This window comes from Lagenorhynchus albirostris, chromosome 7 (assembly GCF_949774975.1).
Source record: "Lagenorhynchus albirostris chromosome 7, mLagAlb1.1, whole genome shotgun sequence".
NCBI classification, from domain to species: domain Eukaryota; kingdom Metazoa; phylum Chordata; class Mammalia; order Artiodactyla; family Delphinidae; genus Lagenorhynchus; species Lagenorhynchus albirostris.
This window is the reverse complement of record NC_083101.1, coordinates 91,995,085-92,139,263: the sequence shown is the minus strand read 5'-3', so window position 1 is coordinate 92,139,263 and position 144,179 is coordinate 91,995,085. Positions and strand designations below refer to the sequence as shown.

Sequence of the window (144,179 nt, the reverse complement as noted above, 5' to 3'; positions counted from 1 at the left end):
GTGTTTTGCTTTCTTTACTCAGCATGCCACTCTTAATAACCACCCATGCTGCTTGTCCTCAGGTCACTGGTGCAAACATGTTGGAAAATGACCATCTGTCTCTCAGGTCAAGGCCAGCCGCCTGCACAAGATGCTGATTCCAGGGCCAGGTGACCTGCAGCAACAATCCCAGGCATTGCTGGCAGTCTTCTACAGCCTGTTTTTGCTCTTCAGTCTTCCAAGATCTGCAGAATCAAGGCATCCTGAATACTTTTCTCTTTTTGCCACGTGGAGCGTGGTTTCCACGTTACGTTATTTGAACCTCTAATCTGAGGCCTCTAGCTACTGCGTGTCCTGCCCTGGCGCCATCTGCCACATTGCACCTCTTCACTCTCCTGGGGGTGGACACACAGCCCACCAAGCCCAGCTGGGCTCTTGCAACTCATATCCAGTGACTGAGGGGGTTAGCATCTCCTGAGGGGCCTGTGAGCCTCTTGGCCCCCTCTTCTGTAACACGTCCGTTCATGCCTTTTGCACATTCCCCACTGTCCTTTCTTGTCACTTGCAGGAACTTCACAGACAACGGGGAGGAATCTCAAGGTTTCCTGAGATCCTCTGCTTTCAGCCACTGCAAACGTCTTCTCTCTTAATCAATTGTCCATTAGTTCTGTCACAGAAATATTCCACTTTTATGTAAACTAGAGTCATAAGAGCTCTATTTATCACCTGCGCTTTGGGGGTTTTGTCTAAGCAGTTCTTGAGCCAGCTTGAGATTTGTTAACATAGGAAGGAAATCTCATGCTTTCATCCCCGTACTTACCCTCCACGCCCAGCCCTGCTCCTGCACCCCCGAGGGCTCTGCAGTGATCAAGGTTGCCACACCCAAGAGCCTGGGGGTCTTTTCAGCCTACACCCTGGTCACCAGCCCCTTGGGAAGGCAGGAGCCGGTGGCAAGTGGAATGTGGATGAGAGTAGGGAAGATTCATCTCCACAGGGAAGATGGGGTGGAGGGACAGCGAGGCCAGAGCAGGCAGATAGAGCTGCTATTGTGTCCAAGGTGACAGGCCTTTTCTTAACATCTGCATTGAAGCCAGAATTCACACTACCATGTGAAGATCTGTGTTCAGATTTCCTGATGCTGAAAGAAAGGGAGACTGTGCAGTGATTCCTGAGGAAACTGCAGGCCCCCTTTCTGCTCAGGGTTTCTGCCAGCTCCACCTTCCTCTGGGAACGATGGTCCTTACGCAGGTGCCCCCACCTCCCTCTAAGAGCCTGCAGAAAGGGGAAGGGGATGCGCCACTCTGGGAGGGCTCACTGGCTTTGCTGGGTCACCCTGAAAGGTGTCAGACTCCTCAGTCTCTCCTGTCTGCAATCTCAGGACTTGGCTTTGCTGGACGTGGGGAGTGAACCTGGCCAGGAGAGCAGCCCCAAGAGGAAGTGAGCCATCTGGGAGGCTCCCTGTGGGGAGGATGCACAACCTTTCTACTTACTCCATTTATTTTGCCATTTCAGGGTAGAAGGACTCACATCATCACTGTTGCCCTGAAGTTTGAGTTTAAATGGACCGGGCAGACTTCCCTGGTGGTGCAGTGGTTAAGAATCCGCCTGCCAATGCAGGGGACACGGGTTCGAGCCCTGGTCTGGGAAGATCCCACATGCTGCAGAGCAACTAAGCCCATGCACCACAACTACTGGGCCTGCACTCTAGAGCCTGCGAGCCACAACTACTGAGCCGGCGTGCCACAACTACTGAAGTCCGTGTGCCTAGAGCCCGTGCTCCACAACAAGAGAAGCCACCGCAATGAGAAGCCCGTGCACCACAACGAAGAGTAGCTCCCGCTCACCACAACTAGAGGAAGCCCGCGCACAGCAATGATGACCCAACGCAGCCAAAAATAAATAAATAAAAATAAATAACTGTAAATGGACTGGGCGAGTTGGATGAGGTTACACCTGGCGGGAAGTGCAGAGCATGGAATGTAGATTCTGTCATAGAGCTGGGGTCAGGAGCAGCTGCGGGCACTGAGGGGGATGAAAGCACATGAGTGAATGTACTTGGGAAAGAGAGCGCCCTTTGCAGTTACTGTTGTGTCGTCGCTGTTGTGGAGGACAAGCAGTGTAAGTTGGCTGGTCGTGGAGGACAAGCCTGCTAGGTGCCGAAGCACTGAGTCTCAGAGGAGCCCCTGTGGCAGCCGTCTCTCTGGGGTCTCAGGAGAGCGGGACATCTTGCGTTAGCCATAATTAGCCTCCAGTCTCCAGAGAGCTGCTATTGCTCCTCGTGGTGTCTACCCACTTGCCATGCTGCCGGCAGGCTGCAAAGTCCACATTCCCGGCCCCAAGCAGAGGCCTCCAGCTCCTTGCCCCACACCCCAGAGGCCACCTTGGGTGGGCAGCACAGGAGAGCAGGTGGACCTGAAGGGAAAAAGGTCCCTGAAGGCTGTCACCTACTCCTTCTCCTCCTCTGTTGTTTCTGGGTTGTCTGAGTTTACTGAGAAATTCAGAGTGCATTAGTTAGAAGCAGATGTCTCTGCTCAGTGCAGAGTAGTTTCAGGAGATTGAGTGTTGGGTGCTGTTATGAGCTGAATTGTATCCCCCCCAAATCCATATATGGAATTACCCTCAGTACTGCAGAATGTGACTGTATTTGGAGATAGGGTCTTTACAGAGGCGATTAGGTTAAAATGAGGTAGTTAGGGTGGGTCCTAATCCAATATGACTGGTGTCCCTATAAGAAGAAGAGATTGGGACACAGACACACAGAGGGAAGACCACCTGAGGACACAGGCAGCAGGTGGCTGCCTACAAGCCAAGGAGAGAGGCCTCAGGAGAAACAACCCTGGTCACATCTTGATCTTGGACAGCCTCCAGAACTGTGAGAAATAAATGTCTATTGCTTAAGCCACTCTGTGTGTGGTGCTTTGTTATGTAGCCCAAGCTGACTGATACAGGTGCCAAGAGGTTGAAAATGGGGACAGGGAGCCCTGTGAGTATGATGTGACCTGACACTTGGGAACAGAGGGCTTGTCTCCTCCCCTTTGGACCTAGGTCCTGGGAAGCCCTGGCAGGGAGAAGGAGGCACAATCATCTGCCCCTTAAACAAGTCCTCAAATGACATTTGCTAAATGAAGCAAGGGTGAACCAACAGCTGTAGGGCAGTTCCTGAAATGTGAAGGAGAGACCTTTGCTCCAGGGGGTTATTATATCAATAAAATAAAATGAGGTGGTGAACTGACTCCTCGTGTAATTTTCTTCCCCTGGCTCAAAGGTTCTTGAGTGGGGAGGGATACTGTTGAGTTCTTCGTTTGTTGGTTTCCGTCTCATTTGCTCCGGGTGGTTGGGGCTTGGAAGCACATCTGTAACTGCGCAGTCAGTCGGGGTCTGTCTGGGGACAAGGCAGATGCTCTGGGGCTGGGTTACTCCTGCCTGTCTCAGGCTGTTGGTGGGCGCCTCCCCACCTGGACATAGGGAAGGAGGAAAACCATTCCTAACCCACCAATTCGGCAAATTGGGATGAACTCAGACAGCAAAAGTGGTTCGTTTGTGTATGTGAGTGTCTATTTAATCAACTGTACCTTAAGAACATCCTCACAGTGTAAGCAGCCCAGAAATCCTGGCACAGCTGGCTGCAGGGCCGGGAACCCCACCACAGAAGCTCTGACGCCCCCCTGGAAGGGGAGCCACTCAAGTCCGTGGTTTCTTGGGTCTCTCTTGAAACTGGGACCGGGAGGAGGAAAGAAGGGCCTTGTCGGCTGAGGTGTACAAAAGCGCAACTTTAAAAGATATCTGCCACAATTACAAATGTTGCCTCTCTTCTCCTGCAATCCCAAAGCTTCACAAACCTTTTTCCCACAAAATCTGCTCTGTGGACCCAGAAAATCCCCAGCGCATCCCCCTTGTCCTGTCAACCTTCATTTCAGCCAATTGGTTATGTTGATCCTCCCAGGAAAACCTGCTCAATGAGCACCATGTGGGGCGTGATGCTGGCCTTACAAAGGATGCTTGGTGAATCTGTCTGGGAGAAAATGTCATGGAGCAAACCTGCCCCTGGAGGGAAAGAGAGACACGCAGGGCACGGTCCTGGGCGCATCCTCTATCGTTCAGTGAGCGCCGCTATATGTCATCACCTCCAGGACCCTAAGGACAGAAATGCTGCTGGATGACTTCCTTCAATGCAGAGAGAGATTCTCCCATCCAACTCACAGCAGATGGCCGCCATCCATGTAAAGAAGTAATTACACCCTGGGAATGGCCTCAGACCTGCTCTCTGGAAAAAGGGTACTGAGATCCCGATCATAGGGCCATGTTGTCAGGTGGGCAGCTGCCCTTGCAGGTTCCGCCAACTCCACCCTCCTCTCTCACCTGTGAACCTAAACCCTGCCTGAGGTCCACACTCTGTCGCAGACCATTCTATGAAATGTTTAATGTCTGCCAGCCTAGATGCTTGACGAGCACCAGATACTTGTCTAATGAATGGATGCATGAATGTATTAGTTAATATCCAAAACCTTGTATTAAAACAATGTATTTTCCCCCAAACTGAAGATGATTATTTGTAACAAATAAAATCATCATGATACATACGTAAGGGAAAGAGACTAAAGATAATGACTTTTTCTGTTTCAGAAAAGGAAAGCAAGAAAGTAAAAGGACATAAGAAAAATGATTTACCTTATGCCCTATCACTGAGAATGCTAACCCCCAAATCATAAGGCTTTAATCCAGGGATTTATATTTACCTGGAGTAATAAGAGACGCATTTTCTATAACGTATGAGGGAGACATGGTCTGCCATGTCCCTAGCCAGCCTTCTCACTGTTACTCCACAGCCAGAGAGAGAATGGTTTCTTTATCCTGTAGACTCGCCGCTTCCCGCAGCCACTAAGAGCCCTCCAGGTCAGCCCAGGTCCCCAGTGAGGAGAAGGCAGCATCAGGAGAACAAGGAAAGTGATGCAAATTGAACCAGAGTCACTAAAACACTCTATGAGAGGAGGAACTGAGAGAGAAGGAGAAGGGGTGTGGGGAGCCCGGTGTGTGGGAGTCGACAGGAGATTCTGGAGGGAGCTTTGGGAAGCAGAGGCAAGGTGAGTTTTCAATGTGTAGTTTGGGGCTGGAGAATGGATCTCCTTAATTATTTTTCAATGATGCAAGTAACAAATGGAATTCCTTTTCAATTACTATTGCCTACGAGTAATTGTTCTTTGAAGGAGAGACTGTGCCCATGGAATACTGGATTACAGGTGGCTTTCACGCGGAGTAGAAAGCTACTGTCCAAGATTTCAGGCCTAAGATTCACAACTAGCTCCACCCAGATTAAAATCATCCTTTTAGATCCTAATCAAGGGCACATTTACCACTGCTCCCTATCCATGGTGTAAAGTGGCAGAGTCCAACCAGGCGCAAGCGTTCTCATTCTCATACTCCAACGACAAAGGCAGAGAAGTATTGTAGAAATAACACTGAACGTGCAATGACAACTGCAGAGACATTGTCAAGATTAGAAATTCACATTTAAAGCAGAAAGCTAGATGTACACATCATTTTGTCAGTTCACTAAATCAAATAAAATTTTTCAAAGGAACCGTCCTTGTGGCATTGCAAACTTAAAATGAACTCTCAGGCAAACAAGCAGTTTGAACATCTGCATGCAATTTCACTCCCTGACAGAGCCATTAAAATGATAGCAAAAGGTTTTTTTTAATTATGGGAAAACAAAAGAGGGAACAATAAGAAATGTTTGGAAGCTCTAAAAGTGAGAGGGGGCAGTGGTGGCTGCCCTTACAGGCCCACACACCCGGAGGATCCTGGCCAGCACTGGGGAAGTGGGAATCAACTGGTTTACAGCCCGAAGTCCTAAAGGCCTGGGACCCAGCAGCTCCAGACACCCCGTAAGGTAGACACATGGCACCTATGAGGGCCGTGCAGTCTGTTCATGAAGTCATCAGACCCTAGATTCCCTCCCCACCCCGTTGCCCTGGGTGACCCACCTCCTCTCCCAGAGGTGACCAGTGGGTCCTCTTGGTGGGAGAGACACAGCTGAAGGAGTGGTGCCTAAGTGAACTCAGGGAAATCAGGTGAAAATATATGCTCCCCACCAGCCCCCAGAGTCCTGGCAGCCAGTCCTCTGCCTGCCAACAGGGGATGAGAGGATGTTTCCTGACCTATGTGACCAGCCCAGGAGGAAAGTCTCACCAACAAAATGGCCCAGCAAGATCACTCTAAAGGGGAACTCAAAGTTACCAAGCCCACCGGCGTTCCACTTAGTTCCCCCAACCCCATCAGTGTCCCACTTAAAAGACAAGAATATACTGCTTTCATGGAAGTAGAACAAAATACTATTAAAGAAGGAGAGAAAGGAAAGGAGGGAAAGACTCAAAACACGTGTGGTGTTGTGCATGGTGTGTAGTGTGTGTGTGGTGTATATGTGGTGTGGTGTTTGTGTGTGTGGTGTGTGTGTGTGCGTGTTCTCTCAGTGGCTGCCCTGCACAAGCACACAATCAGCAACATGTTTTCTCAAGTGAAATTGCTGAGGAGAGACCTCCCGGGGTTTGCACGTGGTTCTTGCACAGAAGTGAGTGGCTGGACATCTTCAGCCTGCAGCGAATACTGCCTACTTATCAGGCAGCCTGGGCATGAGAAAAGATGCTACAATTATGGGCTCAGTGTAATGATTTCAACAAATTTAGTACACAGACACCTCTTATAACAGTGCTTCTCTAAAATCAGTGCACACATGGACACCCGGGAATCCCAATGGAATGCAGGGCTAGGGTGGGGCCACAGCTATGGCCTGAGTGTGCCCCTAAAATTCACATGTTAAACTCCTAACCTCCAATGTGATGATACTTTGAGGTGGGCCTTTGGGAGGTGATTAGGGTTAGACAAGGTCATGAGGGTGGGCCCCCCAGGTGGGCCCCCCCAATGGGATCAGTGCCTTTATAAAAAGAGACATCAGAGCTCTCTCTCCACGGGAGGACACAGTGAGAAGCCAGCTGTCTGGAAGCAGGAAGACAACCCCCACCAGCGACCAACAACACAGCACCTTGGTCTCGGACATCAGCCTCCAGAACTGTGAGAAATAACTGTCAGTGTATTTTGTTGTGGCGGCCAGAGCTGACCACAACAGACAGGATGCTGCATTTCTCATTCTCCCCAACCCATACTTATTGTTGTCAACAACCATAGTGCTGCTGGTGGTCCAGGACAATACAAGGGTCTCCAGGTTGTAGGATAAAGATAGGAATCAATGAGTACTCACAGGGAAAGTACTGGTGGGTGACTTTAGTGGGACACATACACGTAGCACAGCATCAACAGTGGCTTTACCTCTGGATGACAGGATATTCCCGTTTTTTCCACAGTGAGCATGTTTTGCTATTGTAATACAGTGGCCAAAGGCACTTGTAGAAATAGCAAACAGCTCCATAGTTCTCTGATAGAAAGCTGGATATACTCTGCCTGGAGAAAAATGAACTGTTAGGGATGTTATAATAGTAAAAAAAAAAAAAAAAAAAAAAAAAAAAAAAAATCTTCTGGTAACAATAATACCGTAAAGGACATATTACACTCCCAGCCTGAGCCACACCCTCGGGGAGGAGGCATGTGCCCCACAGGGTTGGTGCAGCTGTGGGGTAGCCTCTGTCTGGGACCCCTCTCTCCCTTCAGGTGCCAAATGACCACACATGCAACCCTGTGCAGCTCCCAAGCCCACAGCAGCACGCTGCTCCAGCCCCCGGGGTCAGCATGCTGCTTGGGCTCCCTCATGGCAGCTAATGAGCATGTTTACCAGGAGGGACATATCTCTACTTTTTAAGAAGTCTGGTTGTGGTTAACACACACACGTGCACACATGGTTTGTGGACTTTACACCTGCAAGAGATGCCCACCCACCCCTAAGAATGTGTGATTAAAAATACCATAATCAGATCTTAAATGTTTTCATCACAGAAAAGCAATGGTAACGATGTGATGTGATGAAGAGGGTAGCTAACACTATGATGCTGGGGAAAATACCATAATTAAGTGAATATACCATCTCTTGTTTTGGGAAGAAAACTGCATTTTTACACTTTATTTCTGGGGTAAATAATGACCAGGTTAGCTCCATCAAATATGTCCTTAGTCAACCCACGGACCCCAATGACGCTGGGTCTCAGTCTCAGTGGAGAGAACTTGACTGATGGGGGGTTGGAGGGAGATCAAAGTGACTGCGCCATGGAGTCCCCAGCCCTGCTCTAATTAAGCCAACAATGTGGTCTCACCCTCAAGGACTCAGCTCTCATGTTCTGGGTTTAGCAGAGCAACCAGAGGGCTTCTTCACTTTTTGCCCAGCACTGTTCCACAGAGGGCCTCGTTAGGGAAACACGGGGATTCCTGCGTCCTACAAGGGACAGCTTTGCTCCAAATTCCCAGCTGAGGGACCCAGCAGGCCAAGTGGGTCCGCAAATGGGTACCAGGCTAAAGGTGGCTGCCTGGTATTTCACAATTCCAATTGTGTGGATCAGAATGCAGCTGGCCGTCTCCAGCAGGCCGGCCAGTGAGAGGAGAGGCTCAGGAGCTCGTAACTGGCACCGCACACAGCCCTCTTGCTATCAGCAAAGATATACACTACTATATATAAAATAGATAACCAACAAGGACCTACTGTACAGCACAGGGAACTCTACTCAATATCTTGTAATAACCTATAATGGAAGAGAATGTTAAAAAAAGAATATGTATAGTTATATATTGAATATATATGTATAACTGAATCGCTTTGTTGTACACCTGAAACTAACACAACATTGTAAATCAACTACATTTCAATAAAAATTAAAAAGAAAAAAGTTTATGTGTGAACTTTCATTTACCTGGATCAATCAGCATCTTTTAGAAGATGTGGAGGTTTGATCTTGAAGATGTGACTATGCAGCCTTGAAATTTTCTTTTCTTTCTAAGATACTGTGATGCTATTAAAAGCAAGTGTAAGAAAAGAAAACAAAAAGAAGAAAAAAGTCCCAAGAAGACTCATAATTAAAAACTATCAAGAGTCATGTACCAAAATGTTCATTACAACTCTATTTACAATAGCCAGGACATGGAAGTAACCTAAGTGTCCATCAACAGATGAATGGATAAAGAAGATATCCATATATCTTCTTTATATATGTACAATGGAATATTACTCAGCCATAAAAAGGAACGAAACTGAGTTATTTGTAGTGAGGTGGATGGACCTAGAGACTGTTATACAGAGTGAAGTAAGTCAGAAAGAGAAAAACAAATACCATATGCTAACACACATATATGGAATCTATAAAAAAACAAATGGTCAGAAGAACCTAGGGGCAAGACGGGAATAAAGATGCAGACCTACCAGAGAATGGACTTGAGGATACGAGGAGGGGGAAGGGTAAGCTGGGGCAAAGTGAGAGAGTGGCATGGACATATATACACTACCAAACGTAAAATAGATAGCTAGTGGGAAGCAGCCGCATAGCACAGGGAGATCAGCTCAGTGCTTTGTGACCATCTAGAGGGGTGGGATAGGGAGGGTGGGAGGGAGGGAGAAGCAAGAGGGAAGAGATATGGGAACATATGTATAACTGATTCACTTTGTTATAAAGCAGAAACTAATGCACCATTGTAAAGCAATTATACTCTAATGAAGATGTTAAAAAAATAAAATAAAATAATAAAAAAATTAAAACTATCCCCTTTGAAAAACTGAACAAAGTGTTTGAGAATGGTATTTCTCGAGTGCTTCACTTTCCTCCTAAGGGCACTTGGTTTGCCAGGAAAAGAAGGAAATCAGAGGGCTCCAGGTGGAAATAGGTTTGTTTATTAAAGCAAATAGATTCTGCAAACTGTAGTAATAAATATACTTGTGAAAGCATATCATTAAAATAAAGGCATCTCCAGAAAATGTATCAATAAATATGCTATTTCACCTGAAGAGCCTGTATAAATACATGTTTTGCATAGATTTCCAATAGCTCAATGTGAACACACTTAAGCTCATGTGAAGAAAGCTATGATAAGAATAATAAAAATAACTACAAACAAGGCTACAAGGAGGGCATTCCCTGAGCAATATTTTCTTTCCATCACAGCTGAGTGCTTCTGCCTGAAAGAAACCACCAGCGTCGAGAAAGGAAACAGGATGCTCCTCTTCTCTGTCATGTTCACGCTGCAGCAACAGGAGTGACATACACCTGCCCAGGTCCCCAGAGATCCCCCCAGCTCAACCGGAGAAATTCTGGAAGATGTCAGCTGCCTCCACCCAGTTCTGGAAGCAGGCCAGCCCCCGCTCCCGGATCTGCTTCCGCCCTTTGTCAGTGATGACGTCCCCACTCGGTTTCACGATCACAAGCCTGGGGATGGCCATGATGTGGTACCTGGTCCTCAGCTCACTGTGGGAGAGAAGAGGGCGACCAAGGGTCAGCGTGGGACAGGACAGGCTGCTGCACGTCTGCAGGGACCAACGCCTCCCCAGTGCCAGCTGAGCCTGCAAAGCCTTAGAATCCAGCCTGCCCGGTGAGCCCTCCCACTGGGCTGAGGATTCCTTTGGACTCTTTTCTTCTTGCTGCTAGCTGGGTCCAAGACAGTGCGGTCGCAGAAGAATGTCAGCAGTGATGGGACTGTTCTGCATCTGTGCTGCCCAATGTCACAGCCACAGCCACATGTGACTACGGAGCACTTGGAATCTGGCTGGTGAGCCTGAGGAACTGAATTTTGGGTTTTAGTTAATTTTATTTATTTATTTATTTATTGGCTGCCCTAAGCGGCTTGTGGGATCTTAGTTTCCTGACCAGGGATTGAACCCCGGGCCACAGAAGTGAAAGCACTGAGTCATAACCACTGGACTTCCAGGGAATTCCGTTTTAGTCAGTTTTAAATTTAAGTAGCCACATGTGGCTAGTGGCTGCCAAATTGCACAGTGCAATTTTAAACCCACAAATAACCCAATAAATTTGTATCCCTCCTACATCTCAGGAGGTTTAAATACATCAGGTACGTATAATAGCAAAAGTTAAAATTCCATGAGTTCTAGATAAATACAAAGGCTTACTAGACTTTTTGCCTTACAGATTCAAGGATACACTGATTAACATTATGGGTGAAACATTTTACTGTCGCATGTAACCCCTTGAGTGACCATTTCACAAAATTAGTTGTATTCATTTAAAGAAAGGAGCTTCTGCCTTCTTAGTTTTGCAAGTCTCCCCATAACCTTCACAGGGATTAGTATCCTCAAGACAGGACAGCTGGGTGAAAATCCCTGTCCTGTTACCACAGCCAGCTTGCCAGGGCCTCACATTAACTGTAGTCTGATTTCCCTCATCTGTCGCCCTCAGGGCTGTAAAACTGAGTGGAAGGAAAAATGCACTTGAGACCCTCCTGTTACTAAATCTCCCCTGTGACACCTCCATCAGGCCCTTCCTGCTGCTTTCCAGTATCCAAGGCCAAGACAAATCTTAATTCAAGCAGGAAAAAAAACACAGTACCTATACCCAATGGAGAGAAAATATGCCTTGTTTTCAAACATCTATGAAATGGTGACAAAACCAGTCATGTTCTCGGTCATAAAGGGATCTTAATATATTTCAAATAATCGGTGATACACACACCACTTAATGACATAATGGAATTGGAAACCAATAAGCAGTAATTTTTGGAATCAGTTAAAAACTAAATAACCATATATTATATATGAAATCATAATACCCATATACTATGGGTCCCAAGCTATAGATACAATTAGACACAGAGAGTTATGTCTTACACACTCTTATCCAAAACTAAAAGGCCTCTATATAGATGAGTTCTGCATTTCATTCAAGAAGCTAGAAAAACAATGATGAAGCAATTACAAGGAAAGTAGAAAGAAGGCAAAAGAAGATTGAGGACAGAAATCACTGGACAAGGAAATGAATCAACATGGGGTGAGCAACAAACCAAACCTGATTCTTAGACTAAAAAACAGAGCAAAGCTCTACCAAGATTGGAAGGAAAAAGGGACGACACGGGGATATCAGGAACCAGGTGGGGCTTTGAGAAGCGAGAAGGAGGTTTGAAGACAGTTCATTGCTCCAGCTTCTTTTCAAAGAGTCACCCAGTGTGGGTCCTCAAATCCCCACCCTGGCAGCCTCTGCTTGGGGAGAGCTGTAACCTTGGAACCATGTGGGAAAGACACATAACAACCCTCCGCCCCCGAAGTCATCTCCATCTCCTCTGGGCACTGTGTCCAGAGAGAATAGACCAAGCCTCAGAAAGGAAAGAGCCTTGTTGCTGGGCAGAATGAAGTGATAACTCTGAGAATTTTAACCATTTCGGGGAAATCTGAGAGCTCATTTCCTCCTCGCTCTGTGTGCAGTTGCAGCATTGGCTCCCTCCCTCCACCTAAAGCAGAACATCCTTATCCCTGGCACAACTGCTTCTGGGTTGCCATGGCAACTTCTGTCTCCAGTCTCTTTCCATCTCAGCCACCGGCAGACCATTACAGAACATATCTCTCTACTTGCTCCGAGCATCCATCAAACAAGTGCCCTGCAGGCGCCAAGCACTGAACAATGTCTGGTCTAACATTAGAGACTACAGAGACACGCCCCCACCCCCACCCCCCCGGACACATACCCTTAGCACAGGGGTGGCACTGGCTCGAGCTATGGAGGGCATAGGACTCTGGGGCCAGACATGCTCCCCGTGTCCCCAGGGGCACAAAGGAGGAGCTACTAGGCAGAGAAGCAGAGGCTCCAGGGTTGGAGGATACGGCATGTGTGTGACCTGTGGAGGTGGAAAAGTGTGTGGAGTGCTCTGGAACATCAGTTTTCCAGTCTGGCAGAACACAGGTGGAAAGGTGATCGTGGGTCAAATGCTGGAGGGGAATGTGTGAGACACGGACTGAGTGGGTCTCACATGCCAGGCTGCAAGTGATAGAAATTCCTGCTGGCAAAGTCAGAAGCTGTTACTTGGCTCTTGGGCCCATAACAAAGGGAAGGAAGGCAGGACAGAACCTGGTCTTCGATGCTGTCTCCCCTCTCAGGCCTCTTGCCTACCTGCACACAGGCATCTGGGCGGGCCCTGAGAGCCCGCCCTTGGCCCGCGCTGCCCCTAGCTGTAGGGACGTCAGTAAACATCTGCCTCTCTAGGCCGGGTCTTGTATGCCGGCTGCACTGGACAGCCAAGATCCACGCGACCTTGAGGACAGGTGAGTGGCTCTAGGCATTCTCTTCCTGCAGGTGCATCTGCAGCGGCACCTCCAGCCACGCCTGGGGTAACCCAGGCGGGAGGGGGTGTGTGTGGGTTCTGTGGTGATCTATCTCCTCCTGAGCCTCAGGCTGGTCAGCAGAAATCCAGTGGACAGCAGATGACGTGCTTTGGCCTCTGAGGGAAGACAGCCTGGGGTCCCTCACCATGACTGGTTGGTGATGACGGTTCTGGACCCATCTTCTCACAGTACCAAGCAGATGCCGTGCTCTGCACAAATTAAGAACTTCCGAAAAGGCCTCCTGGAGGCTTCCTGCATTCTTTAGTTCTCCTTGGTGGCAGTTATTTCCATTTTTGCTCATGATCTGATTCCAAAATGCAGGCTAGGATGAACAGAATTTAGGGCCTAGCTCCAAGAATTTCCCACAGAATACCGCATTTCCTAACTTATAAATTGCAATGACAGGATTAACAAAGTTCAGTCTGGAAAGGGGGAGGCAAAGGAGCTAACTTCCCCCCAAAGAACCCCCCCGCTCCAGATTCCTCCAAGTTCAGGCTGGCCAGCCTGAGCTGGCGGAGTGCAGCTGCCTGTGCCCTGAACAGCTCAGCACGTGTAGTGGACTGAATGGGCCTTGACCAGATAAGGCTTCCCTCTGGGAAGCAGAGGGAGCACGGCAACCCCCCGCACCCCACTCCTAGCAAGGTTGTGCTGAGGCTCAGTGTCCCCTGGGAGAGGAAGCCGTAGCCAAAAGGACAGGTTCCAGAGCCAGGAGTACCAGTCCCTGTTCCTCAAAACTGTGAAATGGGCAACAGACACAAAGTCCTGGTACACAACCAGCTGACAACGCTCTGAATTCATGCATCAGCGCAGTCCTCATCCGTCCTGTGAGGTATCATTATACTCAGAGATTGAATACCTTACCTACTGTCACCCCACGAATAGGTCCCACAGCTGGGCTCTGCCCAGGGCCTGAGCTTATTACTAACACTGTCACTCTGCCAGCTTCAAAACTAAGTATGTTCTTTCAAAAGCTGTGTATAACTTGAACGCTAAGCAAATCAAAAACTTAGCACCACTAGATGTGAAGGTACATGAATCCTTCCGCCAGTAAATCACGGGCATTTGGATTTATCATCGAAGACTTTCCTAATCCTGCTGTGAGTGAGGCCTCAGGAAGCAGGCACCCCCGCCCCCACCGTCGAGGGCCTGGGCCTCACTTCTTCCTCGGCATCACCAAAAGCATGTGCTGGGGGGAAATGACTCCTCCAGGGAACTTTCCAAAGTTAGCTTCCATTTTTAATTGTCCAGAAGGAAAACCATCTCAGAATAATTAATTTGGTGGGGGGGGGAGGAAATGCCACAACTGAATATTAATCCCCAGAGAAATGCAACACATGCTGCTATGAAACAAAACCCAGAAATTCACCTCCATATTTGTTAAGGGACAGTGGTGTAATGTACTTTGTGAAGAGCAATAAACCTACATGTGGACTCTTACACCAGAGGAGACCCCCAACATGCCAGACAATTGGTGCCTGTGCTCCATTCCTCTCTGCAAATCCTCCACAAAGTCCTCCCCCTCCCCTCCCCTCCCCTCCCCTCCCCCTCTCCCCCCTCCCCCTCTCCCCTCCCCCTTTCCTCCTCTCCCCCCTCCCCTCCCCCCTCCCCTCCCCTCTCCCCCTCCTCCCCCTCTCCCTCCCTCCGTCCCTCCCTCATCCTTCCTTTTTTTTTTTTTTTTTTGTGGTATGCAGGCCGCTCACTGTTGTGGCCTCTCCCGTTGCAGAGCACAGGCTCCAGATGCGCAGGCTCAGCGGCCATGGCTCACGGGCCCAGCCGCTCTGCGGCATGTGGGATCTTCCCGGACCGGGGCACGAACCCGTGTCCCCTGCATCGGCAGGCAGACTGTCACCCACTGCGCCACCAGGGAAGCCCCTCTTTTTTTTTTTTAATTTAATTTATTTATTTTTGGCTGCTGGGTCTTCATTGCTGCATGTGGGCTTTCTCTAGTTGTGGCGAGTGGAAGCTACTCTTTGTTGTGTTGCAGGCTTCTTATTGTGGTGGCTTGTCTTGTTGCAGAGCACGGGCTCTAGGCGTGTGGGCTTCAGTAGTTGTGGTACATGGGCTCAGTAGTTGTGGCACACGGGCTTAGATACTCCGTGGCATGTGGGATCTTCCCGGACCAGGACTCGAACCCATGTCCCCTGCATTGGCAGGTGGATTCTTAACCACTGCGCCACCAGGGAAGCCCCCACATCCTTCCTTTTCCTCCTCCCCCTCCCAGGTCCTACCACCTCCCCCGCTTCTCCCTCCTCCTCTCCATGGAGCTCATTGACCACACCCAATAGAGCACTAGGGTTAATTTCCAGTTTGCTCACAAACTCCGAAATCCAGCGGAGCTGAGGTTTCCTGCCATGTTACATCTTGTCTAAAGCAAGGGTGGGGCAAGATCCCTTCAGAGAGCAAGGATTTTTGTCACCTCTGACACGTCTCCTCAAGAGTCCAGGAACCTGCTTCTTTCTACAGTTATAGGAGCAGGAGACGTCTTAATGAAATTTCAGTCACTGCCAGTAAAAATGAAACTGCAACGTGGCCTGGCACTAAGTTCCTCCAGCCCTTGAGTCCTCAGCCTCAAGTAGTACGGCCTCCAGTCCCGTACTACTGGCCCACAGCAGTCAACCCATGGTCTCCAGTTCTGACCTGAGTGGCCTTTCTGGGTCTCCCTCTTCCGCTCTCCAGATAAGGGGCGGTATCTTCCTGTGCTGTAGGATGGGGCATCCCCGGGCTGTGATTTATTTACCAGAGCAGGCTTCCTGGACAGCAGCATCAGCATCACCAGAAGTCCTTATAAATTCAGATTCCCGGAGCCTCAGACCCACTGAGTCAGAGGCTAGAGGCCACTGCCCAGGCTCACCAAGCGCCCATGGTGATGCAGATGCTCCCTGTCAGCCAACCGCTAGAGCCTCCCTGGGAAGCCGAAGCAGAGACTACGATGTAGCTGAGAGAGGCTCGAACGGGTTGGCATGGGGATGGGGTTATCAAAGAGCTCCCGGTAGCTGGGAGAAGCACAGGGATGAGGGATTGGGATGGGGGTTGGGGGGTGCGCCTAACAGCTCCCAGAACCCCCAATCCGTCCCCACTCACTGCCGGTAGGGGTCGTGGAAGGGCAGCGCCAGCCAGGCGCCGTGCAGCTCCCGCATGAAGTCCAGCATCTCCTGAGCGCTGCCGTCGGCGGACACGAAGACCACCTCGAAGGGCCCGGAGGGCCGCGCCTGGTCCACTAGCTCCGCGTAGAAGTCGCAGATCAGCGGCGTGAAATCGCGGCTGGGCGCGCACCGGCCCGTGGAGAAGTACAGAGCCACCACCTTGTTCTGCAGCGCCGCCTCGGCCTCCACCCACGTGCCGTCTTAGGTCACCAGGCTCCGCCCGCCTAGCACGTTCACCATGGCCGGGAGCCTGGACAGCTGCGGCGGGAGGACACCAGCCGGGAGACGCGGGGAGGTGAGTCGGAGCGCACGGACACCTGCGGGAAAACGAGGCGGAGGAGGGGCTGCAGTGAGCGCAGGTGGCTGATCACCTGCAGGCGGACGGTCACCTGCGGTCACCGTCCACCTGCAGCCAGCCGAAGGGACCGGCTAGGTCCCTTCGCACAGCCGGGCACCCGGACCTCGGCACGGGCCTGAGCCTCGGCCTCCGGCAGGAGTAACAGCGTCCGTACTGGGGAGAGTACTGGGCTGTCTGTACACTCACAGACAGCCGCGACCCCAGACGCAGCGGCTGCAGCAGCGGCACACACAGCACCCGCCTCCAGGGAGCCGAGGGGCCCCGCCCCCGACCCTCCTGCCCCCGCGTCCCGCCCCAAAGCCCTCCTCTGCAGCCCCCTTCACCTCCCACCCACCTGCGCAGCTCTCGGTCGTGCGCGGCAAGCCTTCTCCGCGCTCCCGGCGACGCACTCTTCTCCCCCCTCTCCCATGCCCTCCCCCTCTGCTCCTCCCCTGAGCCCCGCCTGTCGCACCCTCGCCCCAGGTCCCGCTGGCGCTCGCCCCACCCCGCGATCGGTCGCTCCCCGCCTGCCCCAGGGGTCCCGGCGACCCGCGCGGGAGGGTAAGAGCGGTTCCACCTTTAGTGGGTAGGGACCCGGCGTTGGGGACACCCTGTTCTTTCCTGGGGTTTGCCCCGAAGTACTGCGCTCGGACCGCGAGGGTCCCTGCAAGAAACTGGAGGCGGTTCTTAAAGAATGTTTTATTCCGAGAACCAGAGTATTACTGTGCCCGGCACTGGGATTCAACAGCGAGCAAAAAAGTTTCAACTCCCTGCGCGGAATGGGTGAGGCACTCGCGCGGGGCGAGTGAATTCAAGGGAGAATTCAAGGGAGTTAGCGCCAAAAAACTCAGTGACCAAGATAAATAGTATTCTGATGTAATATTTTAAGTTTTCAAAATTAATGCAAAAAAAAAAAGTTAGTGGTGAACAAAACATCAGATATGCGAGTAAGGACAGGATCCCACCCTGCCCTTGGACGCCGACCGCGCTCCTCTCGCCCTGAGTCCCGGCCCGCGCCCTGCCTCGCGGAGTTTATATTCCCGTGGGGACAAGAGAAAAGCAAAGGTGAATGAGGAAAATAGAGTGCGTGCGATGGAGAGAGAAGGGAAGGGAAGCGGCGCGAAATGAATGAGCGACGGTGAAGGAGGGGTCGCGGGCAGAAGAGACGCGAGCTCCCTCCCAGCCGCTCGCTGTTCCCGGTTCTCTGCGCCACCCTCCCCCAACCCCGCTTCCCAGTGAAATGGGACGAAAATGCGCAGACACTGTTCGCTACTAGCCAGGGTTAAGGGAAATTCTGTCGGAGGACTGATGCTGTTCCATGAAGCGCGCTGCCAAAGCCTTGATTCACTGTCCTCTTGGAAGACTCAGGGGAATTTACAGGCGCATCGGAGGAAAAACAAATTTTTTTTTGAGAGGAACTAGGAGAACTATAAATCTTGCATATAGAGGTGCCTGACTTTTCTTAAAACTCAGAACTAAGATGAATGTAGCTAAACTCTAAATATCATGAAAACTATTTTGTGATGTTTGGCGTTTCTTCTTTTATCACCACAGTGAGGTAAGTAGAGAACATTCATTTTAGTAACGGTGCCACCGCCCACCAAGAAATTCCCAATTATTCGTATAAATACTGTGTGCCCTCAGAGTGCTGGGGGAGGGGTGGATGTCCCTGTCTGAGAGAACAGCCCACTCAGGTACCATGGTGAAGTGGGGACAGCCCTCCAGGAAAGAGGATCCTGGGGAGAACAGTGCACCAGCACCCCTCCTCACCTAGGGACCCTCCTCCTGTGGCTGCTCTGAGTGTGTGTGTGTGTGTGTGTGTGTGTGCGCGCGCGCGTGTGTAAGCAGGGGACCCCGCTCTCAAGAGCCTTCCTCATGAGGGACACAGGCACAGCTCAGCTCATCCTCCAGTTCTGCGTCTAATGGGTGTTCTCAACCAGTCTAGGAAGGGACTTCCCAGGACCCTTCCTGAAGCACGATCTTGTGTCATTCGCTACTGACCCCATCCCACTGGCTGGTCTTTAAGGTGGAAGGGGGCTGCAGGTGCCATGAAAGGAAGCCCAGGACCCTCTCCTTGCCTCTTCTGGAACCAAGTCTCCTACACATGTTCCTCCACTGAGCACAGGAGCAACCACAAATGGAGTCCTGGAAACTAGATTAGGTGACTCCTAACCCCAGCTGGGCTGTGCCACATCAGTTCATAGCCAACTTCCTTCCAGGGCATCAAAGAGTGCCTGGATTGCTAGCATCTGCTAATCAGTCTTATGTGTCCTGGATAGTCTCCACGGAGCCAGGCAGCATTCTTACTGCTGATGCTTGAGAGCAGCCCCATGAGGGCTTCCTCACACCTGCCCTCCCTCCCCAGCCCCATCTCCCTGACCCCTGCCACTATAAAAATAGTTTGCTACTTACATACTCTACCCTATCATCCATTTCCCACCTGAATTTAAGGGCAATCTTTTCTGCATTTTCTCCTGTCTGATAGCTTCGGTTCTGTTAAAGACACTCCTTGACCGATCTTTAGACAGGCTCCTCTGAACCCTCTTCTCTACCAGGCCTCATCCTTCTGATAGGGATAGAGTAGGATAATCAAATAGCTAGTTTAAAAATCCCACTGAGGGATTATAGATAGAGAGGGAAATTTAGGGGGCTTTGGGAGAACATTGTAAATTAATGATCACTCAAGAAAGCAATCAGAAAATCGTGAAACAAAGCAGGCTTGCTTAATAATGAAACTAACAACAAAACTATACATCAAGTCAATGAGGCCTGCATCCTGCTGGTTGAGGTTAGTAAATTAAGACCCCTAGGACATGCTCCTCTGTGTGCACTAAAATGTAGGGGAAAGGTGACATACCAAAGTAGAAGACCCTCATTATACTGAAACCTGAGATGATTTACCATATTTTAGCATATGTTACCACCCTTCTGCTGATTCGAATAGCACCGTGACAGTCCTGGTTTGACTATGTAGAGACCAAAAAACTACCCCGCCCAATGTAGAGGAGGAGCTGATTATGGAAGTTTGAGGTATACTCAAGAAAGAGGAATAACGTGGTCTTCTCCCCCTCCCTACTTTTCCTTTGATTATAAAAATATAGCCCGCTAAGTTCTCCGGGCAGAGCCCTCTTGCCTGCCCGCTTGTATCCTTCACAAGCGTCCTATACAAATAAATCACTTATCTATCACTTTGCCTCTCACTGAATTCTTTCCATGCTAACACATAAACTGAGCTCCACCAAGCCCTGAGACGTGTTCTGTGGTTTCACTTGGGGCCCATCCTCAGCCTGCCTCAGCAGTCTTAGCAAAGAATCCTGCTAAGTCATCCCTCACCCGTGAACTGACCACTCTAGCCTGCCTTCAGCAAGACTCCTAAGTAGGTTTAGCAAGAATACCTCACCCTTGATGTCTCCTCTCAGTAATTTTCCATTCGATGATGCCTCAACCCCCCTTTCTTGGCCATAAATCCCCACTTGTCCTTGCCTTTGGAATTGAGTTTAACTCTTTCCCCTATTGCAGTAGTATTGAATAAAATCTTAGTTGCCTTTAACTAGTGTCTGGCTCTATTTCTTTTGGAACAGTTATCAACGGCTGTGACATCTCGGTTTGCTTATAACCATGATATCGACTGAAAGGCAGAACGTTTCCAGAGCTAACTACTGGTTGGCTGGGTACATGGGGTCTTCAAATTCTCTCTGGGGAGAAACTCTACAGTAAAATCATGACTCTACATTTCTGTGTTCAGCATGCATGCTCCCCCCACTTCTGAATGAGACTATTTCTCATTACGGAAATTCCTTTTCTAAGCAGGAATATTTGAGAAGTTCCCATCAGTGCACCTCTGCTCAGTCCTGCCTTTTGTTGACACACTGGATTGCTTCTCCACGCCAAAAGAGGAGCATGTGCAAAACATGGGACCTTAGGCTACTTGACATAAAGTTGACTTTTTCTTTTCACTGACAAAATGTATAAACAATGATTCATTTCTGTCTACTAACAGTTATGAATATACAAATAGAACTATGGAAATAGTTTCTGCTCTGATCAGCATAGCAAACAAATTAGATATCTCAGTGTGCAAATATTACATTTTAAATTCCCTGGCTTTAAATATTCATGCTTATGTTATTTATTTCCTGTATTTAAATATGTGTTATTAGGGATTGGTATCATGAGGTTTTCATGACTCGTTTTCAAAAGAGAGTTTGGCCCATTGCAGGGAAGGGACATTGAAGTGACAAACAGAAGCCTGGGTTTGTCAGTGATGAGCCGTGGGGCCATGGGCAAGTCATCCTCAGTGGGCGCTGGCTTCTCAGAGAGGACTTAACATTTAGCAGTCAAAACAGGCCTAGTGTTGGACTGAGGAAGTGCTCCTTGGTCCCACCAGCTTCTTACCAGTGATGCTTTTAGATAATTCTAGAAGCAGTTGGATTGCTCCACCAGATGGCTTGGAACAGAAAAGTGCAGGCGTGAGAGAAGATGGGAGCATGTCTCACTCAGCTTGGGCTGCCGTAACAAAGAATCACAAGCTGGGTGGCTCAAGCAACAGAAAGTTACTTTCCTACAGTTCTGGAGGCTGGAAGTCCAAGTTCAAGGTTCTGGTGCTAGCTCCCTTCCTGGCTTTTAGACCACCTTTTCACTGTGTCCACCATGGCAGAGAGACAGAGAGAGAGATCTTCCTTGTCTTATAAGGCCATGGTCCTATTGGCTTAAGGCCCCACCCTTATGACCTTGTGTGGTGTTGTGATTTATAATAAAAAATATTTATTTGGTGTTTGTCTGCCATTCCTGGCACAGAGATCCTAAAACTCTTGGGATTTCCTAAGTGATGAGAGCAATAAAGGTATCTTTTTTATGTTAATGAGGTGACCTTTGGAATACACCTAACGGTGGGGGCTGGTTACCAGAGGAACTAACCAGGTGCTTAGAGGGTTAGAACTTTCAATCCCACCGCCTGATCTCCAGGGAAGAGAGAAGGACTGGAAGTTGGATCAATCACCAACCAACTGCCAAAGGTTTAATCATTCTCTCAGCAGGCTGAGAGTGTGACCAACTAGTATAGTATTACTCTGGGTTCCCACTGTTGATGTAGCCAGGCTGAAGAATCACATATTCAATGTTTCTGCTAGTTGAGTTGTCAGGACAGAGTGTCATGTAGTCACTGTTACCAGCAGTTGCACTGTCATCATAGACATGGGATGTCAGATCATTGAGTTCTTCAAGTTGTCTAATCCTGACAGATATCATTCGATGTGTGAGCGGCTGCCGAAAGGTATTTAAAACGCTTAAGGGAATACAACACACTAGAGAGGTTAATATGATGCCTATAAGGAGAATGATAACCAAGGATTGAAAAATTCCCCTGAGCAGAGATTCCCGGAAGCCAAGACTTAACCAACTGAATAACTTAGATAGGTTATAATCAAATTCAGGTTTTACTATTCTAAGTCAATCTACATTATTTTTTTTAGTAATTTACATAGACACAACATGATGTATTAGCAAACACATATCCTCATGATTACTTAGGACAGGATGAACATGAGGATGTGTTATTTCAGGAGGCAGAGTTAGGTGAGCTTCCATCTAAATTAGGCCTCTATATGATGTGGGCAAACAGGTAATTTAATGAGGCATTTCTATGGAAACAAAGGAAAAATAAAAGTTAATAGTTCAAGCAAATTATAAATTGTTTCCAATTTTGGAGAGAAGCCAGCTGAGAAATTTTCTAGATTTGAGTCTGAAGCATCTTTAGATGATGGAATGAGGCTGGCAGTTTCAATCTGATGGATTTTCCTGGTTTGCAGTTTGACAATCTTTCTTTGATCATGTCCTCAGAGGTTCTATACAGCAACAGGCATGAACGTTGTCCACATATAATCTGTTGTGGTGAGTTCTCTGAGTTCTATAAGTAGTGATGAAATAAAATTCATATTCTATAGCAAGATGAGCAAAAATTTAAACATAAAATTTTTCTTTGCCCATTTGGGCTCCTCCCTCCCATTTATTGTGTACTGTGTGTCTGCATTAATGAGAACTCCTTAGGAAATAATCTTCCTTCTTAATCCTGTAAGGGGCCCTGATGACCCATTACACATAGATCTGGATTGCATAAACTGTCAATAATATGTCATTTAACATACAGCCCTCTGTCTCAAAAACTTAAATAACTATGCTTTGACCTCTAACAGGTAGGTCGAACAGTTCTCGAAGCTTTCTGGGAGGTTGTTCGCAGGTTATAATGCTCAATTTGGCTCAAATAAAACTTTGTGGTAGGACATGTGGACTGGTGTCTCCTCTCTGCTTTTGACCTTTCCCTTCTTCTGGTTGGTGGTAGCTTGTTAGTTCCGAGTTCCTTACCAGGACCTCCTGTTGTAAGGTAACTCATGTTGGTGGTTACTAGCTTGCCTAGCCAGAGTGGGCAGTTTCAGTCAGTGTTTCCCCTAACAGCACTGGCTTCTCAGTACTTCTCAGGTGTTCTGATGAGTTCTCCTGTTATTGGATCTCATTGTTTGATTGACGGTCCTGGAAATTTTATTCCAGCTGTTTTACTTAAGACCTGAAGTCATAATGGGCACCAGTGCATTTCCTAGGCAGGGATCTAAAGGCATCTGAGCAGGACATCCAGGGAAACATAAATGGCTGGGGTTCTGTTAAATTTGTTTTAAACAAGTTGATATATGGTCTGAATAAAACTTTTGCTAGTTAAATGAGAGACTGAATTATTCAACTCCAAAGAACAAGGAGACTGACTACTACAACCATTGTGGGGGGCTGGGGGGAGCAGAAGGAGGGCATGAGGGCTGAGACAGAGGCCGATAACTTAGTGTTGCAGGAAGGGGGAAACTTTCCAGGGCCCGAGACTGGGCTCTTGTCTGACACTTGGAAATGAATTGTCCAAGGAGACACACATGCTGACAAAGCAAGAGACTTCATTGGGAAGAGGCACTTGGGTGGAGAGCATAAGCGTAAGGGAACCCAGGAGGACTGCTCTGCCACGTGGCTCGCAGTCTCAGGGTTTATGGTAATTGGGTTAGTTTCCGGGTTGTCTCTGGCCAATCATTCTGACTCAGGGTCCTTTCTTGTGGCGCGTGCAACCGCTTAGCCAAGGTGGATTACAGCGAGGAGGATTTTGGGAGGTTGGTAGGACATGTGGACTGGTGTCTCCTCTCTCCTTTCGACCTTTCCCATATTCTTCCAGTTGGTGGTGGCTTGTTAGTTCTGTGTTCCTTACCAGGATCACCTGTCGTAAAATAACTCATGCAAATTGTTACTGTCTTTGCCTGGCCAGGATGGGCTGTTTCAGTCATTGTTTCCCCTAACATTAGCACTTCGGCAGTTTTAGACTGTCGCAGGGGGAAACCGAGACCTATAAGAGAGTTGAATTGACCCAAGGGTAACCCCTTGGGGAGCTAGACTCAGAAGCAGCACACATTTGATTCACCACACTGTCCTCAGAAAGTTGTTCAGATCATATCTCATATCTGAATTAGCCTACCAAGTTAATAATGGGAAATTTTACCTCGAAGGCCAAACAGCTCCCAGGCAGACAGCCACCTATGGGAATACCAGCTGGGTTTATGTATGCTTGCAAGTACTTGATTAGGAATTAAAGGAAATCAGGCCCTGAAATGGCTAAAATTGGGTTCTTTTGGCACTCCAAAACATTTTTTGCACAGTTAAACCTGGCAGTCTTCTGGATCTCTGTTTGTAGGGTCTACTGGAAACAATAGCGGTAAGTTTTTCTCTTTTCTAAAATTAGGTTAGCAGGGAAAAATAGTTGTAGAGCTAGTTCCTTGGATCCTTTGAATTGGAAAGTCTTATAAACTGTTAAAATTTTATAGAGATCTTATTTCAAACTATTGTACCTATTTTATTCAATAATTAGTATGCAGAAGTCCCAAAAGCCTTCAAAATTCCAAAATAACCTCATTGAAAGATTTGTTGTAGGAGGCTAACTAAAGGTTAATGATTTAAAAGGTACCTAAAACTTCAACTACTGCTCCCCTTTACCCTCATTTATTTGAGTACTTATTCTAGTAATCCTGTTTGAATTGCCTTTCCACTCTAAAGATACTATTAAGTGGTTACCTTTAGAAATGGGACCACCTGAGGCTGTAGGCAAGCCTCTTCAGCTCAAAGGGCCAACTGAGGGCCATAGTTAAAAGAATCTCTTGAACCCAGGAAGGATCCTCAAAAGTGCTTCTAAATGGGTTACCAAGATGGGAGGAGGCCACCAGTCTGACTAAACCGACCAAAGCTGATATTCAGAGCGTTAACAGGAATGTTTTTCTTTTTCTTTGGGTGTGGGGGAGGCTGCTCCCCTAAGCTAAATGAAAGAAAGTAAAACATTCCAACATAGGTGAATGGGTGTGCCAGTCCTTTGATATCATTGAGATGGCCACCCAATTCTTTGAGGAATTAAAAACAACCATCCTTGTTTTACAATTTAGTTTTTAAAGGACCAGCGATGTGACTCCAGAAACAATCCAAAGCCCACCAACCCTTTTGCCAATCTTCAAACCTCACCTATTTATCTTAAAAGGCTTGTAAGTCTTGAGAAAAATTTTGTGGCCTTAAGGGAACAAATTCCTCCTAGGAGGAACTTGCCTTTCTTCTCCTATGCCTTTGAGATGCAAATGTTGTACCTGGTCTTCTCCAGGTATTCTTATCTCTAACATCTTTTTATTTTATTTTATTATTTTTTTAACATCTTTATTGGAGTATAATTGCTCTACAATGGTGTGTTAGTTTCTACTTTATAACAAAGTGAATCAGCTATACATGTACATATATCCCCATATCTCCTCCCTCTTGCATCTCCCTCCCACCCTCCCTATCCCACCCCTCTAGGTGGTCACAAAGCCCCAAGCTGATCTCCCTGTGCTATGCAGCTGCTTCCCACTAGCTATCTATTTTACATTTGGTATTATATATAAGTCCATGCCACTCTCTCACTTCATCCCAGCTTACCCTTCCCCTTCCCTCTACCATCTTTTTAAAAGTGCAATTTCAGGAAGGTAAAAGCAAAGGGGGGGTAGGTAATTTACAACTTGACTTGTCAAGGACAAATAGAAATCTTAAGTGTCTTTATAAGTAAAAAGGGTGGACTTCCCTGGTCGTGCAGTGGTTAGGAGTCTGCCCGCCAATGCAGGGGACACGGATTCTAACCTTGGTCCAGGAGGATCCCACATGCTGCAGAGCAACTAAGCCTGTGCGCCACAACTACTGAACCTGCTCTCTAGAGCCCGCAACCCACAACTACTGAAGCCCACATGCCTAGAGCCAGTGCTCCGCAACGGGAGAGGCCACCACAATGAGAAGCCCGTGCACTGCAACGAGGTGTAACCCCCGCTAGCTGAAACTGGAGGGAGCCCGCATGCAGCAGCGGGGACCCAACACAGCCAAAAATAAATTTTAAAAAAAAGGATTTAGCCACCTAATCAGATAACCTTGATTTGTTCCATTTGCCAGAAACACAATTTGAATCCAACCTCTTTTGTAACTGATGGGTATTATGTTAAAATTATTTTAACTGATTCATAGCTGAAATTTTGGAATGGGAACTATGGGGTCTCTGCATTTGTGTGTTTGTATGTATCTATATATGTGTGTTGTAAATGTGTGGTATTGCCAAAATTAATTTGTAAAAGAGCTCTAGTTAATTGGCTTAAGGTGCACTTATGAAACCGTGCACCTCAGATTGGGACTTGAACCCACGTGCCAGGACTGGAACCCGGCCAAAACCCAGTCTTCCAACTGAGTTCACACACCTGGTTTCAGGACTTAATGAAGCTCAGGTTCTTGATGTCTCATCACAGAAAGAATTCAGTGAGAGACAAAGTGATAGGTAAGAAGTGGATTTATCTAGAGAGAAACACACTCCACAGACAGAGTGTGGGTCATCTCAGAAGGTGAGAAAGGCACCAGGGTATGGGGTTGTCAGTTTTTATACGAGTGGGTAATTTCATAGGCTAATGAGTGGCAGGAGTGTGCCAGCTACTTTAGGAAGGAGCAGGGATTTCCAGGAATTGGGCCACCGCCCACTTTTTGATCCTTATGGTAGGTCTTGGAAATGTCATGGTGCCTGTGGGTGTGTCATTTAGCTTGTGAGGGTATCCTGAGGCTCAAGGTCTAGTGGAAGTCAACTTGTCTGCCATCTTGGACCCATTTGGTTCTAATCAGTTTATGTCATATCCTCTGGTTATGTCATTCTTTCAAATGTTGTGCCCTGCCTCCTTCCCTCCTGTTTCATTTATATAAGTACTCAGAAATATAAAGGAAACTGTCCAGAATGAATTTCAGGTTCATATAATCTGGGAAATATTCAGCATTGAATTAATATCTGGTATTAAAGTTAGTTTAAATTGTTGTTTTAATTAATGCAGACATGTCTTTAGAGCCATCAACATTAAGCATAATACTTTTATTATACTTAGGTTTATTAGAAATCAAATAAGATCTTATTATTCCTGTTATAAAGTTTGTCAGCAAGGAAAATAACTTGATATGATGAAACTTTTAAGTAAATAAAATAGAGGTAAATGAGAAGAGCTTTTTGGCAAACTCTTTAGGAATAATTATGTTTTGGGAATGTCCATCTAAAATAGTATCTGCAGATTTTGGTAACCTGAAATTTTGGAGTTGTGCTAAGTTAAGTTAAGCTTTCTGAGAGGCTGTTCCTGGGTTATAATCCTCAATTTGGCTCAAATAATATTTTCCATTTTTTTTCTTAGATTGACTAATTTTTTCATTGACAGTAGAAAACAAAACCTCAAAGACAATTGACTGGACTAGAATAATGGGTACACTATAGTTTTCTACTGAAAATATTTTATAGGCATTCCATTTTAATCGAAGATAATTACAGTGAAACTAATTTATAAAATAAATAAGTCTAGTCTTATTAAAGTTGGATTATTAACATAAATGTAGTAAGAATAGTAATTATATGCATAGTTTTAAATATGACATTTCGGGGCTACAGCTTTCATAATATCCAAAGGGCTTTATTGGCTCCATAGAGTCAACCTTAAAAAGTTCTTTAAAACTGTCTGGTAATAAGGGAAGAAATGGAATATTTCCTGCCATATCAGTAAACAAAGGATGTCACGGTCATCAGCAATTGCAGCCCTCCAACGGGAACCCTGAGGAAACTCAGGACATGAAAACACAGGATACTGGCCCCAGATAGCTGAGGTGAATATCAAAGGAATGATTTCAGTGAGCCCAGATTCTTGCATCTTCCCATACATAAAAAAGCGCTAAATTCCTTAACTTAGGATATGTGGTTTTCTTTAATTTACAATAATCTTTTGATGTTCCCCACGACCTGCCCTTTGTTGCAAAACTTCTAAATAACCTGGCTCCCACCCTTCCTCCTCGGAGCAGTGCTCTCAGGGTTACTTGAGAGACTGCCCCCTGGGCTTAAGTCCTAAACATTTCTGCCAAATAAAACATAACTCAACTTTTAGGTTGTGAATAATTTTTTGGTTGTGAATAATTTTTTAAGTCCACAAAGGAATCTCATATTAGACCTTTAAAGTCTCTTTAGGTTAAGAAGCTAAGTCAAGGACTTGTCTAATTGTGTCCTATTACAAGGAGAACAGATTTTTATTGTTTATATAAATACTTGTGTTGCCATGAAAAATGAGAATATTTAACAAGAGCTTCTGAATTCTGGAGGGATCAGATAGGGAGAAAAAGATAAATGTTTCAACTTTGTTTACAAAAGTATACTTTATTAAATCGCTGTAAGTTATAGGTAGCTTAAGAGACAGGAGAAGAGGTCCTTTAAATCTGGAAAAAAAAACATGAAAGAACCAGCAACGTTTAAATTAAATCATAAAAGTGATAATCATCTTCATGAGTTCATTCAGTCTCCTGTTAATTCTTGTTTTGCTTCATCTTGGGTTAGCAGCTTCATCAATCAACCAGTTTTCATTAGAGTTTTATAAAGTCTTACCCAGTTCAGTGTTACGATCTTAAAGTTATCAGAAACGTATACTTTAGAGTACTTGTTTAGGAATCGGCGCTTTCACTGCCTGGGCCCGGGGTTCAATCCCTGGTTGAGGAATTAAGATTCTGAAAGCCACCCAGCGTTGCCAAAAACAAGACGGGGGTGGATTCCCTGGTGGTCCAGTCGTTAGAGTACTTGTCAGGGTCCTTTCCATGAATCTCTTTGAAGATGAAGCATTTTTGCCTATAGTTGACTGTAAGTGCATTCAGAGAAGAATAGAGAATAAAAAACAACTGTGAGTGACGAAAGACTTAAAAACAGCCATGGTTAAAATTCACCAAAAAATTGATGCAATTGAGAGGCAAATTGTTTTTTGGTTTTTTTTTGCGGTACACGGGCCTCTCACTGCCGTGGCCTCTCCCGTCGTGGAGCACAGGCTCTGGACGCGCAGGGCCAGCGGCCATGGCTCACGGGCCCAGCCGCTCCGCGGCCTGTGGGATCCTCCCGGACCAGGGCACGAACCCGTGTCCCCTGCATCAGCAGACGGACCCTCAACCACTGCGCCACCAGGGAAGCCCACAAATTGTTATTTTTGTGATGTATAATACTATAAAATAATAACGGAAATTATGACTGATAACATTACAGCAGGACATAGATTTTTAGGAATTTCATATAATTTCTGAATTACTTATATTAATAATATACAACCATGTAAATAAATATAAGAAAGTTAAACATTAGTTTTTATTTATGTTTCCCATGTAACTTAACATATCAAATAAGCCTAATAAATTAATATTTCTCTGTTATAAGGAGAGAGAGCAACTCTTTTGAAGTCTTCCAGGCACCCTCTGGAAAATTCCTAAGTTAGTTTGAGGTCAAAAAGACTTCAGTCAGAATTTGATTTTGGGAAGTGTGTCAAAAATGTCAAAATGGGACTTCCCTGGTGGCACAGTGGTTAAGAATCCACCTGCCAATGCAGGGGACACGGGTTCAAGCCCTGGTCTGCGAGGATCCCACATGCCGCAGAGCAACTAAGCCTGTGCGCCACAACTACTGAGCCTGCATTCTAGAGCCCGTGAGCCACAACTACTGAGCCTGCATGCCACAACTACTGAGCCCACGTGCCACAACTACTGAAGCCCGAGTGCCTAGAGCCTGTGCTCTGCAACAAGAGAAGCTGCCACAATAAGAAGCCCAAGCACCGCAACGAAGAGCAGCTCCCTCTCGCCACAACTAGAGAAAGCCTGTGCACAGCAACGAAGACCCAATGCAGCCAAAAATAAAAATAAATAAATAAGTAAATAAATTTTAAAAATAAAATAAAATAACTTAAAAAAAAAGGTCAAAATGTTTAAGACACTTGATCAAATAGGATCACAGGGCACTGTGAAACAACACTTATTCATTCAACCAAGGTGACAAAAGATTTCAAAGGCAAATACAGAAAGTTATATACAACTGACCCTTGAACAACATAGAAACACAACCCTCCATGCAGTGAAAAATCCACATGTAACTTTACAGTTGGCCCTCCAAATCTGAGGTTCTGTATCCTTGGATCCAACCAACCTGGAATCGTGTAGTACCTATCTACTGAAAAAAATGTGAGTATAAGTGGACCCATGCAGTTCAAATCCATGTCGTTCAAAGGTCAACTGTAGTTGTAAAATACCCTAGCTTTTTTAACAGAGAAGACTCAGTTTTCTTAAGTAATCAGACTTGATAAAGACAACATGAAGCACAGGAAATTATTTTCATAAACAACAGAATCTTTGTTTTCTAGGCAGACTACTTGAAAAGTAAAGAAAAACCTTTCAGAGTCTTACCAAGAGCAGACTAAGAGTCTAATAAAACTTTGTCCTTTTAGCAGATGAAAGAACATTGTTTTAGTTTTACATAAGTACACTATTTATTAAAGGTTATTTTTTAAAAACCTTATAATATATCTATTCAATTTTAGCCAGATTTGTCCTCACACATAAAATTTATTTTCCATAAACCTCCTGAAATGTTCTATATCCATTTAGGTTTTGTCTTATTTTTTTTTTCTTTTCTTATTCTGGAACAACCAGTCATTTTTTTTTAGACAACATTGCTCTCTTTTCCCTTAAAATCTTATATTCCTTGTATACTCTTCATATAAAAATATATCCCATTTTCTTCCCATATGTTGTATGCAGAGTTGTTTCCCTTTGCTAAGTTTAACTATTACTAATCTTTACTTCCCAGTGAAAACTAGGAAGCAGGCAGTTGTGAACTGTTTATCACATATTAACATTCTGTAGTAAATTAGCAAATATATAAATACAATCATTCCTCCATGTCTTCGGGGGATTGGTTCCAGGACCCCCGTGGATACCAAAATCAGCAGATGCTCAAGTCCCTTATATAAAATGATGTATATTTGCATGTAACCTACACACATTCTCCTGTATACCTTAAATCATCTCTAGACTACCTATGATACCTAATACAATGTAAATGCCATGTAAATTGTTGCCAACATGTGGTAAAATCAAGTTTTGCTTTTTGGAACTTTCTGGAATTTTTTTCTGAATATTTTCAATCCACAGTTAGTTGAATCCATGGATGCAGAACCCAAGGATACATGGTGCCAACTGTACATAAATAATTTATAGTTTTTAGAAACATGTTTTTCATAGCATACTTTTTTTAATGCGGCAAATGACATATTTATTAACAGACCCAGATATCCATTGTCTCTCTATAAAAATTAAAAAGCCAAAAGTAGATAAACTTATCTTTATGTTTAGTGAGCAATATCTCAGTATACTATCTTATTTGGATATGACCTAGATATTCAAAGTATATCCATTATTTAGTTAAACTTAGTATAAACTTTTTCTTAACAGTTATGCTTAGATTAGACATCAAACAGCTAACCATCATCTTAAGTTATTTTTCTGGCTGACAATTTTGTAATATAGAGATAGCATGAGGTAATTTGACTAGTAAACCCAGGAAGAAAAAGTTGTATGTTTATGCTATACTTAATGCTGACAATTCTGAAAACATGACTGTTTTATTAAACTAACAAACTTAAACTAGTTTTTATTTATCCAAGATTATCCCAGATCATGTGAACTTAAAAAATATTTGAGTTAGATTCTATATTTCTGTTTTTTACGAATACTTTATACAAGCACTTAGTCTTCTTTTAGCCAATTAAATAGAACGCTTTTAAAATTATCACATATACATAATATAGATACTTACATAGGTAAACATATTGACAGACACAAACCGAGACCTTTTAGCTTTCATTTAAAAATTTTAGGGACTTCCCTGGTTGTCTAGTGGGTAATACTCCCCACTCCCAATGCAGGGGGCCCAGGTCGATCCCTGGTCAGGGAACTAGATCCTGCAAGCATGCCGCAACGAAGATCCTGCGTGCCGCAGCTAAGACCCAGCATAGCCAAAATAAATATTAATAAAAAGTAAAAATTTTAGCCATGTCACAGGTACAATAATACAAAACCCAAAAGAAGAGCTGGATCCAAATTGTGTTCCTGGCTGCTGGACTAAGCTAAGGTTACCTGCTCAGATGACCAAAGTTTTTTGCTAAAGATTGTTGTTTGCATGCTGTAAGGATTCTTTTAGAAAAGTTAGTTTTGGAATCATTTTGTGTTTTAGAAACTTCTGCATACCAATCAAAGAATGCATTCTATTGTCTCTGAGAAGTTTGAGATCCTCTTTTCAGGTAGACTTGTCTAAGTTGAAGTTTCCCTAAAGTGGCCATTACAATTCCAAATTAACCAAAAGTTCACTCATTTTCCAAAAAGGCACAAGTTCCTGGTCCATAGTGGGTATACATATAGGAAATAGGAATTTTTGAGGACAGTGGAGCAAGAGTTTTAGACCAGGTAGAACCCATCTTTGCCTTTGGATTCCCTAAAACAAATAATCTACAGGGAGCCCTGTAATCCTACTGCTCCCTAAAACCCAGGGAATCACAGGTTTCTACCCTTACAGACAAAAGGGTGACTTACCAAGAAGCTTCAACAAACAAAATACAGGTATGCACAGTAAAGTCAGAGAGTTCAAAACGTAAAGAGCATGGAGCTGGGATCCAAGAGAAACCCTTACCCTCTGAAACCGTAGTGGAATACTTGCATGCCTCTTCCTAGCTTTCAGTAGTTTACAGCAATCTTTGGTGCCCCTTGGCTTGTAGACGCATCTCTCCAGCCCTCCATCTTCACATGGCCGTTTTGTGACACCAGTCACATTGGATCATGAGCCCATCCTACTGCAGTACGTCTTCATTTAACTTAACTAATCATATCTGCAATGACCCTACTTCCAAATAAGGTCACATTCTGAGGTTCTGAGAATTAGAACATCAACATATCTTTGTTGGGGGGACATAATTCAGCCCATATCACAAGTCTAGAGGAAGAACAGTTACTTCAAGGAGGAGGATTGGAAGACTCTGTAGGAGGATGGGCCCAAGAAAGAGGTGGTAGATGGTGGGCCCAAGCAGGCTGGGGAGAGGGAATAGCAAGCATCTCAATTTGGCTTCAGTGGACATTTGTCAGGAGGGTGGATGGAGAGGATGATGGAAGGTGGATTGTGCCAGCTCACGCAGGGCACTGGATGCCCGGGATGCTTAATGATGATGGTGTTTTATTCAGTGCTGTATGCCAGGCACTGTGTTAACCTATTTAATGTTGACAGGCATTACCTATTTTATGTTAACTTATTAAATCCTCCAAAAAGTCCCATAAAGTATTGTAGAAACAAAATAATATATGTAGTTCCTCTCTTTGAAACAAGAAAGTGTGAAATCAGAAATGTGGACTTTTATTTTATTAAAACGAGAAACAGTGAAGCCCAAAAGTACTTTACTTGTTCAGGCACTGAGGCTTCCCATCGCTAACCCCATTCTTTCTGCTGCCACCCCCCACAGAAGCATGACAACCCGAACGCTTCCTTTCTGAGCCTCCTGCAGTCCTGGCCAGTGGCACTTAAGGCTCTTCCTGGAATCTTCCTCTCTGTGATACAAAAGGAATAAGAAGAACCCCCTGTCTGGTGCTTACCTACCTCCAGAAGGCTTGCAGACAGCTTATAAGAAAAATAAACCCCTATCTCAGCAGTTTTCAACGTACGTTCTCCAGAACCCTGTGTGACCCAAGACCCTTTCAGATGGCTTGCAGGGTGGAAACCGTTTTCACAATAACACTAAAATGGTATTTGCCTTCACTATATTGACATTTGCCCAAATGGTACAAAAGCAACAGTGGGTAAAATCGCTGGTACAACCTAAATCAAGCCAGTGGCACCAAATTGTACTTAGTAGTAACCATATTCCTCACTTACATGCATTCACACAGTTTAAAAAAAAGTGTTTCACTTAAGAATATTCATGATGATGCTGTAAGAGTTATTAATTTATTAAATCTCAAACTCTGAGTGCAAGTCTTTTGCATTCTGTACAACAAAATGGGAAGTTTGCATAAAGCACTTCTGCTGCATACCAAAATACTATGGTTTTCTTCAGGAAAAACACTGTGCAATTGTTTGGCTAGCAAGCCAAACTAGCCATTTTTTCATGGAACATCATTTCTTCCGGAAAGAACAATTGGCAGATGAACTGAATATTTAGACTTGAGCATTTGGTAGACATTTTCTCAGAAATGAATAAATGGAGCCTATCGATTCAAGAAAAACTTTACTTGTTGCCTGTGATAACATTCAATCTTTCAAGCAAAAATTAAAATTTTGAAAAGCTTATACTCAGAGCCATGAGCTCAACAGGTTTTCAGTCATTAAAACACTTGAGAGCTTGGTGGTGATATTAACAAATGTGATTTGTTTCATGTTGTATAATAACTAGGTCAAAATTTGGAAGTTCTGCTTAACTCAGTGAACCAATATTTTCCAGTGGTCAATGCATAGTCATATAAATCCATGCACAGATTTTCCATGCACAGATCTGTTCAAAGTACAAGATGCTCTAATTGACTGTAGTGTAACAGAGGATAAAAACTCCATTGATAAGACTTCATATTGCACATTGCAGCTAACCTTTAAGAAGCTACCACTTATCAAGTGTTGGTGTAGTATCAAAGAAGAATATCCGCAACTATCTGAAGGCTCTAAAAATTCTCTTCCCTTTTCAAACTACAGATCTACATGAGGTTGTATTTTCTTCATATACTTCAACCAAAACAACCTATCACAGCAGATTGAATGTCAAAGTAGATATCAGAATCCAGCTATTTTTTATTAAGCCAGACATTAAAGAGATTTACAGAAAGACACACAGTGATGCTCTTCTCCAAACAAAATAATTACTGGTAAAACATCATTTTTGTAAGAAGATGTGAGTTAACATGTAATGGGTTTATTAGTGTTATTTTAATTGAATTAATACGTAAAAAAATTTAAGTTATTATTTTAAATTTCTAATACAGTAAATAGTAATACTTCCAACCCACATGAATGAAAGATCTTTGTCATCCTCAATAGTTTATAAGAGTATAAAGGATCCTAAGAACAGAAGTCTGAGAACATTGCTCTCGTTCAAGGTCACTGCTGGCAGGAGGTATCTGTTATGTGCCACAGAAGCATTCATGTTTGTAAGTGTTGGAAATACCTTCTCTTCTGCTAATCAGAGAAGCTAAAGAATACAGATTTTTGATGATCCAGGGCTAATCATGATGAAGTAAGCAATTCTAATCGAATTGAAGAAATAGAAACAAGACTTAGTTTAACTATACTCTCTTGTTCCAAGGACACATTTTTCTGCTGTGATGACTTTCCCCTTCATCTGTAAAGAGATCCACGTGTTTCTGCTATTTCCACCTGTACACAAACCTTTAATGTCTGTGTGGTTGTCTAGGAATTGTGAACTGTATTTTATAGAATTATGTTAAGTTACAAAATACAACTGGTATAGACGATATTGATTGCTTTAAAACCACTTCTTAATTGCTTCAGATATCATTACACTGAGGCTGGACTTTCTGGGCTCCTGACACCATTTCCCAGGCCCCATGGGCCTGACCTCAGCACCCACCTGCTAGCAGCACTTGTGCCTCCCCTCTGCTCCCAGGCGGGCCTTCATGTCCACTCCAGGTCATGCTGCCCATTGAGAGCACTTTCCTCACTTCCAATGTGCTCGGTGATTCTTGGTCTTTCTATTTCAATATAACTGTAATCTAAATAGGATTTGGAGATGGCTCAATAAAGAGAAAAAACAGGAAGAAAAGCTGTGACTCCCCAGGAGCATGGGTGCCTCATGCTCAGTGGCCAAGCAGAAACTGAGGGTCCTCACACTGATTCACAGCACAGAGGGGAACCCAATGAACCAGAAGTCTCCCCACAGCCTCAGGGAACCCCCAACAGTGAGGGCCCCTTCCCCTGGGGACTCAGGCTTGGATAAGCCAATGCACCCAGTTGGGTTTCTCCACTCACATTTTCGCTTTCCGATTTCATGTTATCTTTTTTTAACTTGTCTATTTCTATTAGTTGGTTTAAATCCCTTCTGGAGCAAGGAGGGAGGGAGATGACTGGTCTGTGAGCTTGCTGGTGACTTAATAAAGAGCCGGCAGATACACACTACTGTATATAAAATAGGTAAACAACAAGGACCTACTGTATGGCACAGGGAACTATATTCAATATCTTGTAATAACCTACAAAGGAGAAGAATCTGAAAACGCATATATATATATATATATATATATATATATAACTGAATCATTTTTGCTGTACACTTGAAACATTGTAAATCAACTATACTCAGTTTGGGCAGGGATGGAGAGATGTATATCCAGCTCTCACTTTTAGCGTTCACTAAGAATCCCCACTTCACCAACCTCTCAGGTCTCTGCTGAGGGCTCTTTCAGACAGACATTGGGAGAGCAGTTGGCCTGACTAGGGTGAGTAAGAACAGGAAGCTTGAATACAACAACTACAATGTTTGCTCTCACTCAGTCCTCACATCCACCTGTTGACGAGGCTCTGTGTCCGTCCAAACTCGGAGGCCTCAAGGAGCTAGCATTTGAATGAGAAAACCATAAAACTCTTAGTCCTGCTTATCTTTTTTTTTTTTTTTTTTTTTTTTTTTTTTTGCGGTACGCGGGCCTCTCACTGTTGTGGCCTCTCCCGTTGCGGAGCACAGGCTCCAGACGCGCAGGCTCAGCGGCCATGGCACACGGGCCCAGCCGCTCCGTGGCATGTGGGATCTTCCCGGACCGGGGCACGAACCCGTGTCCCCTGCATCGGCAGGCGGACTCTCAACCACTGCGCCACCAGGGAAGCCCCCTGCTCATCTTTTTATCAACATCCAACACTAAGCAATCATACCCAGAAGCCAATGACATCCACCATTAAGGAAAATTGTCTTCAAGTCTTAACTAACAAAGTCAAAGACAAAGGCAAATGTTTTTTGTAAAATCTTCTCAGCCCAACCTCTGACATGTAAGGACAACAGCGTCTGGCAGCTACCGATAGCTTCTGGTATTCTTTCTGGCCCCTCCATGGATTTTTTCTTATCTCATCTATGTGTTTCTTTAAGCTTTTACTGTAAAGAAGAAAAGGGATTTGGAAAACCACACAAGACAAATGTGCAGCTTAAGATAAACACCCCCACAGAGGCCACAACACAGCTTTGTGGCAGCCCAGGGATGCCCACCAGACCTCTCTCCCTTTCCAGGAAGGAGACAGAAGTGTCCTGGTGTCCCGCTGGCTCAGGGAGCTTGCAAGGGGAGGGGGTGCTCCTTCTATGCCCCCTGGGCCCTCCAGCGTGCTTGTCCTTCTTCCCACTGGCCACACCGAGAAGGGAGGATGCCATCCACTGTTAGAACAAACATGATTTGGGGGCTCAGTGCAGCCATGCAGCCAGCGCCATCCTGACACATTTGCAGAGGGTGGATCTCGGGGTCTGGTGAGAAAAAGGAGTCCAGTGGCTCTTGGAGGCAGCGGGATGGCCTCAGACCAGCTTTAGAATAATGGACATTGGTAGGGCAATGGCTACACAACTAAAAATATGAGTTTCCCAACTTGCTGCCTTTAACTCGTGCAGGAATGAGAGTTACTAACCTAGTGCAGTAACCATACTCTGACAATAGTTGCCTGTAGGCTGTCTCCAGGCCCAACCTGGGTCTCTGCCAGGGCTCCCACCAGCTGGGTCCAGGACCCAAAGTTAGGAGACGCCTCATTTTCTTCATCTTCTAAGCCTCAAGGTAAGTTTTTCTGGAAGACACCTGACCAGCTGTTCTTAATTGATAAGGGGCTTAAGCTGCCCATATGTTGTTGATGCGGGGATGCTATCTGACACATTTTTATCCCAAATTACAGCTCTTGTAAACTATGCTCCTTTTTTTCAAAAAAGAGAAATCACATGCATCTGCCTTTTGGTTTACTGGCATGATGAGCCTTGCACTTGCTACAAGTGCTGGCTTAAGACAGTGTCATGGTTAGACAGTGAACACTGCAAAGGCAGCTGCCCCTGCTGGGGGCCATGGCCTCTGTGGGGACATTTCTCTAGCTGAGCCACCTTTACAACCCTGCCTATTTCAAAGTCATATCCAAACACAGTCAACAAGGTTGCCGGAGAGCAGCTCGGAGATGACATCACCCCTAATTAGCAGCTGAGAGAGGAGGGCATGAAAAACAGGACAATGCACGATGCAGGTACAGGGAAAAAAAGATGCTTGAAATAATTTCTATCCTATTAAATTGTTGAGGCTGAAGTCCAATTCGTCTATTTTGTCATTTAGGATCTCTGTTGCCTTATTTTCTGTTTGGAAAATCTGTTCATTGATGTCAGTGGGGTGTTAAAGTCTCCTACTATTATGGTATTCCTGTCAGTTTCTCCCTTTATATCTGTTAGTATTCATTTCATTTATTTAGGTGCTCCAGTATTGGGTGCATATATGTTAATGAGTATAATATCCTCTTCTTATATTGATCCTTTTATCATTATATAATGTCCTTCTTTGTCTTTATGGACTTTGTTTTAAAGTCTATTTTGTCTGATATGAGTATTGCTACCCAGCTTTCTTGTCATTTCTATTTGCATGGAATATCTTTTTCCATCGCCTTTCAATCTGTGCATGTCTTTCACCCTGAAGTGAGTCTCTTGTAGGCAACATATTGTAGGTTTTTGTTTTCTTTAATCCAGTCTGCCATTCTGTTTTTTTATTAGGGCATTTAGTCCATTGACATTTAAAGTATTTTTTTTTTTAAGTAAAAACAAGGTTTATTTCAGTATACACAATGAATCATCAAGGAAGGGCAACTGAGCTTCAGCGTCATTAGAAATAAAAAGCTGGTAGAATAAACTGCGTTTTTGTTTTTGTCTTTTTTACATCTTTATTGGAGTATAATTGCTTTACAATGGTGCTCCCACCAAAAGACACAGATTGGCTGAACAGATACAAAAACAAGACCCATATATATGCTGTCTACAAGAGACCCACCTCAGACCTAGAGACACATACAGACTGAAAGTAAGGGGATGGAAAAAGATATTCCATGCAAATGGAAACGAAAAGAAAGCTGGAGTAGCAATTCTCATATCAGACAAAATAGATTTTAAAATAAAGACTATTACAAGAGACAAAGAAGGACACTCCATAATGATCAAGGGATCGATCCAAGAAGAAGATATAACCATTGTAAATATTTATGCACCCAACATAGGAGCACCTCAATACATAAGGCAAATACTAACAGCCATAAAAAGGGAAATCGACAGTAACACATTCACAGTAGGGGGCTTTAACACCCCACTTTCACCAATGGACAGATCATCCAAAATGAAAATAAATAAGGAAACTCCTTCCAAAAACAACAGAATACACATTTTTCTCAAGTGCTCATGGAACATTCTCCAGGATAGATCATATCTTGGGTCACACATCAAGCCTTGGTAAATTTAAGAAAATTGAAATGGTATCAAGTATCTTTTCCAACCACATCACTATGAGACTAGATATCAATTACAGGAAAAGATCTGTAAAAAATACAAACACATGGAGGCTAAACAATACACTACTTAATAACGAAGCGATCACTGAAGAAATCAAAGAGGAAAATAAAAAATACCTAGAAACAAATGATAATGGAGACACGACGACCCAAAACCTATGGGATGCAGCAAAAGCAGTTCTAAGAGGGAAGTTTATAGCAATACAATCCTACTTTAAGAAACAGGAAACATCTCGAATAAACAACCTAACCTTGCACCTAAAGCAATTAGAGAAAGAAGAACAAAAAACCCCCAAAGTTAGCAGAAGGAAAGAAATCATAAAGATCAGATCAGAAATAAATGAAGGAAACAATAGCAAAGATCAATAAAACTAAAAGCTGGTTCTTTGAGAAGATAAACAAAATTGATAAACCATTAACCAGACTCATCAAGAAAAAAAGGGAGAAGACTCAAATCAATAGAATTAGAAATGAAAAAGGAGAAGTAACAACTGACATTGCAGAAATACAAAAGATCGTGAGAGATTACTACAAGCAACTTTATGCCAATAAAATGGACAACCTGGAAAATGGACAAATTCTTAGAAATGCACAACCTGGCAAGACTGAATCAGGAAGAAATAGAAAATATGAACAGATCAATCACAAGCACTGAAATTGAAACTGTGATTAAAAATCTTCCAACAGATTGGCAGAGGGGAAGATGGCGGAAGAGTAAGACGCGGAGATCACCTTCCTCCCCACAGATACACCAGAAATACATCTACACGTGGAGCAACTCCTACAGAACACCTACTGAATGCTGGAAGAAGACCTCAGACCTCCCAAAAGGCAAGAAACTCCCCACGTACCTGGGTAGGGCAAAAGAAAAAAAGAAAAAACAGAGACAAAAGAATAGGGATGGGACCTGCACCAGTGGGAGGGAGCTGTGAGGGAGGAAAGGTTTCCACACACTAGGAAGCCCCTTCGCAGGCGGAGACTGCGGGAGGCGGAGAGGGGAGCTTCGGAGCCGCAGAGGAGAGCACAGCAACAGGGGTGCGGAGGGCAAAGCGGGGAGATTCCCGCACAGAGGATTGGTGCCGACTGGCACTCACCAGCCCGAGAGGCTTGTCTGCTTGCCCGCCAGGGCAGTGGGGGGGGGGGGGGTGCTGCGAGCTGAAGCTCGGGCTTTGGTCGGAGTGCAGGGAGAGGACTGGGGTTGGCTGCGTGAACACAGCCTGAGGGGGTTAGTGCACCACGGATACCCGGGAGGGAGTCCAGGAAAAGGTCTGGACCTGCCGAAGAGGCAAGAGACTTTTTCTTCCCTCTTTGTTTCCTGGTGCGCGAGGAGAGGGGATTAAGAGCGCTGCTTAAATGAGCTCCAGAGACGGGCTTGAGCCGCGGCTAAAAGCGTGAACCCAGAGACGGGTGCGAGCCGTGTCGAAAAGCGTGGACCCCAGAGACGGGCGGGAGACGCTAAGGCTGCTGCTGCCGCCAACAAGGGGCCTGTGTGCGAGCACAGGTCACTAACCACACCCCCCTTCCGGAGAGCCTGTGCAGCCCGCCACTGCCAGGTTCCCGGGATCCAGGGACAACTTCCCCAGGAGAATGCACGGCGGGCCTCAGGCTGGTGCAACGTCACGCTGGCCTCTGCCGCCGCAGGCTTGCCCAGCACTCCGCGCACCTCCCTCCGCCCGGCCTGAGTGAGCCAGAGGCTCCGAATCAGCGGCTCCTTTAACCCTGTCCTGTCTGAGCAAAAAACAGACCCCCTCCAGCGACCTACACTCAGAGGTGGGGCCAAATCAAAGTTGAGCCCCTGGGAGCTGTGAGAACAAAGAAGAGAAAGGGAAATCTCTCCCAACAGCCTCAGAAGCAGCAGATTAAAGCTCCACAATCAACTTGATGTACCCTGCATCTGTGGAATACATGAATAGAAAATGAGTCATCCCAAAATGAGGAGGTGGACTTCGAGAGCAAGATTTATGATTTTTTCTGCTTTTCCTCTTTTTGTGAGTGTGTATGTGTATGCTTCTGTGTGAGATTTTGTCTGTATAGCTTTGCTTCCACCATTTGTCCTACCGTTCTATCCGTCCGGTTTTTTTGTTTTCTTTTGTTTTGTTTAATATTTTTCTTAATAATTAATTTTAATAACTTTATTATACTTTTCTTTCTTCCTTTCTTCCTTCCTTCGTTCCTTCCTCCCTTTCTTCCTTCCTTCCTTCCTTCCTTCCTTTCTTTCTTTCTTTCTTTCTTTCTTTCTTTCTTTCTTTCTTTCTTTCTTTCTTTCTTTCTTTCTTTCTTTCTTTCTTTCTTTCTTTCTTTCTTTCTTTTTCCTTCCCTCCTTTAGACAATGAATCATCCCAAATTGAAGAGGTGGACTTTGAGAGCAAGATTTATGATTTTTTCCGCTTTACCTCTTTTTGTGAGGGTGTATGTGTATGCTTCTGTGTAAGATTTTGTCTGTATAGCTTTGCTTCCACCATTTGTCCTAAGGTTCTATCCGTCCCTTTTTTTTCTAATTATTTTTTAATTTAATAACATTATTATATTTTACTTTATTTTATTTTACTGTATCTTCTTTCTTTCTTTCTTTTTTCCTTCCTTCCCTCCTTCCTTCCTTCCTTCCTCCCTCCCTGCCTCCCTCCCTACCTCCTTTCTTTCCATCTTTCCTACTTTTCTTCTTTCTTTCTTTCTTTCTTTCTTTCTTTCTTTCTTCCTACTTCTACTAATTCTTTCTCTCTACTTTTTCTCCCTTGTATTCTGAGCCGTGTGGATGAAAGGCTCTTGGTGCTGCAGCCAGGAGTCAGTGCTGTGCCACTGATGTGGGAGAGCCAACTTCAGGACAATGGTCCACAAGAGACCTCCCAGCTCCACATAATATCAAACGGCAAAAATCTCCCAGAGATCTCCATCTCAACACCAGCACTCAGCTTCACTCAACGACCAGCAAGCTACAGTGCTGGACAACCTATGCCAAACAACTAGCAAAACAGGAACATAATCCCACCCATTAGCAGAGAGGCTGTCTAAAATCATAATAAGTCCACAAACACCCCAAAACACACCACCAGACGTGGACCTGCCCACTAGAGAGACAAGATCCAGCCTCATCCAGCAGAACACAGGCACTAGTCCCCTCCACCAAGAAGCCTACACAACCCACTGAACCAACCTTAGCCACTGGGAACAGACATCAAAAACAATGGGAACTACGAACCAGCAGCCTGCAAAAAGGAGACCCCAAACACAGTAAGATAAGCAAAATGAGAGACAGAAAAACACGCAGCAGATGAAGGAGCAAGATAAAAATGCACCAGACCTAACAAATGAAGAGGAAATAGGCAGTCTACCTGAAAAAGAATTCAGAATAATGATAGTAAAGTTGATCCAAAATCTTGGAAATAGAATGGACAAAATGTAAGGAACATTTAACAAGGACCTAGAAGAACTAAAGATAAAACAAACAATGATGAACAACACAATAAATGAAATGAAAAAGACTCCAGATGGGATCAATAGCAGAATAACTGAGGCAAAGAACGGATAAGTGACCTGGAAGATAAAATAGTGGAAATAACTACTGCAGAGCAGAATAAAGAAAAAAGAATGAAAAGAACTGAGGACAGTCTCAGAGACCTCTGGGACAACATTAAATGCACCAACATTCGAATTATAGGGGTTCCAGAAGAAGAAGAGAAAAGGAAAGGGACTGAGAAAATATTTGAAGAGATTTTAGTTGAAAACTTCCCTAATATGGGAAAGGAAATAGTTAATCAAGTCCAGGAAGCACAGAGAGTCCCATACAGGATATATCCAAGGAGAAATATGCCAACACACATACTAATCAAACTGTCAAAAATTAAATACAAAGAAAGCATACTAAAAGCAGCAAGGGAAAAATAACAAATAACACATAAGGGAATCCCCATAAGGTTAACAGCTGAACTTTCAGCAGAAACTCTGCAAGCCAGAAAGGAGTGGCAGGACATACTGAAAGTGATGAAGGAGAAAAACCTGCAACCAAGATTACTCTACCCAGCAAGGATCTCATTCAGATTTGATGGAGAAATTAAAACCTTTACAGACAAGCAAAAGCTGAGAGAGTTCAGCACCACCAAACCAGCTTTACAACAAATGCTAAAGGAACTTCTCCAGGCAAGAAACACAAGAGAAGGAAAAGACCTATAATAACGAACCCAAAACAATTTAGAAAATGGGAATAGGAACATACATATCGATAATTACCTTAAATGTAAATGGATTAAATGCTCCCACCAAAAGACACAGACTGGCTGAATGGATACAAAAACAAGACCCATATATATGCTGTCTACAAGAGACCCACTTCAGACCTAGAGACACATACAGACTGAAAGTAAGGGGATGGAAAAAGATATTCCATGCAAATGGAAACGAAAAGAAAGCTGGAGTAGCAATTCTCATATCAGACAAAATAGATTTTAAAATAAAGACTATTACAAGAGACAAAGAAGGACACTCCATAATGATCAAGGGATCGACCAAGGAGAAGATATAACAATTGTAAATATTTATACACCCAACATAGGAGCATCTCAATACAGAAGGCAAATACTAACAGCCATAAAAGGGGAAATCGACAGTAACACATTCACAGTAGGGGGCTTTAACACCCCACTTTCACCAATGGAGAGATCATCCAAATTGAAAATAAATAAGGAAACACAAGCTTTAAATGATACATTAAACAAGATGGACTTAATTGATATTTATAGGACATTCCATCCAAAAACAACAGAATACACATTTTTCTCAAGTGCTCATGGAACATCCTCCAGGATAGATCATATCTTGGGTCACAAATCAAGCCTTGGTAAATTTAAGAAAATTGAAATTGTATCAAGTGTCTTTTCTGACCACAACGTCATGAGACTAGATATCAATTACAGGAAAAGATCTGTAAAAAATACAAACACATGGAGGCTAAACAATACACTACTTAATAACGAAGCGATCACTGAAGAAACCAAATAGGAAATCAAAAAATACCTAGAAACAAATGATAATGGAGACACGACGACCCAAAACCTATGGGATGCAGCAAAAGCAGTTCTAAGAGGGAAGTTTATAGCAATACAAGCCCACCTTAAGAAGCAGGAAACATCTCGAATAAACAACCTAACCTTGCACCTAATGCAATTAGAGAAAGAACAAAAAACCCCCAAAGTTAGCAGAAGGAAAGAAATCATAAAGATCAGATCAGAAATAAATGAAAAAGAAATGAAGGAAACAATAGCAAAGATCAATAAAACTAAAAGCTGGTTTTTTGAGAAGATAAACAAAATAGATAAACCATTAGCCAGACTCATCAAGAAAAAAAGGGAGAAGACTCAAATCAATAGAATTAGAAATGAAAAAGGAGAAGTAACAGCTGACACTGAGAAAGATCATGAGAGATTACTACAAGTAACTCTGTGCCAATAAAATGGACAAATTCTTAGAAATGCACAACCTGGCAAGACTGAATCAGGAAGAAATAGAAAATATGAACAGATCAATCACAAGCACTGAAATTGAAACTGTGATTAAAAATCTTCCAACAAACAAAAGCTCAGAACCAGATGGCTTCAGAGGAGAATTCTATCAAACATTTAGAGAAGAGCTAACACCTATCCTTCTCAAACTCTTCCAAAATATAGCAGAGGGAGGAACACTCCCAAATTCCTTCTACGAGGCCACCATCACCTTGATACCAAAGCCAGACAAGGATGTCACAAAGAAAGAAAACTACAGGCCAATATCACTGATGAACATAGATGCAAAAATCCTCAACAAAATACTAGCAAACAGAATCCAACAGCACATTAAAAGGATCATACACCATGATCAAGTAGGGTTTATTCCAGGAACGCAAGGATTCTTCAATATATGCAAATCTATCAATGTGATAAACCATATTAACAAACTGAAGGAGAAAAACCATATGATCATCTCAATAGATGCAGAGAAAGCTTTCGACAAAATTCAACACCCATTTATGATAAAAACCCTGCAGAAAGTAGGCATAGAGGGAACTTTCCTCAACATAATAAAGGCCATATATGACAAGCCCACAGCCAACATCACCCTCAATGGTGAAAAACTGAAAGAATTTCCACTAAGATCAGGAACAAGACAAGGTTGCCCACTCTAACCACTCTTATTCAACATAGTTTTTGAAGGTTTAGCCACAGCAATCAGAGAAGAAAAGGAAATAAAAGGAATCCAAATTGGAAAAGAAGAAGTAAAGCTGTCACTGTTTGCAGATGACATGATACTATACATAGAGAATCCTAAAGATGCTACCTGAAAACTACTAGAGATAATCAATGAATTTGGTAAAGGTGCAGGATACAAAATTAATGCACAGAAATCTCTTGCATTCCTATACACTAATGATGAAAAATCTGAAAGTGAAATCAAGAAAACACTCCCATTTACCATTGCAACAAAAAGAATAAAATATCTAGGAATAAACCTACCTAAGGAGACAAAAGACCTGTATGCAGAAAATTATAAGACACTGATGAAAGAAATTAAAGATGATACAAATAGATGGAGAGATATACCATGTTCTTGGATTGGAAGAATCAACATTGTGAAAATGACTCTACTACCCAAAGCAATCTATAGATTCAATGCAATCCCTATCAAACTACCACTGGCATTTTTCACAGAACTAGAACAAAAAATTTCACAATTTGTATGGAAACACAAAAGACCCCGAATAGCCAAAGCAATCTTGAGAATGAAAAACGGAGCTGGAGGATTCAGGCTCCCTGACTTCAGACTATACTACAAAGCTACAGTAATCAAGACACTATGGTACTGGCACAAAAACAGAAAGATAGATCAATGGAACAGGATAGAAAGACCAGAGATAAACTCACGCACATATGGTCACCTTATCTTTGATAAAGGTGGCAGGAATGTACAGTGGAGAAAGGACAGCCTCTTCAATAAGTGGTGCTGGGAAAACTGGACAGGTATATGTAAAAGTATGAGATTAGATCACTCCCTAACACCAGACACAAAAATGAGCTCAAAATGGATTAAAGGCCTAAATGTAAGGCCAGAAACTATCAAACTCTTAGAGAAAAACATAGGCAGGACACTCTATGACATAAATCACAGCAAGATCCTTTTTGACCCACCTCCTAGAGAAATGGAAATAAAAACAAAAATAAACAAATGGGACCTAATGAAACTTCAAAGCTTTTGCACAGCAAAGGAAACCATAAACAAGACCAAAAGACAACCCTCAGAATGGGAGAAAATATTTGCAAATGAAGCAACTGACAAAGGATTAATTTCCAAAATTTACAAGCAGCTCATGCAGCTCAATAACAAAAAAACAAACAACCCAATCCAAAAATGGGCAGAAGACCTAAAGAGACATTTCTCCAAAGGAGATATACAGATTGCCAACAAACACATGAAAGAATGCTCAACATCATTAATCATTAGAGAAATGCAAATCAAAACTACAATGAGATATCATCTCACACCAGTCAGAATGGACATCATCAAAAAATCTAGAAACAATAAATGCTGGAGAGGGTGTGGAGAAAAGGGAACACTCTTGCACTGCTAGTGGGAATGTGAATTGGTACAGCCACTATGGAGAACAGTATGGAGGTTCCTTAAAAAACTACAAATAGAACTACCATGTGACCCAGCAATCCCACTACTGGGCATATACCCTGAGAAAACCATAATTCAAAAAGAGTCATGAACCAAAATGTTCATTGCAGCTCTATGTACAATAGCCCGGAGATGGGAACAACCTAAGTGCCCATCATCGGATGAATGGATAAAGAAGATGTGGCACAAATATACAATGGAATATTACTCAGCCTTAAAAAGAAACGAAATTGAGCTATTTGTAATGAGGTGGGTAGACCTAGAGTCTGTCATACAGAGTGAAGTAAGTCAGAAAGAGAAAGACAAATACCATATGCTAACACGTATATATGGAATTTAAGAAAAAAATGTCATGAAGAACCTAGGGGTAAGACAGGAATAAAGACACAGACCTACTGGAGAACAGACTTGAGGATATGGGGAGGGGAAAGGGTGAGCTGTGAGAAAGCGAGATAGAGGCATGGACATATATTCACTAACAAACGTAAGGTAGATAGCTAGTGGGAAGCACCCGCATAGCACAGGGAGATCAGCTCGGTGCTTTGTGACCGCCTGGAGGGGTGGGATGGGGAGGGTGGGAGGGAGGGAGACGCAAGAGGGAAGAGATATGGAAACATATGTATATGTATAACTGATTCACTTTGTTATAAAGCAGAAACTAACACACAACTGTAAGCAATTATACCCCAATAAAGTTGTTAAAAAAAAAAAATCTTCCAACAAACAAAAGCCCAGGACCAGAAGGCTTCACAGGCGAATTCTGTCAAACATTTAGAGAAGAGCTAACACCTATCCTTCTCAAACTCTTCCAAAATATAGCAAGGGAGGAACACTTCCAAATTCATTCTACGAGGCCACCATCACCTTGAAACCAAAGCCAGACAAGGATGTCACAAAGAAAGAAAACTACAGGCCAATATCACTGATGAACATAGATGCAAAAATCCTCAACAAAATACTAGCAAACAGAATCCAACAGCACATTAAAAGGATCATACACCATGATCAAGTGGGGTTTATTCCAGGAATGCAAGGATTCTTCAATATATGCAAATCTATCAATGTGATACACCATATTAACAAATTGAAGGAGAAAAACCATATGATCATCTCAATAGATGTAAAGTAATTATTGATAGTTATGTACTTATTGTCATGTTAAACCTTGTTTTCCAGTTGATTTTGTAGTTCTTCTACAAAACTTATTTTTTGTTTTTCCTTTTGTGGTTTGATATGGTTTTCTTTTTTATTATGCTTGAGTTTCTTTTCGGTTTTTGTGAATCTATTGTATGTTTTTTATTTGTGGTTACCATGGTTTTCAAGTATGTTGACCCTTAACTATATCTACTTGCTTTAGACTAATACAAGTTCAAACACATTCTAAAATATCTACATTTTTTATTCCCCGCCCTCACATTTTTGTGATTTTGATGCCCTATTTTACATCTTCATGTTCATCCTTTTGCTGTTAATTGTAGTTAGAATTGCTTTTACAAAAAATTTTTAATTGTTTTTGAATCTATTTACTGGCCTATTTAAGTGATCTTCCATCCTTTTATATATTTGTCTTTCCTATTGTGATTTTCTCTTTCCTATAGATTCTTGCTTCTTTTCTATTTAGAGAAGATATTTCAATATTTCTTTTAGGGTAGGTTTAGTATTGTTGTATTATTTTAGTTTTTGCTTGTCTGAGAAATTCTTTATCTCTCTTTCTATTCTAAATGATAATCTTCCTGGGTAGAGTATCCTCGGTTCCAGGTTTTTCTGTTTCAGGGCTTTGAATAAATCATGTCACTCACTTCTAGCCTGCAAAATTTCTGCAGAGAAATCAGCTGACAGCCTTATTGGGGTTCCCTTGTAACTGACTCTTTGTTTTTCTCTTGCTGCCTTTAGAATCCTCTCTTTATTTTTAACTTTTGCCATTTTACTTATAATATTTATGTCTTGGTGTGGGTCTGTTTGGGTTCATCTTGTTTGGGACCCTCTGTGCTTCCCATATCTGGATATTTGTTTCCTTTTTCAAGTTTGGGAAGTTTTCAGCCATAATTTCTTCAAATACATTTTTGATCCCCTTCTCTCTCTCTTCTCCTTCTGGAACTCCTATTATGTGTAGGTTTGCATGCTTTACATTATCCCATAGCTCTCACCTGTTGCTTTCATTTGTTTTTCATTTGTCTTTCTGTGTGCTGTTCTGATTAGGCGATTTCCATTATTCTATCTTCCAGATCACTTATCTGTTCATCTGTGTTATTTAGTTTGCTATTCACTGCTTCTAGATCGGTTTTTATCTCAGCAATTGAGCTGTATAATTTTGATTGGTTCCGTTTTATAGTTTCTAGTTCCTTGTTACAGTGATCTGCATTTCTATCGATAATCTTTCTTATTTCCTTTAGCATTTGTGCTACCTCCTTTTTGAACTCAGTGTCTAGTAGACTGGTGAGGTCTGTTTCATTATTTGTTCTTTCATGGGATTTCTCTTGTTCCTTTAATTGGGAGTGGTGCTTCTGCTTTTTCATTTTACTTAACTTTCTCTGCCTCTATGACTTTAGGAGAAACAGTTATCTACTGTGGTCTTGAAGGGGTGTTTTTGTGTGGGAGCAGCCCTGTGTAGACTGTGTGAGTCCAATATTTTTGGTATGGATGCCAGCCACATCTTTTCTCAGTGTGTGCTGGCCATTATCCCCTTGATAGTGGGTGTAATTGGTGTTGTGGTGTCCAGAGCCAGCACTGGATATTTGGCAGGGCCTCCTCTTTGCTCCATGGCTATCACAGCCCTGTTGGGGGCGGGTTCCGCTCCCCAGTTACTGGAGTAGAAGCCCTGAGGATTGGGTTCAATTCAGCTCCGTTGCCCTTGACTGCATGCTTTGTCCCAAAGGAGGTGAGTGCTGAAGCAAGTGAGGTCCCTGTGGTCACAGCGAACCTATTCACCACCTGTGCCGAAGTCCATGGTTCTGCCCAGAAGCAGCCCAAGGTCACATCCCTTTCTCCATTGTGTTTATCCTAGACCTAGTGCTAGGCTGGTGCTGGGGTCCAGAGTTCTGTAGCTGCAGGAATTGAGGTGGTTGTGCTGCCGCCTGGGACCTGGGCTGCCTCTGTGGCTGCTCTCTCCCAGGACCTGTTCATCCCAGCTCTGGCTCCAAGCCATAGTGTGGGGTGGGCGGGACCGGAGCACTCCTGCCAGGAAAGGAACTGCTGCATATTCCTCCTCAGAGGCTGTCCGCCCAAGACGTGTGTTTCTGTGGTACCACCCTGTGTGCACGCCACTGCTGGACCTGTGCCCCACTGTGCACATGCTGACAATGGGCTCCAATGAAGGACCACACCCACCATTCATACACTGGCAATGGGCTCTGAGGTTTGGACCATTACCACACCCCAAGCCCTCCAGGCTGTCTCTGCACAGTTAAACCAAGTTTTCTCCCAGGGCCCGTCCACCTGAGATTCAGTGCCTAGCTGCTGCTGGTACTAGCAGTCCTACCGGGCATGCATTTCAGGCTGGGAAGTGCGGCAAGTTGGCGGCCTGTCTCTCTCCACCCTGATTGCTAGCAAGCTGGCACATGTGCACTCTTTGAGAGCAAAGTTCAGACCCCTCCAGCCCCTCTATCTGTCCCATCAGACCTCCCAGCAGGCAAGGCGGGTCCCTAGGGAGAGTGCCTGTCTGTGTGGACTTTCCCTCCTATGTCCTCATCCTCTTACTCAGGGTCCTACTGTCTCTCAGAAAGGCTTGAGTTCTTGGGACAGGACCAGGAGAGGACATGATGCCTGGGATTGCAGCACCCATTGTGCTATCAGACTATAGCTAGAGTCAATCATGGAGGAAGGCAGAGGCGGCCCTGGAGTACTACACCTCATCACCCCTCCCCTTCTAAGAACCTTCAGTTATGGGAGGTAATCCATTCTCGTTTGAGTCAATGTTTTCTATCACTGTTGCAGAGAACAACCTATGTGGTGTTTTGTCTAAAATTTCTATCTTGTATAAAGTATTTTGGCAGATATTTTTCCTACTGTATGTGATGAAATCACAGGGAGAAGAGGCAGTTCAGAATCATGATTCGACAGGTGGTCTAGTCAGACCTGCAGAGCCTTCACCCCTTCCTGGTTCACTCTGGTGGGGGTCACACCCACTCCCTGTGACAGCCCTTTAAAGAGGCCCTTACTGGGGTAATCAGCCCATTTTAAAGGTGTAGATCTGAAGCCTGACTACCACGCCCTGAGCAACAGGGCATGAAGGCAGAGATGAGTCCTCTGTTAGGACATGAAGAGCTGACTGTTCAAACGATTACTTGCTAAGAGATTAGTTTCCAATGAGAGATCTAGAGTTCCTCATGTACATTACAGTAACTGTTGGCTCAAGGCACCTGTGTCTGCTCTCTCCACAGACTTCCCAGCTACAGGGGCCTTCAAGCCTCTAAGAGCACATGGTGAATGGCTGGCAGTCTCTGGTTGTCATTTCCCTGTAACCCCCGCCACTGTTACAGACACACATACACATACACACCACACACACACACACACCACACCACACACACACCACACACACACAACCACACACCACACACACCACACACACCACACAACACTCACACACCCCACACACACCACACTCACCACACACACACCGCACACACACCGCACACACACACCGCACACACCACACACACCCACACACACAACACACACACAACACACACAACACACTCACCACACACACACACCACACACACACACCACACACCCCACACACACCACACTCACCACACACACACCGCACACACACCGCACACACACCACACACACACCACACACACACACCACACACACACACCACACACACCACACACACACCACACACACACCACACCACACACACACCACACACACACCACGCACACCACACACAAACGCACACCACACTCACCACACACACACACCACACTGCACAAACACCACACACACACACCACACACCACAAACACACACACACCACACAACCACACACACCACACACACCACACACACACACACCACACACACCACACACTACACACATACCACACACACATACTACACACACCACACACACCACACCACACACACACACACACACACACACACACACACACACACACAGGGCCCCGAGCTACCTTCCCTGCACCCCCACACTGTTCACCACTTGTTTTGCCAGAACAGAACAAATATTCTTATGTGGTCATTTTGCCTACAGAGCGTCCACTAAAACACAGGTCTCGCGCACCCCTCCCCCTGCCTTCCTCCCTGCAGAGGTTTGGTCCACAGGCAATGGCTCTGTGAGCTGGGACCACTGTTTTCAGAAGAAGCCAATGGGGAGCCCCATAGACTTCGTATGTAACTACAAATGGAAATCCTTGTGACACCCTTGAATAAAGTTACAGAATGCATGGAGGGCTCTCTGACAGATCATGAATACGTGGCTTGAGGAAGTTGGGAAGCTTTTATCAGTAAGTGCTGACCTCACAAAGAAGTCTGTAAGAGAATTAAAACAGAGAAATACAAAGTGTGTGCATGTGTGTGTTAGGGAGAGGATACAGGACAAAAGCAGGTGTAGCTCTCGCTGGCCCCTCTCTGGCGTGGCCTGAGTACATTGATAGTGACCATTAATTATACTGCCTGAGATGGTTGTTGAGACCAAACTTCACCCTGCCCGTCTATCCCATCTCGCATTCTTTGCCAGCCTCACTGCCCACCCTACAGTTTCTCTAACATAATAAGCCGTGTGCTTTCTCACCCCAGGGCCTTTGCACATGCTGTTTCACTAATCCTCCTTCCCCCTCAGGGCTCTGCTTAAATGCCCTGTCCCAGCAAGTCCACCTTCAACCCCTGGACTCCGTCAAGCCAGGTTAACTCACGCTGAGCACATTTCACACTGTGTAACCAATTAGCATAGTTGTATGTGTGGTATATCTTTTATAGTATATATAACCACATAGTGTGGCAGGATAGTTAGTGTTACTAGTAGTTTGAGTCTATCCTACCCTGTGGGCTGCGCGCTTTGTGAGGAAGGGGCTGTGGCTCTCCTGTTCAGATTTGGGCCCTGGGTAACTGGCATGAACCTTCCATGTAAAAGTAAAAACCCACCCTGCCACTCACTGGGCTGAAAGGGCAGCCCCAGAAGACCAGCTGCAGAATTCATAAGAAAAGCACTTCTCACAGGACAGCTGTGCCCTGTCACGACAATGCCTTCTGTGAAGGATTGCTGCTGTTCCCACTGAGAAGCTTGAGTCTCTAAAATCCTAGACTGTCAGACACTTGCCATTTGGAATGAAAGCTGTGAGAATGAAGCAGCCCATGATCCCCAAGGGACTTGGGTCTCCGACTCAAGGATGAAGCCCAGATGTACAACCCAGGTGCACAGCTTCAGACAAGGGGTCTCTGGACACACGTTCTTGCAGTTCCCAAGGAGGTCTACACAGCTCTGCAGGGCAAGCCTATCAACCCATAGCTTCATTCCAATTTCACCTAAACTCCATCCTTTACAAATCCTAAAAAACTCTTTCCCTTTATTGGTAAGATGCCCAAAGACTCCTTTGGTAAGCAATCAGCTCACTATAACAGGTCAATGAACCAGAGGCCAGGTTGGTCCCTGGAGGTCCCAGGCGAGAAGACACATTGATCTGAAACAGAGCGTGGTGCCTCCTGACAGCCTGTGTGTTGTCCACGTCCCCAGCACTTGGGCCAGTAGGCTCCACATGGTGACCAGGGCTGCAGCCTCTGTCTTCTCCAGGTTCAATCATAGACATTTAAAAAATTGAGATATAAGTCACAAACTGTAAATTCACCCTTTAAAAGTGAACTTTTATTTCAGTGGGGTTTTAAAAATATATTTACAAGGTTGTGCAATCATCACCACTATCTAGTTCCACAACATTTTCATAGTCCAAAAACAGATCCCCAAGACCCACTGAACAGTCACTCCCCATTCCCACGCAGCCCCTGGCAACCTCTGATCTGCTTCCTGTCTCTACAGATTTGCCTATTCTGGACATTTCATAGAAATGAAAACTTACGACGTGGCCTTTGTGTCCGGCTTCTTTCATTCAGTATAATGTTTTCAAGGTTCATCCAACTTGTAGCACGTACCAGTATTTCATTCTTTTTGTGGCTGAATAATATTCCTCTGTATGGGTAGACTATATTTTGCTTATCTCGTCATCAGTTTATAAGACACTTGAGGTTTTTTTTTTTTTTTTTTGGCTATTGTGAATAATGCAGCTATGAACATTTGTATACAAACTATTGTGTGGACACATGTTTTCATTTCTCTTGGGTTTAAACCTAGGAATGGAAATGCTGGTTCATGTGGTAACTCTGTTTACCATTTGGAGGAACTGCCAGACTGTTTCCCAAAGCAGCTGCACCATTTGCATTCCCACCAGCAGTAAATGATGGTTCCAGTTTTTCCACATCCTCACCAACACTTGTCTTTTTGACTAGAGCCACCTTAGTGGGTGTGGAATGAGTGTGACTATATTATTCTTTAGTAAATAGGTTTCCCCTCTTACTATCATACCCAAATTCAAACGTCCCTTTAAGAACACACAATCCTGATGCATAATCACAAGCATGTCCAAGTGCCCTTCATGCTGTGGCCTGAGAGCTATGTACGAAGCAGATATGTGAAGCAGATCCAACCTCTTCCTACCTGTATGACCTTGGGCAAGTTATTTATCATCTATCAGCCTGAGTTTCCACATCTATAAAATGGAGATGGTAATGTCTATTGGGAGGTTTTAATGAGATAATATATGTAAAGTCTCTAGAAAAGTGCCTGGAAAATAAGAAGCTACTGTGTTTCTCATTGTCATTTTAATATAAATTGATACTCCTGAGCTCCTATTAGCAATAGAGTGACTTAATTTGTTAGAGCAAATTAGACATAGTGATCCACTTACCATCATTTGATCGAACCAAGTGACCCACAATCCAGAAACAATCTCTAAAGACAGCTGGCCAGGGAGGGGCTGAGGCTCAGATATCTGTAATCGACCTCAAAGTGTGGTGTTACAGGCTCCAACCAGCTGGGCAAGATGGGAACTGAGCACTTAGGATGAAGCCCAAAGGATAGAAAGTCATGCCACTGCATTCCCAGTGTCTTGCATCCCCTCTTTCCTGGGGCCTCCCTTGGGAACACCAAGATTGGCCTGAGGGGCTGTCCAGATAACACATTCAGGGCAAACCAGGCTTTCCAAAGCCCTTTCCGTTTTCAGTCTCTGATTCTTCCCTCCTCAAGGCAGACTCATTCCCTCATTTGTGGAGGTTTCTTACCCCCTCCAGGCCTGGTGACCTATTTCTCCAAAGTTGTAACTGCTCAGACCCTCTCATGGATGGTAAAGCGCCCATCTTGGTGACTACTACAGTTTATCCAACCAGCATGAGGGGTGTCACCATGTCACGAGCTCACTAGCCTTTGACTCTCAGAGCGGAGCAGAGGCTCCACACACCTTGCCATCCTGTCTCACAAATCACGGGGGGCCTGTATGAATCTTATTCACCTTGCCTAGGCTACCTCTCCCACGGTCTGGGACCGCTCGGGCAGCCCAGGGTCTCCAGATTTCTCTGTGGAGCCCTGTCCTCTACACCTCAGGCTACTCCGAGGGCAGCAGCTGCCCCTGGAACCGGTTAGAAATGTAGACTCTCAGGCTTCACCCCACACCCGCTGAATCAGAATCTGCATTCACACTCCAGGAGAATCGTGCTCTCAACCTAATAGTTTCCAACCAACTGACAAATCTTAGAGCAATGCCCTGGGCAACTGTTCTGCTTAAACAGAGGCCTTTAGTCAGGAACATTGAATCAGAACCTGCATTCACACTCCAGGAGAATCAGAATCTGCATTCACACTCCAGGAGAATCGTGCTCTCAACCTAATAGTTTCCAACCAACTGACAAATCTTAGAGCAACGCCCTGGGCAGCTGTTCTGCTTAAACAGAGGCCTTTAGTCAGGAACATTCTGTTTTCTGGGTGCCTAGTTTTCATCAGCGTATCAGCCTGCGGCCATCACCTCTCTTCACTGGCCTTCACAGCTGGTCTACTCTTCCTCCCATCTGTGTGCTCACCCTCAGTCCCCAGAGACAGGACTCCACTGCCTGCACACATGCACACTCACCCGCACATGCATATGCTAACACTACCCATGTGTTCACATGCTGCACATGCATACACTTTACACGTGGATGTGTACACACACACATGCACATTTAAACACATGCTCGCATACCCACCTGAACATGCAGAGACACACATGCACCCTTGTGTGCATACTTACACACTTGTGAGCACACACAGGACCCTGTTCTCAATCTCTGGGACCAGCTGAGAGAGGGAAGAATAAGATTGATTCCAACATACATCAAGACTCTCTGTAAAACCTGTGGGTAAAATACACAGTCCTCTCTCCTGAGAAAGATCGGGATTTTTCAGCCTGACTTTTGAGAGCCTATTTTGTAAATCTGTATATATTGAGAAACAGTCAGTGGTCTGAATGAATTAAGATCAGCTGCATGGATGCTGACTGACATGGTCAGGTCATGATCATGTTGGCAGGTGTGAGTTCGTGGAAGGACAGGAACCACCCCTCTGCATTGCCCTCCAATAGGCAGGTGTCCACAACTGGAGAGACCCTTGACCTCGAGGTCTGCCCGTCATCTGTAAGATGTGACCACCCACCTATTTCAGTCTCTGCACAGGGTCCCTGCTGGCCCAACGGCAGAAACTGAGGCTCTCACAGCTCACTGGTCGAGGGCCCTTCACATCTGAACTGAAGCCCCCCCAAAAGTCACACTGAACTTATGGAGAGAAACGCAAAGGAGGCAGATGCCCACCTTTTTAAGGCATGGAATTTATTTTATGTACCAACGAACACATAGTACTTACCTGTACAGCTTACAGGACTGAGATGGACAACCATCCGTGTTAGGTTATGCTAGCGCCTCATCTGCACTGTCCACGACAGCAGATACAGGCCACACGCAGCTATCTATATTACAATGAAATAAAATTTAAAATTTAGTTCCTCAGCCCCACGAACCACATTTTGGGTGCTCAGAAGCCACGTGTGGCTACCGCATTGGGCAGCACAGACAGAACATCCCCCAAGGTTCTACTGGACAGCCTTGTCTTGGATGTTCAGTGCAAGCTCAGCTTTCCATAGCACAGGTCTGATCGTTACTACAAGACACTCAAGTGGACCCATCTGTAAAATGGGAGTGAAAATAATGCCTAACCGTCAGAAGAAGTTATTGCAAGGATTTTATATCTTATATATGAAACACACACACAGAACAACCAAGTTCCCAGCACGTACACACATAGTGTTCTGTTGCCTGACAAATCTGAGTTACTGCTATGTCTTAGTCCACTCAGGCTGCTGGGTGGCTTACAAACAAGAAATCTGCTCACAGTTCTGGAGGCTTTAAGTCCAAGATCAAGGCACCAGAAGGTGGGTGAGGACCTGCTTCCTGGTTCATAGATGGATGACTTACTGCTGTCTGCTATCATATGGAGGAAGGGGCAAGGGAGGTCTCTAGGGTTTCTTTTGTAAGGGCACTAATCCCAACAGGGGGCTCCACCCTCATGATCTAGTCACCTCCCAAAGGTCCCACTTCCTAATACCATCACACTGGGCCTCAGGATTTAACATAGGAATTTTGTAGAGACACAGCCTGTAGCAATGGGCTCGAGCTTCTGCCAAGTGCCTTAATGCAGGCACACGTGCTTCTCCCTGGAGTCCTTACTTTGTCAGATGTCAATAAGGTATCTCTACTGTTAAAGGACTGAGGAAATCTAACTCTGAAATGCTTGCAACATTCCTGTCCTGCACAGGATTTCTCTGCCTTGGCTTCTTCCAAGGTATTCTCCCGAAATCCAAAGCCAGAGCTGCTTTACCCTGGTAAGGTCTGCATTGGCTTGTTACTCACTTGGAAAGGGTTTATCGCTCACCATTGTGTTGGTAGCCATCAGCAGACGAGGGGGTAAGTGATAACTGAGGGTCCATGACATCTCTCCTCCAGAGTCTTCTCCAAGCCACAGGTTGCAAACTTCTCTTTCTAGGTCCCCCATCCACAAGTCCAAACAAACTTTTATTCTTGAGAGACTTTCATTCAAAGATAAACTGGTAAAACTCATTTCTTAGTAGCAACCACCAAGCAACTGTATTTCTAAAGACTTCTTTAGGATCAACTATCAAATGTGAATTTTAAAAGACCATCTCAAATTATCACAAAGTCACTGGGAGCAGGGGATGCACTTCTGGAGGAGGCTTTGCAATCATGGCTGTGGGCCCTAGAGGATGAGAGGGATGGAGGCAGTGATTTATTCATTTAACCATTAATTCATTGTTGTTGTGATCAATTTTTCCAAAATAACGACACTATTACCTAGGACAGATATTTGGCTTTATTCTTTTGTACATAATTTAGACAAGAATATCACCGATATTAAGAGAGACCAATACATCTACACGGAGGTGAAATAAATCAAAGCAGTTTTGAAATGGCTACCACCCCAAGGCTACTGAGACATGGGGCATAAAGAAAAGCACAGGCCAAGGTCAAAGCCACGGCTACCACGAACACAGAGGTGGATGTCACCTGTTTGCCTCAAAATCTTATGTTCTTATGCTGTGCAAAGAAAGTAACCAGTCCTAAGCACGAACATTCATCTTCATTATAGTGCAGGCATTCTTTTTAGGGCTTCAGTTTAACACTACAGATTCTCGAATACATGGCGCACGCCGGGGGAAACAGCTCTCATGGCCAAGTGTAGTCGACATAACCTTGAGTTGCTCTCCTGTGTAAATGTGGCCATGTAAGAACGGAGAGCGAGTCCTCTTGGAGACTGGAAGGTACCTCTCTTCCTTTTGCATCTGGACCCAACTGTCCTTCCTGCCTGGATCTTGAAGGAGCAAGCACATCCAAGCCTGCGAGGAGATGGGGCACTGGCAGTCACTGCTCTCAGGGTCAAGGCTGGGGCTGGCACTGGCTGACCACTAACTTGTGAGTACAACATCCAGGCCAAGGAAACACCAGGAGAGCCAGGGCAGCTTGCAAAGTACATGCAAAATGCCCAAGGGGAATAGCGAAGTGTTCCCAGTTATGACTGCGAAGTGGGAATCCCTTTGCAATGACAGCAACTGGAACTGGAATGTGACGTGGAGAAACTCATAAAGTAGCACATGCAGAAGTGGTTAGGCAACAAAAATGCAAAAAAAGCAAGGCAATCTCTCTAGCCAAGAACTCGAATAGGAGAGACTTGTGAAATCCTCACAGATTCTTATCCCAAACAGCTTCCAGCAGGAACTCCCAGCTTGATACTCTCTGGTCCTTGAATAATCTCCCCCCTCTGAAGTGTTTTATTTGTTCTCCCTCAAAGTCCAGGTACCTTAGGCAGGAAAGGGTTAGACATCCTGTTTGCTCCCTTCTCTCGTCAGTGTGTCCACCTGTGCAAGGGTAGGAGGCAGCAATGAAGAAATGCACTGAGCCACACACATGTTCTGGTGGGGGAAGGCATGCCGTCTGCCCACCAGCCTCCTGCCGGACTTTGATGAAACATTTTCCCACATGAATTTGCCCTGGTGTTGGGCTGACTTGTAGGATTGCCTCCATAGCTAATTTTTCCTCAAAAACTGCTTTCAGGGCTTCCCAGGTGGTGCAGTGGTTGAGAATCCACCTGCCAATGCAGGGGACACGGGTTCGAGCCGTGGTCCGGGAAGACCTCACATGCCGCGGAGCAACTAAGCCCCTGAGCCACAACTACTGAGCCTGTGCTCTAAAGCCTGCGAGCCACAACTACTGGAGCCCATGTGCCACAACTTCTGAAGCCTGCGCGTCTAGAGCCTGTGCTCCACAACAAGAGAAGCCACCGCAATGAGAAGCCCGCAGACCGCAACAAAGAGTAGCCCCCGCTTGCTGCGTGCAGCAACAAAGACCCAACACAGCCAAAAAAAAATAAAAAATAAAAATAAAAAACTACTTTCACAAAACCCCCTAGGACCACAAATGTACATGAGACTAACATTCTCCCTCGCACTACCACCTGTGTGCTCTCACACCTGCTCCAGCCAACAAATGCAGCATCCCAAAGCACGTGCACACAGGCGTGCACAAACACAAGTCTGCATTCCACCCCAAGGTAGACTCTGGAAGGTTCCTCACTGCAGCGGGCTGAGCTCTGATGGACGGATGTAGTGGCGAGACTTGAAGGGTGACAAGGCGGCGTTCTCGACCCAGCCTGAGTGACCTAGGTCCACCTCTCCACTTGCCTTCGCTTTCTGAGGGCAGGCTCAGCCCCACAGCATGTAAGATGTGTTTAATTCCCAAACTAGCCTAAAGCAGAATATTTCCAGTAACGGGTCACTGGGAGTGAAAATAAAGTGTATAAGGTCTCATTCTCAGCTGCTTTTGCTTTCGGTATTCTTAACTTTTTGGTTTTAGTTTTTGGCTTTTCACACTCCCTTCTGGCCGCCTCTTCTGGTTCTGCCTTTCTCATGGGCCTGCTCCCTCTTCCAGATTGAGCCTGCTCTCGGTCTCCGGAAGAATCACAGACTGTCAGCATCAGAAGGGGCCCCCTGGCGTCAAGGTGCTTCCTGTAGCTTTTGGTAAACCTGCAGGCCTCACAGCACCGACTCACCACCAACCACTGCTGCCCCGTGGGTGCCCACGGGCCACATGTGGGCATTCGCCCAAAGGGCTTCTCAGCCTGGGCCGTGAGCTGCCCAGCTCCACAAGTATTAATACTTGTAGCTTTTTCTCTAGTTTTCTTGCCCTCCTCTCAGCCTTTTAGCAAGATGATTCACTTGTGATGATGACGTTATGGTTCCCACCAGTTATTTTCCTAAATAGAGAAAACTTCAGTTTTTCATGACTTCAGCTCTGATGCTGTTTCCCAGCACTTGACCCAGAGGACAAAGGCGCATGACACTCATGGAGCTCACACCCCCCAACCCCCTCGGCAATCTACCTCGTCCAAATGCAAGTCACAAACTAGAACACCCCCCTTTGGTCTAGCCCCGTGTCCTCAGACTGGGTACCAAAGCATCACCCATGAGGTTGTCAGAAAAACAAATTCCCAGGCAGGCAGCCCAAACTCAGAATCACAAACTGTCCCTCCCACCTTTCCTTCTTTTTAGAATTCAGATATTACCTCGAGTCTTCTAAATGCTTTATTTGAGATATAATTCACATATGTATCATAAAATCAACTATTTTAAGTGAATAATTTTTTAGTAAATTTAGTAAATGGTTATACAATCATCAGTAACAGTTCCCTCAACGCAAAACGACTCCTAGTATCCACTGGCAGGTGGTCTCCATTCCCAACTGCAGCCTCCAGCAACCAACCAATAATCTACTTTCTGTAGTTTTTACTTTTTAGGAAATTTCACATAAATGGAATCACAGAATATGTGGTATTTTCCATCTGTCTTCCTCCATTTTATGTTTCTGATATTGTAGCTTGTACCAGTTCATTCCTTTTCCTATCTGAGTAGTGTTCCATTGTATGGATCTACCAGTGTGTTTATCCACTCACTGGTTGATGATAATTTGGTGTATTTCCATTTGGGGGCTATTATGAACAATGTTTCTATAAACATTAGTTTACAAGTTTTCTGTAGACATATTTTCTCGATTTTCATGTGTATTTTCCTAGGTACCTAGGGTCTTATGGTAAATTTGTATTTAACTTTTTAAGAAACTGCTAAACTGTTATCCAAAGGGGCTGCACCAATTTCTCCACATCTTTACCAACATTTGTCATTGCCTATCCTTTGGGTTACAGCTATTTTGGTACTGTTATTTGGTACAGTTATTCTGCATGAGAAGTGGCATCTCAGTTTTAATTTGCACTTCCCTAATGACTAAGGATGTTGAACATCTTTTTGTATTTATTGGCCACTTGTGGATCTTCCTTGGAGAGATATCTATTCAAATCCTTTGCACTATTACTTGGATTGTCTTCTTGTTAAAGAGCTCTTTGTATACTCTGACCACCAATCTTTTATCAATATGATTTATAAATGTTTTTTTCCAGTCTGGCTTGCATTCTCATTTCCTTAACAGTGGCTTGTAACACACAAGTTTTTAATTTTGATGGAGCCTAACATCAATTTTACCTTTTAGATTGTGCTTTTGGTGTTGTATACAAGAAATCTTTGACAAAGAGAGTTTTTATCATGAAAGGTGTCACACTTTGTCAAATGCTTTCCCTCTGCCTTTTGAAATGACTCGTGTCTTTTGTCCTTCTATCTGTTAATATGGTGGAATACATTCATTGGCTTTCTGGTATTAAATCTCACCTGGCCATGAACCTAAGCCTTTCTAAATGTCATTGGATTTGTTGAAGATTTTTGTATCTATATTCATAAGGGATACTGGTCTGTAGTAGTGTTTGTGATGCTTTTGTCTGGCTTTTGTATCAGGATAATAGGGGGCTCATAACATAGAACAAGTAAGTATTCCCTCCTCTTCCATTTTCTGAGTCTCTGAAAGATTGGCATTATTTCTTCTTTATATGTTTGATTGCATTCACCAGTGAAGCTATCTGGCCCTGGGGTTTATTTTCATGAGAGAAGTCTAGTTTCCAGCCTAATCTCTCCACTTGTTATAGATCTAATGAAATTTTCTATTTCTTCTTGACAAAGTGTTGATTTGTGTCTTAAGATTTGTCCATTTCACTTGAGTTGTCCATGTGTTGACATAAAGTTGTTCACAGCATTTCCTTACCGTTCTTTTAATTTCTATAAAATTGGTAGTTATGTGACCTCTTTGATTCTTGATGTTGGTAATTTGTGTCTTCTCTTTCTTCCTTGGTCAGTGTAGCTAAAGGTATGCCAAACTTGATCTTTTCAAAGACCCAACAATTGCTTTCATTGATTTTTCTGTACTATTTTTGTTTTCTATTTCACTGATTTCCATACTAATCTTTATTATTTCTTTACTTCTGTTTGCTTTGGATTTATTCTTGCTCTTCTTTTTCTAGTTCTTTTAAGGTAGAAGCTTAGACTTTGATTTGAGATCTTTTTAATATAAGTATTCACAGCTATAAATTTCCCTCCGAGCACTGTTTAGCTGCATCCCATATATTTTGATATTATGTTGTGATTAACACTTATTAGGAAGTGATATCCAAATTTTTTTTTTTTTTACAAACACCTCTTTAATCATCCACTTACTATCGTTTTTGCAAAAGTCCAACTTCCAGGAAGATAACAACGAATTTAATATAAAAAGTTGTTAGTTAACTAATTCAAGCTCTGTACTTCAGATTCTAAGAAGTAACACTGAGCATATTAAGATCTATCTATGCATACAGTCCAGTAATCAGGCCAATGTGAGCTATGTGGAAAATAAACATGGATGCATTTGGTATTAAGCCACTGCCTACACACACACCCATGTCATCATTCAGACGGTTTGAAGACTGAGTTCCATCCTCTTAAAGACAAACACTTAGCTGTTTCACTTAGCTGTGAAACACACAGCTAAGTGGTTATTTAGAGAAATTCCAAGTGTACATGGCAAATGAATTGTGATAAAATACTATTCTTTTGTTCCTATAATAGTTTCTTTTAATTAATAAGCACCTTTCAAAGTTATAAAATGACATCAATTCATTTTCCAAAGTTAAATCAATGTGTGAGAGCATGAGAGAGCATCCTGCAGGTGAAAATCATTTTGGCACAAGGTACTTCCGTGTCCTGCAAGTTTTCTGTTTTGTTTTAAAACTATTACTGAGTATCCTTTCAGGAATAGAAGTAGTCTAAAATGACTTGAGTTCTGTTTCTGATGAAGCTCTCAACATCATTTGAATACTGAAGCCTGAGGGTTGTTTTCCATCAGAAAGTCATACCTAAATGGGCAACAGCAGACAGGGGTCACCTGGCTGAGGTCCGAGGTAGAACTAACACAGCCTGGCTCATGAATGGGCAAACACAGGAATGCCATGTGCTGATATCTGAACAATCTCATAAGCACATTCACAGAACTCCAAACACAACAACTTTAATCATTTCCCCAGTTCCAAAGTCTTTTAAGACTTGTATATTGACATAAAAATTAATCTGAAGGCTTAAAACAGGAAGATTTAAGTCAAAATCATTAGAAACATGAAAGCATTTTCTAACCATCCCTGAAATACAGCCTTGGAAATATTAAAATAACAAAAACTCCATGATTTTTAAATACTCCCTAAGATCCAAGATGGTAGGTCTCAAACTTGAGTATGCACAAAATTAGGGGTAGGGAAGGAGTTCTTCTAAGATTGCAGTTTCCTGAGTGTCAACTTTAGTTTGTGTGAAGCCTAGGAATCTGTATTTCTAATAACCCTCACACAGATGATCATGTAGCTGACTCTCATGCTGCACTCAAAGACACTAGCCTAAGATGGGTTAGCAGAAACAATTTCTCAGTCTTACTGACCACTCTTAAAGACCACCCATTTCTGATGATTACCAAAATTAACATGTAATCGATTCCTATTTCTTAGCTCTTTAACCCCTTTCTACTCCAGAATAATAACTTAATGGTGAGTTACAAGCACAATGTCAGACAGTGAGGAAAAAAGCTACAGAACCTCACCTTTTAAATACATAATCTTAATATAAGTAAATGAATCTTCTATAAAGGCTTATTTAGGCTCATGACAGACCATTAAAAGTGTGTTAACTGTTGATAAGGCAAGGAAAATAAAAGCATGAAAGGAATGGGGACTAATGTGTAAGAGAAAATGGTCACGTCAGCCAACATTTCATTACAGTACACGGTACCTGCTTAGCCACCAGCTCCAACAGGCAACCTGGAGCTAGGCAGCTGCCCTTTTCTCTGCAATCCTGGTCACCAATGTGTGGTGCTAAAGTGAAAGGGAGAAATTAGACCCTCAGTGGCCTTCCCAGGAACCACTCAGAGAAAGAATTCCCATGTTGAAAAATGAAGTGCTCTTAGCTGCCACAGCAAACCCCACCATCAAACACACTCTTCATTGACAGTCATGTAGGACCAACTCCTGAGGCTGTAAATCCAGCATGGTCACTTGGGATACAGATTTGACACTTCTGTCTGTGAATATTTTCCTGGGGCCTCCTGACCATCCACAATAGGAGTGTAACTGAGACAGTAGTTACGCAACAGATCTTTGTGCAAAGAGAGCAGTTCTCTCACTGCTCTTCCTTCCAGGAAGCAGCCAGGGGGTAGGGGTTGGGCAGCAGGGTCCTTGGGGGCAGGTGGACATCCTGACCTCTGAGGTTTGAGTGTCACCTCAGTGTTCGGCAGACTGGATACAATCACTTTACCAGGGACTACACTTGCCACTGGCCCTCAGGCCCAGGCTGCTCCCTGGACTTTACGGATGCCATGAGGGGTGACGGGTGACAACCCCAAAACTCAACTGGTCTGTGACACCAATCACGATGTTATGAACATGCTGTGCAGCAGGCAGTCAAAGAGGCCCTGGTGGAGGCCAGAACAGTGGAGATGCCTCCTGACTCTAGCGTGGGCCTCCGCCCAAGCCCTCAGCTTCACAGGCACTCTGCAGGCACTCAGGAGCTGGCAGACAGCCTGAAGTGGAGAGCCACTGAAAGACAGACTCAGGTGAACCTGAGATGAATCTGCTCAGAGTGTCTCTTCTAATGCTTAAAGGTATCCTAGGCACTGTATGAATTAGCTTACTCCTTTTTGCAATAATGTACTTTCATATACTTCCCTTTTGGGGGGATTTTCTGCTCAAAGTCACTCAAACCAGAACTTTTTCAAAACGATACTCTGGACAGTACCCAGGGAACTAGGTATGACTTTACCATCTGAAAAAATTCATGACATAAGATTCTTAAAATCTTGTCTTTAAAGATCATAAAAAGTAAATAAATCAACAGAAAATTATATTAACATGATCCTGAAATAAGATGCTTAATAAAGGTATGACAATTTACTTAAGTACAAAGGAATTTTGGTAATATGGTTAGCTATAAAAGGAACTTAATTTTCTTGGAAAAATTAACAGTCAGCTTAGAACAATGGCTTCAAACAAATTTTGAAAAACTTCTAATTTACCTTCAGTTCAGTGCTGAATGAGCATATAAACTATTAAGTTAAACCTAGGATGCTCAGTATAAGGAAAACATTAAAATACCTTGGTATACAAAAGTCCCATCTTAATAGTGTCTTTCCTCAAAATACTTAAAATGTCTTGAAATCCAGTAAATCCTACAATATCACATCAGAAAAGTGAAGCTGGTAAAGTTGGTCTTTTCTCCAAAGAAGGTAGAGATAAGAATACAGAGCAACCGTTAAGATGGGTGTCTTAAAAAAAAAAAAGATGGGTGTCTAGCCAAAAATCATGCCTTCACCCGTTTCAGCTTGAAATTGTAAGTAGAACTGTTTTTAAACAGGAAACAAATTACAACAATTTTAGAATATTTTAAATTATGAAGACACAGAAACTGCAGAAAAGGTTTTGGATTTTTCTGATATTAATGGTACACAATTTGAAACTTAACCTTGCACTTCATGATAAACTATAAGGTGCACGTAAACCCTGAGAAGCAGCAGGTATGACAACACAACCAGGCAAGTCCTGACCACAGCCAAATGGATCCTGCTGGAACGTGGAACACAAGTTTGTCCTGCTGTCTCACAGAAAGCCCCTCACTGGAGGAGGCTGGGCAGAAACAGCCCTGGTGGATTCCAGCGTATTAACGGTCTGTTGGCCAATGGTCGGCTGGGAGGATTTTGACTGTAAACTGAGAATATGCTACAATTTACATTTTACTTTGTTTTCTCTTTCTAAAAGCTACACCACACCACTCTTTGGTGTCACAGACAACTAAAATGCTTAAATGGCAGTTGTAAGCTCCTCCATGGAGCACAGTGTAGCAGGGAGAACACCGGTTAGGAATAAACACCTTCATCAGCTTCATGTTCATCAGCCAAAGTAATTGTTGGTATAAGGCACCTCACTAAACCAGATGAGCAGTGGGAAGACTTCGATGTAGTAATACGTAGAACAGACACGAGCTTATTGCTATCTGAATTACGTTGCTAGTTTAAATGTAGTATAGACTGTCACTTATTCTGAGGCATTTTTGCAAAAACAAGTTACTCTTTCCTAAGTGCTTTTAAAAAACAGGAGATAATATTATTCTGGATAAACAAGTTAGAAGTTCAGAGATGTTAAAAAAAATAATCATGCAAAGAAAGAAACTGAGCACAGAGATGTTTTAAAATAGAGAACAGAGACCAGACTCCAAATACCTGCCCAGGGCTAATTCTACCAGGCCTTGTGAATTTATCCTGCAAAGTCCAGCTGCTGCACCGGACAGTGCCCCCCAAAATCCCAAGTCGTAACCACCATATAACTCACGTACTGGTGAAATTTAACCACACAACAGTGACCACAAGTTTTAGGAGCCATTTCAGTGAGGTGCCTCTCTGAGGTGGCAGTATACCATATCAATTTACATTATCTGGAAAGAAACAGCAATCTTCCACAGGACTCTTAAAACTTCACTATTAAGGATGGAGAATTTTCAAGGGCAAAATAACTATGTATACCTATTTTGTTCCATAAAAGATTTTAGGTAGCTTATGAAATTATTTGTATAGTATTCACATTTACAAAATATCCTAGAGGCAAATGTACATTTTTGCTACTATCTGAAGAGTATTAAAGCTGAATTAGGTTAGAATTGACTTGTTTACAGGTTATAATAAAGACTTGCAACATAGCAACATTTGTAATTCCATTCTTAAGAAGTTTAATTAAACCCTCACCTCCTTTAGAGGAAGGCAGCCTGCTATCTTCACTTTCTCAGCAGGACAAAATCCTGCTCTTGGTGTCCACACCCTCGACACTTTCCCAGGCGCCCCACTGAAGAACACAAGCAATGGCACCGTTACGCACCAGCTGCCAGCTACCATTCTCGGACAATTTGATGGTTATTTCTTTTGAGCACACATGAAAATAAAATGAAATTCGGTTGCAGTTTAAATAAAGCAGCTGGCTTTACCTGAGTGTGGGACCAATGTTAAATAGTCATACCAGAAATTAATTAAAGATGGGACATCAAATACTAAGGTGAAATTAATACCTGCAAACAACCCCGCCCCCTCAAACCATAATCAACTTTTAAAACTTTTCCAAAGAGGGACTGATTTCAGATTATATTAGAGAAAAAGCAACATTGGTGATTAAAGACACAGTGCATCAAGGCCTCACTTGGGGTGGGAGTGAGGACAGTGGTCATTACTCTCCTATTACACACAACGGCTACGTTTCATTGGGCATAACTGTACTGTTTTAAAGATACGACTTCCCTCTTAGGCAGCAAAACATTCTGAAAGTAGACTATTTAAATTACTCCAAATCAGGCCACTGGCTGACACTGCCAACTCTAGTACCATGTTTTACGAAAGCACTAAGGAGGCAGTTCAGTGTTCATGACCCCTACGACAATGTGAGAACATTAGCAAAACACAGATGCAGACCTTTATTCATGAAGGTTATCTTCATAGTCTCCTTCTTAGTCACAATAAAATGGAAAATGTGGAACATCCCACTGACCTTTCAACGGTGCTTTTTACAACAATTTTTACATATGCTGGGAGATGCTACTGTTCTGAAAAAAAATAAAAATGGAAATCTTCCCGATTGACATTATATAAGTGAAACTGTATCAAACTAAAAGATCTCAAAGATCATAAAATCAAAGCAAATCATGGCAAGGCCTGAAATGACAGAGCTGCTGTCTGTGTAAGGCCCTGACACCCAATGAAATCCCAGCACGAAGGTGACTCGCTCCCTCTGCATCAGGCTCAGGTCTGCATCACGCGAACATCCAGCATCACTGGATCCACTCATCTTTTGAGTGAGTAGGGCAGGATTCTCCCCAAATACAGATGAGGAAAAGAAGTTAGAAAGGCTAAACAATTTGCCTGAGATCATACTGATAGGAAGTGGGCAACCAGAACTCAGAGATTTGGCTCTTCTTTCAATGCTCTCTTTAGTATACTAAATTTATCCATCCCTTTTAAATAAAAATAGAAAATTAGTATTGTTTTTAAAATAATTAGTCTATCAAAAATAATGCTCTGCCAATAAGATTTCTTTTCCATTGTAAGCTTAACAGTAAGAAAGCCCAACTAAATTTTAACACGGTGCTGTGGATTAAATTGCATTACCCCAAAATTCACCTGTTGGTATCCTAACCCCTGGCAACTCAGAATGTGACTGTATTTGGAGATATGGCCTTTAAAGAAGCGGTTAAGGTTAAATGAGGTGGTTATAGCGGGCCCTAATCCAGTGTAACTGATGTTCTTACAAGAAGAGATCACGGCAGACACACACAGAGGGAACACCATGTGAAGTTGGAGGTAGGACAGCTGTCTGCAAGCCAAGGAGAAAGGCCTCAGGAGAAACCATCCTGCTGACACCTTAACCATGGAGTTTCACCTTCTAGACCTGAGCAAGAATAAACGTCTATTGTTTAAGCCCCACAGTCTGTGGTGTTTGTTACGGCAGCCTGAGCTGACGGACACATATAATATGTAAAGCAGTATCAGAAAACAATCCTTCAGTGGTCTACCACATGTAATTTGATCAGAGCATGACCCTTTTTAAAAAACATAACTACCAAATTTTAAAAAAGGGCCAGTGACAACGGCTGAGACATTTGTTTTCGTTTACTTGTTTGTCTTACAAATGCATGTGAATTAAGGAGACGGCTGGTAACAGGTGTTAGTTTCCTGTGCTCTGTGTGATCTCTCCCCCACAAACTGCTCAGAGGCAGTAATTCTAGTTGTAGGACAATGCAGACTGTGGACTCCATCCCTTCAGACATGTTTTTCAGTCCTTAACATACTGCTCTCTTCTGCTGGCTGGACTGCTCTGAAAATGACCACAATCTTGTCCTTCTCCTGTGACAAATCAGATTTGGGATAAATTAACACAAATGCAGTGGTTAAAACTACTTGGCCACGGTATTACAGGGCAACTCGAAGCAACACTTTGCTCAAATCAGGTCCCCCGTAAATAACAGACATGCACACACACACACACACACACACACAGAGTAAACACAGTCCACACAAAGTACAACTCTTGGGAAAAAAGTCACAGTCACCAGGGACTACTCTCCTCTCGTTTTTCTAGTGGGAATGCACAGTGCACAAGAAGTCGTGTTCAGATTTCTTACAAATCCTTTAGGAGACAAATCTAAGGCAAAAGCTTTAAAGCAACTTTCACAATCTGTATCAGAAGACAATTCAGAATGCTGAATTTCAATCTTCAGTTGTTAACTGTTCATATCAATGTCAAGGTTTTTAAAAGGTCTTGGTCTTCCTTCTGTCCCTTTCACATCATAATCTGCTTTGGTTCCAACATGAAGACACAGAATTTAAAGTTACGTGTAATGTGCCAATCCTATGAAAAGGATTTTTAGGTAGTTCACATGGTACTTCAAGCTCTAATGTTCCCCCAGAGCATGAATTTTCAAAGCATAAGTTGAAAGTAATGAAAGAGGATGGAGATAAAGCGGAAGCAGGAACACGCCCACAGTACACATGGCAGCCTACTCACCTACTGTTAATAGCCAACGTAAAAAAGAAATGCATGGAAAGGGCCCATGCCTCTGTGTCACCATTGCGAGAGCTGACAGGGGTCAATGCACTACCTGGTCCAGTGCCCTCACATAAAAATTAAGCAGAAAGAATGCAATGTCATTTTTAGGCAAAATGATGTGCCAAGGCAGTACCCGAAGACCATCTGCCACTGAGTTACCAAAACCTACGAGTTTTAGGGCCCATACAGGGGCAGAGACTATCCTAGAATGTCTGGAGAAACAGTTTACAGACTCACCTAATTTTCCGAAATTCAGCAGCCTAAAAACTTAAACACACACACACACACACACACACACACGTATATTAATGACATAAGACAATTACTGTGAAAACTAGGAAGGAGCATAAGAAGTCTAGGTTTTATAAGAATATTAACTTAATGACATGTTTAAAGTGTCTGAAATATAAAATAGTATCTACATTCTTGTGATGGAAATTATTTAAATATTTCCAGTATAATTTCTCTCCAAATAAAAGATATTTATTTTTATACCTTTTATTAGCTATATTTATTATAACTTTGGGTTACAATTCTCACTATAAAGAGACAGATTTCTACATTCTAGTGACTTAATATAAAACCTTTTATTATGCAACTTGGAAATAAAATACTTTTTGCTATCAATGTACAAAATAAGGTTACAAAAAATTATCCATAGAAATTACTGGACCATAGACTATTCAAATCAAATCACCCCACTTTAGTAATTTAATTCTGAGGCGTGAACACAGCAGCTTGGAGCCTGGGCACAGGCATTGAAGGTCTGAGTCCTGATGGCCTCTGTAATCCTGGACAAGGTACTCAACCCTCACTCCTTTTACAACAGCACAACATGGAAAAACGTCATGCCTTCCTCACAGTATTAAGAATTAAATGAAGGGACTTCCCTGGCAGTTCAGTAGTTAAGACTCTGCGCTTCCACTGCAGGGGGCATGGGTTCGATCCCTGGTTGGGGAACTAAGATCCCGCATGCCACATGGCATGGTCAAAAAACAAAAAAACAGAAGGTGTTTGGCAAGGTACTTACTAAGCACTTTTGCTAGTGCTTTATTAGTGTCAAATGCTTTATTATCACAGAGCTGTGACTGTACCAAGTGAAGAAACAATGGAAAGCAAGCCCATCCCTGCAATTCTCCAATAGTGGCGACTGCTCTAGACCTAGTTCTTCAGTTTACAAACAGCAGTCAGCAACCGCCAACCTTTCGACTAAGCTTGCTTTGTTATTTTGGGGGAAAATATTTCCTGAGCTGTACCTTCGATACTGCAACGAGTGATTTACCTTCAGGAAGAAGACTGTAAGATCTCGCCCAGGGTGAACACGTGTGCTTCCAGGTTCATCTTCTCCCAACACCTGTCTGCGACTCCTCCCACCAGAGTCTGAGAGGTGGTCCTGAATCCCCTTGGCCAGGGCCTCAGCAGTAGTCATTGCAGCTGCCATGCCAAGCCTCCCCAGCCACTCTGGCCGCAACAAAAGTGACCTGTCCCGTCCTAGCTTTAACCACGGATCCTTGGGCCAAACAGGGAAACATAAAAAATGAATCTAATTAAGGGCAGGCATACCATAAACTCTACTTTTCCCTCTCACTGATAAAATTATCCAGGAAGATAAAATATAGAGTACATATAGTTCCAGTATTACCTACATGTCTTTGTCCTTACTACTGGGAAAAAAAAAAAAGGAGATTTTTTCATTGCAGAATTTCACTAGTTGGTATTTAAGTATTAATAAAAGCAATATATAATTATAGCAAGAAAAGATGTGAAAGTATAAAACACACATTATTTAATTCTATTTAAAACAATTCTTTTAAGTTTAAAATTTTATGATAAATTGAAATTTCTCATTAATTGCTAATCACAAACTTTCATATTTTGGACTATATAATATATTGGGGCTACTGATTATTGCTCCCTTTCTTTACAGGTACTATTAATTATCATTCAAATAAAAATTCTATTTCTTTCTGTTCCTATATATATCTGACATTTACATTTGGTGAAAAGAGGGAAAAAAGGTCTCTTAAAATCTTCAAGTAAAACTTCAAAAACTTTTTCAGAAGCACGTTTAACACATCACAGTTTGCTCATAAGCACAAAATTTACAGTCAAAAGTTGCACATAAAGGGTTTATTTTAAATGTTTTAAGGATAGGATAGAGTTACATCATAATTATAAAAATTACTTACAGAATGAACAGATTTATATTGTTTATACTTCTAAATGCAGAGAACAGGGAACTGTCTACACATTGTATAAAATAAAATTAAAATTAAAAATGAATTCAAGCTTGAAAGATGAGGTCATTTACCTAATATTAAAATGCGAACACGAAGACCTCTGAACTATACACATTCATTCGAACTGCACTAATGATGGAAAATACAAAAAGCGCAGCATTTCCAAGGAACCACAGACATTTTGACCATAATTATTTTCTGTTACAATAATTCCTGTTTTGTCTTTGGAGAACTGTCTTTTTTTTTTTTTTTTTTTAAGACAATCAGCTTCAAGAATGTCTTCAGGCACTACAATTTGTGACAATCAAAACAGTCTTCTAATGGGTCCACAGCGTTCAGAGATTCAAGCCCAATGCACTTCAGGGTTTGGCACGTAAAACAATAATAGAAATGAAATCTGGTTTAGAAGCAACTGTGATTGTTTTAAGAATGCACAGTCCCTTCAAATGCTGCATGACATACACAACTGGAAAATCACCTTCTGTTGGCACTACATTTGCTTCACCAGTGCATCTTTATCCTACAACCACTGAAACAGCACAGTTAAGCAAATATACAGAAACTGAAACCAAATAAAAACAAAGATAGAAAACAAAAAACCTAAATATATTTAACATGCAATTTTAGTTAGTTACATTGAACATTCTACTTAGAATAGAGCATGCAAAAAAGGATGGTCTGCTTTTAAGGTTTTCCTTTGAAGCTTTACATGGCAGCCAGACATCACGCACGCACACACACACGACACAATAATACTATAGCAGGTCAATGAGAAAGGCCAATACATTTTATACAGAGATTCATGTCTTGTGTTGTCACAAGTCCCATGATAATTTTGGAAATTAATGTTGTATTCCTAGAACAAGGAACCAACATTCCGATACCAGGAAAATGCAAGCAATGCATGCAGATCTGAAACATGAGCCTAGACGAAGCCTGAAATACTCGGCTGGGGAGCAGAGTTAGTCATGGCATCAGGAAGTGTGGTTTAAGCCACCAAAAGAAAAAAGAATGGGAAAAAAAAAGGAAAAAAAACAAAAAAAAGACCCCTTCCCCTTCCTTCAACCCTAAAGGCAATAAATGGAACAATGATTAAAATAATGATAATAAATCACGTCACATTCATCTAGAGAGATCACGTGGTATTAAAAGTTGCTAAAGGTACTTGCAGAAAAACCACAATGCAAGTCATTAAGTAATGCCAGAAATGTTTCAACTCAACTGACCCAACCCTCAGGATACCTCCAAAGGACTTTGTTTTTCAGTCTGAAGTCACTGTGTCCTGTTCATGCAGTGCACGCTGGACAACACACTCTCTGGGCCACATGTGTCCACTTGGGCACAGGGAGCTGGGCTCAACCTTGAGATTCACATGCAGGAGCTCTTACAAGAGCCTCCAGGAGAACAGATGACAGATCTGTAGCATGACACTTGTTTCAAGCACAGGAGGAACATCTAAGACCTGGGTACCCACTGCATGGAGAAGCTCACCCCTGGCTGCCCTCAGTGAGGCACTGGGCACGCTGGAGAGAACTGGGGTGCTGTATTTACATGGTGTGCGAGGTTACCACCCACCAGCACAACAAGGCACAGCCTTCCTGAAGGCAAAAATGGGCATCACACAAACCATGCAGAGCGCGGCCTTGAAACTACAGAATCTCTTAACATCAAGAACAGCCATGACAGACGTCACACAGACCTGGTGTTTGACTGAGATTCATATGCATTTAAGCTTTCTGCCCAAATCAGAGGTAAGATTTTCAATCTCCACAAGACTGGTTTCACATATCATCTTTCTCCTAGCTTTCAAACTGCCAGGGATCATCCAAAACAAAGTGATAGACTGATGTTCTGCTGCTAAATGAACCACTTTTGCAGTTCTATTTTAGTTAAAACAACCTTGCAGGAAAGGATTCAATGGCTAAGGGCTGCTATCAGTCACACCCACAAGCCAGTGCAGGTGACTGACCCTGATGTGGCAGGATCCACCAAATGGAATGAATCCACATCAACAGCATACCATGAGTAAGAACATACAGCACCACAAGAGGTGTCAGGAATTTAAGCTGTTATTTGTCTAGACATTCTTCGAGGGGAAAAGCCAAGGGGGAAAAGCCTTCTGACCATAATCATATATCAGTAATAACAGTAATAAAAATAAAGGTATCCCAGAGAACTTGTTAAAAGGCAACAATGTCATTCTTAAACTTACATTTCTAATATAAAAGCACTACGTTCTTCCAGGAACTTACCAAATACACATAAACCGCTGATATACTGTTGCCTTTTAAATCCGTGTACTAAAATTCCAGATTACTAATTTGTACAAATAATAGACCAAATGTGCCATCCAAAATACACCTGGCATTACACTATGTGGACCAAGTACCTGGGCTTTGCTTAAAAAGAAGTATTTATGATAAAAAATGTAAACAAATAATATACAAAGCTTAGAATTAAAGGCAGCCTTTTACCCAGATTTCTAACTGTTTTGTAAAATTGTAATGTGGGTCATTAAATGTTCACAGGTGATTCATATTTGAATTTACAGTTTAAAGCCTCCAGACTGAAATGGTACTCTGAACTTGACTTTCAAAATAAGCTGAATGTCCCGATGTGCTTCCTGTGCCCAAATTTAATTTTAAATAAACAGCAGTAATACAATGAATACACTAAATACAAATGGCTTGGGTCAGCACTCCTGTTAAACTGGAGAAAATTATGTAACCCCCACTCCAACCCACAAAGAAAGGACTGCCCACGAAGTGTGTGTGTGTGTGTGTGTGTGTGTGTGTGTGTGTGTGTGTGTGTGTGCGCGCGCACGTGCACACAGATCTATGTGTATGTATATATACATTATATATGTATACACACAGATATAGATAGATAGGTAGATATAGATACATATATATCTCAAAAAAAGGCAATAACAAAAATACCAAACTATGCTTGCATTGTGGCAGCAGAATAACAGTGTTAAGCGTGAAGGGGAAAGTGGATAAGATCTACTACAGTTTTAAATGACTATGATACTAGCTTAACTTTTACCAGACTTGCCTGTAACTCCCTTCCAAACAGACAGACTTCTTTTAAGAGGAAGGAGTTCCTTACACAAAATGCTTTGTGTTCACATAAATCTGTACTATTCAGAACAAAACCAGTTCTGCTGGCAGAGATTGTGGGTTCGCAGGGACATTTAAGCTTTCATTAAACTGGAAAGCAATCAAGTCTTTATGTCTACAAATTATACATTTAAGAGTTCCACAAATTTGGCAAAGTTCGTGATGACATCTAGGATGTTTTCACCAAATCGTAGACATAAATATGGAAATCATCATCAAACTTGATGAAATAGACAGACGGTTTGGCTTCTACTTGATGAATGACCATGCCAGTCCTTTTAGAGCCATCTTCTTTGGCATATTCCACTTGTTTGCCTACCAGGCTGTCCACAACTTCTCCTGGTTCCCTTTCTGCTGGAGGTGAATCATCTGTATTTAAAAGGGGGAAAAAAGAGAATTTAGAGTCAATTTTTAGATACACACCAACTCACATATCTATTTTAATAATTAAAAAAAATTTTTTTTAATATCCTGAATTCACCTTGATTTTCTAGACCAAGAGTCAGCAAACTTTTCCTTCAAAGGCCAGACAATACATATGTTAGGCCTGAAGCCATACGGTCTCTGTACCAATTACTCAGCTGTATTGTTGTCACATGAGAGCAGCCACAGATGATATATAAATGAATGGTGTGGTTGTGTGCCAATAAAACTTTATTTACAAAAACAGTGTGCTGATCCCCAAGAGCTAGACATGTAAATGATTTTGAAAATCATAACCAGAAATTTCTTTGGCTTATATTTAGTTATAGCTATAATTACCTAAAGAGGGATGGACTAAAAGAAGGAAAGGGTCAAGAAAAAAACTAAATACAGTTGACCCTTGAACAACAGGGGTTTGAACTGCATGGGTCCACTTATACAGGGATTTTTTCCAATAGTAAATACACGATCTGCAGTTAGTTGAATCCACAGATGCAGAGGAACTGCAGATACGAAGGGCTGCCCATAAGTCATATGCAGATTTTCAACTGCGCGGAGGATCAGTCTCCCCAACCCCCAAGCTGTTCAAGAATCAACTGTAATTATACAACTTCTTTCTTTTTTAAAAAAATTTTATTGAAGTATAGTTGATTTACAATGTTGTGTTCTATAGCTTCTTAAAAATAAGGCTGTTTTCCTTTGAAATAATTTCAAAGCAGATAATACCTACTGGGATTACTGAGAATGTGCCTAAATGCCTAAGTATTCCTGTCTTATCCTGTGAATCCTTAAAGCTTTTTTCCCCTCAACTTCATTTCATCACACATGGTCCTCTTAACCCAGTTTCAAAATAAAAGAGATTTCCTGTGCTATAAAAATAGGTGCTAAGTGAACTCCATCCTCAGACCAATTACAACTGAATCTCAGAGGATGGCTGAGGCACCTGTACTTTTTGAGAAACCCCCAAGAAAATCTGAGTGTTGGAAAACACTGCCCGCCCTATGACCTAGCAAGAACTCTGTAAATTCTAGGAATACACATAAAATGAGAACAAACCATCACTGCCAACAATAAAGAAACAAAGTAAAAAAAAGGGTAGCCAGGGGATGGAGCTAGGCAGTTACAATTCTATTTTAAGAAACCCCTAACAGGTCCTGAATAACTCAAGCTCTTATCCATGTAGTAACAGAGAGCCTTCAAGTAGGACAACCAGGTATCCTGGTTTGCCCAAGACAGTCAGTGCTTATGCCTGTAGTCCTGACACAATGGTTAGCAGTGCACCTTTTTATTTTCACATGTATCCTGGTTTGGATCATATCATGTATCTGTATTAACAGTAGTTTGCCTCTTTGATTATAATAAATTCTCTCATTGAATGGCATAATCTGAAACCTGCTATTTTGATCTCACACAACACAAACAAACCACCCGAGCATAGTGTTATCAGTTCTTTAAAAAAAGGAAGTAAAGAGGAAATCTAAGCTGAACTCTTCTTCAACAGTGCTCTTCCATCAAGCAGCAACATCATACCACACCACACTTCTGTGGCACCTCATGTGTACAAAGAAATTACGAACACATGATCGCCATACGTTTTACAGTAACCATAAGTGAAGAAGCCAAGGACTCAGAGGCCACTGCAGAGCTCTTTGTATCAGAACATCACAACAGCAAGTAACAGCAAATAAACTTCCATACCACTCGAAAGAAAGGAGGAGTGAGAGGATAAAGACGTGGTTGGTACAGGCAATGATTTAATCTGCAAATGACCTCATACTTTCTATTATCAAGTCAACAGTACTTGCTTTGGACATTTCTCTACAAAAAAAGTTTAAAACTTCATATAGGTTGGAGGAAATGTTTTTATGGTATGCTCTCATATTTAAATTCCCGCCTATATAACACTTTCCATTTCCATTACACATTTATAACAAATATACACGCACTTAAAAAAAAAAAAGATTAAGAAGGCAGAAGTCAGGGCCAGATGAGCACATGAGTAGATTCAATGAGTGGCTTGTTCACAGGAAGAACTTAAAAAAAAAAGGAACAGAGATGGTGTTACATTGCTAATATATCCAGTGTCTGTCAGTCAGCCATATCTGCCTAGGGCCAAGAATTCATGTGTTTGAGGAAAAGCTATTGAGTTTAAAGAAAAAAAAAAAAGGCTTACGCAAAAGTGAAATTAAGAAAATAATTTTATTCACAATAGCATCAAAAAGAATAAAATACTTAGGACTATAAGAAGTGCAAAAACGTATACTCAGAAAACTACAAAACGTTGATAGAAATGGAAAAAACTCAATAAATGAAAAAACATGCCATGTGCATGGGTCAATGGCTTAACTTAAGATGGCAATACGCTCCCGCCAAACTGATCTAGAGATTCAACACAATACCTAACAGAATCCCAGATGACTTTTTTGCAGAAATTGACAAGCTGATTCTAAAATTCATACGAAATTGCAAAGAACAGCCAAAACAATTCTGAAAAAGGAGGATTCACACTTCTTGATTTTAAAACTTATTATGAAGCAGTGTAATCAAGTGTGACACTGGCATAACTATAGACGTATGGACAAATGGAATAGAACTCAAAGTCCAGAAATATCTTCATACCTCCATAGTCAAGTAATTTTTACCAAGGGTGCCAAAACCATTCAGTAGGAAAAAGAACAGTCTTTTCAAAAAGTGGTTTTCAGACAACTGGATTGCCACATGCAAAACAAAGAAGTTGGACATGACACATCATAAACAAATATTGACTCAGAATGTATCAAAGATCCAAGTAAGACCTACACGTAAGAGCTAAAACTGTAAGACTCTTAGAAGAAAACATAGGGGCAAATCTTCATAACCTTTGATTTGGCAAGGGTTTATTAGATATGACACCAAAAGCATGAGCAATAAAAGGAAAACTAGAAAAATAGGATTTCATCAAAATTAAAAACTTTTGTACTTCAAAGAATACTTTTAAGAAACTGAAAAGACAACTCAGAGAATAAGAGAAAGTATCTGCAAGTCACATATCTGACAAGAGACTTATACCTACACTATTGACTGTTACGACTCAATAACAGAAAGACAATGCAATTGAAAAACAGGCAAAGGATGTGAATAGATATTTCTCCAACAAGACACACAAATGGCCAATAACACACGAAAAGATACTTGACATCTTTAGTCATCAAAAAAAATGAAAACCAAAACCACAATGAGATACCATTTCACTACCACTAGGATGGCTAAAATCAAAAAGTCAAGTAACAAGTGTTGGTAAGGATGTGGAGAAATCAGAACCCTCACACACTGTTGGTGAGAATCTAAAATGATGCAACCACTTTGAAAATCAGTCTGGCAGTTGCCTAAGTGATTCAACCCAGAGTGATCACTATGCCTCATCAATTCCATTCCAAGGCATATACCCAAGAAAACTGAAAACAAATGTCCACTCAGAAACTTGTACACAATTCTTCATAATAACCAAAAAGAAGCAAAAAAATCCAAATATCCATCAACAGATGAATGAATAAACAAAATACAGTATATCCATACAATCGAGTTGTATTTGGTTATTAAAAGAAATGAAATACAGACACACGCTACAACATGGATGAGCCTTGAAAACATAAGCTGAGTGAAAGAAGCTAGTCACAAAGGACCCCACATTATATACACCATTCATATGAAAGTCCAAAGTCCAGAACAGGGAAAGTAAATTATTCTTGGCAAAAGGGTAAAAATTTCACAACCTATGCTTTGTGCATGACTAAAAGAATAATCACTTAACCCTAATAATTAAAATTTTTAAATGTATCTGCACAAGAGTTAATCAAATATCTTGCTCTAAAGATATTTGATTTATCAAATTATTTTTGAATTATCAAAAATAAAAGTTGTCAATCTATACTTACTAGAATCGGGCATAATGCGAAGGTCGCCTTCTTTATAATCATCTAAGAGCTGGTACATGTACAAGACAGGATCTTTTTCATAGGTGATGTAAAACCATGTGTTCATTATAGGGGCGCGTGCTAAGACCATTCCCCTCCACTCGTCTTTAGAGCCATCCTCGGTCTCAAACATGTGTTCCACTGCTTTGCCAATCATTGTGTCGGCTAGGTGTGCATCACTGATTCGAGATGTTGCTGGGGACAAAAAAGCAAACAATGGTTTACGTGAAAGAATCTGCTTTTTTCTTTTTTTTCTGAATTCATCTGTTCTTGGTACTGTACCTAATTAAAACTTTTAGTTTATTCAAGGTATAAAGTGTTTTTTTGTTATTGTTTAATCGATAATTATTTTAAATTATGAGATAGAATTAGACTTACAGGAGAGTCCCAAAAATAATATTGTTCCCATATACCCTTTACCCACCTTGCCTTTTAAATATCTTATATAACCATTGACCATTTATGAAAACCAAGGTATTAACCTATTCAAGGCATAGGTTTTTACTCTTGCCCCTACAATCTATTTTTTACAATAATCAGAGTGATATTTGTGGCCGTTATACCAGATTGTGTTGGTCATTTGCTTAAAATACTCCAGCACTTTCCTTTCATAATTTGAATAACGAACTGCTTCTCCAGATCCACAGCACATTGGCCATCATCCCCTGGCAGCCCTCTGCCCTCCTGCTCGTCACATACTGCTTGACTGCCTTACACCTCAGCAGCATGGGCATCTTTTCCTGGGATACCCTTGGGCTGACTACGACCCCCACATCCTCAGGGGCTGGCTCTTCCTGAGCAGATGTCCTCCCAGAGGCTTTCCAGGACCACCCGGTGAAAATAGCCCCAACAATCAGTCACCTAACCGAGCTTGATTTCTTAAAGACATTTACCACTCTCTGCAGTTATCTTGTTTTACATGTTTGTTTACTTGCTTTTAGACTGCACAGTGATGAAAGCAAAGGCCTTTCCCATCTTGTTTCCAATACTGTGATCACAGGGGTTCAACATTTGTTGTATAAATTATTTCAGAGGAAAGCAGGTTGTTCTAGATGGCCTGTGTGATTAGGAACACAGGCCTCCCTACTGGTGTATCAACAGCCCTCTGCAGCCCTGCTCTACATTAAAGACATAGGTGAAAAATTACAAGTTTCATTTTCTTTTTTAATATTGGGAAAATTATGGAGGAACCTACTGATTTTAAGATTTATCCATTCCTCACATTTTAGACAATTATCTTTAAAAAAAAATTAACACTTCTTACTCATGAGTCCTATTTTTGTCAAAGTTCAAAGGAACAAAGATTAGAATTTCTTGGTAAAGATACTGCTATCCAATTTTATCAGAAGGACACTGTAAACACATACGGTAGTTTTCTTTGCTTAAGTATGCAATAATTACCCAGAATAACATAGAATTCCCCACTGTGCATGACACTATAGCAAAATCCCACTAGTTTTCTTCATACCAGAAGTTATCAAACTTTCTCATCTTAGGACTCCTTTACATTCTTAAAAGTTTTTGAGCATTTGTTTATATGGATGATAAATATCAGTACCAACTATTTTAGAAATTATAAATGACATATCTAAAAATATGTTAAAATACCTACAGAAACACATTTTTAATGAAAAATATTTTCTAACAAAAAATTAGTAAGAAATGTCTAGCTTTAAAAATGGACAGCTAGGGGCTTCCCTGGTGCCGCAGTGGTTGAGAGTCCGCCTGCCGATGCAGGGGACACGGGTGCGTGCCCCAGTCCGGGAAGATCCCACATGCCGCGGAGCGGCTGGGCCCAAGAACCATGGCCGCTGGGCCTGCTCATCCGGAGCCTGTGCTCCACAACGGGAGAGGCCACAGCAGTGAGAGACCCGCGTACCACCAAAAAAAAAAGACAGCTAGAATCTCATATCTGTTTCAGCATTCAATCTGTTGTATGTACTTTTAGTTGGTGTATAAAATCACAAAGATACGCTGTTGAAAAAATATTTTATTAGTGTTCAGATAATTCTAGGTATTCTTCTATGATACCACATCAAAACTCAACAAGTGGTAGCTTTCCTTAAAGGTTAATTGCAATGTAGAATCTGAAATCATTATCAATAAACTTCTGTCACACTATTAAATTAAAATTCATTTGTCTCCAGAATACATAAAGAACGCCTACAACTCTACAACAAACAAAACAAAAAAATCAAGTGACCTGATCAAAAAAGTGGGCAAAGGACTTGAACAGACATTTCTGCAAAAATGACATACGAACGGGCAAAAAGCATATGAAAGATTCTTAACATCACTAATCATCAAAGAAATGCAAATCAAAACCAACAGAAAATAACAAATATTGGTGAGGATGCAGAGAAATTGGAACCCTCGGGCACTGTTGGTGGGACTGTAAAATGTTAACAAACACTATGGAAAATATTACGTATGTAGGCTCCTCAGATAATTAAACACAAAATTACCATATGATTCAGAATTCCTGGTTAAATACTCAAAAGAACTGAAAGAAGGGCTCAAAGAGATCTTTGTATACCCATGTTCACAGCAGCAGTATTCACAATAGCCAAAAGGCAGAAGGAACCCAAGTGTCCAATCATTGATGAATGGGGAAAAAATGTGGTTTACACATGCAATGGAATATTATTCAGCCTTAGAAAGAAAGGAAATCCTATCACATGCTACAACCTGGATGAATCTTGAGGACATTCTGCTAAGGGAAAGAATCTAGTCACAAAAAGACAAATACTACATGATTCTACTTATGATGTATCTAAAGTAATCAAATTCATAGAAACAGGATGGTGGGTGCCAGGGGCCAGTGGGAGGCAGAAAAGAGTAGCTGTTGTTTTAATGGGGAAAGAATTACAGACTTGCAAAATGAAAAATTTCTGGAAACCTATTCCATAACAATGTGAATATACTTAATGCCTCTGAACTGTATACTTAAAAATAATTATGGTAGTAAATTTAATGTTTTGTGTTTTTACCACAACATAAAAAATCTGTCGGTCTTTGAATGGATCTTTCACCAATATATGATTTGGTAACATCATGCATTGCTCATATAGAAAATATTGTATTCACTGAGTTATGCAGATCTTCCAAATAGTGGGAAACTCCAGTGTATAACTGTGAAAGGATGAGAGTGAAAAAGGCAAATTATCTCTTAAGATTTTTATGAAAATTAATTTTGACCTAATAAGCCTCCTGAATTGGCCTCTGGAAACCTCAAGGGTCCTCAGACTACACTTTGGGAACTGGTACTCTGTGACATCACATGCTTTTGGGTTGACTGACTTACTTTTCTCTCCACCTTTAGCTTAAGGAAAACAAAACTGTAACTTTAATGTACTGCCTTAAGCAAATTAGGAAAGACCATTTTCTTCCTACATGAAACATAAATGAAGTCAAAATAAATTTTCAGACTAAAGTATCATAGGGAATACCATAGTTAACTCTTAATTAAATTAGGCATGTAACATATTGCTGCTTTGCACATAGGCCTTTGGATTTCCTTTTTTAAATTGCTTTTCTGTTTACAAAAGCAATCCATATCTACTGTTGGAAACAGAGATGGCCCAGAAGTAGAAAGAAAAACATTAAGAAACCCTTAAATCCCATCACCAGAGATACTCATATATCTTCAGATATTTTGGTTTAGTCAAATCACTTTTTTATCAAGATAAAAGGTTTCTTCTGTCCTATGATGACAACAGAGCTAACACAGGTCATGTGGCAGAATGCAGTAAATTTCAAGTAAGCTAGCAGCCTTGCCCTTGAAGGGGTCAGAAACTAAAATTCTGGGTCAGAAAAAGAATGTATGATAATTACTGAGCACAAATAATTGATATAAAGGTGTGGATAATACTTTTTAAGCCCTGAAGGGAAGATTCTTCAATGTTAATTTCTAATGTGGAAAATGGACTGATGTCAAGATCAGGAGAAAAGAGGATGTGCTTCACAAGGAAGAATGTGTTCAGCTGAACTTAGACTAAAATGCCAAAGATTTACTATTACATAATTAGTTACCTTTGGTTAAAAATACAAATTTAAAGAAAGATTTCTGTGAAAGCTGAACTATATTTATACAAGATGAATAAAGACAGTGTTTGCTATCTAAAGCAAGGATTAAAAAAATAACTTGCTGCTCTGGCAAAGTTAACTTGATGAGGAAGCATGTGTTCCAGGAACACAATGGCAAAAACAAAGGGGGAAAGGGGGGCTAGGTAAGCGTCTTCCCTTGACAATTTGATCCCAAATTTCTATCCTTCAAGTGCAGATCTGCTGAGGCTCTATTTGTACATATATAGGCTTCTAAGGACAATTCCAAAAGCATAAACCAGATTCAAGCAATAGCAGCATCACTGTAATAATAATAAGAAAACATTTCAAAGTAAATACTCTGAAGAAAGTAACAACTTGGGTGTATTCCGTTGATCTTAAGAATAAAATCATATTTTATTTTATTCTTAAAAATAAAACCAGTCATTATTATTTAACTGACACCTTATGCCTTAAGGAACCTAAGGTATGCAAGGCAAAACTGATTTGTATGACATTAAAAAAGCCATTCATTTCCCACAAACCTTGTACAAACGAACCCCAAAAATGTTGTAACAGAGTTCACATGTTTTGGTTGCTTAAATTTTGGCTGAAGGTACAATTATCACTTATATAATAATACACAATGATAAAAATTCACTTCACATAAAGATCCTAAAATAAATACATGAAATTTTTCTGAGCTATTATAATCTGATGAAATGAGCACATTGAATATTTGAGCTAATGAGAAATACTCTTACTCACCAGAGTCCAGATAAACTGAGCAAAATGTGGGAAATAATCATATTAGAAATTATTAGACTGTCGACTTCTTGGGGAACAATTTTATACGTCTTTATATCCTTCACAGTTCCTTGAACTTTGGTTTTAGAACATTTGCTGAGCAGTTTTTGTGGTTTTAGGTGACTGATTTAAATGTGTATCAGAAGTACTTATGCTCCAATTTAAAAAAATACCAGTAATGCTAATAATCAAAAAGCATCCATTTCAATAATCATTTTTAAAGCATATAATGCACAAACAGTAAAGAGAACTTACCAACTCTATCAGGGAGGACTTCAAGCGCAGAAACTCTTTCATCTTTATTAAGTTCTAGTCCATAAACACAGTCAAATCCATCGTATTTTATAAGATACAAAGAAGGATTTACAGGCACCTGGTCCAGAACGGTTCCTTTCCACTGGGTGATGGGGCCATTCCCCTCTTTCCACCCATGCTGAATCCTGCAGCCTACGATGTTCCGCCGGGGCTGGGAAACAGGTTTGCTCGGCCCCACACTGCTCCGATGTTTTCTGTATTCACACATATACACACGTAAGGTATCATCTCAAAAGTATGCACTCCTACCAACACAACTACTGCTAGCTAGCATGCTCCCATCACAGATGATCCGGGTCCTATGCTAGCTAATGTTGCCACACTCAGGGTTCAGGTGGCTACAGGCAGCCATCTCCCAGTCCCACAGTCGTGCAGTGGTGGCTCACAGGTGGGGCCTGTCTCTAGCAATAGAAGCTTCTTGTGCACCCTAACTGTGGACACACAGAAAAACACAACTAGTCAATAGCAACTTAGCCTTAAAATTAAGTATCAGTTTTTCAGCTTTCTGAGTTTCCTTTAATTCAATCAACTCACAATTATCCAAATTAATCAAAGAAAGACAAGGGCTGACTACATGAAATAACCACACATGCATATGGCTTTATAAAATAGAAATCCATTTCTCATTAAAAAGAAACTCAATTTCACCCATTCTAATGCCCACATAATTTTGTCCTCACTGGCTTAAACAATAAGAATAAACTAGACATTTAACTTTTTCTTAAACTGGAGTCCAGGCTGGCTTCTATCCATGCATTTATACTATCATTACTTCTCTAGAAAACATAACCTTCAACACTTAAATTTGTAACAAATACTTAATGTAGTATTAAAAATTATTGAAGCAACACCAAACTACATTCTTTCTCAATTACAAACAATCGAAAAATCTACATACAATGTTTACAAGTAATACACCTGGCTCTCAGTATCAGGGAAAAAATCTTCATTTCATGTAGAAATCCAGAGACAAGGGACAAGACTTGGCTTGAACGCAAGCTGAAGGCCAAAGCCATGCTGGCACATGGATGCTGCTATATGCCAAGAATGAAAAAATTTAGGGAGCAGAAAAGAACCCACTCATAAGAACCCAAAGCTTATGTGGGCATAAAGCTCTCATCTGGTAAACCACAAATAAAAGTGGTGAACAAATGGCATAAATACAAATAAACTTTTAAAAACAAGTAATTTATTGTAGCCTGTAATATTTAAAACTACAGTTGTATATATTTTAAGTAGACCAGCTTGGTAAACTTAGTGTTTTGTGAAACAGAGAAACAGGTTACAAGATATTAAAGCTGTCTCAAGGAGGCCTAGAATCAGTTGACACAGTCCTTTACCTAAGCAAGATAGGGAACACCATTTGGGGAACACCTCAGAAGGAAAACTTCTCCAGTTGGACTGTAAAAGGGTTCAAAAGGTTATATGCAGGACATGAGACCAGAAAACGCTGTGTCTAACCCAGCCCTTAAGTCTCTGCAAACACCCAGCCAAATGGCCTTCCAGGAAAGGCAGAGCCTGAACTGAGGACACATACTGAGAATAACATCCTGAGTAGGGTGAGGCCCGTGGGTAAAGGAAAGATGAGGTTCAGATGCTTACAGGGTGGGCCCAAAGGAGGCCGACCTCAACAGGTATCACATAGGAGACTATACAGAGAAACTTGAGTATGCCATGGGAATACTGAAGAGCTCTGCAGCAAGGATAGCTGTCCTGGAATACTCTCACCCCTTCTCATGTACAAAAGTCTCGGGAGAGAACCATGGTGGCACCAATGGGCAACGGAGGCAAACCCAAAAATATGCCCACAAGGCAGATGGAAATTACCACCTAACATTATGCACATAACAGAGGCCATGAAAGAGGAACTTACATCAAAAACATAAGAGCCCAGATGAGAGACAGCTACACAAGAGAAGATGTGAGAAAAATCAGACACAGTCAACAAACAAGCAGCAATTTGAAAACTTTTCAGAAATGAAGGCTAAACTAGAGGAACATGGAAGAAATTGACACCATGGGGCATTTAAGGAAAACAGATAATAAAAAAGAGACAGATGGGAACAGATATGAAATTCCAACTTCCATGTAACAGAATCACCCAAAAGCTAAAATCAGAGGAACAGAAAGAATACTAAAATAATTCAAGAAAAATATCCAGAAATAAAAGACTTAAATGTACACACATGCCCCTGGGAAAACTGACCCAGAACTACTGACACTAAGACAGTCTAGTGAAACAAACAAACTTTAAAGAAAATAACATCTCGAGGGCATCCAAGCAAAAGAACTGCATCATGTGTAAGGATAATCACATGTGTAAGGAAAAGAAAATCACACAGTGACACCGTGTGCCACCAGATAACCGAGTGACAAACTTAAGGTTCTCAGGAAAGAAAATGTAAGGTGAGGGTTTTACAGGCAGCCAAGAATTCTATACTGACCTCCAAGTAAAAGTATACAGATAAAACTGTGTGAACACATAAGAACGCGGGGAATACTGTTCTCACAAATGCTTCCTGAAGAAGTTAACAGTTGGCCATCCATATCCATGGGTTCCACATCCTCAGATTCAACCAAACATGGATAGAAAAATCCCAAAATTCCAAAAAGCAAAACTTGAAATTGCCATATGCAGGCAACAATTTACCTGTCATTTACATTGTATTTACAACCATTTACATAGTGTTTACACTGTATTAGGTATTATGAGTAATCTAGAGATGATCTGAAGTATATGGGAGGACTTATGTGGGTTATGTGCAAATACTATGCCATTTTATATAGGGGACATGAGCATCCATGGATTTTGGTATGGTGTGAAGGGTCCTGGAACCAATCCCCCTCGGACACCAAGGGACGACTGTACAGGACAGAGTTTCAGATAATCAGGAACGCCTGGGGACTTCCCTGGTGGTCCAGTGGCTAAAACTCCGTGCTTCCAATGCAGCAGGCCGGGGTTCGATTCCTGCTCAGGGAACTAGATCCCACATGCCACACCTAAAGATCCCACGTGCCGCAACTAAGACCTGCTGCAGCCAAATAAATAAATATTAAGAGGGAAAAAAAGAAAAAACACTTAGAAAAGTTTCAGCACAGAGCTGATAGTAAGCAATGAATATCTCTTACTATAGAACAAACACAGGAACAAGAGAAATAGAGTAGTATTTAACTATTACCTGCTCTGAAAATACAGTTAACACTACTCTGAAAAGGGGGATGAAAGAAGAATACGTAAAGTATAAGAAGCTCACCAAGCAAAAGAATATTACTTGGAACAAAGTACCTGGTATTAAATGGAGAGAGAAAGGAGAAAAGAGCTAAATTCAATATTGTTCATAGTAAGGAACCAATCTATATAACCTTAAATGAATTAATAAGATTAATTTTAAAGGACTTCAGTATAAAACTTAGTGGAGAGGAAAAAACCTTAATAACATATTATCGAGTCTGTAACTTGTAACTACTACTAATACTCAAACCCGAAAGAAAGTGAACCTCAAGACCTTTTCATAATCCCTGAAAATGTGCCACTACATCCAACTGGCCCTCTGTAGGGATATGGCTGGTGAAGGTGATTACATTCCTCCTTTAGAATACAAGAATCTTTGCTAGCATTATGTTTTTCTTCAAATAGACAATTACCTATCTTCTTTTGATCTTTAGGCAAAAGTCCTTGTGTTTCATCCTGTGTACAGGATCAGGCTTTCTTCACAGCAAAGGCAGAGGTTGGTTCCCAAAACTCACTGAAGAAAGAATTCAGTCATATGCACCATTTTGTAATTCACACAGACATTCCATTATTACTACCAAAATTATAAGCAAATTCAGCATCTTCACCAGTGTGATGGTTAATTTTAATGTGTCAGGTTGGCTGGGCCACAGTATTCAGGTATCTAAATCAAGCATTAGATGTTTTCTGTGAAGGTATTTTTCTACATGAAACTAAAATGTAAATCAACAGACAGACTGCCTTCCATAACATAGTTGGGCCCCATCCAATCAGTTAAAGGTATTAAGAAGGAGTGTTCGCCCCCCACAAAGAGGCAATTCTACCTTCAGACTCAAGCGGCAACATCAGCTCTTCCCTGGATCTCCAGTCTCTCTATGCACGCACCATTGGTGCTGTTTCTCTGGAAAACACTGACTACAAACAGAAAAGATTCCATCCTAGATTCAGAGGCATGAAATTTTCTACTACTATGATTCTCAACAAAATCAATATAAACTTAGCCATTGATAGCAGGAAAGGGCAACTGGAAGACTCAGAGCAGTGATTTTCTAGTTCAGTCACTCATCCTTTCTATACTCATTAGTGGCATTCTTCTGGAACCGCAATTGCTTCTGAAGAGGGAGATGCTTGATGCTTTCTAATCACATTTCAGAACAAGCAGTTTTTATCCTGGTCACCTCCAGTGGTATAGTACACAAGGCTCTCCTCCATCTTCTGAACAACACAAGGGACTCAAATCTAGCCAGCAAGCATCCCTATTCAAAGTGGCTCCTATATCCTTTAATTCTGAAGAAACACAATTCCTCCTTTTTGCATGGATTTTATTTCCTCACTTTCTTTAAGGGAACTTTAATCATTAACTTTTAAAATTATTTATTTTTGGCTGTACTGGGTCTTCGTTGTTGTGAGCGGGCTTTCTCTACTTGCGGTGAGCGGGAGCTGCTCTTCGTTGCGGTGCGCGGGCTTATTGCGGTGCGCGGGCTTCTCATTGCGGTGGCTTCTCTTGCTGCGGAGCATGGGCTCTAGGCGCACGGGCTGCAGTAGTTGTGGCACGCAGGCTCAGTAGTTGTGGCGCACGGGCTTAGTTGCTCCGCGGCATGTGGGATCTTCCCAGACCAGGGCTCAAACCCATGTCCCCTGCATTGGCAGGTGGGTTCTTAACCACTGCGCCACCAGGGAAGCCCTTAATCACTAACTTCTGTTGTGGTAAATAATATGCTTGATCTCTTCTAACATTTTGCTTTGTGTTTCTGTTTGCAATGCTTTGTCTCATTTCCTCACCCCTTTCTTCCTTTATACAGCTAGGATGAGCAAGATTCCTTTGCACCAAATAAGGCTTCTAATGGAAGCTGTAGGAATCTATAGATCTTATTTCTAAACTTACAGCAATTACTTCTAACTTCCTAAATATCCTATTTAAATTCCCTGACAGTCCAGTGGTTAGGACTCCATGCTTTCACTGCTGAGGGTGCGGGTTCGATGCCTGGTCGGGGAGCTTCCCACAGGCCACATGGCTCGGCCAAAAAAAAAAAAAAAAAAAAAATCCTATTTAAACTTACAATTTTCTATTAAAATCTACAATTAATCAAAACCTATACTTTCCCTTCCCCGGTCCAAGCAAGACTAAAAGTAACAAAAAAATTCTTAGTAAAAGAAGGAAAGAATTTTAAAAACAAACACCTTAGCACCTAGTAACCCCTTCCTGGCCACTTTCACCACACTGCTGAAATTCAGTCTTTTGTTCCAAACTGTTATTTATCTTGCTACTATCTTAAAAATAATTTAAAAAAACATTTCCTTATTTAGAAGTAAACAAGAGGATTTTTGTTGCTTTCTGCAACATTTATATTTTTCTCACGTACTGGGTTGGCCAGAGAGTTCGTTTGGGTTTTCCCGTAAACCTGAACTTTTTGGCCAACCCAATATATTTGGTCTTTCTAGACATGTCCTCTGGTAAGTCAGATAGGGTTAACAAATGCAAACTCCAAATTCTTGCAAGCCTCAAAATATTATTTTGTTCTCATCCTTGACTTGCCTAGGTATACAAGGCAGGCTCAGATTCCTTTTCCCCTCAGTGCCTTTATTGCAAAAAGGTATTTTCATTGTCTTCTACCTTCCAGAGTTGAGAGATACCAGATGCCAATCTGATCCTTGCTCCTTTGAGGGTAACCCATCTTCCTCTTCAAGTTGCTTTTAGAATTTTGTTACTGGATTCTGAAATGTTACCAGGACTTGTGACATATGTTTCTAATTATCCCTCACTAGCACTTGGTCAATCTCTTGAATTAAGTAAAACAGGCTTGAATTTCAGTCTATCTATTGAATACCTTACATAATATTTTTAATTTCTATGAACTGATTATTTCTTTATCTTGAATCATTCTTCTTTTTAATGAACACACCTTCTGATATCTGAGGATAATTTTCACTTTTCCTGATTCCTTATGAACTTCTGGGTTTAGCCTTGTCTTCGTTGAGTCTGCTGCTGTCTGAGTGGCATCTTTCTTAACACTTGCAGATTCCTGGTTAGCTGCCCTGTTCCATGTATGACTCTCTTTGGTGCTATCAGTGTTCCTCAGGTGCCTGATGATTCTTGGTGTTCATACTTCAGATGCAAGGAAAGATTAAGTGGTATCTGTAGCTGAGATGCATTTCTTCAGGCCAAGTCAGGGTCCCTGGTGTCTGAGTATTAAGTACAGGTTCTGATAAAGCAGCCAGGACCCAGGGAATTGTGAAGCAGCCGAGACTGAGTAGCAACTTCAAGTCAGGGGAGGTAAGGTGAGCATCTACTGCTTAATGGTTTCTCACCCATAATGATTCAGACGACGGCAGCCAGCCTTTGCTCTCCCTGACCTGAACAGATTCTAGGGGTCTAGTTTGAACTTTTTCAACTTTTTGGAGGTCTTCCTTTGCATCTGAAAGTGGTAGGGAGTTCCTTGGCTTACTGAGTTTTTATATAAATCTATTCGCATCTGCTGTATCTCTTGCAGAGATTTCTCAGTGTTCTGGTCTGCTGGTAGGATGATCTTTCTACACCAATAACAAAAACTGCAAATTTAATGCAAATTACAATGAAGTACTATTTTCTAACTGCTTACAGAATAAATACAACCCTCCTAGTGAACAATCTGGCAATCCACTGTCCCAGTAATTCCAGGTCTAGGAATTTATCAAAAGAAAACAGTGGACAAGCACAAAGCTACAGCTACAGTGAAGTTCTGAGCAGTGTTCATACCAGGGAAAACTGGAAATAAAAAATGTTCAATAGGTCTCACTGAATTAATAAGTAACAGTGTATCTATATGATGAAATAACTACATAGCTATTAAAATCACAGAAAAAACATGACATTTTATTCCTTGGCTTGTAGACACATCACTCCAATCTCTGTCTTCACATAGCCTTTTCCCCTATAAGTCTGTGCCCAAATTTTCTTCTTATAAAGACACCAGTCATTGAATTGGGGGACCTCCGTAATCCAGTATGACCTCATCCTAACTTGATCACATCTGCAAAGACCCTATATCCAAATAAGATTACAGTCAGTTTCCAGGTGGACACGAATTTTGGAGGACATTATTCAACTCAGTACATACATCCCTCAGAGTCGTTGCAAGGAATAAATGAAATAATGTTTCTAAAGCACTTAGTACTGTGCATGGCAGGGCACACAGTAGGACACACAATTATCCATACAGATATGCAGAAAAAAACTTTTTAAAACATACATTAAATTATTAACAGGTGTAATCTCTGGATGATGGCATTAAAAATAATTAAGTTGCCTTCCTCTGAATTTACCTGTGTTTTCAAATTTTTCTATGACTTAAGTATTTTACTTTCATAGGCAGATAAAACACAATTTTTAATTACTCAATGCAATGGATGTCCTAATTCTGCAATAAACTATATATAAAAACAGATTTATACATTTTATACATATTAGTGTTATCAATTCCAAATTTTATTTCTGTTGCCTTTTTTTTTTTTACATCATTTCACTAGTTCTAAAAGAAGAATTCAAGGAGATCTAATATAGATACCATTTCTGCCCGATTTATTTAATAAACAACTTAATTTGATCGAAAGGAGGAGGTAAAAAAGAATGAATGGATGGGACTTCCCTGGTGGTCCAGTGGTTGGGACTCTGTGCTTCCACTGCAGGGGGAACGGGTTTGATCGCTGGTGGGGGAACTAGGATCTCACATGCCGCGTGGCGCGGCAAAAAAAAAAAAAAAAAAAGAATGGATGCCTCAATGAATACTAAAAACAAAAACAGTAATTAGAATAATATACTACTTTTTAAAATCATCAGTCAAGCTTTCCAATTACTGCACCTTGAATGCCTAAACTGTTCAAATACCCTTGCAGCCGAAGTTTACAAAGAAGAATGTTTAAAAATATTTTTAAACATATGTTAAAATATTAAATATTATTTAATATTAAGAGTGTAGAAATATATAAGTTTTTGATAAACTGATTTAAGCTCTTCCAACTATAGCATCCACTAGAAGACAAGGTTTAGAACTTCCCTAAATTACAAGAAATATACTAAGAGTATCTAATATTGGGCAAAATGTTGATAACTGCTGAAGCTGGATGATAGGAATTCGGGATTTATTATATACTACTTTATTTTTGTGTGTATTTGAAATTTTCCATACTAGAAAAGTTAAGAATTATACATTAAACAAACTCTAATATTTTACTTTAATTTCTAATTGCTAATTCAGATTCAAAAATCAGTAAGAAAAACTTTAAGGGGGGACTTCCCTGGTGACGCAGTGGTTAAGAATCCACCTGCCAATGCAGGTGACATGGGTTCAAGCCCTGGTCCCCAAAGATCCCACATGCCGCGGAGCAACTAAGCCCGTGCACCACAACTACTGAGCCTGTGCTCTAGAGCCCGTGAGCCACGATACTGAAGCCCGCGCACCCAGAGCCCATGCTCTGCAACAAGAGAGGCCACCGCAATGAGAAGTCCGCACACCACAACAGAGTAGTCCCCACTCGCTGCAACTTAGAGAAAGCCCACGCGCAGCAACGAAGACCCAACGCGGCCAAAAGTAAATAAATAATTATTATATAAAAAAAAACTTTAATAAAAATTAAAGCTTACTTACATGAGTTGAAATAGTATATATAAAAGCAAACAATAAGAGTATGTCAGATTACTGGAAGAAGATATAAAAAGAACACAAACACACGTGTGTCATCTCTAGACAGTTCAATCTAAGAACAGTACAGGGAATTCCCTGGTGGTCCAGTGGTTAGGACTCCTCGCTTCCACTGCTGAGGGCCCAGGTTCAATCCCTGGTTGGAGAATTAAGATCCCACAAGCCACACAGCATGAACAACAAAAAATTTTTTTTAATAAATAAATAAGAGCAGTACAAATAAGGATGTGAGATTAATGATTTAAAGCAATGAACTTTTAAAATATAAAATAACAGTTCCTTTAATATGGTGATGTTGTTTTATGTTCTCCCTGGATACATTACTTTTAACAGCCTTAGTCTCTGGTATTTTCTTTGGGAAAAAAGTCTAAAATGTTCTTAACTATCATTTACTAGGTAGTCAATAAATAAACAGCAATACTGTAAACAAATACCAAGACACTTCATTCAACTGAGGACATATGGAATTACATAGCCAAGGGCAAATAAAAAGCTGCATCCCGTCAAGATCCAAACAATTCAAAGATAAAAGCAGAGAAACAAGAATTAAACATCTATAATCACTTTCCTTGTTTCTTATCTCCAGAAGCTATAAATGGCTTTTCTTGTAGTTTCAATGGGAGAAAATGGTGACCAAGTACACAGCATCCAATCATCCTTCATTGCTGTAATTTTGTGTACTCATTTCCAAACAACTTGACTTAGTTATCTAATGTGCTTTAAGATATCAGCTCTGATAATGGTCTAGGCCAGTGCTTCTCAAACTTTGGCATGCATTGAATCACCTAGAGAGCTTTTGAAAAAAGATACCCAAGCCCTGCCCCAGAGACTCTGGGCTCCATTCCGCAGGTCTGGAGAGGGACCAAAGACTTTCTAACAAGCTTCCAAGTGCTACTGCTGCTGGCACCAGACCTTTGTTAGTAGAGCTGATCCAGAAAAAACACTAATTTCTATCCATCCATGTGCCCAAAAACGATAAACTGAGAGTGCAGAAAATATTTCTGTACTTTGCTCAATACTTTAAATAAGTTCTCAATGTACCATTCCAATTATTTGGTCATTAAGAATTCCTAAGAACAAACTAGTGGTTACCAATAGGGAAAGGGAAGTGGGAGGGGAAAAATAGGGATAGGAGATTAGGAGGTACAAACTACTATGTATAAAATAAATAAACTACAAAGATATATTGTACAGCACAGGGAATATAGCCAATATTTTATAATAACTATAAATGGAGTATAATCATTAAAAATTGTGAATCACTATGTTGTATACCTAAAGCTCACATAATATAAATCAACTATACCCCAATTAAAAAAAAATCTGTTTTAAGACCTTTCATCTTTTATCTAGACTCCCTTATTGACTTAAGTTGACTACTGTTTCTCATCAGTAAATATCTTACTTTTATAGTCAATATTTAAAGGCACCATACTTCTTCAAGTTAAAATTTCAACCATTACAATTCTACTATGAACCAGTAAATGACTGCCACACACCATGTACTTTGGTGTATGAATTAATTACTGACCTCTTTCCTTATTCTATTTAGTATTGTGAGATAAAAGCAGTTTCCTTACTTTGTGTTCCAGCAGATTTCAAAAGAAACTATTAAGGCAAATAATTATCTTTCTGCAAAATGCATACCAGCAAGTCGAGAGAGAAAAAACTGCTTCTCTAGTACTTGTTGCTTGATAAAAGTTCTACAGCTGATACGGTCATTCCCAGCTTAAACTGGCAATATAAAAACAAGATGGAGAAAGTCAAGTTTTCCATCCAAATCACTATGGTTTTTTCATTATTTTGTCTACATAGTGTACACCCTGAGGATATCAGAGGATATCAGATATCCAAATGCCTCAAGGGTCTTCCAAAGCACTAGTCACTTTCACTGGTGTTAATAACAGTTACTGGCAAATTGATTAAAAAGTATTACATATTTGACCAATTTAAGATTGTCAATACCATGGATCATTTAGATGCTTGCTCCAACTGTTATCTAGTCTGTGTGTTTAGGACAGAAATAATATATTTTTCAGATATGAGACAACAAAACATACAGTTCAGGAAATAGAATGTGGTAGTTAATATGGGCTTTAGAATCAGACTGTCCTATTTCTGAATCCTAGCTCAGTCACTTCTTGTATGTATGACCTCAGACAAGTTACTTAATCTCTCTGTGCACGAAGAATTCATGGTCCCTACCTGACAGGGATGCCATAAACACTAAATGAGACTACACCAGGGACACAAGGAGGAGGATCACAGTCACAGTTTTGGTTGGTGACTAGTATTGGTATCTTATAAAATGAAAGGAAAACATTCCCTGGAAATCCTCAACTTAGCATGTAACAGCTCCTGATCCATTTTCTAAATGTACATTAGTAGGAAATACACCAAAGCCCAGTCATACCTTCCAACAGTACCCTGAAATGTAAATCTATCCACTATTCCAACTAGGAAGAAAAGAGCCGGATTTACATTTGAAAACTAAAACAAAGAATCACTGTAGCTAAATTCACCTTACATGTCCCCCAACTACACTTCCCTTCAAGATGTAACTTCAGTGCAGATTTCCCAAATAACCTCCTGGGAAGCCAGGAAAGGCTTGTCCACCAGCTTGTCCCCCAAACACACCAAGGACTCTAGCCCGCAAGAAGTACAAAAGTTTGTTTCTATTTACTTTAAAAAATGAGAACAAGACTCAGCTACACAACATTTCTGGGTGCAGAGGTACTGCTCCAAGCACTGGAGACCTGATTACCCGAATCCCCTAGCACCCATGGGGACGGGAGGTGCCGTTCTCAGGACGGTGGCTCTGCCAGCATTTGTTTCCTGGGAGTTCCTGTGACTCTCTCAAGCAAGCAGAGGCATCTGCACATGGAATTATTATTGCTCAGTCTCCCTGTTCCAACACGGGAAGCGAGAGGAGGCATGACCACGGGTCAGTGGCTGCACATGAGGAGTCCCGAGTGCCTTACTTTCTGGAGAGCCACAATGGGGGCAGGCAAGGAGAGTGAGGCTCCAGTTCTGCTTTCCTATATTTGTTTGCTATAAACACTTCATCTGTAGAAAGGATTCTATGATAAAAAGTTGAAAACCTTGTTGTTCTAGTCCAACACCATGACTTTACATGAGTTAAGCAGAGCACCAGGCACATGAGGGAACTTGGTAAGGCCCACAGCTAAGCCAATGGGGCTTCCCACTCCAAGGCCAGCCTCTCCAACAGCCATTATTCCCACTCACCCTTCCAAGGACAACTATTAACACCTTTCACTTGTGAAATGTGGAAACTTTTGTTTCAGTTTTTTCCCATCCCACCCATCTTCAAATTTGCACTGAGATTAGAAAAAATAGGAAAATGACTGATAACTTTTCCTTTCATTTCAACTTCTCCCTTTTAATATGTTCAAAACGTCTACCCTTTAAGTGAGGCAAGCACACCTCATATTAAAGCACTAGATCAAGTTCCCTGCATCATGCAACATACAGGATGAGAAACCCTTTTAGCTGTACACATATGAACTTCAAAAATTGAACAGGTAGGTATTCAAGCCTTGTGTTTTAGGGGAAAAAAGATGAAGAGTTCCGGTTTTGCAAAGTTAATGTGTAATTTACTTTCATTTCCCACTGTATTTAAGTTTTTTTTCATTACCTTCTATTTGTGCCAAGAGGTGGTGTACCATTTATGGTAATGATATAATTAGTGGAGATATATTACATAAATTATCAGATTACTAGATATGGCAGAAGATGTGAAGGTGATGGGCAAATAAATGAAATTTGAGAAACGCTTTATCAAACCTCAGGACTTGCCTTATCTTCATATTTTTACTTTCCAAGTCATTTCTTAAACTGAATATCACAAATATTTACATTACATATACAAGTATTCATTTAAATAGAGACATATTTAGTTTAATCACCAACAATTACTCTAAGGCACCTTTATTCATCCAAACCTTCCACAAAAGCCCAGAGGACTCACACTCTTTGACCACTACAGTGCGGTGACCAAGAGGTGCAAGCATTTCAATATAAGTAATTTGAAAATAATTGCTATGGGGAGTCTTAGGAGGTGCTAGGGTCAAGGAGAGTCTTCCATATTTAACAATCCATGATTAAGACTCATACAATCATAACTGATTTGTTAGAGAGGGTTCCATGGTACAGTAGCCGTCACTACTGCACAGTAGTGGATACTTGTAAAATCTATTAAATAAAATACAGTACCAGTAGATATTGTTATTTAAGATAGTATCTCAATTTTCTTTTTGGACATAACTACATTACACACAAAAGAAGATTTCAGGGAGGAAAAAAGTTGCTTCTACTCTCTAGTACCTATAGAATTTAGGATTTATAACACATTTGTCACTTAAAATTATCTTTCAATATACTTATGCTTTCTCTAAATTACAAGCTCCTCATTCATTTGAAAATCTTATAAAGAAATGAGTGTGCCTGGCAGAGTGCAAGCCAGGTCCTCAATGCACAGGGATTAGATAGCACACCACTACTCAGCATGCAGCAAGGCTATATGTGATGCTGGCTGCTGTGAGGCAAGACCTGCTCATACAGGGAGAGGGCCTCACATAGATGACCTCATATCTCATGTAACCAAAGGCCACAATTTGCTATCTAAAAAGGCAAGTTTCAGAATTGCTTACTTGTGGGATGTCCGTTTCTTCATCATGCTTGCAGATACACCAGCATGGCCTAAAAGAGAAGTGAGTATGAGTCAACGAAAACTGAATAAAAAATAGTTCAAACTCAGGAAAAAGTTAACTTATGAAAAACTGCTATATAAAGTATGAAGTTAAAATAAACCACAAGGGAATTCCCTGGTGGTTTATGGTTAGGACTCTGCGTTTCCACTGCCGAGGGTCCAGGTTTGATACCTGTTTGGGGAACTAGGATCCCACAAACCACAAGGCGTGGCCAAAAAAACCCACAAACAGCCAACATGTAACAAAACCATTTGTTTACTTATCTTTTAAATAGGAGACATAAGGGATTCTGGGAAGATAAAATGACAGAGACAGCAGTTTATCTGCCTAAATCAGCCATAAAACACAAAACCAAAATCACACGGACAAAAACTACAACAAAAAATGACAATCCTAGTCATAAAGAACTAAAAGGTACAGAACTTGTCTTCCTGCCACAAACAACTAGAAAATGGGACAAGAGATATGACATATCTCGATCCAAACATCAGGACAACAGGCAGCAGAGGACTATGGAACCAGGGAGCAGAAAACCCATGCAGAGGTCCCCACACCAACCAAGTGCATCCCCATAACAACTTGTGGATGACGGTTCATGAAGGGAAAACCAAGAACACTGTGGTTCTGCTACACTGAGAGTCAGATGGGAGTTGCGGAGGGAGAGGTGGCTGGGAGTTGTGGATCTGAGTGCTGGCAAGGAGAGAGATCTCAGAGGGAGCTCCAAACATCTGGAAGGGGAGGGGTGGTCTTAAGTCTGGCTAGATATTAACCTGCAAAGGCATGAGGGTTGTTCAAAGTCCATCTAGCCACCTCTTTGAACACACAGGGCAGTCAGTAAAAACCATAAAAAGATAATCCGTTAACCAGAAGGATGAAGTAGCCCTAAAAATAAAAGCTGCTATTAGACCCATCCTAGCACCTGCTTGCCAAAACAAACTCCAATATTCATTAAAGGACATCAATAAAACCCAGTGCTCCACAACACATTTCAAATGTCCAACACCCCAACTAAAATTATTAGACCTGTGGAAAAGCGGCAGACTGTAACCCCATAACCAACCGGGTTATTACCAAAACGATGTAATTAGCAGGCAAGGATGTTAAAAGAACTTTTAACAACTATGCACAAATAGCTAAAGGAAGACAAAAACACTTAAAATAGAAAAATGGGGGTGGGGTGGGGAGAAGAGAATAAATAAATGAAACTGGTGATAAATACATGATCCAAAATGAAAGAAAAAAATCACTGGATATGATTAATAGCAGATTAGACCCCACAGATAAAAAGACCAGTGAATGTGAGACATTGCAGTAGAACATATCTAAAACGGAACACAAAGGAAAAAACTGGGGGAAACAAACAGCCTCAGTGACTTGTAGGACAATATCAACTAGCCCAACATAAATGAAATGCACTCCATGAAAGAGAGGACCAAGGGGTGAAGGAAGAAAAAGTCTGACAAAAATAATGACAGAAGTTTTCCAGATGTGGTAAGTATATAACCATGGAGCCAACAAGCTCAATGAAGCCAAAGTAAGATAAAGACAAAGGAAAAAACCACACCAAGGCACAACCTAATCAAATTTCTGAAAACCAATGATAAATAAAATATTTTAAGCAGACAAAGAATAAAGACACCTTAAATTTAGGGAAACAGAAAATACTAGCTCCAGATATGTTGTCAGAAACAATGTAAGCCAGAAAACAGTGGAATAAATCTTTAAGGTGCTGCTAAGATAAACAAAATAACCTACCTGTGGATTCAGAATACTATAGATAGCAAAAATCTTTCCAACCCAACAATATTGATAATTTCATTAAACATAGTCTAAATGAATCAATTAAGAGACCATATAAAGAAGGAAGAGACGATTATTAACATCAGACAAAGTAACTTCAGGACAAAGTTATCAGGGATCAAAAAGGACATTCTGGGCTTCCCTGGTGGCGCAGTGGTTGAGAGTCCGCCTGCCGATGCAGGGGACGCGGGTTCGTGCCCCGGTCCGGGAAGATCCCACATGCCGCGGAGCGGCTAGGCCCGTGAGCCATGGCCGCTGAGCCTGCGCGTCCGGAGCCTGTGCTCCGCAACGGGAGAGGCCACAACAGTGAGAGGCCCGCGTACCACCAAAAAAAAAAAAAGGACATTCCAAAATGATGAAAGGATCAATCAAGAAGCCATACCAGGGAGTTCCCTGGTGGTCCAGTGGTTAGGACTCCAAGATCTTACTGCCGAGGGTCTGGGTTCAACCGCTGGTGGGAGAACAAAGACGCCACAAGCTGTGAGGGCGCGGCCAAAAAACCAAAACAAAACAAAAAAAGGGAAGCCATAACAATCTCAAATGTATATGAACCTAATTATAGAATACTGAAATATATGGACTTCCCTGGTGGTGCAATGGTTAAGAATCAGCCTGCCAATGCAGAGGTCACGGGTTCGATCCCTGGTCCGGGAAGATCCAACATGCCGCAGAGCAACTAAGCTCATGTGCCACAACTACTGAGCCTGTACTCTTGAGCCCACGTGCTGCAACTACTGAAGCCTGTACACCTAGAGCCCGTGCTCCACAAGAGAAGCCACCATGAGAAGCCCGTGTACCACAACGAAGAGTATCCCTCACTCTCTGCAACTAGAGAAAGCCTGCGCACAGCAACGAAGACCTAACGCAGCCAAAAATAAATAAATAAAATAACACTGAAATATATAAAGCAAAAACTGACAGAATTCACATGGAAAAGTGACATGCTCATAATTATATTTAAAAATATGAACGCTTCTCAGTAATTGATGTAACAAGTGGCTAGGAATATCAGAAAGGATATAAAAGACCTGAACATCACAAACAGCCAACTAGGCTTAGTTGACATTTACAGAATGCCAATCCAATACTGTCAAAATAAAGATCTTTTCCAAGTTCACATGGGACATTAACCGAGATACACCATACGCTACTCAGAATACAAACCCTCAATACACTTAAAATAACGTGAAATCATACAAAGTATGTCCTCTAACTATATCAGAATCAAGTCAGAAATAAATAACAAGGTATTTGGAAACACCCCAGTATTTGCAAATTAAACAACAATCTTCTATCACGGTTCAAACACAAAATCACAAAGAAAATTCAAATATTTTGAATAAAAATATGAAAATGAAAACAATCTATCAATATCTGTGGAATGATGCAAAAGCATGCTTACTATATTGATCAAAATTCACGCTAAGTAACAAGATCCACCTGGGTGGAACAAGAAGGCTTCTGGGTTTTCTGCAAAGTTATCTCTCCTTGGCCTTACATTAAGACATGCAATTTTTAGACATAAATTTCTGTACTTACATAACATTTACAATTCTAAGAAGTTAAATGAAAAAGGAGATATATGGTCAATTGGTCTGTGTAAGATTGTCCATTCTACTTCATAGATAAAAACAGTGAGACATTACCCCGATTGCTTAGAGAGCCATTCTCCCCCACTTTCACCTAGCATGCTTATATATATACAGTGCACGAAGTGGGCAGCTCATACATGAAGATAAGATACAGACTGAACAGAGAGCAAATCTATCCAGAGCATCCCTGGAACATCCCTAGGCTTACAATAGATGCATATAACGATATAAAAAATGCAAAAGTAGACGTGAAAATACAGGATTCGATCAAGATCTACTGGAATTGTACCTGGTGTCAGGATCCCCTCCTTCCCTTCACCACTAACTATACAAGGAAAGGGCAGCTGACGTTAGCATTTGGTACACCCCCGGCCTAACACCCACGCGGCTCCCTGCATCCTAGACACTTAACAGGCCCCAGACATCGCCACACTCCCCACAAAGCTGACTTTCCCATTTAGATGAGTACCGTGACAAAAACAATCTTCTGATCACTCAAGAAAAGGTAAGCCGTTTGTAATTAATCCTTAATTCTTAAGTATGAATGGACAATGATCAACAGTCAAACAAAACAAAAAAACAAAAAACCCAGTGGTATGAGAAAGATAAAAATAAGCATCACTGTTTGTAGTTCCAAGACCTACGAAAATTAAATAAAAGAACTGGTATCCTCAGGAAAACTGAAGATACTATAGTCATAAAATGGGAACAAGTGGCTATAAAAAGGGACAACAAGAGCTCTTGAAAATTAAAATAAATGAAGAGAGAGAACTTTCCATTTCCAGTCCGGCATGTTAGGAGCTTGGAAGTTATCACTCTGTTCTAACAAGGGCTGAACAAGCTGAAAAATCAACAACTCTTCTTAGATTGGTGAGAGAAGTGAGGTTACAAGGAATCACTGTCCCCAAAATTGGAGACACAGACAAGCAGATACAGAGAATCACAATTCATGGTAGCAGAATCCTCTGCAGGAACCAGTACCTGGGTAGGAAAACCTGAAAGGCAATTGACTAACTGCTAGAGGCTTGATGTGGACAAGTCTGAAAAATAAAAACTCCAGGGGACCTAGTCATGGGAAGGAAGGGGCTCCACATTTTTTTAAGTTTTACCTCCAGAAGCACCATCAGGTTCTCACAGTGAAGAGCAGAGAAAAACCCCCTTATGCTTTCAGCAGAGGGAAGGGAGAAGTACCCTTTTTGAAATACACCGAAGTATTATGTTCTTAACAAGGCCTGCCCTTGAGAGAAACTATTTTATTGGAGTCTTACTGTATCAGGGCCTAAGTGACCAGAGGGAAGGAAAATACCCAACTCCAACTCTCTAGCTGTCCCCTGGTATGACAGGTATTTCAAGGCTCAGCCCCCTAGCCACCCTGTAGGACACAAGAGGGGAGGAAACTGAGGAGCAAAAGTGAAGGTCACAGCCCGGTGAGGCAGACTCACTGAAGACTAAAACCTCATCACAGAACTACACAGTGTATCTCTCCCTCCCACACCACACCACCATATCACTTAAGGCTCATTTACCAGAGCTCCTTTTACCCAGAATATCATGTCTGGCTTTCATCAAAAACTGTGAGGCACAGTTTGAAGAGACAGAGCAAATACCAGAATCAGACTCAGATATGGCAGTGATGCTGGAATTATCCAACTGAGAACTTAAAATAACTATGAATAACATGCCAAGGGCTCTGAGTGGCTGAACCACACTGACTCTTCTTTGTCATCTCCATCCCACCCCCTCTCCCCTTTCTGCATGACTGAGCTTTAGCTTACTCACAAGAAATGCACCCAAAGCAGGTAAGTTTCCTATCAGCTTTTACCCTTGCCTTCACCTGATATGAAAACTGGGAGAGTATCTTTTGCTTATGCAGATGGTTAGTGGACATGAGACCCCTGAGGGGGGGAGGAAAAAACCCCAGTCCCATCTGTGTGGGTGTGCTTCTCCCTTAGTAATCAGATTCCATTTTTAGCTTTGGCTCCTTTAAATCCCCCTATACTCCTTTTGGTGGTATGGAGTGCAGCTGCAAACACCTATGGATGGTCGTCCAGCTGATCCTGCCTGTGTATAAGTCACCCCACAATAAACTTCATAATTGCACTTTATGACCGCTTCACTTTTTAGTCTCAAAGACTAAAAAAATTAAAGAACCATATAAATGGACAGATATTCCATGTTCATGGATAGGAAAAACCAACACTGTCAAGATGTCAGCTCTTCTCAACTTGATATGTAGATTAAACACAATCCCAATCAAAATCCTAGCAAGTTATTTTGTGGTTATCAACAAACTGACTCTAAAGTTTATATGAAGAGGCAAAAGACACAAATAGCCAACAGGATATTGAAGCAGAAAAACAAAATTGGAGGACTGACATTACCTGACTTCAAGACTTGCTATATAACTACACTAATCATGACAGTGTGGTATTGGTGAAAGAACAAAGAGATCAATGGAACAGAATAAAGAGCCCACAAATAGTCACCCATAAATACAGTTAACTGTTCTTTGACAAATGAGCAAAGGCAATAAAATGGAGAAAAGACAGTGTTTTCAACAAATGGTGCTGGAACAACTGGACATCCACATGTAGAAAAATGAATTTAGACACAGATCTTATATCCACCACAAAAATGAACTCAAAACAGATCACAGGCCTAAATGTAAAACAAAAAACTATCAACTATAAAACTCCTAAAAGGTAACATAGGAGAAAATCTAGATAACCTCAGTTATGTTGAGAACCTTTTAGATACAATGCCAAAGGCAAAATCCATGAAAGAAATAATTGATAAGTTGGACTTAATTAAAATTTAAATCTTTTGCTCTGTGAAAGACACTGTCAAGACGATAAGAAAACATTTGGGAAAGACATATCTGATAAAGTACTGTTATCCATAACATAAAGAGAACTTTTAAAATTCAGCAATGAAAACAAACTGATTAAACAACTTTTAAAAATTGAACCAAAAGGGCTTCCCTGGTGGCGCAGTGGTTGAGAGTCCACCTGCCGATGCAGGGGACACGGGTTCGTGCCCCGGTCCGGGAAGATCCCACATGCCGCGGAGCGGCTGCGCCCGTGAGCCATGGCTGCTGAGCCTGCACGTCCGGAGCCTGTTGCTCCGCAACGGGAGAGGCCACAACAGTGAGAGGCCCGCGTACCGCAAAAAAAAAAAAAAAAAAAAAAATTGAACCAAAAAACCTTTACACCTCACCAAAGATACAGAGATGGCAAATAAAAGTATAAAAAGATGGTCTATATCATAAGTCATCAGGGAAATACAAACTCAAAACAATGAGATACCACTAAATACACCTATCAGAATGGTGAAAATCCAAAATATGTATTGATAACACCAAATGCTGGAGAGGATGTGGAGCAACTGGAATTCTCATTCACTGTCGGTGGGAATCCAAATTTGGAAGTTTCTCACAAAACTCTTACCATATAATCCAGCAATTATCCTCCCTGGCACTTATCCAAAGGAGGTGAAAACTTACATCCACATAAAAGCCTGCACATGGATGTTCATAGGAGCTTTATACATAATTGCCAAAACTTGGAAGCAAGCAACAAGATGCCCTTCAGTAGGTGAACGGATAAATAATTGGTACTATATTCAGACAACAGAATATTATTCAGTACTGAAAAAAAAAGCTATCAAGCCATGAAGGAATTTTATGACTCCAACTATATGATATTCTGGGAAAGGCAGAACTATGGAGACAATAAAAGGTCAGTGGTTGCCAAGGGTTAAGGGGGAGGTAGGGATGAATAGTTGGAACACAGGATTTTCAGGGCAGTGAACCCATTCTGTATGATACTATAATGGTGGATTTGTGTCATTATGCATTTGTCAAGACCCACAGAGCATACAACACCAAGAGTGAACACTTGAAACTACAGACTTAGGATGATGCTGATGTGTCAATGTAGTACCTTCATTGTTAACACATATATAATTGAGTGTGGGATGCTGCTACTGGGGAACTCTGGGGAGAGATGGGGGGTATATGAGAAATCACTGTACCCTCTGCTCAATTTTGCTATAACTTAAAACTGCTCTACAAAAATAGTCTATTTTTTTTAATTCTTTAAAAAAAATAAAGAGGTACTAGACTTATTCTTTGACCATCAACACTGGGCTAGACAACAAGAGGTAAGTGATGCCTTCAAAACTGAGGTAAAATTATTTTGAATACAGAACTCGTAACAAGATAAATTACCAACTGGCATTTACAGTCATGTACGGGCTCAAAATTTAAACCTTAAACAAATCTTCTCTCAGCATTATTGGAAGATACTCCAGAAATTGAGAGAAAAGCACTGTAAACACAGAGGATCTGAGAAACCATGTTAGAAGTTCAGCGCAGCTTCTGAGAAGTAGGCTAAGAGACCCATACAAATGGGAACAAGAGACAAGGGACTCAAGGAAGATTTTCTCCAAGAAGCTGACTCCACACAACAGAGAGTATAAGATAAATTACTCATACCACAGACAAAAGTTAATATCTCTGACATTAAAAGAGCTTCTGAAAGTAGAGAAGAAAAAATGGGTGAGATAAGAACAGAAAAAGGCCAAAGAGGCATTTACAAGTAACACAAGATATGCAGCCTCACGCATACAACTACAGAGATACCATTCCCACCCATCAGATGGACAAAAATCTACACTGCTGACAACATACAACGCTGGTGAGACTCTGTGAGAAACACATATTACTTGCTGGTAGGAATGAAAAACGGTACAGAGCCCATTGAGGGGAATCTGGTGACATCTCACAGAATTACATATACATTTTTTTTTTTTTTTTTTTTTTGCGGTACGCGGGCCTCTCACTGCCGTGGCCTCTCCTGTTGCAGAGCACAGGCTCCGGACGCGCAGGCCCAGCGGCCATGGCTCACGGGCCCAGCCGCTCTGCGGCATGTGGGATCTTCCCAGACCAGGGCACGAACCCGTGTCCCCTGCATCGGCAGGCGGACTCCCAACCACCGCGCCACCAGGGAAGCCCTACATATACATTTAAGATCTGATTCAGTTCTACCTCTAGAAATCTATCCTAATGGCACTGGCAAGACAAATGGACAAGGCTATTCATTGCAGTTATTATTTCTAATAGCAGAAGAGTAGAAACAACCTAAATGTCCAAATAACTGACTACTGAACAAACTAATTTGGTACATCTGCACAATGGAATACTGTTCAGTTGTAAAGAGTCATGAGCAATTTCTCTACATACTGCTAAGAAGAGGTAACCTATACATACTGTTAAGTGGAAAAAGCAAATAACAGAAGAGTAGGTAGGTGTGTATATATTCACTGGGCACCAATGTCAGTTAGTTGTCAATGGTGGGTTATATCACCCATTTGAGGATCACAGATTTTCCAGTGGAAAACAGAACAAGACCCTTTATTAGGGAGCTACATCTATTTGTTGATTGAAATGAGAAAAAAAGCCTAATTTACAAAATAAACTGTTCAATGACTCACCAAACCACTACTTAAACTGTACTAAACCATGACAGGCAAGTAAAACTATATACACTCAAACTGTTTTAACAAGCTCATTCAGACACATGTTCCAAAATAACCAACTTTTGACTTAACTTTGCATGGACTCAGATGTTCCAAGGATAAAGACCAATGTCTGTTCCAGCAACTCATCTGGATTAAAAATACCAGTCCCCCTACACACCACGCTCATTGTCTCCAATCCTATTAATTCACTCATTCTTCCCCTGTGAGCACCTTTCCCTCTTGTGAAATTTCCCTGGGAGGCTGTCAAGGTGACAGGCTCCCTGTTGATCAGCAATTTTAATTAGCCTGGCTTTACATGACCAGCAGTCGTCTCTGGGGGTGCCACTTCAACAAACAGAAAAAGAGTATGACTTTATAACTTTAAGGGAGAAATCAGGAAATCTGAGAGGTATTAAATACTCTCATCATACAAGCAGGCAATCTGAAAATCCATCTCTAAAGAAAACATTCACAAGAGAAAACATTCACAAATAGAGACGAAAAGCAAAGAGACACTAAGACAATCATAAGAGGTAGAGCTAATTCAAGAAAGGCTTTTTAAAAATGCAACTTACAGGGGCTTCCCTGGTGGCACAGTGGTTAAGAATCCACCTGCCAATGCAGGGGACACAGGTTCGAGCCCTGGTCTGGGAAGATCCCACATGTCGTGGAGCAACTAAGCCCATGTGCCACAACTACTGAGCCTGCGGTCTAGAGCCTATGATCCACAATTACTGTGCCCGCATGCCACAACTAGTGAAGCCCACGCACCTAGAGCCTGTGCTCCACAACAAGAGAAGCCACTGCAATGACAAGCCTACACACCGCAACAAAGAGTAGCCGCTGCTCGCCACAACTAGAGAAAGCCCGCATGCAGCAACAAAGACCCAATGCAGCCAAAAATAAATAAATTACAAAAAATAAAAAATAAAAAAAATAAGTTTCTAGAGAAGAGGGAAAAAAACCACTGGACACATACAAAGGTTCAGAAATGAAAATGGCATACAGCTTCCCCAAATAGCAACACTGGATCTCAAAGACAATGAATGGAGCAATGCCTGGAAAATTCTGAAAGAAAAAGTTATTTCCAACCTAGAATCTTTTCCCTGCCAAATATAAAGCATGAGAGTAGAATAACAACAATGTTGATACAAGGTCCAAAAAAACTTCCATCTTCTATGTGCATTTTTTAAAATTCTTATTAGAGACAATTTCAGGAAATCTGAGAAGTGGAAAGTAAAGAATATGAATGAATCACTATACATTCCACTTGCAGCTTTAACAATCAACTCATTCACTGCCTACTCTTGAAACTTTTGAAGATGTACATGCTTTACCCAGGCAAGAGTACACACTAAGAGACAAAATGCATGGGAACCAGGAGGAAAGGAGAATCTAACATACAAAAGAGGAAAAAGAAATTCCAAGGATGACAATGTTGCAGCAGGTCGAGAGAATAATCAACAGATGAGAAAAGGACAGAAGGCACTAGGAAAAAATCCTCTAAGAAAAACACGGACAGATGGATTTGGCATGCAGGAAATTATACTGAGAGGAGCTTTATAGAGCTGTTGGAGGGTTTAAGAGACTTCAACTTGCAAAGAAACTTAAACAAAGAAAAAAAACTAAAGCAATCACTAAACTCCAGGAAAAATGTGCAAAAAAAATAATCATACTGCATTACTTGGCTCAAAAGTTCAGTACTTATGCAGTAATCATGATAGAAACAGTAAGTACCATTTTAGCCAAAACTTAGAAGGCTAAAGAAGTAGTAAAATTGTCCCTGTTTGCAGATGACATGATGCTATATATAGAAAGTCCTAAAAGATGCTACCAGGAAACTAGTAGAACTCATCAATGAATTTGACAGTTGCTGGATACAAAATTAATATACAGAAATCGTTTGCATTTGTATACACTAAAAACAAAATATCAGAAAGAAATTAAGGAAACAATCCCATTAACCACTGCATCAAAAAGAATGTATCTAGAAAAAAACCCACCTAAGGAGGCAAAAGACCTGTACTCCAAAGACTGTAAGACACTGATGAAAGAAACTGAAGACAAAAGATATACTGTGTTCTTGGAATGGAAGAATCAATATTGTTAAAATGACCATACTACCCAAGGCAATCTACAGATTCAATGCAATGCCTATCAAATTACCAATGGCCTTTTTCACATAACTGCAACAAAAAATTTTATTTGTATGGAAACACAGAAGACTGCCAATAGCCAAAACAGTCTTGAGAAAGGAGAACAGAGCTGGAGGAATCATGCTCCCTGACTTCAGATTATACTACAAAGCTACAGTAATCAAAACAGTATGGTACTGAAACAAAAACCGACATAGAGATCAATGGAACATGATAAAAAGCCCAGAAATAAACCCATGCATGATGGTCAATTAATCTACGACAAAGGAGGCAAGAATATACAGTGGAAAAAAGACAGTCTCTTCAATAAGTAGTGCTGAGAAAACTGGACAGCTAAATGTAAAACAATGGAATTAGAACATTCTCTAACACCATATACAAAAATAAACTAAACTGGATTGAAGACCTAAATGTAAGACTGGATACTATAAAACTCCTAGAGGAAAACATAGGCAGAACACTCTTTGACATAAATCACAGCAATATTTTTTTGGATCTGTCTCTTACGGTAATGGAAATAAAAGCAAAAATAAACAAATGGGACCTACTTAAACTTAAAAGCTTTTGCATAGCAAAGGAAACCATAAACAAAATGAAAAAAGACAATCTACGGACGGGGAGAAAATTGCTGCAAATGATGCTACTGACAAGGGATTAATTTTCAAAATATACAAATAGTTCATACAGCTTAATATCAAAATAACAACCCAATCAAAAGATGGGCAGGGCTTCCCTGGTGGCACAGTGGTTGAGAATCTGCCTGCTAATGCAGGGGACACAGGTTCGAGCCCTGGTCTGGGAGGATCCCACATGCCGCGGAGCAACTAGGCCCGTTAGCCACAACTATTGAGCCTGCGCGTCTGGAGCCTGTGCTCCGCAACAAGAGGCCGTGATAGTACTAGAGAGGCCCGCGCACTGCAATGAAGAGTGGTCCTTGCTTGCTACAACTAGAGAAAGCCCTCGCACAGAAATGAAGACCCAACACAGCAAAAATAAATAAATTAGTTAATAAACTCCTACCCCCAACATCTAAAAAAAAAAAGGGCAGAAGACCTCAACAGACATTTCTCCAAAGATGACATACAGATGGGCAACAGGCACATTAAAAGAGGCTCAACATGCATTAATTAGAGAACTGCAAATCAAAAGTACAATGAGGTATCACCTCACACCAGTCAGAATGGCTATCATCAAAAAGTCTACAAATAATAAATGATGGAGAGGGTGTGGAGAAAGGAGAAAAAGGAACCCTCCCTACACTGTTGGTGGGAATGTAAACTGGTACAGCCACTATGGAGAACAGTATAGAGGTTCCTTAAAAAACTAAAAACAGAGCTACCATATGATACTGCAACCCATGCACCCCAATATTTGTAGCAGCACTAATTATAATAGCCAAGACCTGGAAGTAACCTAAATATTTGTCAACAGATGAATGGATAAAGAAGATGTGGTACGTATATACAAAGGAATATTACTCAGCCATAAAAAAATAAATGAAATAATGCCATCTGCAGCTACATGGATGGACCTAGAGATTATCACACTAACTGAAGCAAAGAAAAGTAGCAGATAGAATGATACTCAGTATCTTTTTTTTAAAAAAATCTCATTTATCTGTCTGTCTGTCTATCTGTCTGTCTGTCTCTGCCAGGTCTTAGTTGTGGCAGTCGGGATCTTCGTTGCAGCACATGGGATCCTTAGTTGTGTCAGGCGGGATCTTTTAGTTGTGGCATGCAAACTCTTAGTTGCAGCATGTGGGATCTAGTTTCCTGACCGGGGATCGAACCCAGGCCTCCTGCACTGGGTGCGTGGAGTCTTAGCCACTGGACCACCAGGGAAGTCCCAATATAATCAATATCTTGTTAATAACCTATAATGGAAAAGAATCTGAAAAATAATACATACGTATGTACATGTATACATACACAACTGAATCTGTTTGTTGTATACCTGAAACTAACCCAACATTGTAAATTAACTTTACTTCAATAAAAAAATTAAATATTGGCTTCATTATTTAAAAAAAAAGGTTAACGGGAGAAAAAAGATGTTACGTGAAAAAGCCGTCATCCTCCACAGGTTTCAATACATATCTAAATTTTTCAGATCAAGAGAAATTTGTGTACTCATTTACAAATTTTGAAGGTAAACAGCAAAATGAATGGAGTGCCTACTTTTTGATATAAGTCTTCGGCACTACTTGACATTTCACCCATGAATTTTTATTGATTTGATAAAAGTAAAATCAAGGTTTTAAAAATATTTGAATATAGCAAAAATAGTTGTTAATCTGAGTATTAGGCACATGGATATCTATTACTACCATTCCCTGTACCTATCAGTATAATGTCATAAAAGGAGAAAATTTGCAACCTTTGGTAAACTAGTAAAAATGGAGGCTAACTTTACAGGAAAAAAAAAATATGAAAAAAGCTTTACTGTAAAAAAGGACTTGCTGCCCAACGTCATTAGGTATATATAAACTACCACTTTAGTAACCAATTAAATTCCAACATATTTATATAAATAAAGCTAAGTTATTTTAAAAATAGAAATCCCTGGAACTTCCCTGGTGGCACAGTGGTTAAGAATATGCCTGCCAATGCAGAGGACATGGGTTCGAGCCCTGGTCCAGGAAGATCCCACATGCCGCAGAGCAACTAAGCCCATGTGCCACAACTACTGAGCCTGCACTCTACAGGAGCCCATGAGCCACAGCTACTGAGCCCACGTGCCACAACTACTGAAACCTGTGCACCTAGAGCCCATGCTCCTCAACAAGAGAAGCCACCACAATAAGAAGCCCGCACACCACAAAGAGTAGCCCCCACTCGCCGCAACTAGAGAAAGCCCGTGCGCAGCAACAAAGACCCAACGCAGCAAAAATTAAATAATTAATTAATTAAAAAAAAAAGAAATCCCTAATATGTTGAACTAGGTACATAAAGAGAATGCAGAAAACTCAATTTTCAAATTTTTATTGATCACTCACACCCTAATGTCAAGCACTGTCAGGTAGGAGTTGCCCACTGTGGTGGTTTTAAAACATGACCACAATTCTCTGACATTTCTCCCATGGAGCAGAGTACATGCCCACTCCCTTGAACCTGGGCAGACCTCTGAGACTGCTTCAATGAACAAAATGCAACAGAAGTGAACCTGTATGACTTCCAAGGTTCCAAGAGAAGAGACCATGCCACTGTGCCTGTTTCTCTTGGGATACTTGCTCTGGGAGCCTTCATGTAGTAACTCCAGCTACACAATGGCCCACAGAGGAAGAGAAACATCCTAGGAGCCTTATCCACTGAAGGCCCCCACTTTAGCCTTTCAGATGGCACCAGACTAAGGGCATAGCTGAGCCACCATATCAACTCTAGAATGCCTATTTGGGCTTCTTGCTGCATGAGAAAAAGAAACCCCCTTTGTGTGTGAATTTTCTTTATTTGTAAATGGGCACATTTGTTACTGATACAGGGATTTAAAAGTAACAAAGCCTTTGTCTATGTTAACAGGGAAAATGATTAAGACTAGTTTATAAGTAATACTGATCAAGGGATCAGTATCTCTCTAAAATAGAGTATAATACACAACAGTGAAAAACAATAAATGACCCCAGGGTTTCATATGTTAAAATATTCATCAATAGGCTGATTAGAATTTACAGAGTACCTACTTTGTCTTTAGCACTAGGCCATATGCTCTAAAAAATATCAAAGAGTAAGAAAATATAAGATCAAAGAACTGGCTAGGATTAGACAATCTCTCCCTTAACAGTAACATCTCTTGGTTTAGCTCCTTCAATTACTTACACCATACTACACATCACTTTAATCAATTCTCTCTCCTAAGAATATGACTAAATCAGTGAAGAAAATAGGAGTGCTGAATTTAGAATGGTGTGCATAAAAAGAACTTGAGGGTACAAATTACTATTTCAAATGACAGAAACATGGGGCGTTCACTGATCAACAAAAACTTGACAGCAATTTTTGCAACTAATGAGATGGAATAAACATTTCGTTACAAACAATATGATCAACAACAAAAAAAATGCTTTTTGCAGAGCGGCTATAATGTGCCAGGCACCTACCTAAGCACCTGACAAAATAAACACATTTATTCTTCATAATAACCCCAATAGATACATACCATAACAGTCCCATTGTTTAGATGAGAGAAACCAAGGCTTAAGAAGATACAAAATGCACCAATGTTTATACAGCTAATAAAAGAGCAGGACAGAGCTGATGAGCCTGTTGGAATTTAAATAGTAACCTCTCAGGTGACTTATACTTCAGTCAGTCACCACTACTGCAAGTTAATCTTACTGACAAATATTTAACAGTTAAATCAATATTATCTTTACGAGAGGAACTAAAATCAAAGAGAAAAGAGAAACTTAAAAATCTTAATCCCTGTGGCTCTTCTACAAAGGAATTCCAAACACTACAGTTAATAAATATAATAAATTCTAAATCACATAGCAACCACTTGTAAGATTAATAGTAATTTTCCTAGCAGAATTCTCTGATTCATTTATCAAAGAACCTTAATATGTTATGACAGGTTTTTTCCAATATTCAAATGTATTTCTGGAATGGAGAAAAACATAAATCTTAAAGAAAATACTACTTACCTATTTTATTTTGTAGCCTATAAGATTTTTAACCTTTGTTTTTAGGGTGGACAAAAATCATGCAAAGTCTAAACTTCTAGTATCGGCTGTGTGCCACAAAAATAAGAATTAATTTCTATTAAATATTCATTTCCATACATTTCATTCCAGTAAAGTTCTTTCAAATAAATACACAAAAAACTGAGCTTACCTTTTTCCCTATAAATATCCTAAATCTCACTAAATCTAATACTCAGCTAGTCATCTCACTTTCACATCTTCTTTCAAAAACAAATGATAAATCCTTTGTTTACTATAATCCTACAAGTATTTACAATTCACTTGCTGTATTTACTGGACATCTATAACTTACTGCAAGAGACCACAGGAAAAAAAAATTAATATGATCCCTACCTTTCAAAAACCTAAACCTGTTTCTTTCACATGTGTATGTGTTTAAAATACTGGAAATCACAAAGCTTTAGGAATAGCAAACCACTACGAATTACATGAGAGCATTTCTCATTTTTACAACTGTTTTAAATTTATTGTACTAAAGTGTAGAACTGCACTGCCTACCTGCATCAGCTCTGGACCGCTGGCCAGGTGTCTTCCCGAATGGGGTCTTCATTCATCTGTATTTAAGTGAGCAGCAGAGCTGCTGGACTAGGGTGAAAATTCAGTATGCTCCAATTTGAAAGTTTTCACAGAATTTCAATGTTCTTGTTAATCCATCATCCCAAGCGCCTTTTTTTAAATAAGTTCAGCAAAAATACGTGAAATCCTAAGTACTCTGTAAGACAGTGAAATAATAGTTCATTACTAGAGCATCACAAAAGCAAACTACTCCAAGTAAGCCATCAAACATGACAAATTTTAAACGTAACATCAGCTAAAATACACTTTGCCAGGAAGTAATTAACTTTATTGCCTCAGACCTCAGTGCCAAGGACAACACAGAGAAGCAGGAGAAAAGGAGGTACTAGACCCCTCAACAAGGAAAAGTGCAGTTCCTCACGGGTCAACTAAACATAATACAGCATCTGGCTTCCGGCTTCCCCCATTGTATCCCAACCCATTTTGCTGGCAGCCAATCCATTTTGCTGGCAAAAGTCAGAAAAGGGTAGACACTGGCATGTCAGAAAAGATTTAGACTGGCAGGTCCCATATTCTTGATGGGACACAAAAAGACCCAGCAAGGCACTGGAGTGGGCAACAGAGGTGTGGCAGGTGCATGGTGGAACAACAGCTGGAGGGTGAGGCAGCACTGGAAGCTACTTCAAGTCTGAGCCACAGCTAGAGGTATGGTCAGTAAACCAGCAGCCTTGGGCAAAAGAAGGGATTACAGCCAATAAGACTTCGCAGTTCCCTTTCTGCTCCCAAGCTTCAGGAAACCAGAGCGGAAGATCCAATAACTCTGGAGGAGCCTCAAAGAAATTTCCATACCCATGCAAAAAAGTCAGTTTATCATTTAATTGAAATTTGGGTCCAGTTTACAGTCCACGTAGTAAAACATATATGGAAATGTATTCTCATAGAACACAAAAATATCCACCACAAATTTCACTGAACCACATGACTACATTCAGTTCTCGTTGTTAGTCATCATGTCTACATCATACAGCCATGCATTCACAGGTTTAAGAATTGAAGGGAATGAATTTTCTAGAGACTAAAATTCAACAAAATAGTTAAAATAATTAAAAAGCCTAAATAACAAGGGAGAGAGGAATCATTTCAACTGGTAAAAATGCTTAACTATATAGAACTTCAAGGGAAATTTAAAAACAAATGGCTTTTATAATTCATTTAATGAATATTCAGAATGCCTACTGTTTGAAGCTTAGGTAGAAGGGGAGAGACAGTACACAAATAAGTAAGGAAAAAAGACAGTATTTCAAGTGGCAATAAGTTATACAGGCATCCCTCAGAGATATTGAGGGTTCAGTTCCAGACCACCACAATAAAGCAAATATTGCAATAAAGTGAGTCACACTAATTTTTTGGTTTCCAATGCATATAAAAGTTATGTTCATATTATACTGTACTCTATTAAGTTTGCAGTAGCATTATACCTGAAGAAAACTATGTACATACCTTGATTTAGAAATACTTTATTGCTAAAGATGCTAACCATCATCTGCCAATGAATGCCAGGTTGCCACAAACCTTCAATAAAACAAGGTATGCCTGTATAGAAAAAACATGGAAGCAGCAGCTTTTCTGAAGGTGACTTTTCCCATGCAAGGTTCATGTGCTCTTCCTAGGAGCTACAACCAGCCTGCCTCCCCACGCACTGAGGTAAGGAAATGAAGTCTAGGCTGTCATGACAACAAAGTCTAGGCTGTCATGACAACAAAGACATACACTTGTCTTTCCCAAGGCCACCCAACAGACATGTAAGCCTCGCATCACTCTACCTCTTTCAGCACCAGAAATCTCACTTCCCCATTCAATTCTTCCCACTCTGATGTATCTTTCCCTACTGGAACCCTACAGCCCTCTTCCCCTATCTGCCCAAACCTTTCTGCTGCCTTCTGAAAGGCAGTCTGTCTGTAGCAAAAGTCTATCTAGGGTCCCCTCCATCCAGCAGCTCTCTCCAAACTGGTTGTTTGTGTTCCCCAAACAACCTTACTTACACAATCTCTCCTACCCCAACACCCCAACGTGGAGGCACGTGCCATAGCACTAGTAATAACAGGCCCCCCTTTTCATTGCAGTCATCTACCTATTAATCCTCTAGTCATCTGCACACACTCTTGAAGATCTTACTTGTTTTCCATCACATTCTTGGCAACATATGATCCTTGAACAACGTGCTCCCTTGGTTCTCTGACATCCTCATTTCAAACTACCTACCCAACTCCAACCAACTATCTCCACAGCCACAACCTCAACCTTCTCATCACCAATGACTACAATACCTCTGGAATCTTTGTTTCAAGCATCTCACACTCAAAACCACCTCTGATCATTCCACTTTTCCTACACCAGAAGTTCCACTCCAACAATTCTTTGATGCAACCACTACCTCCAAACTACAGCCTGACCTTTTTCTTCCTTGGGGACTAACTTCCCTCATTACTCAGCTTAGATTCCACAGATGGTCAACCACTAGAGTGACTCCCTTGCTTTTCTCTTCCTGTCACTTTCTGGCAAAACCCTAACCCAACTCCTTTCCTACTGCACCCACAATTTCAGCCATTAAATGGGGCTGAAAAACTTCCCAATTTATAATCTCATTATCTCAAGTGGGCATTTGACAATACCAAGCCCATCCTCCTATCTGCTAGTTAGACAGAAGCAAACAGAAGAGAACTACTCATCTTCCCACCACAAATTCACCAGCTGGTTGGTAGCCTCTGCTACTATAATAACAGATAAACTGTGTTTAAATTCAACCCTTTCATATGTTTTAACAATCCCATCTCTATCTTCTCTATCAATTTCTGTTCTCATCGGTATACAATAAATAATGCAGTATTTCCCAATTTTAAAAACATCCCATGACTCTGCTCCTTTTCTCTGACACTCTTTACAAAGCTGCTTCAAAGACTGAAGAATATTTTAATCTACACAAGTATCAATGTTTCTTAACTTAATAAATCAACTTGGTTCTATAACATGAAAATTTTAGCTTACTGATGGTCTAAAGAGTATGTACCCTTCTCACTAGCAGATTTAAGCTTATCCTGGTATGATTTTTCTACTGCTTACCACTTCATTAAAATTTTCAGGTTGAAATTGTTATAATACTTTTTAAAAAGTATAAGACACAGATTGAAAAAAAGAGTTGCAGAAGGGAATGATATAGGAGCTTTTTGAATAATATAAGAAAACAAAATTCCAGATAAAAGTTCCTCCCCATTTTTGAGTTGCAATTCTATTCCAACTGCTTGATCTTATCTTAAATCCTGAGACAGCACAGTCTCATTTCTAAGATAGCAGGAGTCATAATTTTTTTCAAATATTACACAAAATGTTGTCAAATGGAGCTTAAATTGAAGCCAATAAAAAAGATAGCTCTGTATTCAGGACTAAACCCAACAGATTGCTAACACCATTCAGTGAAAGGCTGTTAAAAAATAATGTTGCACAGTACCAAAGAATCACCCCAAATTACCTGTTGATTATAAATGCTTCTTGACAATGGAGGGATCAAACAATTCAACACCACTAATTGTGAGCCAACCACACTTTAGAGGCTTCCAGATGTGATGTGATGCAAGGTACATCACATCATTATAAAACATTCTTGACAAAAATGCTTTATCTAAATCTACTTGAGACTCTAGACCTAATTCCCAGTTTTTAAGAAATACAGGTGATACAAGAGAATGTGAGAAGTTTCTACAAGACAAATGGAATACACTCCTTAAAAGGTCAATGTCATAAGAAAAAAAGGTAGACATACTGCTCTAGATTAAAAGAGACTAAAAGCAGACAGCAAGCAAACCCTGAATGAATGGTTTGGAGGGGAAAAAGCTATAGAAGACATTGAAGTCTGCGGAAATTTAAATAGGGTCTATATAGTAGATGACACATTATGGAATTATCATTAACCTTTAAAAGCACAATAATGACACTGTAGTTATACATGAGAATATATTTATTCTTAGGAAATACATGCTGAAATTTCTACAGGTAGGCTGAATTAATGTCTGCAAGTGAATTTCAAATAGTTCATGGAAAGAAAGTGATACATACACAAACAATAAAGTGAAAATGACAAAATATTAATTTTTGAATCTATACAAAGAACATACTAATGTTATTCTCTGAACTTTTATTTCAATTTAAAATTTTTCGTAAAGAAAGCTGGGGAAAAGAAGATCCTGGATTTATTTCCCTTTGCTATAAGTCCATCTGTATTAAATATAATTAACTATCCAAGCATGCAATTTTGCTAAACAATCTTTAAAACATGTCATGAATTTAGTTTCGAAACTCAAAATATTTCTGTAACCAGCTGAAAGGGGAACACAAGATTCTCACAATTTCACAAACAAGTGTCCCCAAGCACATGCTGTGTGTCACAGTGCTATATATGCATCAACTCAGACTCTACACAACCACCATAAGGCACACATTATACTTGTTCCATTTTGGAAATTAAAACCCTACGGCACCGGGACTTCCCTGGTGGGGCAGTGGTTAAGAATCCGCCTGCCAATGAAGGGGACACGGGTTCGAACCCTGGTCCGGGAAGATCCCACATGCCGTGGAGCAACTAAGCCCGTGAGCCACAACTAATGAGCCTGCACTCTAGAGCCCGCGAGCCACAACTACTGAGCCCACACACCACAACTTCTGAAGCCTGCGCACCTAGAGCCCGTGCTCCATAACAAGAGAAGCTACCACAAGAAGCCCGCGCACCTCAATGAACAGTAGCCCCGGCTCACTGCAACTAGAGAAAGCCCGTGTGCAGCAATGAAGACCCAACGCAGCCAAATATAAATAAATTCATATATAAAAAAACCCCTACAGCACCTTTGTTATACAGCAGAAACTAACACAACATTGTGAAGCAATTATACTCCAATAAAGATGTTAAAAAAATAAATAATAAAAACCTACGGCACCGAAATTAAAATGCACGTGGGCATACAGACTACAAGTAACATAGATGAGATAAATTTCTTATTTTAAAAATAAACACAGGGACTTCCCTGGTGGTCCAGTGGTTAAAACTCTGTGCTTCCACTGCAGGGGGCACAGGTTCGATCCCTGGTAGGGGAACTAAGATCCCACATGCATGCTGCAACTAAGACCTGGAGCAGCCAAAATAAATAAATAAATAAATATTTTTTTTAAAAAAGTTACATATCAAAATATTTGCTGCCAGCTGCTATCACCAAACAGTGCTATTTATAAAAAGAAAATAAATTTCTAAAACTGCTTAAGCAAAAGTGCCATGTTCCAAAGAAATCTCAACACTAGTGGAAAAGTACAAACCGCTAAACACACCGTGTTAAGCTGAAGTTTGGGCTGCCAACAAGTGTCTTACAGTTGTCGTCACAAAGGGTTCAAAGTGTGGGGAGGAATGTATGCTATCACAAATATTTATGTGAAAAATGACATATGGCTAAAATCTGAATAGGACCTGAATATTAAACAAGAAATAATTTTCTTAATTTCTTAATTATGATATTGTAGTTACAAAAAAAATCCTTATTTTTAAAAGCATCATGATGTCTGCAATTTACTGCAACTTTCAAATGGCTTAACAACAAAAAATGTTGAGTATAACAAAATGTCAGCAAATGAATCTCAATGGAAAACATACAGGTATAACTCAGCTATAGGTTTAACTTTTCAGTGTATAGGAAGTTTCATTAAAAAAGTTTGGGGAGGGCTTCCCTGGTGGCGCAGTGGTTGAGAGTCCGCCTGCCGATGCAGGGGGCACGGGTTCGTGCCCTGGTCCGGGAAGATCCCACATGCCGCGGAGCGGCTGGGCCCGTGAGCCATGGCCGCTGAGCCTGCACGTCCGGAGCCTGTGCTCTGCAACGGGAGAGGCCACAACAGTGAGAGGCCCGTGTACCGCAAAAAAAATAAATAAATAAAATAAAAAGTTTGGGGAAAACAACAGCAGAGAGAGAAGAACAGCAAAATCTGGAATTGGTGGCAACAACACAGATTTACTGTAGGTACTCCAAAGTCTGTAGCTTATTTCCTAAGATGTGATTTTTAAAAATAGATTAAGAAAAGGTGGTAGGGCTTCCCTGGTGGTGCAATGGTTAAGAATCTGCCTGCCAATGCAGGGGACACGGGTCAAGCCCTCGTCTGGGAAGATCCCACATGCTGCGGAGCAACTAAGCCCATGTGCGACAACTACTGAGCCTGTGCTCTGGAACCCGTGAGCCACAACTACTGAGCCCACGTGCCACAACTACTGAAGCCTGCACACCTAGACCCTGTGCTCCACAACAAGAGAAGTCAGTGCAACGAGAAGCCCCTGTACTGCAACCAACAGTAGCCCCCACTTGCCACAACTAGAGAAAGCCCGCACGCAGCAACGAAGACCTAATGCAACCAAAAATAAATAAATAAAATAATTTTTTAAAAAATTATATAAAAAAAAAAGGTGGCAAAGTATTTGCAATTCCTGAATCTGGATGGTGAGTATACAGGTGTTCGACTGCGTTTCAACTTTTCTGTATGCTTGAAAATGTTCACAATAAAATGTTAAGAGAGAAAAAGGGTCAATAGTTTTAGATTCTATAAATCTGGAAAGAAAAAACATTGTATTACAACTCAGAACCTTCCTAAGTACCCAAAAGAATTTACCAGAAAGCCCAGTCACAAATGTTTCAATGGATGGCATGTAAAAACAGTGCTCTAGAGGTCTCCAGCATAGGCTGTCCCTTTGGCTAAAACCTCAAGATTAAAATGAAGGGCTGTTTGAACACAGCATTGTTAATTACCCAGTGTTTGGCTATAGTACATACCAAGTGTATATCTGAAGGCCTTCAGGGCCACAAACTCTCATATCAATATAAACAAAATTATTAAACAGCCTAAATCACGAGACATCCAACCACCAAGTTCTAACAAAGGAGCTCTTAAGGATGGACAAAATTCACAAGTATCATGAATTTGGATGAGGGAAAAATTCTATCTTCATTTTCCTAACTTTCACCTGAATTATACAGCAAGCACTTCCTTCCATCATGAGCGCATGAAACCACATTATTTTACCAGTATCCCTGACTTTCTCAACAACAGAAATCACAGATCTTTCCACCCCACTGCATTTATTACAGATCTCAAAACAGCTTTTAAGCTCATCAATTACTTCGGGTTTTTTTTGTTTTTTTGGCTGCATTGGGTCTTTGTGGCTGCGTGCGGGCTTTTCTCTGGTTGCGGCAAGCGAGGGCTACTCTTCCTTGAGGTGCGCAGGTTTCTCATTGCGGTGGCTTCTCTTATCGTGGAGCATGGGCTCTAGGCGCGGGGGCTTCAGTAGTTGTGGCTCGTGGGCTCTAGAGCGCAGGCTCAGTAGTTATGGCGCACAGGCTTAGCTGCTCCACGGTATTTGGGATCTTCCCAGACCAGGGATTGAACCCGTGTCCCCTGAGGTGGATTCTTAACCACTGCGCCACCAGGGAAGCCCTCATCAACTACTTCTAAATTAAGTTATGAGGCCTGCCACAGAACAAGACATGACCGGAGTAGGTCAGCCATCAGGGCATTAGTCATCAAACTGTGACAACAGAATTGGTGACTGTTGTAAAACAAAGAGTTTGGCTAGAACTTGCCCCCTCCCCACCCCCGTTCCTGGGAAGTACCTTCTAAATCGTTGGAATGTCCTAAATGACAGGAGTGTTTGTGATTTATGGTGGGTCCCTAGATAGTTTGTGCTAACAAGATGACTCAGGATGGGGCTGGCCACACCAAAAAGACCAACCACGGGATTAGAGGATTGGAGCTTTGAATCCCCTGATAGCCCAACTTTCAGGGAGGGAAGCTAAAGACTGAGCTCAACCTCATGGCCAATGATTCAATCAGCCATGCTCACATAACAAAACCCCAATAAACACTCTGGACATAGAAGCCAGAGACAGCTTCCCTGGTCAACAATACTCTAACTCCATGCACCATTACATATCCATGTGCAGGTCAGTGATACTCCTGACTCCACAGAAGAAAACTAGAAGATTCCCATTCAAACCCTTCCAGACCTTGTCCTGTGTGCTTCTTTTGGATGGTCATGGATTTGGATCCTTTTCTGCTATAATGAAACTGTGTCATAAGTATAGCATTTTCCTGAGTTCTGTGAGTTGTTCTAGTAAATTATCAAACATGAGGTCACGAGGACCCCCGAATTCGTAGCCAGGTGGTCAGAAACGTGGGTGGCCTGTGGACCACCAAGTTTATTGTTGGTGTCTGTAGTGAGGGCAGTTTTATGGAGGACAGTGGTTCGGCCTATAAAGTCTGACCTCACTCTGGGTAGCTAGTGTGTCAGGATTACAGTGCTGTGACACACAGATCTACTATGCTCTCTTGTATTCCCTACCATCAATTATTTGTTGATCAATATGTGAAAGGAGAGAAAAGACCACCTCAATTTACTTTTTGATAAACATCAAGAGCTGTCACTTTAGTACCTTAAAATATGAAATTGTTTCTGTATGTCTTACCTGTCACTTAACATATTAACAAAAAAGCCATATTACTAAATTAACATTGTTTTCATATTTAGTAACTATTTAAATATAACATTTCTTCTTTGCTCCCTTGTATTTTATTCACTGTATTCAGAAACATTCTGAGAAGGTATCCACAGGTTTCACCAGACTGAGAAAATGTCTGTGGCACAACAACCCCTGCCTAAAACCACTGGCAAAAAGCAACCCTGAATCTTTGATGTGTCTTTAAAGGCCACCTGCAGGAATCAATGTAAAGAATGGACAATCCTGGTAGTGATGGACTGGTAATTTAGACCACTCTCCTGAAAGCTAGAATATCAAAATAAAATCTAAAAGAACACCCTTAACAAAAACTATTGGGAAGCAGGGTTTCTTATAGAAAAGGTTAATTCCAGGTGAGCGGGAGGAAATATATGAAGAGCCTGGAACATCTTGCCATACCAGAAGCCAGGAAGCTATCAAGGTCAGGAAGATCACTGGAATGGTGTCACAGAGACAAAGGGGGATCTTTTACACTATTTTCTTGACTATTGTACAGTTCACCCTCCACATCTGTGGGTTCCACGTCAACAGATTCAACCTACCTCAGATCAAAAATATTCAGGGGAAAAAAAATTCCAGAAAGTTCCTGAAAGCACTGGCAACTATTTACACAGCTTTTTACATTGCATTTACAACCATTTATGCAATATTTATGTTGTATTAGATATTATAAATAATTTAGAAATGACAAAGTATATGGGAAGATGTGCACAGGTTATATGCAAGAAACTACGTCGTTCTATGTAAGGGACTTGATTTTGGTATCCATGGATTTTGGTATCCTCTGGGGATACTAGAACCAATCGCCAGCAGATATCGAGGAACGACTGTATATGACTGAAAACTTCCGTGACAAAAACATGAACACACACAGTGACACATACACTAACCATATGCTTGAAGGCATCAAAGAACTTGAAGATAGCAGTGCTTCCAGAGGCAGGACCTAGAGTGGTAAGTAAACCCCACATATGCAACCACTTTTCTCCCTGAGAGTAACTGCCAAGTGTTAAGGGGCAGCTAGAGGCTAATAACTTTGCAAGGTGAGGGGCCAAAGACCAGAACCCAGGGACTACCAAAGGAAGGAGGGGGCTGGTGAACCCACGTCTCTATGACATGGAATCCTGAATTGCTCTTGGGAGCTGGGGGAATGGTAAGAAGTCCAGCCGCAACTCCTCTTTACCCTAAAACTTAGCAGAGGTGATCCCAAGCTGCCAGCTCCCTCAGACGTCTGGCAGAGCAAGCATAAATCCTCTCTAGGAATATCATCCTGACCCCAAATTATCTCAAACACTTTAAAAAATGTAATCTACTACATGTGCAACCATGCAAGTTAGCCCAGAAAGAGACAAAATAAAAACTAGCAGAAACGACAGATAAACAACAAAAAAAAGCAGACCCACTGGGCTACCAGGTGTTGCAGTTACAAAATCATACTTTATAGTAAGCTACAGGAAGGTTACAGGAATAAATAAAATTATTAAATGAAAAATAAAATAGCTGTGACTATTATGTTCAGAGACAGAAAAATAAGACATAAAACTTTGGTAGAAAACTATCACAGAACCAGATTTTCCAGAAGTGAAAAAATACAATAAACTCAATGGATAGATTATCAATAGGCTGGCCTCGTTAAAAATTAGTGAACAAAGATAGATCAGAAGAAATACCAAGGACGAAGCATGCAAAGGGTAAGAGACTGGGAACGCCTCACATGCATTTAAATGGAGTAGAGGGTAGGGGGGACAGGGCAGAAGAAATACTTTAAAAGATAATGGCTGCAAACTTCTCAAAAGAATAGAAAACATTACCACAGATTCAGTAAGACCTATAAACACAAAATATAAATAAAAAGAAATATATACCTAGACACATCATAAAAACTGTTGAAAACCAAAGACAAAAAAAAAAAAAAAAAAAAACCCATAAAAGCCTGAAGTAAAAAAGATCCCATCCATGACAGCAAATATTAAACTGACAGTTTACTTAAGAAAAAAAATGAAAGCTGAAAATCTAATAACTTCTTTCAACACCTTAGAAGAAAATGACAAGTTAGAACTCTATACAAATCAAAAATATCCCTCAAAAGGGAAAATCAATTTGAGATATTTTTAGACTAACACATACTCAAAGAATTCACTATTAGGAGTCACACAACAGGGGAGAAATAAAGAATGTTCTTCAGGCAGAAGGAAAATGGAATTGGAATTGGATTGGACTGGAATTATAACAAGGAACGAAGAGCAATGAAAAGGGTAAATCTAAATGGCTACTACTGTATAAATTAATAGTGTCCTAAAACAAAATATACACAGAATTAAAATAGCACAAACTGTGCTACGTAAGTGAAACTAATATAAATGGAGTTTAAGTGTCCAGGAAGAGGGGGAAACAACCAAATATTAGATTTTGACAAGTCAAAGATGCATGTTTTAAGTAACCTTGAGGTTAGCAGAGGAAAAAAAAAAAAGGCATTCAAAGAAAGCCAAGAAAGGAGTAAAAGACACATAAAACAGGTACAATAAACAGAAAGCACTTATTAAGACAACATACTCAAACCCAACTATGTCAACAGTTGGGTTAAATTTAAATATCAATAGACTAAACACTCCAATTATGAGAAGTATTGTCTGACTAGATTTTTAAAATCCCACCTATATACTGCTGACAACAGAAACGTCCAAAACATAGTACAAAGAATGAAAGTACAAGGTTAAAAAAAAAGATATACACTGCACCTGCTAATCAGAGAAAAGATAATGCAACTACATTAATATTAAGCTAATCAACCTTTACCTCTAATAACACTTTTGCCTTAAGGAAAGACAATTATTTTAAAAGACTCAACCGGTAAAGAAAATACACAATGCTAAACATTGTACGCACCTAGTAACATAGCCACAAAATAGATAAAGCAAAAATTATCGCAAGTAAGGAGAAACAGACAAATGCAAAATATGAGTATTAATACATTTCTCTTGGTAACCAATACAACCAGCAAACGAAAAGGAAAAAAGGATGTAGAAGAATTTAACACAATTAACCAAGTTAAACTAACAAACATAGAACACTGCATCTAACAAAGACAGAAGCACATTCTTTCCAAGCACACACAGGACATTTACAAAAAGTGATCATATGTTGGACCATAAACCAAGCTTCAAAAAATTTCATAAGCTTTTAATTACACAGTATTATGACCACAATGGAATGAAGACAGAAATCAGAAAAAAACAAATACAGCACAGAAGATTCTTAGAGCAGTGAAACTATTCTGTATGACACTATAATGTCAGATGCATATTATAAATGTCAAAACCCACAGAATATAGAACACCAAGAGTGAACCCTATGTGAACTATGGACTTTGGATGATAATGATTTGTCAATGTAGGTTCACCCATTCTAACAAATGTACAATCTGGTGCAGGATGCTGCTAATGGGGGAGGCTGTGCTTGTGTGAGATCAGGGGGTACAGGGGAACTCTGTACTTTCTACTGTTTTGCTGTGAACTTAAAGCTGCTCTTAAAAATAAAGTGTATTTAAAACAAAAAAAAAAGTTTATCTGACAAGATAGGTTAATGAGTATGCTATGGTTACAAACCACCCTAGAAATCTTAGCTGCTTAAGATGAAGAAAATTCCCACTCCCACCCATTCCCTCCCCCTCTTTTCTCCACCCTTGCCCTCTCCCCCACCCTCTGCTCTCTGTTTGCTCTACACCAGCGGTCCCCAACCTTTTTGGCACCAGGGACCAGTTTCGTGGAAGACAATTTTTCCATGGACGGGGGGGGGGGTGGGGGTGGGGGGATGGCTCAGGCAGTAATGCAAGTGATGGGGAGCAGCAGATGAAGCTTCGCTCACTCACCTCCTGCTGTACAGCCAAGTTCCTAACAGGCCACAGACAGGTACCTGTCCACAGCCTGGGGGTTGGGGACCCCTGCTGTAGCTGGAATAGAAACTGATAGGTATATCCACACTGGAAGTTTGGCATTATCTACTAATACCAGACATAGGCATAATATACAACCCAACAATTCTACTCCTAAGTCTACCCAACAAAAAAGCATACAAGAAACATGCACCTGAATGTTCACAGCACGTCTGCTCACATGAGCCCCGTGACAGTCATGGAAATGAGCCTGCTGGATCACCTAACATGGGGAGCTGCTCTGTTCTGAATCCATCATCACCATTCCCCCAGCCCAACACTTCCCACAGGCTGTTCTAGCCAATGACTGGCCATAGGCAGGATGCTAAAGCAGGTCCATTCCTGCAGGAGAAGGAACTCCTCTGACCCCAACTTTGGCTGGAGGACATGTCACTGGCCTTACTTAAACTTTCTTAGAACTGCACTGAAGTCCGAAGACTTATCGTACCAAACGTTCCCTCCAACCTCTTCCTCCTCTACATACATCAGTCCTGCAAGGGGCTGTTGGCTTTGTCACAAGTATTTCTCCTACAGCAAAATCTAACCCCAACTTGTTGTCTTCTTGTCCTTGGGGGACCTTAACAGGCTCAAATTGGGAACAACCCAATATTTATCAACAGAAGAATGAACTACTACCATGGATAATACATGAATAAATCATTACATTAATAAACAAACTACAAATGACCGAGTGAATGAAATTAATGACAAAATGTGTAGAGTTCCACGGTTGGTATGTCACAAACCATGGATCTGTAACTACTTCTGTACTTTCAGTACATTTCACCAAAAAAAAAAAAAAGAAAAAAAGAAAAATCAAAAAGGCAAGACTCTGAAAAGTCAACTATCCTTAAACCAAAGGGGAATTTGCTACTTACTATTAACTCAGATTAAGAAGCTACCCATATGCACTAATATGTATAAAATAGATAACTAATAAGAACCTGCTATATAAAAATAAAATTCAAAAATTCAAAAAAAATAAACTAAAAAAAAAAAGAAGCTGTATGCAGCCAGACTGTTTACATGGAGCCCTCCTCCCCCTTCCTTCATCATTCTCACATCCCTCAGAGGTAACCACTGTTAAAAGACTGCTGTGAATCTAATGACATATGCAAATTCTTAAAGCATAGTAAGTATAGATATACAAACATCTTAAAACACATACATGCACACACAAAGTTCTACAACTTGCTTCTCTTACTAAACATTACATTTTCCATGCAGTATAGGAAATTTTTTCCTCTTATTTTTATTTCCCTCTTATTTTTAATAGTGACAGAACATTCCAGAGTATGGACATAAAGATCACTTACTTTACTGTTAACTTCAATATTAGACAGATGTTTCTCATTTTTCACTACCACAAACACCACTATAATGAAAAATCTTACACATACAGGTTTGTACCTTTGTGCAAATACATCTATACCATAAATTCCTAGCAGTGGAATTGCTAGGCCGAACAGAGTACAGGCATTTTATATTGTTTCAATGACGCCACCTTCCAAAAAGAGTCCACCAAATTAGTCCCACAAGTCATATAAACTATATATTTAAAGGCTAATGTATTTTAGATGAACCCTACTTTATGGACTAAAGCTTGTGGTGAAGAGTAATTATGAATGGAAAGTACATAAAATTGCTTTTATCTTTCACTGAGTCAATTTAAGGAAAAATTTCAGAGGGTTACACAAAAATACCAGAGTAACCAAAAAATTACCAGTAGTTACAACCCAGAGATTGATTCTAAATAAAAAAGACCATTTAATAGACCTGACAACCCAGGATCCAACTGTCACCACAGCATTTACAGATCCCAGTTCAGTGCCAGCAGATCCCACTGTGATTTCTGATCTACAGAGAAGAGTGACCATAGTTCTCAAGGATACTGGGGCTTATCGTACCAAATGTTCAGATGTCTTGCAGGTGTCTTATGGCTGTGGGATAAGGCCTGAGTTGTGAATCTTCCCAGGAAGGGTAAGTCTTTCATGACAAATCCACTCCAATACTCCAATCTCCCTAAGCCTTTGGATACCTTCCTCTACAGTATACCAAGGTAGTTCTGGCATCTCAACTCCACTTAGTACAGGTCACCCTTCGGTTTGTTTCAGGCAATCAACCAAGCAGAGCCCTTTCTAAGCCCTCAAGCTGTAACACTGAATCCAGAATCTCTCCTTATGGGTCCACATCAATAAATTTGGCCTAACCCAACTTTACATTCCCTTCACCTTCAACTCACACCCTTAACATCCATTCCCATAAATACTCCCCAGGTTCCTATTTCTCTCATGGCAAACTAGACAATCTTTTGGGTAGGCCTACCTCTTCATGGGTCACAATTTGCACCTCACCCTTTGGGACCTCCTGGGATGATCCTAGGGGAAGCCAAATGCAGGTTTTTCAGGCAAAGGGAGATTAAGTTAAGGGAAGGGATGGAAAGGTTGCTTCTACTGGGAAAGGTAGCCCAGCAGAATTTAGGTGTTCAAGGTCTCCAGTTAAATCAGAATCTGACCATATGCCGCTAATCCAATTTTCAGGATCCCATTCCTTACCAACCAATGTTTTCACTTACAAACGGGGAATTCAATTTGCAGTTTTAGGGCAGTTGTAGAAACTTTCAGGTCCCTTATGTGGAACCTGACCTGGTAATTTAAAACCCTGAACTCATCGTTTTGCTTTGCAACGTTTTCACTTGGCTAGGCTAAATCGCATTCCCCAAGATTTCCACTCCCATTTGTTTCCAGATTGGGCGGGCCAGAAGAGAGACTACTGTGCAGCACGCGGAGGAAGCAAGTGAAGGGGCAAACATCTGGTAGGACATCTGCAGTCTGCACCCACTGAACTCCCCATTTGCTTCAATGATGCGAGGCTGCAACAACTACTCTACCTTCCCCCAGGCTCCCTGAGAGTCCCTGCCTCCTGGGCCAAGTGTGTGTGGTTACCTCCATGACAAAGGGCCAGTTCTTTCAGGATATCCACACAACCAAGGTCAGAGGCAACAGAACTGACACAGCTTTCCATCTGTCTTGCTGTGGCTTCCAGTCTGGGTTCTCCCCCACATTACATCCACCTTCCCTTCTCAAATGCCTGTCCTATGGACTGCAAACTCCAGCATCAGGCACACAGACAACAGTCTTATCAACGAGTTGCATCATCAGCTCCTACACTGTGTTAACTGAGATCCCTGAATAAGACTGTCTGACAGACCCCTGTGCAACAGACCACACATTTAACCACACAGCCTCAACCTGCCCTTGGACAATTCTAGTTACTGCCCAGGGAATTTGAGCACTCACAACCCAAGTACTGAACTAAGGACTAGAAAAGTAATTACGGACAAAACAAGAAGAATCTCTACTTTAATGAAGCTCAGCCTTTTTGAGAAAACAAAAATCCATTAAATCATGTGAACAAATGTAACCCTGTAATTTTGATAAGCACCAGAAAGGACAACAATGTCCCTAATAGAAGAACTTGACTTCAGTAAAGTCAAGAAAACTGCTAGTTACTGTAGCAAGTGGTGGATATATCGAAGTTCCCTATTCTACCTTTATTATAAAATGTGCAAACTCACACAAAACGAATTTCATAAAAAAGTGATGCCTGAGACAAGCTCTAAATGAAACTAGGAATAACTGAAACCCGGACGGAAAAGCATTCCAGGAAGAGGGAAAGAACAAATGCCACACTCCCTGGTGGCGGAGATGATGATGGGCACGGGAGATGTGAGAAGGACCTGCATGGCTGGAGCAAGGAAAGCAAAGGGAGATGTGGTACTGGTGAGGTCAAGGCCCCAAAGTTTAAGAAATATGCATACCCTTAAGGCCACGTTTTGAAGTTCTGTCCTTAAAGCAATGGGAAGCCACTGAGGGTTTTACGTAAAAGGTGACATAATCAGATCTGCCTTTTTAAAAGGTAATTTCTGACACTAACAAATTACAAACACATTTACCTTTTACCCAACAATCTCACTATCTTGAAACTATACCTGCACAAATACAAAACAATACATCCACAAGGTTATTCACAGCAATGGAATATAAACAACCCAAGTGTTTATAATTAGGAAATGAACTACAAGCACAAAAGAATGAAAAAGAGTGTATACGAAGTGATCTCTAGAATGTATTAAGTAAAAAGGAAGAAACAAAAGTGTACACAAACTTCTTTTTAAGAAAGGCAGGTAAAAAACATACTTGTGATTAAATTTGCAAAAACAGTGGAAAAATAAACCAGAAACTAATAAAAGTGGGGCAGGAGGGGTACAGTGCAGGGATAGGAAGAAAAGGGAGAATGTGAACATACCTTAGTAATGCAGCTTTGATTCTGGAACTATATAAATGTTTTACACACTGAAAAAATACATTAAAACATTAAAGAAATCCTTAAAAGTTAAAGATTTCATTCAAATAAACCAAACTAATGATCAAACTGGTTACAAAATCAGAGGGAAAATGTTTTCAAATGATTTTATAATTCAGATTGTCAACTGTACATCCTTGCATGGATACATTTTTAAAACAAGGAGAATAAAATACAAACCTACAATCACTCTACTGTTATTAACGTTTTCAAACTACTATATTTATACTGTAGGATAAAGGAAAGTAACTACTGTTGCTAAGAATGCAAATTTTTAACATTAGAGAAGAAAAGATAAAGTCAAAGTAAAAACCCTATAAAGTTAAATGTGAATTGGAAATATCAACACAAAATCAAAATTTATTATTTCCCAAGCCTATCCAATGAAAGCAAGGGCATCTCAGTAGCAGTAAGGACACACAGCACCAGATTTTGTTATCTAAATTCCACTGCCTGATAAAAAGAGCTAAAACAACTGGCTGATAGATATTGGGCAGGAAAAGCACAAAGTGAATTTAAGACATCTTGTAACATGAGCAAGAAACAGTTCAAAGATTAATGGGGTCGCATCCAAGGGAAGAGAACTAGTTTGAAAGGATCAAGCCATGCCCAAATTAGAACAAGCTGAGGGAAAAGAATGATGACTACTTGTTTAAAACACACCAAATACATAAAATTCCTTGGGTCCACAGTGATCCTGAAAGAGAGAAAGCAAAAAGAAACAACAACAAATCAACCCTGTACATAGGAAAAAGAACATTCTTATCCTGTGTCAGGACCTAAAACTCACACTAGGAGTATTAACTTAGATATATGATTAGTTAATATACAGGTAGATATACAGGTCATACATACGTGTAAGTATATAGATCATCTATAGATAAATACGTGGATCATTTGCAGACAGGTCCAAAAATTAAACCTAGGTTATAAGGATATAACTATAAGCAAGCTGAACAACAAATATAAACAAACAAATATAATCTAAGTTTAAAAAGTTGTCATGCTTTATTACTACAATCTAGAAACATCTAAAATGGTATGAAAATGCTTTATTAACCTCTTCATTTACTCTCTCAACATTTGGATAAAACAATATCCATGATGAATGGATCCTTCCTCCCTCTACCACCCACCACCCACCCCCCAAAAAGTCAACACACTTAACATTCTAGGGACTCCAAACAAATTGCCCCTGCTTCAAATGACTTCATCTGCCTTCTTGAACAGGCTACACTCTTTAAACTAGAGCTCCTACACTGGCAGATTTCCTCCAATGCTCCTTTCATACGGTTTAATGCCTTTCAATGGCTCCCCTCACCTTTAGGATAAACACCAACCACCTTAATGAGATATGTACAATTATTTAAAATCTGGCCCCAAATTCATCCCTAGACAGACTGGCCATGCCAAATTATAAGTGGTGTCAGCAGTGGTACGATCAATACCCACAGAGAACTTATGATGTCCAGGGACCCTAGGAATCAGTCACACAGGAGTAACCGATAATACAGGGCAAACTTTTGGTTGTAATTCAAATCCAGAATGGTCTCGAACACTCTCTTCAGGACTCTGCTCCTGCTGTCCCTTCATCTAGACTTTTTTCCTCTCCTAATCTATATTCTTAACCCTGCTGGAACATCACCTTCTCTTCCCAGATATCAAAAGCATAGAATTTCCTCATCTTATGTATGGGTATCTTCCCTACCAAGCCGTAAGGTCTCTGAGGGCACATCTTTATGTATTATGTCCATACACGACTTATGGCAATTTTAAGGCCATATAATAAGCACCCAGTAGAGATTTAATTAAAAATTTAATTGGGACTTCCCTGGTGGCGCACTGGTTAAGAATCCGCCTGCCAATGCAGGGGACACGGGTTTGAGCCCTGGTCTGGGAAGATCCCATGTGCCGCGGAGCAAGTACGCCCATGTGCCACATCTACTGAACCTGCGCTCTAGAGCCTGTGAGCCACAACTACTGAAGCCTGCGCACCTAGAGCCCGTGCTCCGCAACAAAAGAAGCCACTGCAATGAGAAGCCCCTGCACCGCAACGAAGAGTAGCCCCTCCTCGCCGCAACCAGAGAAAGCCCGCGTGCAGCAACGAAGACCCAACGCAGCCAATAAATAAATAAATGTATAAAAAAATTTAACTGAAGACGAGCACAACTAAGCAACCTGATGTTGAAAAAAAAATGCTAATAACTATAGCAAAGTTCAAAAGCAGGATGGAGAAGGAAATCAACAATGACTGGCACCAGCTGCTGAACTTCAGGAACTGTATTGGGAACTCTACAAATCCATTGCATTTAATTCTCATAATAGCTTTATATGATAGGTTTCATCCTATAGGATGAAATCTAGGTTTCATCACAGGTTTAAGCTTTTTAAGAAAGCTTAAAAAGGCTATGTGATGAATCATGTATGTAGCTTTGAACCAGTAAGGAGTGTGGCCGGATTTCAACCCAGACTCTTCTGAGCTGAAGGCCATCTCCATGTCCAACTCCAGAGCTCTTATCCTTTGCACAATTGATTCCCTGCTTCCAATTTCTTTTCATTCAAGGAAAAGAGAAAGAAAACACAATTAAGCATCTAATAAATATAAGAAAGTATTTACATGATATATGTTAACTGTTCTTTCTCAGCAAATTAGAATCCTGCTAATAGCTAATTCAAAAGAAATACCCAACAGCATTATTTTTAATCTCTAAAATAATCCACAATAATTCTTCAGGAACAACAGTACCCTTTTTATGTGTTTCCAACACACCGGCAGAAAAAATGCTAACAATTAAGGAGTGCAGCCAGTGGAGTTTAACTGTATGCAATCAGGTAAGTCATTGGGAAGTGAGAACACTACATAATTAAATTTCTTCTAGTTAAGACCTCAAATTAATAACTCATAATTATACACTATCAGTGTGATAAGAGCCAAATCTGAGGTACTCTTTCCCATAGAATGCACAGGCACACACAAATCACATCAACCTCCCAGTCCACAATTTACAGGAGTGGTACCATTACCGGTAAGGACACCAATGACCAACGTTTCACCATTACCTGGATTTCAAGAGTGTTACTAGATATTACACGAAAAACAAAACAAGAAGGGATCTGGGGCCAAATACGGAAAACAGTGCTGGTACTATTTCTCAGAGCCCTTAACCTGATAATGTGAATTGTGACCCTTGGGGAGAAGGAAAAGGACAAGCAACGTTTCCCAAACTAAGGTAACCAAGAACCGTTTTGTTTTTCCTGTAGCATTTCTTAGCACTAGTATCACCAAGAATACCACCTTAAACACTGCTTCAGATATATATTCCAAAACTAAGTAAATACTGTTACTGTGGTCTGAATTGGTAAATAAAAGTACTGTCAGAAACAGTACTATCAAAATTCTGGGGCCAATAGAAAACTTAAAAAAGAGAATGCTAGGGGTTTCCCTGGTGGCACAGTGGTTGAGAGTCCGCCTGCCGATGCAGGGGACACGGGTTCGTGTCCCGGGCCAGGAGGATCCCACGTGCCACGGAGCGGCTGGTCCCATGAGCCATGGCCGCTGAGCCTGCGCAGCTGGAGCCTGTGCTCCACAACGAGAGGCCACAGCAGTGAGAGGCCCGCGTATCACAAAAAAACAAAAAGAATGCTAAGTTAATCATAGAGATGACTGAGGGCCTCTTTTCCTTACCCATTTCACGGCATTTGAAAATAACCATTTTGCATTTTGTGGGACTTCTGGTGGTCCAGTGGGTAAGACTCCGCATTCCCAATGCAGGGGGCTCGGGTTCGATCCCTGGGTGGGGAACTAGATCCTGCACGCATGCCGCAACTAAGAGTTCGCATGCCACAAGTAAAGATCCTGTGTGTGGCAACTAAGACCCGGCACAGTCAAAATAAACAAATAAATAAATACTAAAAAAAATAACCATTTTGCTACTCAAGAGTCAAAATAAAGAAATTCTATTTTATTTCTCACAAGAAACACACATCTACTACCCATAATTTTGACAAACATATTTAGCAACTCTTACATTTAATTATCAAGTCTGATAATAAAGGTTCTGTAATCCAGTAGCTACTACAACTTTTTGGTATTTGCCCATTAACCAAGGTTGGGGGGATGGGGGAGAAGCCTCCTCATTTCACTCTACCCCCATCCGAAATTTCACAGCCTCTGAAAGTTCACAACCTTTAAGAATGTTCACAAACTCAATCTGTCCTGGTATACATCCTCAAGTGTAGGTTTAGTTTTCACTTCCTAACAAAAGCTGTGTAGAAAGCAATTACTGTACTCTCCATCAATGCTTTCAGACCGCGGAGTTCCTTCCAGAAAATTCCAACAGAAGTTATATAGGAATTCGCATTTTGGTAGGTATGTCGTCTCTGGCACAAGTCACGTTATACAGTGTAATCCGTTAACACTTAAATGTATTTGGTGTTGCTTTTTAACGTACAGCAAAATCCATATTTGCTACTTCAACATGCATGGAAAACCCTCTCCAAAACCAGGAATCTCAATCCACAAATCATAAATAGCAAATAACCGTAAAGCAAATGCGTAAACAGATTTGGGGTGCCTATTTCGTGGCATTTATTGCTGAAGCCATCACTAAAATCTAACCCGGTAGAGTCGAGGACGCATCCGCAGTTGGAAAGATGAACAGAGCCAAACCGAAGGCACTGCGCAGTTTCCGAGCCGTGCAATTAATCTCAGCAAATGCTTGCGGAATGCGTTCAAGGTCACTCGTGATGAAAAAGAAAACTGTGTGAGTGTGGGTGTGCAGAAACCCCGCCGTCCGCCAGTCCCGCGCAGAGCTGACCAGGGCGCGCGGACAGGCAGCCAAGGGGGCGGTGGAAATTAGGAGGGGGGTGTTACGGGGAGCCCCGAAAAACCACCTTCTCCACGAAGCCTACTGCTGCAGGACCCAGGGCAGCCGCCGGGGAGGCTACGCCGTCGTAGGTACACAGCCCTGGGTGGGAGACCAGTGCCAGGCCTCAGGGGGGTCCAGAACCCGGAGAACCCCCTCCCCTTTCTCAGGTCTCGGTGCAGAGCCCCTCTCTCTCTCACGCTCCGGGGGGCAGTCCCCATTCCCTCCCCCACCTCCTTCCCACCCTCCACCCCAGCCCCTCCCCACGCCCCGAGGGCCCGTTCCCCTCCCCCCTTTACATCCCCTCCCACCCAACCAGGGATACAGTCCCCACCCCCGCCCCAGGGGACTCGAACCCCTCCCCCTCAAGACCCGAGGGTCCTATTCCTTCCTCCCCGCCCAGCCCGGGTTATGCAACACTCACCCCGCCCCGCCCCCCGCCAGGGCCCGCCGCAGCGCCCCCGCCGCCCCGCGCCCCCCGCCCACTGTGTGCCGAGGCCACCGGAACAAAGCGCGCGGGCCGACCGGCCTGGCCGGGGGCGGCGGCCATGTTGGCGGGGGCGGCGAACAAAGGCGCGCGGTCAGAGCCCGAGGCCCCCGCCCGCGGCCCGGCCGGCAGGGGGCGCTGTGCAGGCGCCACCCGCCGCCCGGACAATGCGCCTCGGCCCACTGCTCCCCGGGCGCCACCGTCCCTCAGCGCGCCCCGCCCGCGACCCCGTTGCGGCGCCCGCTTCCCCACGGCGCACGGACCTCACCTGCCGGCCACCTAGGCCGCCGTCGGCAGCCCGCGGGCCCTGCCGTCCCGCGCCGCGCTCCCGCCCCGGCCCAACCGAGCCAGACGGCGCCGCCCCGCCCCCGCTCCGCGGCCGCCGCCGCCCGCCCCCGGCCGCACGGCGCACGCGCACTGCGCCCGCCGACTGCACCGGCCGAGCGGCCAGGCCCCGGCCCGACGGGCCGTACTACGCAGGCGCTGCAGTCGGTGGGCGGGGCCTAGAGGGCGGAGGGCGGGGCCCGGCGGACTTGGCTTGAGACTGCTCACCTGGTGGTGGGGCGGGACTGAGTGGGGGAGGGCCTGGAGGTGGGGCGGGGCCTGGTGGCAGAGCAGGCCTTGGTCTGGCACAACTCACCTGGCCGCCGAACAGAGCGGAGCGGGGCCTGGCGCCGGGTGGGGCCTGGCGGCGGGGAGGAGCCGGGCGCGGCTCTCACCTGGGGGCGGGGCTTGGCTGCGCCCCAGCTGCGCGCTGGAAGAGGCGGCGTTCAGGGCCCGGAGGCCCGGGAGAGGGGCGGCGCGGTCGCAACGGAAGTCTGGCATTCTTGGAAGTTTCGTTTTCGCGCGGTGGGAGGGCTTTCACCGAATGACTGTCCCTCCTTGTCCTTGAATTTAAGCAGCAAGTCGACCTGCGTCGCGCACGCCGCCCCTTTGGATAAAACCGGATACAGTGACAAGGCCCTCCACTGGCTGAGCCGTGGCCGCAGAGACAGCGTCCAGTGCCATCCGGCTTCCCGCGCGGACCCCTCCGCCGCACTGCGCCACCGCGGCACGGACCCGGGCCTCGCCCACTCACCTGCCCTACCTGGCAGGGGAGGGTGAGCTCTGCAGCTCTTGACCCTGCACTCCCTCCCCGTGCGCCGCCCCCACCACAAACTGGAGAACTCGCTCGGCTCTCCGCGGAAGTCAGGAGCCAGGCATTCCCACGGTTACTTGTGAACTTGTTTGAGTTATGTTTAAGCCAAGATGCCCTTTGAGTGTCAGGTTAATTGTTTGCAGGAGGACGGGGAGAGGAAGGAAGCGTCCAGAACAGTTTTGACTCCTGCGGAGTGCCGTACCTGGAGGCTGAACCCCGGGTCTGAACCCCTACCCCAGCCTGGAGTTCTGCCCCCAAGCCCTGGCCTGGGACTCGCCTCTCCCCACATCCTCATCTCCCGACTCCCGCCCAGCCCTCTCCGCCCACCAGCCCGGTGTCCTCCAGCGAGTCGCTGGGCGGACGTGGTTCCTCGAGTGCAAAAGCGCAGTCACTTCGTAATAAACCGCCTCCCCGAATGTTGTCAGGTCAAATGACAGATGTATTATTGGAAAGCACTGTGTATACTCTAACCTGCAGGACAATTGTCAGTTATCAATGCTCTTTGGGATTTTACTGGCACCTTTTTCTTCCAAGTAAGATTGATACGTGCCTGTTGGAACAATTAAAGTGCTCATCTCAGATGACACACTTGGCAAGAGCTACAAGTTCACAGGCCAAGTAGAGGGCCAATTTAGTTACAGATATACAAAAGTGTGTCGCCGTACTTACCAGTTAGGAAGTGTTGAGAAATTGTTACTTTCCTTTCTGTTTAATGTTTATGATGCAGACAGTAGTGGAGCATTTCAGGAACAAGGAGAAATGGAAGGAGGCAGGTGCCAAGGAGTCAGCTAGTTGGAATATTTCAGTGGCATCCCCTGGATTTCTCCACCTCGCTACTGTTGACATTTGGGGTCAGATAACTCGTTTTTAAGGGAGATGTTTGGCAGCATACCTGGCCTTTACCCTCTAGGTGCCAGTAGCACACTCCCTCCTCCAACATGAAAACCAAAAATGTCTCCAGACAAAGCCAAATATGTTGTCCTACCCCTCCAACACCGGAGAACCCCTGTTTTAAAGTTGGCCTCTAGTGATGATCACTGGGAGCTATCAAGAATGCACAGGCCAGGGCTTCCCTGGTGGCGCAGTGGTTAAGAATCCGCCTGTCAATGCAGGGGACATGGGTTCGAGCCCTGGTCTGGGAGGATCCCACATGCTGCGGAACAACAAAGCCCGTGTGCCACAACGAATGAGCCTGCGCTCTAGAGCCCGCGAGCCACAACTACTGAGGCCCACGCACCTAGAGCTGGTGCTCCGCAACAAGAGAAGTCACCGTAATGGGAAGCCCATGCACCACAACGAAGAGCAGACCATGCTCACTGCAACTAGAGAAAGCTGCGCAGCAACGAAGACCCAATGCAGCCAAAAATAAAAATAAAATTGTTTTTAATTAAAAAAAAGATATTTTCTAAAACAAAAAAGAATGCACAGGCCAGGGATGTCAGCCAGCCCTATGTCAGGAAGGGCCACACTCCAGAGAAGGCAACTACTAGTCTTTCTGCTAAAAATATCTCCATGGCCCTCAGAAGCCTTACTTGCTAGCGTGCTGAATGTCAAAAATGAGGTTTTACGTCACCCATGTATATCTGCCAAAAAGGTTTAAAATGAAGCTAGTCACAGGGGAAGAAATCAGACAAATCCAGTGTGAGAGACATTTTGCAAAACAGCTCCACCAGACTCTTCAAAAAATCAACATCAAGAAAAACACAGAACAGCTAGGAATAAGTTCAAACATAAGAGACCACAACCAAATCCATTGCATGACCATTGATCCTACACCAAGTTGAAGGAAAGAAGCTATGAAAGAGATTTGGGAGATAATTGGAGAACTTGATGGAAAATATATTAAAGAGAGTATTATTTAGTCTGTTAAATGTTTCACTGTGATAATGGCTATGTTTGAGAACGTCTTTGTTCTTCGGAGTTGTGTGATGAATTATTTTAAAAGTTGTGGTGGCTACAATGTTCTTTCAAATAGCTCAGAAACACATGTATTTTATATACAGATAAAGCAAACGTAGCAGAAGGTTAACAATTGGTAAATCTAAGTGATGGGTATATATGTTTTAATTCTGCAATTTTTTCAACTTTTCTGGAAAACTGAAATTTTTCAAAATAACAAGTTAGAAAAGTGGAATACGAAGTATTTTGTGAATTTCTGGAATGCTAAATAAGCCAAATTGCTTCAACTTCCCAGGCAGCCTCTGTTCTCTTCCAACTTGCTAACTAAGCATTTCCAGAAACTTAATTTCTTTACAGTTTTTCAACCACACTGTACTTCTGGAGATTACGTCAGAAGGGCCTGCATGTATTTTTCATCCTGCAGGAACTATATTGCTGGCAAATATAAACAAATATAAACAGGCGTGTTAAAAGTTTCAACTTATACAAGGCCTATGTCTATTTTTTTTTTTTTTTTTTTAAGCGGTACGCGGGCCTCTCACTGTCGTGGCCTCCCCCGTTGCGGAGCACAGGCTCCGGACGCGCAGGCTCAGCGGCCATGGCCCACGGGCCCAGCCGCTCCGCGGCATGTGGGATCCTCCCGGACCGGGGCACGAACCCACGCCCCCTGCATCGGCAGGCGGACTCTCAACCACTGTGCCACCAGGGAAGCCCCCTATGTCTATTTTAATGCAGGATCCCAGGGATTCTACTTGGGGAGAAGGGAATTTCTGCCCCAGAGATGAACCCACAGTGAACCTTGGTATATTCACCCCACTGACATTGATGGATCATAGGAAACTGATCCTCAGGAGCCTTTTTAAATTAGTTATATTTATTACAGGATTATTCAGTTATTCAACACAGCAAAAAGTATTCAGTCTTCAGTATGTACCCCACGCAATAGGGATGATTCTTTGTATTAACTTAACCTCTAGGTGAGTGAGCCTTATAGGCCACCAGTCACCTTGTAAGTAAGGATGATCTCTCCCCAGTGTTTGCCTGGGTCAACTCCCAATTGGATGCTATAGCCTGCTGTCCCCGGGGAAGTGGAGACAAAGGTCATTGAACTGGGAGCACTCAGGGCTTACAAGTTTAACATGATGACCCTCATTATGATTGTGGCTTATGCTGGTTCTCCTACTCGCACTTGTGGCTATAGGTTATGGCTATGCTGGTTAGGCAGCCCTATGTGAATCCTGAGAAGATGGTGGCCTCACTAGGACAGAAGCCACTCCTCTCCGCTGGCTCTGGGGTCAGATCTCTGACTAGAGCCACATTGATGCACATATTCTACAGGGAGAAGCATGAGGTCTAGGGCTGTCATCCAGGGCAGAGGTGACCACAACCTACCTGGATGGCCAGCAGTGGGGCCAAAAAAGAAGGAAGAGGTAAGGAATGCTCAGGAAAAGGCAGGGTCAGCTCTGCCTGGCACCTCTCCAGGTGTTTACCCCACTCGGGGCTACAGGAGGCTGGAATGAGTGAGGATGGTTTCTCCAAGCCTCTTAGCACCCTCTGTCACATCGTGTCTTCTGAACTTCCAGAGGGCACACCTTTGTTTCTATTTTCTGCGGTATCTGTACTGCCTGGACTAGAGCCTGGTGAGAGATGTGGTTCATTAAAGACTACAGAAGACCAGTTGTGGTTTGTAGCCAGCTTCCCCAAGTTTGTTTCACGGCCTCAATGCAGAAGTTTTTCTTTGAGGGGAAGTAACCAGTTAGGGGAAAAAAACAGGTTTGCCAGAGGTGCTACTGCTGGCTCTGCAGGAGCCACACACAGACCTAGATCCAACACCCTGGCTTCTGACCCCTTCCCCCTCCCCCTCCGCCTCCCCACCCTCCCCACCCCCCACCCCCACCCCCACCCCCACCCCCGTGCCCTCTCTAGTGTCCTCACCTTGTTGGAGAGGGGAAAATTTCCCCCTTTACTCCTCTTGAGTTCCTGTGGGTGGACTAATAACAAAATTAACACAAGACAGAAGAACAGGAGAGAAAGAAACAAATTTTAATTCATGCACATGTAGGCCTCATAGAAATGGGATCTACGAGGTGACCAAAGCAGGCAGATTTTATACTTTTTAGACAAAGAAAAAATAAATTTGTGAGGAATTGACAATACAAACTTAGGTTTTGGGTGCTCAATTAGTGAAAAATCTAAACAGAATTTGGGCTTGGGGTAGTAAATTTAAAAAGTAACAGCGTTTGTTTATACAGGCTTCTCAGCCTGATTTCCTTATCTCTGGTGATAAGGATCTCTCTTTGCCTCCTGGTACAAAAAGGGTACCTTTCACATGGGAGATTTATTTCCTGTTTTCAGGGAGACAGAGGGGAAGGTCAGAGTGTCCCTCTTGCATTGGCCATTTCTTAAGTAACTTTAATTCAAAATAATCAATGTGCCATTGTGGCATATTTGGAGGCAGTCCGCCCTGGCTCCAAAAACCTCAACCAGGAGGGTATGAGTCCCTTCCTTTCCCATTCTGAATGGAGAGGTCTGGCCACCTTGCTTCCCAGGAAGCCTCAGACCAGGTAGACCCCAGCAGCTTCCTATTAGAGGGGGAAGGAGCCAGATTTTGCAAGCCTCTTTTCTTGGAAGTCTGGCAGCAGTGGGACCAGAAGAACCAAAGAGGACCACTTTCTTCTCAGGAATTCTCTCAGAAAGTACTCTTTCTCCACACTCATTTTTGGCTTACCTTGGAACCTCAGGAAAATCATAAATTAGAGCACCATTCCTCTTCCAGGCTTCTCTCAAATAATTGAAACTATCTCTGTCACAGCACTGCTGAATGAAAAAGAGAGCCAGAAGAGCCATTCCACTCCCTGGCTCAACAGATATCAAATGGACCCTACTGAGCACAAGGTACTGCATTAGCCTCTGGAGGGGACACTATGTCTACATGCACAAGAATGTTTACACTTCATGAAGGGAACATCACATGGTGCTAAGGAAATATTTACTGAATGAATGACTCCAAGAAAGAAACAGCAGGAGCAGAGTTCAGCCATCTGGTCAACTAAGAAGCTTCCTCCCCTGGCTCACTCCCACCTTTCTCCAGGTCATTCTCTACCCAGCAGGCAGATATATGCTTTTAAATGTCACCTCCTCAGAGAAGCCTTTTCTGACCAC

The 144,179-nt window shown here is 42.0% G+C and overlaps 2 protein-coding genes across 3 annotated transcripts; both read right to left on the bottom strand.

Moving 5' to 3' along the window:
- Positions 1–10,201: 10,201 nt before the first annotated feature.
- Positions 10,202–16,611, bottom strand: NXNL2 (nucleoredoxin like 2). Its single transcript, XM_060153228.1, is given in 2 exon segments — positions 10,202–10,370; positions 16,310–16,611. Coding segments are annotated over 2 exon segments (471 nt in total).
- Positions 16,612–76,366: 59,755 nt separating this feature from the next.
- On the bottom strand, positions 76,367–138,342 carry SPIN1 (spindlin 1). Of its 2 annotated transcripts, XM_060155512.1 has the most exons (9): positions 138,249–138,342; positions 133,484–133,550; positions 132,572–132,618; positions 115,724–115,937; positions 99,399–99,447; positions 85,759–86,012; positions 81,584–81,640; positions 80,614–80,847; positions 76,367–76,645 (listed from the first exon to the last, which is right to left on the bottom strand). In XM_060155512.1, the coding sequence occupies exons 4-9, from the start codon at positions 115,773–115,775 to the stop codon at positions 76,446–76,448; spliced, it is 846 nt and encodes a 281-aa protein (XP_060011495.1). In that variant the 5' UTR covers positions 115,776–115,937; positions 132,572–132,618; positions 133,484–133,550; positions 138,249–138,342; the 3' UTR covers positions 76,367–76,445. The 2 variants fall into 2 exon arrangements, with proteins under 2 accessions (XP_060011495.1, XP_060011496.1); XM_060155513.1 differs by lacking the exons at positions 81,584–81,640; positions 132,572–132,618.
- Positions 138,343–144,179: the final 5,837 nt, after the last annotated feature.

Excerpts from the sequence above, each read along its gene's own strand:
- SPIN1 (XM_060155512.1), bottom strand. The coding sequence starts at position 115,775 with ATGAAGACCCCATTCGGGAAGACACCTGGCCAGCGGTCCAGAGCTGAT. Across the intron at positions 99,448-115,723 it reads GCGGTCCAGAGCTGATGCAG|GCCATGCTGGTGTATCTGCA; the intron begins GTAGGCAGTGCA and ends CTTCTCTTTTAG. Across the intron at positions 81,641-85,758 it reads AGTCCTCCCTGATAGAGTTG|TATTGGAAACAAGATGGGAA; the intron begins GTAAGTTCTCTT and ends CTGTGATCACAG.